The sequence below is a fragment of the Carcharodon carcharias genome, chromosome 1 (genome assembly GCF_017639515.1).
Source record: "Carcharodon carcharias isolate sCarCar2 chromosome 1, sCarCar2.pri, whole genome shotgun sequence".
Taxonomy (NCBI): Eukaryota; Metazoa; Chordata; class Chondrichthyes; order Lamniformes; family Lamnidae; genus Carcharodon; species Carcharodon carcharias.
Window position 1 is genome coordinate 81,698,415 of NC_054467.1, and position 144,179 is coordinate 81,842,593.

The following is a 144,179-nucleotide window of genomic DNA, read 5'->3' on the forward strand; positions in this document are numbered from 1 at the left end:
CCATTAGAGTAATTGACGAACATACTTTCAAATATCTGAATTATGATGAAAATCAATTAAATTTAGAACAAACTGATGCCAAATTAAAAACATACACAGGTGAAGACATGCAAGTCAAAGGCATAAGCGGAGTTACTGTCCATTACGGGAGCCGATCAGCAAAGTTGCCAGTGTTGGTATTGAGAGGCGGAGCACCAAGCCTTCTAGGGCGAAATTGGCTAAGTGAAATCAGCCACTGAAATTCTGAAAGGAAGTTGGAAGTGTTCCTGTTTTGGAAAAGGAGTGTGTAAGGGCTCAAAAACTTGAAGAAATGCTCGCTGTCTTAATTAAAAACCTGGTAGAACAGCAAAAGGAAGTTGAAGAGACCATGCTTGATGACAGAGTTCGAAACGAGGTGAGTAACCTCTAAAAGGAAAAAGAAAACCTGCTGAAAATACAATACAATATTCCCTCAGGTCAAAGTTTGTACCATTGTAAAAATGCAAAGAGAAACAGAAAGAATTCAGCACTTCTGTGAATAAACTGAAGGATGTGTTGGCAGAGAAGACACAACAATGCTCAATTTTCCAGGAGCCAGCAAACAAATACAAAAAAGAGATGGAAGAGTTGAAGAATCAGCTACATGAAGCTGAAGAGGCTTTTGAGGCAAAAGTCACTGAATTTTCTAAGAAGCAGAGAGATGAAGATACTCTGGGAGACTCAACCACTGAGTCCACTCAAGTTGAGCTTACATCTGAAAGAAGTCTGGCCATATTGAAGTCGAAAAGAAGGCCGAGATTAAAGTCAGCGCTAAAAAGAAGAAAGCATGTAGAAAGAAGACACAGAAATACAAATAAGGCTTTAATCCTGGCAGCGTACGAGTATACTTTTGTACATAGGCCTGGAAATCAAATTGCAAACGCCAATGTACTTAGTCGTTTGCCTTTACAAGAAAATGATGACCAAGTTCTTGTGGAAAAACTTGTTATATTGTTACATTTCTTAGATTCATCAACGGTATGTGCTAGACAGATCAGAGACTGGGCAAGTAGCAACCCAGTCCTATCTTGAGTATGAGAACAAGTGCGTCATGGTTGGTCAAAAGAGCCTTTATCTGATGAAATGAAACCATACTTCAACAGAAGACATGGAACAACCAGCCAGGATGATATCTTATTATGGGGATCATGAGTGATAGTTCCTCCAAAGGTAAGAAAGCCATTGTTAATTGAACTACACAGTGCACATCCAGGAATTTCCCAAATGAAGACAGTTACCCATGGTGGCCTGGGATGGATGGAGAAATAGAAAGTTTAGTGAAGAATTGTGTGCAGTGTCAGCAATTGCAAAAATTGCCTTCAACAGCTCTGTTACACCCTTGGAAGTGACCAGGAAGGCCATGGATGCGGTTACACATTGACTATGTGGGTCCTTTCATGGGAACAAAGGTTCTGCTCTTTGTTGACACCCACTCAAAATGGATGGACATATATGAGATGAAGTCACCAATGTCTTCTGCTACAATTGAGAAGCTCTGTCAAAGTTTTGCCATTAATGGACTGCCAGAAATGGTTGTATCTGATAACAGCACGACATTTACGAGTGCAGAGTTTCAACGGTTTATCAGTCTCAACGGTACCAGTCGTGTAAAAACTTTACTGTACCACCCTTCCTCAAATGGATTGGCTGAAAGGGCAATTCAAACATCCAAGGCTGGCATGCAAAAGCTAATTGGTGATTCCTTGGTGATTCCTTGGCAATCAAGCTAGCATGCTTTCTTTTTCATTATAGGACCACCCCTCACACAATAACAGGTGTCACACCTGCGGAGCTATTGATGAAATGCTGTCTCAGGATGAGATTGAGCTTAATAATGCCGAATTTAAGGGGCAAGGTGGAAAGGAGTCAGAGATGTCAGAAAACTAGACATGACTGGCATAGTGGTGAGAGTATATTTACCATGGGAGAGATGGTATATATGAAGAACTTTGGAGAAGGACCAAAGTGGTTACTGGGTGAAATAGTGCAGTGATTGGACCTTCATCTTACCATGTGGAGGTGGAAGGCCAAGTCATACATGTGGAGACTTATGGATCATCTAAGTAAGGAAGAGAGAAACAAATCATCAAGAAATGATTCCACCAGTGGTAACCACCAGGTCAACATTTCCTGTTGAGAGAACTCAACCTAGCACAGATGTGTTTGATGTGTTGGATGAGCTGCAAGAGTTGAGGAAACAGATTTGCAGGTGCTCACCGAAGGACCTGATGTTCAGACAACTCCAAAAAAAGAGTTTCCTGACAAGGCATTTGAAGTTGTAGAGCTGAGATGTCCTATATGCCAAAGGAAACCCCCAGAAAGACTGAATTTGTAAATTACTTAGTTGTGTAAATAATTTGCCATTTTAAAAAAAAATTGTATTTCCAAATGAAGAGGGAGGGATGTGGTAATTATGGTTTTATGTAGTGTGTGGTATACCTTTAAGAAGAATGTTAAAGAAAATTCACATGATCTTGTGTAATCAACAGAAGAGCAGCATGGGCTACCTCTGTAGTTAGTAGTCTGTAGTTAGATGTCAGAAGTGTGGAGATGGGGTTTGATGTGAAAGCACACATGAGTAACTGCTGAGTACCTTTGTAAATAAACAGGATGTGTTCCACTTGAGATGTATCTGATCAATTCTATCTATAGTACCAAATCGGCCATCCCTCAACAAGCGTGCAACTGAGATTCACAAGGCCCAATAAACTGATGATGAGGATCCATTAGATGGGTCCTAGAGGTCAGACATGCACACTATTACTCTCGGACTGCTCCAATCTTCTGCTCAATGATCACATGAGCATATACATCTCATCCTGTCTGGTGATACGCAGTAATTTTGGATTTTTCCCTTAAAAGTATACCACATTAATCTTCAGCAGACAAACTTAATTTCACAGAGTGATAAATAGACCAAGAGATGCCCAGAAGTTAAATAACAAACCAGCAACCAACCTATTGCATGATGCCATTAAATACTGTTGATTAGGAATTGTTGCTGGGTGGGATAATCATGTGGAGAATAACACAATGGCGAAGATCAATATTGAAAACTGGTCTTGCAAGAGGTGTAGGACCCTAATATTAACAAAGTATTCTGCAATCTGTATGATAATTCACCAATAAAGCAGGTAAGGCATATCCAACTAGGAACGCAAGCTCCAACAACTCATCGACACCAACACCCATCTAGGTAACTTTAACACCTATGTGTTCTTTTGTACTATTGTTGTTGACATCTTTTGATGATCTGCTTCTATCACTGCTTGTTTGTCCCTACAACCACACCCCCACTCCACCTCTCTCTCTCTCTCTCTCTCTCTCTCTCTGCCCCCCACACACACACCTTAAACCAGCTTATATTTCAACTCTTTCTTGGACTCGAACTCAAGTTCTGTCGAAGGGTCATGAGGACTCGAAACGTCAACTCTTTTCTTCTCCGCCGATGCTGCCAGACCTGCTGAGTTTTTCCAGGTAATTCTGTTTTTGTTTTTGTTTTGGATTTCCAGCATCCGCAGTTTTTTTGTTTTTATCTCTGTGTTTAATTGACTGCCACTGCTCTTCAAGAAATGCCTACCTCCTTGAAGAAGTTCTGTTCTTTCCTGCGAAAAGATTTCCGTTCCTCTCTTTTGCCCTGCTCACCTTCCTTGCTTTCCATTTCCCTCCTGGTGTTTGACAAGGCGTTTACTAAAACCCGCTTTCACAGCCACATCTCCTTTCTCAGTGACTGTCTCCATCTCCGACTTACCCCATGTGGATTTCAACTGAAATTCCACCCCTCATGTTTCGAACCCACCCAGGATTACAGGTATCTCCGGGACATAAAACGTTTCTCGGACTGCTGTTCCCGTCACATTCTGAAATCCACACTCAGTGCCATGCGCCGCCATATGAACACACTCGACCACTCCAGCAGCACCGCCGTACCCTTTTTCAAAGCTGCGCGTGCCCCCAGTTTCATTTTATCCTTCAGCTCATCCGACGCCTCAACAAGAAACTTTTTCTCTTTCTCTCAAGTGCTAAGGAACGCAAGCTCCAACAACTCATCGACACCAACACCCATCTAGGTAACTTTAACACCTTGTGTTCTTTTGTACTATTGTTGTTGACATCTTTTGATAATCTGCTTCTATCACTGCTTGTTTGTCCCTACAACCACACCCCCACTCCACCTCTCTCTCTCTCTCTCTCTCTGCCCCCCACACACACACCTTAAACCAGCTTATATTTCAACTCTTTCTTGGACTCGAACTCAAGTTCTGTTGAAGGGTCACGAGGACTCGAAACGTCAACTCTTTTCTTCTCCGCCGATGCTGCCAGACCTGCTGAGTTTTTCCAGGTAATTCTGTTTTTGTTTTTGTTTTAGTAATGTGCCTGCTCTTCCTGCCTGCCAACCTGCGACTTTAGTAGGCCAAAGAATGGGTGCTGCCTGGTGAAACTTCTAGGCCATTGTGTTTAATAGAGTTCTGACTGGGCAGCCCTCTTGTTATTGAAAACTTGATATTGGAAGGAGAGCCAAGGCAATATAATCCACCGTTTAACAGAATAATGAATAAATCTAGTAATTTTGTTTCACTGGGGAAGGGTAGCCTGGTGGTGTGGGCAATGAAAGAGAGATATTGAAGTACTCCAGTCCACTAATATTCTATTTTACTTTAGTAACTTTTTCTAACAATTTTCATCCCATTTCTCTCATTATTCTTGTGAAGAATCGGTTCTTGCTGGGTTACAATTCCTCTTTCATCAGAAATCCGACAGCACCTCACCAAAATGACAATTCTTCAAGTGTGAGACTAGTTAGTGTCTGTTGCCATAGCAGAGTGAAACCAGGGGCTGAATAATGCACTCCCAGATCAGCAGCCATGTCGTGGAACATAATATGGGGTGTGATGATGTCGAGCGCCGTTTCCGACATCATTATGCCAGCTTGCGATAATATGGGAGGTGGGTGGGTCAAAAAGTTGGAAACCCACCTGCATTATTCAGATGGCAATTGAGAAAGCAATTAAGGTCATTAATGAGCCAACTCAGCAGTGAAGCAATAATATGGCTTCAGGCTGAGAATCACAACAGGTGGGGAATCCATTTTTTAATGGACAAGGTTGTTTGGGCAGGTTTAAAACTGCAGCTGAGACCAGAGTCTCAGCTTTGCAGTTAACCCTTCGGTGACTGCAGAAACTGTTCTTGTGAATGAACAGAGGAACATTTTGGTGATTGTTTCATCCGAAGGACTCTCTGATTCAGAGGGCTGCATTCACTACCAAGACCCATAGCACACTGGACCGAGATTGCACATACTGATGCCATACTCACCATGACCGACCTCATGAAGTCATTGAGCTTTTTGTCGCACTGGGACCGGCTTCTTCTCACTACACCCACACTGTTGGCCTCTTTAGCCACCTTCTCCCACACAGCATGAGTTCGTCTGGGCTTCCTCCTCTTGCCAATGGTTGGCATGAGCTGGTCATGTCAATCATGAACTGCACACAGGAGGGTACCAAATGTAGCCTCACTGAATCTGGAGGATGGTTTGGCTCTTTTGATATGCCTCTGCCCTCGCTCCACTTGCGCTGCTATCTATGTATGGACATGTAACAAATGTACAACTTCTCAATGCCAAAAGGTGGGAGGTTTGCTGATTTTTTAAATTTCTGCTACCTTTGAAGATTGACATGGTTTGCAGAGATTAGCTACAATTTAAATACACTCATCTGGCCAGACTGGCAAATGCACAAATCTTGTCTCTGTATAATAAATGCAGCTTATTCATCTGCTGGGCTACCTGATGCTGTCTCTCGTGCAGGGGGCCCTTTAAAGTGCTGACCGTGACCTTGTTCCGGGTCACGGCCTGCAGCCTCCGAGACCAGACATTCCACCCTCCAGCACTCATTGGGCAGGATGAAGGTCTATAACCCACCCTTGCTGCTAATTGGTGGCAATCAACATATTATTGGGCATGCCCTGACAGCAGCCTCAAAAGTCAGAATGATACTGATTTCTGGGTTCAGAACTCATTGTTGGCGTGCGATCATATTATTCAGCCCCAGGAGTGGGCCTCCCTACATTGTGTATTGCTGCATCCCAGACCCTCGGGCCTGGCATACCACTGATGGAGTTATGTCTGGTCACATCAGGTGTACTTCTCAACAATCTAGAGAAATGGGGTCTCAATAAGGAATACAGGCTGAGATCGTAACCTGGACCCCTGAGATATGTAGGGTATTGTTATTTTATGTGCTAAAAAGTCCTCTTACAAAGGGGCAATGGAGATAACAGGGATTCTTTCTAGGGACTTGGCAAATTCTAGATTGATTGCTCTTCACTGGATCATTCAACCTTCTTGGTATGTCAAGGATCGCAGGTGGACCCCTAGTGCAACAAGTAGCTGCCAATGGCAGTGAAATTAAAAAAAAACTCCCAGTAATTTGGAACATCTATCAGGGTTTGCTGCACAGGTTCTCAGAAGTTGTGTCCAACACTTACATCAAGGTGCAGATTTTTGAGGCAACGTCTTCACTTATTTCGACAATTGTATGAAATCCTGCTCCAGACAATAACCTTGCTTGTCCAGAGTACATGCGCATACTTAAGAAGCATGGTCCCCCTGATTTTTGTCCATCCGTTTTAATAGATGGATAATTAGGGCCAGCAAGGCTAAATTTCCAGTGTGGACTACTGGCAGATGAGGCTCCCTACTGGAGGACCAATTTTGTAAAATAGAACCAACCTTGTTGATAAGAACTGTTTTGTTTAGTTGTAATTAAGAGGTTTAAAGACTCTTGAATTCTAGTCTTCCTTTGGTTATGGGAAACAGGAGCCAGTCCTGTTTTTGTGGCAGGAACCTGCTTCCAGTGGGAAACTGACTGGATTTCAAATTTTCCTGGGGTGAACCTTTAATTGATATGGGGATAGATTTCCTGTCCAATTTAAAGGGGGCAGGAGTGGACACAGCTTTCAGAGACCCAAGCCAGCCTCACAGAGACTGCTGGTTGTCCTGAAGGAGAGAGTTTCTGTCAAAGCCTATCACTGCATCATAGGGACCTGAGATGACCCAGGGAAGCTGGAGGACTGGAACCCATGAGGGAACAAAGGGAGATCCTCTCCCCAGAGCATGGCAGGAGGAGGCCAGGTCATCATTCAGCAGGGACAACTCACTGTTCAAAGTTGTCTCCTTCTGCCTCCAATTCCTCTTTCTGTCCTACCTCCTGCCTCTCCCCTGAGGAACTGTCATCTTCCTCAAGACCCACCCCATCCTGAACAGCGCACAATGACCAAGACTGTTGCAGGAAGATATTGCAGGGCACCACTTTATGGAATCAGGCATTGGACTCAGGGTCATCTGAGCCCATGATGCCTCATCATTTGTTACCCTGATGTGTTGTCCAGCATTGGTCAAGACAGCATCTGTCACCTGGGTGATGCATCGGTTTACAGTTGCCTGTGAGACGCTGCAGAGGTGCACACTGATGAGGATATTAATACCTGTGGCCATCTTGTCTAGAGAGTCACAGGCCGGAAATTTCTAGTCCCTCACGCCGGCGGGATCTTCCGGTCCTGCCAATGTGAAAGGAGATTTTGATGGCTCTCCAGCCCCAATTATCCATCTTTTTAAATGGATGGACAAAAGTCAGGGGGAACATGCATCTAAATTATGCACATGTACTCTGGAGGGGGGTGCTGGAAAATTCTGTCCACATTCTTCTTCAGCACTTGTTCGCAGTCATCTAGAGGTATCTTCGCCTCTGTCTGTAGATCCTATGCCCAAGGTAGCGTCCCATTCTCCTTTGTGCTCCTCGTCCCTCTTTTCTGGCCTCCTGATGCTTGACGCTCTGCCCATCCTGTGCAGGTTGCTGCTCCTCATCCCCAGTGACCTCAAACCCCAAGGGTGCAGCACCCATTTCCTGCTGAACCACCTCTGTGCTCTGGTGGGGCTCAAAAGCCAGATCCACTGCTCTGATTCCCACATGATATCGGGTGATAACCTCCTGAACTGGAAAAGTTCTAAATTCTGACTTCTTCCCCAGCTGACCTATGATGGGGTGCTGCAACTTTAAATTTACAGGGTTAAGCCTGTTAAACTTTAAAAGGCATTTTTACTTACCTTTTTAAGCTTTTCCCACCTCTGTGACTTCACACAGACATGATCCTTGTCCCTATGCAGTTTGTCTGATTCAGCCAGCTGCTAAACAACTGACCGCCTCCAGGAAAATTGTAGGAGACGGGCTTTTAATAACTTCTCAATGTGTTCATTGGCCTCAAAATTGGTGTGGGTGAGTTATGAGCTCCGTGCTCGCCGCCACTCTCAGGAATATCGGGGAGAGCGGAAACGGAAACGTGAACTCTGGCTACACAATGGGCTGAATAACACGCTCCAAGATTGGGAGCGTTTCCCGCTTCGCAGAGTGTATTATGGGGCATGATGATGTCGGGCCCTATCTACGACATCATCATGCTGCTTTCTGCTAATAGGGCTTGTGGGCGGGAGAAAAAGTCAAAAACCCGCCCACATTATTTAAATATCAATTTAAAAGGCAATTCAGCTAATTAACTATACCCATCTCATTGCAATAATACCCCTTAAAGGTGAGACTTATGACAGGTGGGGCATCTGTATTTTTAAGGACAAGCTTGTTTGGGTGGGTTTTAAACCTGAAATTGAGACCAGAGTCTCAGCTTTGCAGTTCAAACTCCAATGCCTGCAGGGGCTGCTTATTTCAGTGGGCAGAGGAATCATTTGGATATTTGTTCATAAGGAGGACTCTCCTCTGACTCAGAGTGCTCTTTAGATTAAATATTTCCCTGTCCGTTACCCAGGGGCGACGGGCGACAAGTATCTGAGACTGATGGGGATTGTTGCCTCAGTTGCAGTCACAACCTCCAGTGAGGAGGAGAGAAGGGATAGGAGAAGGAGAAGGGTGAAAAGAAGAAGGGAACACAGGGATGCTCAGGATGCTGTGGTTCCACAGGAAGGGGGCAGAGCAGCGCCAGACCCCAAGGGTCAGGAGGCACACAGAAACCCTCAGCAGAGGTGCAGACCAACTTGTGCCACTCCAAGGGTATACAGGCAGAGATTTAGCTACCTGCAGCTGACCTCATGAGGTCATTGAGTCTTTTGTGGTGCTGGGACCAAGTCCTCCTCACCATGTCAACACTGTTGACCTCGTCACCTTGTCCCATGCAGCAGGAGTCTACCTGGGCTTCCTCCTCTTCCCTGCATTCAGCATGGACTAGTCATGTCTATCATGTACTTCACACAGGAGGGCAACAAGGGCAGTATCACTGAATTCAGGGGCAGCTTTGCGTCTTCTAGAATGCCTCTCCCCATGCTTCAATGGTGCAGGCATCAATGCATGGAAATACATAATAAATGTACAACTCCTCAATGCCAAAGGGTGGGAGACTTGCTGAATTATAAACATTGTACCACCCATGCAGATTGACATGGTTAGCAAAGATTACCTGGCTAAACTGGAAAATTCACAAATTTTCACTGTGTATAGTTCTGCTCTCCAATGATCATCTGATGGGTCACTTGACACTGTCTCATGCGAGGGGGCACTTTAAAATGCTGGCAGTTACCTTACTACCGGGACAAGGCCTGCAGACTCCAAGAACAGACATCCCACCCTCCAGCACTCATTGGGGGATGACAATCTGTAACCCGACCTTGACGCTAATTGGCAGCAATTTGCGTATTATCAGGCGCGCAGCGACGGCAGGCCAGAAAGTCGGAATATTGCTATTTCCAGGTCCGGAACCTGCCTTCGGTGTGCGAGCATATATTCAGTCTGATGTCGCAACCATTTCTTTTACCTGCCCACCTCCCTTCGAACCCTATTAGGCCCGGGAAAATCTGACTCAACTGTTTCAACTTTCTCCAAGAGTAAAAGTGATGCAATTGCCATGTCACAATGATATTCTTTTAGATATGCTTTTATGTCACTATTGATCACTAAAATAAAACAATTGATAAAAGATTGCATAGAAATAGCTCCATTGTTCATGTTTATTAAATATTCGATTTTCATGTAAGTTTTGTAAATGAGCACCAGTCACAATTGATTTGTGACAACTTTTTCAGAAGAGAGAGGGCCTTATGTAGAGAACTATAAGCCTTGCAGAGCATGAAGTAACTGTCATTTCTAGCTGGTAACAAATCATCACTCTGACATAAAACTAGTCATACGGCCAGCTTGAGTCACTCGATACACTATTATGTTACAGAAGTTTTTTCTCTTACATTTAAAAAAATCACTTGGAAATAAAAAAAGCGTTGATTATATTAAGCTGTGGAAGATATTAATCTATAGATGATAAACAAAATCATCTACCCATTGTAATTTGTTGTTGTGGAATCTGCATTTATTCTTGGTAAAGGTTGGAAGGATGTCAATTCCACTGATGCAATTATCGCATTTAACAAGAGCAAGGTGACCCGCCCTTACAAAATTATAGATTTATCCCATCCAGATATTTGTTAGAGTAACAACCTGGTTCAAGCATGCCATGTAGATTAAATAGTTTGACAGAAAATGTGTCTTTTAATTGTAAAAAAGATACAGGATTTTGCCTTCCAAATCCTTCTTATTAGAAAAAGGCCATCTATGCCATAAAATGCAGGTGCACATCAGCCATATAAATTGACAAAGCAATGCACATGGTTTAATGTTCATTTTACAATGTTGCGATCTGTGAGGCCCTCTTGTGTTGAGGTCCTAGAATTATATTTGGCACCTTCAGGACTAAAAGATTAACACAATATGTTTTCAAAATACATTGTTTTCCCATATCATAAGACGATATGGTTAAGGTTACCATATTTAACTGAAGTAAGAGTCACAGAGACTACAATGCATTAATGCCAACTTGCTCATGTCTCCTCCATTTAGTATAATACCTACAATGGCAATTAATTGTTCTTCAGAAGCCAGTCTGGTGAAATTGGTCCCAAAGTGGAAAAGAAGGGCCACCACCAAGGCTTTTCTCCACGTGAAGATGGATATTCATCATCTCCATCTTCGTGTCCCTGCTCAGTCCTCTCCAGATGATCTATCAGATCTAATTCATCCATTCCTTCATCAAAAGTTTCAAAATCAATATCAGGCTCTAGGCGACGCAGAACAAAGTCCACACGACCAGCTCCCTCCATCTTTACTGGTAAGTATATTCTCTTCAAAACACGTGTGTGACCTCGAGCATATGCACTTACAAAATGTGTACCTGGAGGCAGTAGTCTCCAATATTCTCCATTAGTAACTACAACCAAAAATAGAAAACAGTTATATTATTAAAGCAGCAAGTGTGAACATGTTCTAAGAGTATGTCATTTTTTTTTTCCAGAAATGATAAACACATTTACAATGTCATTATTTACGGCAACCAAAGGAACTTTTATTCCTATAACTTGTTCCAATTTTTCACTTTTACCTGAAAGGATATTATGTCGGATTCCTCTAACTTTGATCTCTGCCCCTTTAATTCCTCTTCCTCTGTCATCCTTTACAACTCCTTTTATTCCTTGATGCACCTACAAGACCAGCACAACATCATGAGTTAGTTCCAGTTTTACTGTGTAATGATGTCCCCACACACATGGAAGTTCATGGGGGAGAATTTCAATGGGCACCCACTTGCAATGGGTACTTGTAACTTAAGTGGCAAGTATATCCAAAATATCCATCACTGATGTTGCAGGGGGAAATGAAAACATGTTTATTGCACTGGTGGATCTAGAAATTTTCTGAAGGGTGACTTGAGCCCTGAAAGCATGAGAGGGCTTAGGGCAAGTCCCCAAGAAACTTAGATTTTTGACGCTTTTTTCAAGCATTTTCCAGAAAATTTTGGATCATAATGGCTCGTCTTTTGCCGTAATAACAACAGTGAAGCTGTCAGTGCTCACCATTCTTACACAGTAAATCTGACAAATTTCAACAACTGGCACCTGGACATGTGCACTGAAACATGGAAATCCAGAAATCATTGTCAGGGATACCCAGCCCCTCCACTTGGTCCTCACTGATGCACTTGGCATTGAATAATTGCAAGTGTGAGAACTTGGGATAATTACCCTTTAGTTCTGCACTAAAAATAACTGAGAAAGTCAGGGTTGATATAACTAGGAGTAAGTGAGTGTTTACAAGTGGAAAAAATGATTATTATGATTGAAAAACCTCTCTGGTCTTGAAAAATTAACTTGCAAGTATGAATTTCATTGCTTCTGATGAAAATTAATGTTGGGGATTGAAAAAGAATAATAATAAAACAATTTTTAAAAAATTCTGCCTTTTTTATCTCTCTCAATTGTATCTGTATTTCTTAATCTTTAATTCACTTCCTGTAAACGATTTAAATGTAATTTATATTTCCTGTTTTCATAAATTTCCTTTGCATGGTTCAGTGAGGATTCTTCAATTTGATTTGTTTAAGATTTTTGTTGTTGTTTGCCATGTTCACAGATACCACAGATCTCCTGTGGAGTGTGCCACATTGAAACACATGGCTGATAACTGGAAATCTCCACTGACAAGTCCATGAAAAATCTTTGGGCAACCGTATATGAGGTGAACGGCAAAAACTGGTCCTTCACCGCTGAGAGAAATATCTGGCCAACATGGTTCAACCAAGAAGCCAAAACTGATGTTTTTTGGAAGGTTATGTTTTAAATAAAGTAGCTGCACACAATTTGAAATATCTTAAGCACCCAATCAAATTTGACTTTCATCAAAGGTTACTTCTTTTTTACAGCTAGTAGGAGAAGAAGAGTTAAGGATAATATCACTGGGTGCCCAGTGATCATGACCTAGTACAGCAAGCATGAGTTTGCTCATGGCCACAGCTTCCATGCATACTCTCATTGTGCCAGCTTCTGTGTTTTATTTTTATTCTTTCATGAGATGTGGGTGTCGCTGGCTAGGCCAGTGTTTGTTGCCCATTCCTAATTGCCCTTAAGTGCACACAAGTGTTCCAGTTCTAGGAACATGCACACGTACTTAAAACCATTAGAGGTTCTAAACTCTGCGTATATCCATAAATATATTTCTAGAATTTTGGGGGGGATCTTTTGGGAAAATGTCCCAAGACTGGAAAATTTGCTGATGTCTATCATATAATGCAGAGATCAAGAATGACTAAAAAATGAATGGTACACGCTGCTCCAATTGACTCTCCAAATGGCAATTGGGGTCCTATTGATATCATTGAAACTCAATTTGTACATCAAAAGTCTTATAGTCTAACTTGGGTGAATGCTCCACCAGTTCAAAGGTTGTTCCCCATGAAGGCAACTCCAGGCAGGAATAAGACAGCAGGCATATTGTCATCTCAGGGATACTACCAATCTATTTACATCAAGCAGAAAACCTCAAAGTCTACGCCACAATTACTCAAATTTTTCTTTCCCCATTTGCTTCAGAATCTTTAGGTGTATCCATAAGGCCCTGGCACTTTGTCCTCCATTAGCTTAACTATCTTCTCTAAAATTTTCCTTTTATTTATTATACCTCAATTTGCCTTAAATCAATTTGGGATTTACCTCTTCCCAAGTTCTTCTCTTTCATAAATGCAAAAACATTGTGGGATTTCCAGACCAATAGAGTTATTATAATTTTTTTAAATTAAAATATGGTGCATCAATCTTGCTATGCTGTCAGCTTTGCCATTTTAAATAACATGTAAACTCAGGGAATTGTTTGTCAGAAACCTGCTGTTCCTAGTTTCCCAGCAGAAACTTAGCAAAAAAAGACAATGGTAATTGGTTAGTCATGGTCATGATCACCTCTTCATCTAACTCAGAGACAAAGTGAAGTGAAGACAAATTAGCTGGGCTTAAAGGAAAATCTTTGCCCCATTAAAAAGTAAAAAGGTATATATATGTTTTTCTAAAGATATATAAATATATATTTATATATTTTTACGAGCAAGTAAACTCATGGGGCAGAATTCTGCAGGGGGCGGGGCCTGCTTGACATGCCCCATTTAAATTTTCAGGAAGGTGGGGGCACAGCAAAATCAGCTGTGGGCCCGCCGACCTGTCAATGGCCAATTGAGGCCATTGACAGGACCACTTAAACAATTAAAGGACCTGCCCGTCCAACCTTAAGGTTGGTGGGCAGGCCAGGAGCCCCAGCGGCAAACAGATAAAACATGAAACCTCATCCACCAGTGGTTTGAGGTTTCATGCAGGGTTTTAAAATTTTTAATAAAGTTATTATGTTAATTATGAACATGCCACATCTCTTGTGACATTGTCACATGAAGGGGATATGTTAGGGAAATTTTTTTTTCTATTTTTAATCTTTTTAAAAGTGTCAACGATCTCCGTGAGGCAGCACCTAGCCTCAGGGAGATGTGCGCTCTTTTGTGCGCATGCGTGAAAGAGTGCACTCTCACTTTTAGGGAATCCCCCCCACCCGCTTCCCGTCAGACGTCACGCTGGGTGGGCCTTAATTGGCCCGCCAAGTAAAATGGTGGCAGGGCCCGCATCTCCGGTGGGGATTGGCTCCCCGCCCGTCGGAGGTTGGGTTGGGCCCGCCCGCTCGACACACAGAAAATTCTGCCCATGATGTTTGAGATATCAAAATTTCAAGTGAGAAAACAAAAGAAAACATTAAAAAGGAATTTAGCTGGTTAGTACTTTAATGTTGATTTTTTAAAAATGTGGTTTTAGTCAGACAATACCACAGTATTCCTAATTGACACTTGATCCACGGATTAAATTCTTAAAAAAATACCCTTTCAATGTATGTCAAGAGGGCTTCTTTGTTTTCTTGCCAGGCGGCATAGAGGTCTTCGTCAGAAGGATATTTCTCACACCCAAGCTCCAATGTTATCTCAAAACAATTTGTGTGCAGATAATTAAAATCCTGCATCCCTGAAATTACAAAATAGATGTGACAGTACTTTAAATGTGCCTTAACGTGTACAAAAGACAAACTGTTTCATGACACTCTTGTGACATTTGCACAGTAATCTAATACAAAAAATTAGAAGGAGCAATCAAATGTGTTTCTGGAGAGAACTAATTGAAGGATACGATGAGAAGGAGGGTGGGCTGGGCATCACCATGTGGGAAGTGTGTCAGAGGCAGCAGATTATGTAGATGCAGGGGCATGGTAGAAAAGATCCCTGAGAAATATTCCAATCCTTCCCATCCCAGATAAGCCAAAAAGAAATTTAGGAAATCCCGTCCAGGTCCATCAACACACTGAAGATGCAGGGAGGAGGAAAAGTGTGTATTTGCAGCTTGACAGGAACAGGATCGGAAAGTTCACTTGAATGTTCATCTAGTAATATTGATAAAATAGGAAGAGGGAAAGAGAAGTCCTGTGATGGGAATGCTAGGTAGGAATCACTTTTTAATTGAGAAGTAGTTTTGCATTCTGTCTAGGGATACAAGCGGAATTTGAAGAATCTCCCATGAAATGAGAAGAAAGTATTCAAGTCATGGTTGGGCTTGGGTTTCAAAGATAATTAAAATGGGAGAAGAAGCTTTTGCCTTGAAAGAGGAACCCAAGCTTTTGGAGACAACTTTAGCAATGGCAGAAATGGAAGAGTACATTTGACACAACTTTATGATTGGACGCATTCTGCCAAGCATAACTCAAGTTGTTTTCCCACAAATTAAGGAATATAGTTAAAGAATTTCTTTCAGGATGAGATGTGCTGCTCAAAGTGAAGCCAATAGGATTGAGAACTGAGAAAACTTGCGTAAGTATGGCAAATCAAAATGCAATCACAAAGAGGTTTTAATCCAAAAATTATAGCAGTAATCGGTGTTCGTATCGCCTACTGCACAACTGAATGATTTCACATGTAACTGCAGTTAAATGCTATTCATCTAATTCTTACATAAGCTTATGGAACTGAGCTACCTCCAGCAAAACTGTACCACTGTGCTCCATTTATAATGCCTTCTTTATTAGCAAAGTTGCCTCCACATCTTTCGTCTGTTGTGTCCGACATAATAGGATGCGCATCAGCATACGTCTTAGCCAACATCTTAAACATCTGGAATCATAAATGCAATAATTAATCTGTTTTTATATTAATTAACTTTTTGATAAAGAACACTTCAAACATTATTCACAATATACCTGATCATCCGGAGTGGGTGAATAAAACTTCTCTTCTTCTGGAAGTCTTGATAAATCAAAAGGATAACTCGCTACTAAATCTCCACCATGCAAACTTGCAGAGAGAACAAAAGGTATTTTCTTCATCCATTTTATCACTCCTCTTGTCTCAGGTGCTACCTAAAAGTATTAGAAAAGAAGTAGCACATGTTGAAACATAATAGATACTCCAGTGTGGAATTTATTAACACTTCATTTCACTTTCCTTGAGGTGAACAGTGTCACATAAGTTATATTTTGCCAGAAGACAAAACTATTAACTATTATCATAGAATCATCTAATACTGCAGCACAGAAGATGTCAATCACCTTATCAAATCTGTGGTAGCTCTTTCACAGGGCTTTCTATCTAGCCTCACTGTCCTGCCCTTTCCCCGTTTTGCCTTTTTTTCTCCTTCAAGTATTTCTCCAATTCCCTCTTGAAGGTTACTGTTGAACCTGTAGGCATCAGCTTATCAGGCAATGCATTCCAAATCCTAAACTCACCCCCCCATTGCATATACAATTTCTCTCATGCTGCCAATTACCTTAAATCTACAACCTTTGGTTATCAACCCTTCAGCCATTGGGGACAATTTTGCATTAGCTAGGAATAACTGGCAAGGGCCTGGATTTTGCGTAGCTAATAACAATGAGGCTATCAGTGCTCAATGTTGTTTTGGAATAAATCAGACAGTAACTTCCAGCATCTGTACATGGATAATTGAACATCGAAATCTGGAAATTGCTGTCGGAAATCCCTGTGATTCCACAGAACGTATTATAACAGTACCTCGCCAATACCATTGCATTGATTCAATGTAATGTTATGAAGTTCGAGAGCTTCTCTACAAGTTCCCCAGTAAAGATACCAGAAAAAGTTAGGTGTATTCAGAAGTAAGTGAATTTTTAACCTCACTGGCCATGAAAATTTAATTTTACCAATGTGTTGTTTTATTCCTTCAGAAGTTAATTGGTGTGGAAGATTTAATTGTCTGGCTATATTATCTCTCTTTCTTAACCCCATCAATCTTTACCAATCATTACTTCACTTCCTGTATATGAAATTCAGCTCCATAACGCCTGGTTTTACGATGCTGCAGAGATGGGCTTTGGAGGATGGGTGTTATAAAATAAAGGATAAAGTCCGCAGGGTCTCATGCTGGGATTCTCTTGCGTGCTGGTCCCAGTAGATATCTAGAAGTTCCCACCAATTGATTTCAGCTTTGCAGGTCCAAATACAAATTGCTTAGACTCAGATGAGGGTTCTCTGGCTACAGGTTGATAGCCACACACAATTTTAGGCAAGGTAGAGAGAGGGAGCCTTCTTTACTCAGCCCGCTCTCAAACAAAATTGCCTCCAAAACAAGCAGGTTCACAACTTAAGTCTTTTTCCCTCTCTCCCATGTGATTTCCAGCAAGTTATTAACCTTCCTTTTCTGGTGTTTTTCCTCCATCAATTAAATTGATTGTACTTTAAAACAAGCAACCAGATCTTCCTCAAGCACCATATAGGTCAGGTGATTTCTTGGAAGAGGCCTGCTTGCTGACAGTTCCAAGGTAAACTTATGACCTTTAAAACAAAATTCCAGGTGAACATCTAAATATTCAGACCATGCCATGTCCTTCCATTTTGTAAAAGAAAAATTCAGTCTTGAAAGATATGATTCTAACAATGTATCAGCAGCAGGAAGGACTCCCATCTCATTCATGCCCAACTCTCAACCCCCACGACCCATGCTATTTAAAGATATCATAAGCAACTTTCAGGTTAGTTGTTGCTTGAATTCTACTGGCTATTATTGTAATTGTAGAAGTGCTTGGTGATTTTCTCTTGCCAGAGGCAGGCTGAGTGAGCTTGCACCTTAACAAGATTGCTGATTTCCCCAAGGTGTAAGGTGCCACTGACTGTAGGCACATTGCTTTGCCGGCACTGCGACTGAACTTTGAGAGAGACCACATTGGAATGTATTCCACCTTCTCAATGTTCAGCTGGTGCCAGATCATATGAATTATATATATATATTATAAATATATATATATATATATATCATGCAAATCAATGCCCAGCATCCTGGCAATAGTCATAATGCCTTCAATCTGTGTCAATTGCCGTACCATCTGCATTTCAATCATCATGCCAAACTAAAGGGACAACAAGGACAACCTGCTGACCATTGGGCTCATGATTTTGGTGCACAGCCCACACACACATTGGCAGTGTGCATATTACACAAACCATTCTGTCATACAAATTGTGACATTGGGTACTTGTACAACACGTCACTGCCTGGACCAGACATGGGGGGCAGAATTTTCTGCCTGTCGGGCGGGCATGCCTGACCCAATCTCCGGCGGGCATGGAGCCGATCCCTGCAAGTGAAGTGGGCCGCACTGCCATTTTACATGGACGGGCTAATTAAGGCCTGCCAGTGTGACGTGTGCCGGGAAGTGCTATGCGCTCCCTGTGCAGGTGGGGGGGAATCTCTCAAAGTGAGAGGGCACTCAGGGAGATCGCTTCCATTTTTAAAACAATTAAAAATTGAGAATAGAAAAATCTCTTACAAGTCCACTCATATGACAATGTCACATAAGTTGGGACATGTTCATAATTTACAGAATAACTTTATTACAATTTTTAAAACCTTGCATGAAACCTCATCCTGCCGCTGGATGAGGTTGCATGTTTTCTCTATTTGCCATCGGGACTCCTGGCCTGCCCACCAACCTTAAGGTTGGACGGGCAGGTCCTTTAATTGCTTAAATGATCCTGTCAATGGCCTCAATTGGCCATTGAAGGGTCGGCGGGCCCACAGCTGATTTTGCTGTACCCCCGCCTTCCTGAAAATTTAAATGGGGCGGGGTGACATTGGGGTTCCGCCTGACAACATCCATGTCATTTTATGCGTTGGCGAGTGGGCCCCGCCCCCCCTGCTCACCGACGGCAAAAATTCTGCCCAGGGAGTCCTGCAGTACTTGACAGAGCGCGTGCCGAGATTCACATTGGTCAGATGCATGCTGCACAACATAGTCATCATGTGGGTACTGCCCTAGCTACCATCTATACAGTGACCTGCCAAGGAGGAGGAGAAATTGGAGGAGGAAGAAGAGGAAGGGAAGAGACAATCAAGCCAGTCCCTTTCTAGCTGGGCTGTCCATGATCAACTCATCTGACTGCTGCACCAATGAACAAAAGCATAATTTCCTATTCCCCAATAGTTCCACACCTTCCCTCTGTTACTGACCATCACAGCCTCCATTTGGCCAAAATGCTGCAATGAAAGCCATCACAGAATAAAATTCCAAACCAAAGTTATAAATAAAACCATCCAGTTTTAATACAAAATGAAATGAAATTAAATCATCTCATACCCCATACAAGGGCCAATTAATCACCCTGTGCATCACCTTCATGCTCATCTTCAGTGTCTCTACCCATCCTAGCCCTCCTATGCAGTGTTACCCCAATGGCTGCTGCAAGGCTGGTGGAAGGCTGCTGAATTTCCTGGAGGAGACTGCAGATTGCCTCACAGGATGACCAGGAGAAGCCCTAGATCTCTGAGGCTCAGCTTCAGACTGTACAATCTCAGAATGGGTGTCATCAGTCTGGGATGGCTGGATGACAGTGCAACAAGCCATTAACAGAGTGGTAGGGGTAGGAGGACAAATGCTATTAGCCTGAGAGAGGCAACAGGTTCTTGCACCATGGAGCCACTACCACTCCATCAGGAAGACATACAAGCAATCCTAGTAATGTGCTGGAGGACAGACTTCTGGATTGCTGTGACACGTTGAAAGGCCCTTAAGCACTGGTATCTACAGCTATGATGACAGCAGTCTGAGCTTGTATGGAAGACACTTGACCTTTCACTGCAGCACTATGACTATGGGCAGTTTCTGCTGCAATGGAAGTTAAGTGCATCATGGTTAGGTCCGCAAGTGTGCTAACAGATTTGGCCATCATTTCCACATTGGAAGAATGAGATCCAAACTCTGCATAAAGCTCTTTGCCAAGTTAGTGCAAGACTTTTCCAGGCACCTTGTCATTGACTGCAGCTTTCTGACAGTCCAACACAAGAACATAAAAAATAGGAGCAAGAATAGGCCATTCGACCCCTCAAGCCTACTCTGTCATTCAATAAAATCATGGCTAATCTGACCATTGTCTCAACTCCATTTTACTGTCTGTCCTCATCACCCTTGACACCTTTGTCGATCAAAAATCTAACTCGGCTTTGAATATATTTAATGACCCAGCCTCCACAGCTCTCTGGAGTAGATAATTTCAAAGGTGTATAATGACCCGCTGAGAGAAAAAAAAAATCCTCCTCATCTCCAACTTAAATGAGAGGTCCCTTATTCTGAAACTGTGCCTCCTCATTCTAGATACGCATACATCATCCCAGCAACTACCCTGTCAGCACGCTCAGAAGCTTATAAGTTTTAATAAGATCACCTCTCATTCTTCTAAACTCCAATGCGTATCGACCCAACCTGTTCAACCTTTCCTCGTAAGACACCTTCATTTCAGGAATCAGCCTAGTAAGCAGCCTCTAATGCAAGTATATCCTACCTTAATAAGGAGACCAAAACTGCACTCTAGGTGTGGACTCACCAATGCTCAGCACAGTTGTGAAGACTCTACTGTTATACTTCATCCCATTTTCAATAAAGGGCAACATTCCATTTGCCTTCTTAATTGCTTGCTATACCTACATGCTAAGTTTTTATGATTCGTGTATGAGGACATTCAGATCCCCCTGTACTAAAGCATTCTGTATGAACTTCTATGAACTTGCCCTCAAGGTTACCTTTACTAATTTGATTTGTCCGATTGAAATAAAGATTAAAATTGCCATGATTATTACAGTACTTTTTCTTACAAACCCGATTAGTTCTTGATTTATGCTCTGTTCTACAGTGCAGCTACAGTTAAGGGGCCCATAAGCTACTCCCATCAGTGACGTATTTTCTTCACAGTAACAAAATCTCTCAAGTGACAGCAATAGCTTCACTATAGTAATACTAACTATATCGCAAGAATAAACAAAGAGATGCTTTTTTAATAAAAATAAATAGAAATTACTTTACCTTCCATTCCTCTTCCGTTTCTCCGTCCATTTTTATTTTCACAATCTTCAGGCACTGTTATCTTTTAATTGATTTCTAACCAATGAAGCCTTCACTATTTTTAGATTTTTTCATTATAAAATAATTAACCTTATTTTCAGTATTTCTTGGTTTGCACTATTTAGTTTGGAAGTGAGACATCAACTAGTAAAACCTGACATTAGGTTCCTTAAAAATGATTTGAGAGGGCTTTTCTTTCAATAACTATTAAAACTAATACAGTATAATACAATCACCAAACTATCCTTGGCCACTGATTTTGTGACAAATCAGGAAAAACTGCTGCCTGTAATTGCCAAAATTACAGTAGAAGATCGTTGGAAGCCATAACTGCAAAGTTTATCCATGGGTTCCATTACTAATCCACCAAAGCTATTGTGGCGAATGGAGGAAACACCAAAGAAATTGTCACACGAGCAAAAACTGGCACTTAAAAAGTGCCTTTAAAGGTAGGAAAACGTTCAAAGTCACTTTATATCATAGGTTGCATTAAATGATCCTAACACCGAGTATAATGCTCAACATAGGAAGATTATGCCTCAAAGCATTAGTAAGCTTTCAGAGGGCAGGATTTTCCACTCTCCTTTCCAATTTCAGCAGGAGACTGAAATCTTCAGTCGAGTCATTCCACCAGCTCCCTGATAATCACTGTCAATTTAGGACTTGTAGCATTCAGATTAGACTTTAGCATTAAAATGACCCAGGTTTCACTCTATTGAAGTCGGATTAGAGTTTGGCATTCGCCTCATCTTACTCCTACTGTTGCCCCAGGTCAAAACTGGTATTTAAATGTGGGTCAAATTCAAAGCAGCCTTATACTTTGGAATTACTTTCACTAGTAATTAGATTGAAAATATACACATTAACCTGATATAAGAATCACTCTTCAGTGAGAGGAAATTCCATCTGAGTGAGCTGTACTAAAACCCACATCGCAAAAGTAAAAGACATTACAGAACTCCATTCTCTTTCTTTCATTTGTTCTTAATTATACCTAATGATTTATAACACTGTTGATAAAAGAGATCTACTAATGAAGCTTTTCATCTTGCACTCATCAGGCCACCTATGCAAGACAAACCAACAGTAGGAGGAACGACAATTTATACTGTATGAGAAGACAGTGCTAATTATTTGGCAAGTTTCCTGATAAGTGCAAGGCAAAAAGCTCTTTTTTCAGCAATACTCAAGTTCTGTATTACCAAAGTTATAATACATTCATTATAGAGGACCTGAGAAAGGAAACTATCATTTCACATTTGCTGCTGATGAGCAAGGTTTCCCACCAAAAATTCTAAATTTGTAATAACCTCTGCCTTCTCTGCAAGCAACTTAACTGCAATTGTACAAAAAAGGAAATAAAAGCAACATACAATCAATGAAATTACATGGTGAAAGTCAGCTAGTGGATGTTATATATTGTTGTACTATCTGTAAATATCTGTAAAGAGCTAGAAACTAATTAGCTAGGAACAAATTGATGCATGTAAACGTTCCAGGGAGCCAAATTTCATGGCTGCACAGGAGACTGGTGTGATGTGTAGCAGAACCAGTTCAAACCTGTCCTTCTCTTGTACAAGGCAGCATGGCAAATTAATGATAAAAAGCTCTCATCTTTCCAAATTTAAAGTGTGCTTATTACCAATATTTGGGAACAAAAAGAGAACAAGAACACATATCAGTAGCTTTAGAATGTAAAACAAAATTCAACATCATCATCAACAGAGAGGGATAAAAGAGTCTAATACAATACAATATGTTAACAGCTCATACCTTACCATTCCAATATGATCTTGGAATTGGGATGTGATCAACACGGCCTCCTCGTTTTCTTCTTTCTTGATAAAATATTGTTGTTAGATCTGGAAAATTTCTGTTCAAATCAAGACTTTGCATATTTGACCGTCCAGTGGCCCATCCATTGAACCCAGGACCCTGCATTATTCAGAAAATTAATTTATTAAGACTTTATTACAATGGCATGTATTGTTCATTGGACAGTGATAACTGAGTTCAAATGTTATTCATTGATTTTTGTTAATGCCACTGACTCTCTTGAGTGGCCTTATAGCTCCCATTCCCCATAAAGCTCAAGTCATCCAAAACATTGCTGCGTGAACCCCATCCTAAACCAAATCCCATTTCGCCATCACCCAGTCTGCCCTGGCCTAAATTTGCTCCAGCCCACTAAACATGTCAAATTTAAAATTTTTGTTATTGTCTTAATATCCTCCATGGCATCTTCCCACCCGACTGGTGGCACAATGAACTTTGTTGTGTGTAAATCCAGTGGTAGCAGAAGCCGTTTTGTTAATTTTGTTTCTGTAAAATTAAAAGTGGATGCCAATTATCTTTGCCATTGAATGTAAATCAGGCAGTATACATAATAGCTAATGGATCTTCTACCAACGGTTTTATATCCCCAGTGAATCTAAGGGTCCTTGTCGACAACTCCCTTTAATTGTACTATCTGTTGTTCATCACCTGCTCCCTTAAGGCCACAATTGGTTGTTGCTCTCTCAACCACCTAGGATTCACACGCTGGAATCTCCCAAACTTTTCCATCTCTCCCTCTTTTAAGATCCCCTTTAAAACCCACCCCTTTGATCAAATTATTAGTCACTCTTCATGATGTTTTTTTGGATTGGTATTCATTTTCTCCTCTTGCTTCTGTGAAGCACCTTGGAACATTGTTTTTCAACATTACAGGTGCTGGATAAATGTAAGCTGTTGTTATTATATACTTAGTTCATTGCAAATCCAAAATTTTGTTTATAATGTGGCTATCAATATAAAAACAATGGTGGCAATAAAGAACTGAGTGACACCATGTCTTATAAACCCATTAATGTTCCACTGTCCACCAAAATTTCATTATGTTCCATTATTTGTTCAAAGTGGATGTTCAAGTATCCATGATAGTGTCAACTAAAAGCAAAACAATACTTTTCATCCCGTTGGCACAGTTTCAGATGTTCAAAATGCCATTTTCCTTATCAACCATTTTAGAGCAGCTGCTTGTGAGTAGACCTGTTCCCCATAAACCATAGTTGTGTTATTCTGTAGCCTATTCTTGCATGACTGTATGATTTACAATTATTTTAGCTGGAGAATTTTCAGTCCAGAATATGCATCATTGGCTTCTACATTAGCAGAGTATCAAACATAAGATCAGAACTGTTCCTGGCTAAAATAGGTATTGTATTTATGTGGAAGAAAATAAAGCTTAAACAAATTGGGAAATCACAAAGGATGCAAAACACATACGGCTGAATTTTGCGAGTCGGCGAGTGGGGGCAGGGCCCGCTTGCCAACGCATAAAATTGATGCGTGGTGATGTAGGGGGGAACTCCTGATGTCACCACGCCTGATTTAAATTTTCAGGAAGGCAGGAGTGCTGCAAAATCAGCTGCGGGCCCGCTGACCTGTCAATGGTCAATTGAAGCCATTGACAGGATCATTTAAGCAATTAAAGGACCTGCCCATCCAATCTTAAGGTTGGTGGGTTGGCCAGGAGCCCTAGTGGCAATTAGAAAAAACATGAAACCTCATCCATGGGCGGGTGAGGTTTCATGTAGGATTTAAAAAAATTTTAATAAAGATTTTGTAAAAATTATGGACATGTCCCAACTCATGTGACATTGTCACATGAGGGGACATGGAAGGGAAATTTTATTTTTCTACTTTTATCTTTTTTACATGTAGAGCCGATCTCCCAGAGGCAGCACTTAGCCTCAGGGAGATGAGTGCGCTCTTTTGTGTGCATGCGTGAAAGAGTGCACTCTCAGTTTTAGGAATCCCACCCCCCCCGCCCCCCCGCCTGCACAGGGAGCGCATAGCACTTTCCTCCGGACATCACACTGGGTGGGCCTTAATTGGCCCGCCTACGTATAATGGCGCTCCACCTCTGATCAGGAGCGTCGATCGGAAGCACACCTGCACGTGCCTGCCCATCAAATTCCCCTCCCGATGGGGGAAAAATTCAGCCCATAAATACAATGATCAGGAAAAAGCCCTTTTGAAGTCCAATATTTTGACTTCAAATGAAAATTTAGCAATTCTAACCAGCATTTTCATTTAATCACCAGTTCCTTGTTTGCAGTCAGCCTGGTGGTACGTTAAATTTAAACATCTCTGACAAGCCACATTTATTGCATTTTTCACAACTATTAGTATCACATTTTTGTTCCTGATATTATAGGTAGAAAGATATACTGCTTTGATTTTGGATATATTTTGGAAAGCATGTTACCAATAGTATTTGTGCTGGAGTCTCAACTATTCATTACATTTATTAATCATTTAGATAACAGAATGAGCCATATATCCAAATTTGCCAATGGCACAAAGATTGGAGCCATAGTAAGTAGTGCAGACTACAAAGCACTAGTGTACTCATTCTTTGCTTGTCTACAAATAGACATTGATAGACTAAGTGAGTGGGAGAAACTGTGGCAGATGGACCTCAATGCCAGGAAGTGGTATCAATTATATAAAGGGGTAAACGTTTTGTTACATTCACCATTCACTAGGACTCCAAGGATAAAATTACATAATTTAAGCTTATCAAAGGCTATGGGACAATTTGACTGAGAGTTTTAGGATCTTGAAAGAAATTGATGGGGTAGATAAAGGGAACCTTTTTCTGCCAGAGGGACGTCTGGGGCAAGGGGACATAGCTTTAAAATCGGAGCACACCCATTTAGGAGAGCAACTGGGGAACACTTCTTCACACAAAGGGCGGTAGAAATGTGGAACTCTTTCACGCAAAAAGAGGTAGATGCTAGCTCAATTAATAATTCTAATTCTGAGACTGATAGATTTTTGCAAGTCAGGGGTATTAAGGGATATGGAGCCAAGGCCAGAGCACCTTAGTGCTCTCAATAAGTCTTATGTTAACGGCAATGGAGTTGGGCAGGAATGGTGTGGCTGTGATGCAGCCTCCCTGTTTGACCAGGAGGATCTTTTATAGCTTGCCTGTACCTGCAACATTGTCAGCTGACAGAAGGTTTCACCAATGAAAAGCTTCCCTTGCCATGTGCCCACTCATGTCTCCCATGCACGTCGCTGGCACTTCGCATGAGTAGCAACAAACAGCAAGAGAGTGGAAGTGGTGTTCTAGTTCTGCTGTCAAAAATGATGCGCCACAGTTAAAATTCCGCCTCTGAACTTTCCCTGGCCCCATGGTGACGGGGCTGGAAGTGTGGGGCAGGGGAGGGGGGTTAAGGGGAGGGTGGAAAAGTAAGGGGGAAAGCTCTCCGAGGCATCCAGTCCTCCAGTGGACTTTCCCAGGGGTGGGATTAGAAGCTGGGTCAGCTGCCCACTCCACGAAGATAGGCAGCCATTTAGTACAATTAAGAGCTGTTTCAGGGGCCATTTTGCACAGGTGTTGGTATTTCACCACTGTCAGAATGACCCCCCCCCCCCCACTCCCCACCCACCCACCTGCCCGCCCCGCTGCGTGCTGACTCAATCGAGGTGGCCTCCCAGTGGCAGGCCACAGGGGCCATCAGGGCCAGAGACGCTATACCACAAGGACGGGGCCACAAGGATGAAAGGCTGCAAACCCATCCATGAATAGTCCAGCAAAAGGGTTTCCTCTTCAACCTGATGGCTGTACCAGCCTCAGGCTTTTCAGTTTATAAATGCAATGCAGGCAGCTGAGGATGAATCTGTATTGAGCACCCTTGCGCTCACCTGCCAGCCTTGGTCGGCACTGTCCACCTCTCCTGGTGGGGCTGCCAGCCTGACATTGCTGCAGGCCTTCAGATTTAACCTGCAGCATGGGGACCCTGCCTACTGCCCTTAAGAGGACAGCGAGTGCGATGACGGCCGATATAGAGGCTGCTTCCGGGACAGTTGCGCTAGCGGGCATGCTGAGCATAAAGGTGGATTCAGAACTGAGGACATTTAAGCCTAATGTCAGGGTCTTGACACCCACCGGAAAATCCATCCCTACATCTTAAAAATACTCATTTTAAAATTTCCACTTTGCCAGTGACTCTAGCAAATAACATTGGGTCCCACTTGCTTCTGTATCAAATCATGGCACATTAGTTTGCCTGCTTCATTATGTTGGCACAGTGGAGCTGGAAGTTTAGGAAGCTGATATCATTTCCTGAACATCAACTCTTCCACTCAGATTTATATATAAGCAGGACAATGCAAGAGACGTCTGTCCCTACTCACGACAAGATTTTTAAACAGGGTTAGAGTCCTAGCGCAAATGGGTTTTACCCCATAATCCTTCCTGTCAGGGATAGATAATGGTGGCTTTGCATCACCTTATCCCTGAGAGTTCAGGGTCTGTATATCTAACATAATTGTAGGAACAATTGTACCTGAATTTATAACACGATATGGATATAGATTGCCACACACGGTGCTGGAAAGTAAGTTCAAAACACTAAAATCTCCCCTAATACAGATTTTGCATCTCATTGTGAGGACTAATTTGTTTGGGCAGGATCTTTAGGTTGGTAATTGGGGGCGCGGGGCCCACTTGCCAATGCGTAAAATGACGCGGGATGAAGTCAGGCAGAACACCCGACATCACCGCGCTCCATTTAAATTTTCAGGTGGGCGGGGGCTCAGCCGAATCAGCTGTGCGCTCGCTGACCTGTCAACAGCATATTGAGGCCATTGACAAAGTCATCAACCTCATTAATGGACCTGCCCGTCCAGCCTTAAGGTTGGTGAGCAGGCTGGGAGCCCTAGCGGGCTTCAGAAAAAGCATAAAACCTCATCCAGGGGTGGGATGAGGTTTCATGTGGGATTTTTAAATTTTAATAAAAGTATGATTTAAAGCGTTAGACATGTCCCAGCTCATGTGACAGTGTTACATGAGGGGACATGTCAGGGAAATTTTGTTTTTGCACCATTACCATTTTTAAATTTGGCGCCGATCTCCCTGAGGCAGCGTTTAGCATCAGGGAGATGAGTGTGATCTTTCTCACACACTCTCAGCTGAGGGAATCCCCCTCGCCCACACAGGGAGTGCATAACGCTTCCTGGCAGACGTCACACTGGGCGGGCCTTAATTAGCGTCTGATCGGAGGTGCACCTGCCCGCGCCCGCAACCGCTCCTGCACTTCCCCCCCAACGGGGGGAAAATTCTTCCCTATAAATTATTGATGCAAGTGGATCTTTGTTGTTGAGAAAACTTTTCTTAATTACGCTCTACAAATGTATTATATAAAATTAGATCTGCAACTTTGCAGTAGTAAATCGGTCACAAGTCCTGCACTGGGTGCGTCAACACAGGAAGGTATTCTAGGTAAACAGCATTTGAGAAGGAAGAAAACAAAAGGAAGAGGTAGAGTAAATAAGACACACGCAAGGCAAGAAATAGAATAACCTGTAGAGCACTTCAGCAGAAAACAGGGGAAGGTTAAATGGCACGAGCCATAAAGATTGTAAAGATGTACATATGGCTGAGGAATTTAAGGCAGGTAGGTGTTAGAGCATTAAAACTGGATAAAGTGTGGTAGGGCCCAGCAGCTAAGGAGCTGAGAGTGAAGCAACAGGTCAACACCAAGAGTGCTGAATAACAAGCCAAAATAGTGGTCCAGCAAGAGGGTCGCCATCCCAAGCTCCAACTCATTCAATCAACCCATTCCCAGACGGGGGTGGGTGTGGGCGGTCAGGAAGACAGCCGCTGCCAACAATTGGGGCCCAACCATGTTTTCATGCTGGCAGGCCAACTAAGGCCCGCCCAGTGTGAAACGCATGCATCAACACTGAGTGTTGGGGCGGGTGGGGGGGTAGGAGGGCCAGCAAAAGCTTTGTGCCTGTGCACGGGTGCACGCTTGAAAATCTTCCTGAGGCACAGAGCTGCCTTAGGGAGCTGAACAGTTTAAAACATTAAAAATAAAGATTTCTAAAATGTTATAAAACATGTCCCCTGACTCTGTCACATGAGCAGGGACATGTTATTAATTAAATTTTTAAATTTAAATTTTATTTTTATTTCCTGTTGGAAACCTCATCCCACCCATGGATGAGGTTTCCTAAAAAATGCAAAGGCCGCTTGGCCTTTTCGCGTGCCCGCCAATCACCAGGTTGGACATGCAGCCAGAAATCTCATTCAATTACACTTTTAATGGTATTAATAGGCCTTTTAATTGTCGGCGGGTGCGTTGCCGACTCTGGCACGTGCCCACCAACCAAAATATCGTGCGAGTGCGCGATGACATCGGGACGCACACCCGGCATCATCACTCATCATTTTATGCTCAGTCGGGTTGGGCATGCGCCCGATGGGTGGAGAATTCTGGCCCATATCACCAGTGTTCCCTGTTGAAGAGAAAATGGAATCTGTAGTTTGGTCTGACAGCAATAGTAAGAGGTATGGCCGTTAAGCTTTCACGATTGCCCTGGTCCCCAGGAATAAATGGACATAGCAACTCGTGAACAAAAACTAGGCTCGGTTTCTTTGAACACTTTTTTGCGGTGAAATCTACAGGAATACATCCAATTGAAGATTGTAACTCTAGACAGAGGGCTGCAAAGTGACTAATAGAAAGGAAAGGTGTAATGCTGTTGTAATGCTCAGAACAGGGTGAACAACTAAAGACAATGAAGTCAGAATGAAAAGGGGACAGGGGATAAAATGGCAAGCAATGGGGAACCTGGGATCAAACTTGCAAACAGACAAAGATGTTTGGCAGAGTGGTTAACTAACTGGCACCTGGTCTTCTCAGAGTAGAGCAGATTGCAATAAGAGCAGCAAGTACAGTATGTTAGGTTGGAGGGAGCCCACAATAACTTCTCTCTCACCTCGGTGAGGTGATTTTAACCCTTATTAATGATGTAGGAGCTGCATGGCAAGATGCAAGAGGAAGGAGAGCAAATGGTAGTGGTGGTAACATAATGAATCATGGTGTCATGGAGGTGATGATCTGTTTGGAAAGTGAAGAAGGGAGGATAAAATATATATTGTTTACACTTACAAAAAGAAGAAAAAATATATATAAAATATATGTTGCAGTTGGACCATACTGGAAATGATGGAAATACCATGTCAAACTTGAAAGCTGGTGGGGCGGATGGTGAAGACAAGTGAGATCCTATTCTAGTTTTGGTAAGAGGAAAGAATGAGACCAAAAGCATGGAAAATGTAAAGGACACAGCCTAGAATCCTGTGTCCAATGGTGGAGGAGAATCCTTGGCTGAGGAAAAGGGAGGTGTAGAGGTAGATCCATTGGAGAAGATGCAACTGAGGCTGAGGACTGAGAAACTGGGAGATTAGAGTCTGAATGGGGGATTGTGGGGGGGAGGGATGGGTGGTGAAAGTGTAATTCATGTAGTTGTGGGAATTGGTGGGTTTTAATTCCCAAAGATGAGAGAGAGAGAATTAAAAGAAGGGAAGGGAAGAAATGGACCACATAAAGATGAAGGAGCGGTGAAAATTTGAAGCAAAATTAGTGACATTTTCTAGATCATTGTAAGAGCAAGATGCAGCACCCACACATTCATAAATGTAACATGAAAAGAGATGTGGGGTGGCGGGTTGGTGTTGAGAGGACATGAATTAGTTTGGAACAAATAATGCTCAATATATCTACAAAACAGTAAGCATAGATAGGATATTTTATTGGGAGGAAGTGTTGAGGCCTTTTAATTGTGTTGAGAGTTATGAGAAAAGTTGTTCAATATGAAAATAAGCTTGTACAGGTGGACAAGATTAGGGCAGTTAGGGCCTCACTGAGCTGTTAGAGCTAGGGAGGCTACAGGCCATTCTGTAAGGGATGAAGTTGTAGAGGGACTGTACATACACAAGGGAGAGGAGATGGTTGGGGTCAGGAAATGATAATTTGTTAAAGTGGGAGATGGTATCGGAAAATCAAGCATGTAGGTAAGTTCAGGATGGACCAGGGACAGGAGGTTGGGTGGGTTGGTGGTAGAGTCAAGTTAAATGAAAATAAGTAATGAAGAGGGGCAGGATGAAATTATTGGGGGCATTCCTATTTGCATATCTTAAGTTGAATTTTGTGGCCTTAAAAAACAAGCCAAAGCTGCATGAAAATCATCATAGTACACTGTAATATACTCTGCTTTGTATGAAATGGAAAGCTTATTGTAAGCAATGCCATAGAAGATCTCCTGGTATTTATGCTATTAGGAACTCAAAAAGAGAAACTAAGTTACCTCTTCAGATGCTATTTCATAGCCATCGGGATTCATAGAAGGCAGTAGATGGATTCTGGTATTATTGATTAAAGCCTGAATCCTTTTGTTTCCATTTAAATATTCAGAGCACAAATACTGTGCAAGATAAATCAGCAGCTCTCTCCCCAATGCTTCATTGCCATGCATATTTGCAATATATTTAAATTCCGGCTTAACTGAAAAAAAAGTTTCGATATTAAATGATCATATAAATAATGTATTATACTTCTTTTGTCAACAGAGGGGATACTTAACTTAACCTACCCAGCGGAAACTGGTAGGATTGGACCAACCCCCAGTTTTATGCCTAAAGTCAGCCTATTAGGCAGGTTACACAAAGCATAGCTGACTGGAACCCATCATTTACCCACCAGGTAGGTTAGGTTAAGTTTATCTTAAAAGATTTATACATTTTTTCTTTTACACATAACAAAATAATTCATGTAAAATTACAGACTCAATGACCCCAATTTTAAGTCCCCAACAAGGGGAAATTGGAGGGGTTAAATTTTAAAATTCTATCTTGATGCTCCAACTCGTCACCCTTTAGGCCATTTAAATTTTTCTGCTCTAAATCAGCCCTTCAACAAGCCTCCCTTGATGAGCAGGCAGGGGCCGAATTAACAATCAAAAGTCCTGCAATTTAAGGCAGGAGTCTGGCCCTGATGGCTGCCCAACAGTGGATCCAAGATAGTGGGAGAAGAGGTGGTGACGGGTTCAGGTAAGTATTAAAGATCTGCTACATTTAGGAACTCCTTGTGGACCAGGAGCAGCAGGATTGCTTCTCCAGTGTTCCTCCCCAGTCTTTGCTTCCTCTCTAAGCTCACTGGAACCCCTGACCTCCTAAAATGTCCTCTTTCCTTCCAATGGCTGTAGGGCACCATCCTCATGGGTAGTTGGCTACGGCCTCCTTCTAGTCATGTCTGTCCCATCCACATATTCAAGGCTGTCAATCTGACCTGGTGCCAGATAGGAATCAGTGAACAGCTAGTTAAACGATGACCTACAATTAAAATCAACAAGGCCTCCTCACCCTTGGCATTGCCCAAATGCTTTACGCTCAAGTCCAATTAAGTCAATGGAAAGTAAAATTCATCAGTTGTACAATGGGTAGCCCACCTATTCCTGACACTTACTCACCATGTGGCTTAGATTTAAATTTCCCCAGGGCAAAGTAACAAAGACAATGAAAATGAAAGGTAAGAGAAGAAATGGGCAGAATGAATTAGGGAGCTACTTACGCAATTCATGTTCCCCAGGATTACTTGAAAATTCAATCACATAAAGGTCTTTGCCTTCAAAACTGCGGCCAATGGTGTACATTGTTGAAATAGGTGCGCACACAGATGTCGTCTGTTTCAGCAGCTTTGTCATTTCCAAATAACTGTGATATTTGAATTGTAACAAAGTAAAGGGTGTTTCAGATTCATCCGTCAAACTTGAATCTGTCAAAAAAGAAGACTGTTATTTACATTCTAAGCTTGGTATTTTTGTGATTTCAACAGAGTAAATATCCAGTTTAAACGGACAAAAAAATGAAACATGTGGCTGTACAGGAGTACGATCGTCCCTGGCCTGATTTTCCTCAATGCACTATGTTCATTCTGCAATTATGAAATCATTAAAAAGTTGGTCTGGCAAAAGGCCATTGACCTGAAATATAGGTTAACATTTTCCTCCCATTAGGGGGGGAAGTGCGAGAGTGGGCGCAGGCAGGTGGCCTTCCGGGCGCCACCATTTTATATGGGTGGGCCAATTATGGCCCACCGAGCGTGACATCCGCCAGGAAGCGCTGTGCGCTCCCTGTGTGGGCAGGGGGAATTCCCTCAGCTGGGAGTGCGCTCTTTCGTGCATGCACATGAAAGAGCACACAGATCTCCCTGAGGCTATGTGCTGCCTCAGGGAGATTGGCTCTGATTGAAAACTTTAAATAAAGGTGATAAAAAATTTCTCTGCCATGTCCCTCATGTGACACTGTCACATGTGCTGGGACATGTCATAACTTTTAAAATATTCTGAAATTTTTAAATCCCTCATGAAACCTCATCCAGCCCGTGGAAGAGGTTTCATGTTTTTTCCGAAGCCCGCCTGGGCTCCCAGCCTGCCCACCAACCTTAAGGTTGGACGGGCAGGTCCGGTAATTATCTTAATTAGTTTTTTAATGGCCTTAGTAGGCCGTTGCCAGTTCGGTGGGCACGCAGCCGACTCAGCTGTGCGCCCGCCAAACTGAGAATCTAAATGACACGGGGTGACACCGGGACGCACGCCCGATGTATCCCCACGTCATTTACTTGTCGGCGAGCGGACCCCACCCCTGCTTGTCGACTGGAAGATGCTGCCCATTAACTCGCTTTTTCTTTCCATAGATACTGACTAACCTGCTATTTCCAGCATTTTCTTTTTAGGATTATTTTATGAAATAAAGGAGTTTGGAGATTTACATTTGGCCTGGTTTTATGAATCTACTTTTCAGAAGATTGATCAGGTATGCAAATGTACAGCTTCTAGTTCAAATAATAATGAGGTTTCATTATCACAACCCTGGATCATGCTGTCATATAATTAAGATTGGGCAGTAACAGTGAACTCCTACTTAGAAGAGACCTGTGACAGAAAGGTTGGAAAATTTGGTTATGTAGTACCCGTATTTTTGATACATGTACACTTCTGGTGCCAGCCATGCAGGCGACATTTTGTTGAAGTCATTAGCCTGGGAGTGTAGGGCAGAAGTATACAGAGTGGACAGTTTACGGCGTCAGTCAATATTTAAAGCTGATTTGACTGTAGCATTGCCAGTTTTGATTTCAACACTCCAGCTAATTCCCCTCTTAATCTCACATGGTTGAACATGTGTTTAGCAGCAGAAAAGATCACTGCACCAGTGCTATGCAAAGGGATCATCAACCACTTTTAGGCTAGTTGCTGACTGATTTCCACTGGTTTTTGCTGAGTTAGTAAAATGTTTTGTGATTTGTCCTGCTACTTAAAATTGATGAAGTCTACAGGAAGCTGTAAGGCATGTAAACGACATGGTTTTCTAGAACAGTGTGTTGAAAAACCAACTAGAAAATGGGATATTTTAGATCTAGTGTTGTGTAATGGAAAAGGTCTAATGAATAACCTAGTTGCAAAGGAGCCTCTAAGGAAGAGTGACCATAATATGACTGAATTTTACATTAAGTTTGGAAGTGATATGGTTCAATCCAAAACTAGGTTTTAAATTTAAACAAAGGAAACCATGGAGATATGAGGGACAAGTTGGCTGTGGTCGATTGGAAAACCATATTAAAAGGTATGATGGTAGACATGCAATGGCTACCATTTAAATAATTAATGCATGGCTTACAACAAATTCATATTCATTTGAGGCACAAAAATCCGACAGGAGAAGTGATTGAACCATGGCTAACAAGAGAAGTTAAAGATTGTATTAGATCAACGGAAGAGGGCTCTAAAGTTGCCAAAAAAAGTAGCAAGTCTGAGAATTGGAAGCATTTCGGAATTCAGCAAATGAGGACCAAGAAACTGATAAAGAAAGAGAAAATTGAATATGAAAGTAAACTAACAAGAAACATAAATATGTTATATAAAAAGGAAAAGATTTGCAAAGACAAATGTGGGCACACTACAGGCGGAGAAAGGAGAATTTATAATGGGGAATGAGGAAATGACAGAGAAACTCGACAAATACTTTGTGTCTGTCTTCACAGATGAAGATACAAAAAACCTTCCAGGAATACTAGAGAACTAAAGGACCGGCGGGAATGAGGAACTGAAAGAAATTAGTATTAGCAAAAAAGTAGTACTGGAGATATTAACAGGCCTAAAGTTTAACAAATCCTATGGGCCTGATGATCTGCATCCCAGAGTGTTGAAAGAGGTGGCTGTAGGGATAGCGAATATATTGGTGGTCATCTTCTAAAATTCTAGTTTCAGGAACAGTCCCTGCAGATTGGAAAGAAACAGTTGTAACCCCACTACTTAAAAAAGGGAGAGAGAAAACTGGGAACAACAGGCCTGATAGCATGACATCAGTAGTAGGGAAAATGCAAGAATCTATTATAAAGGAAGTGATAACTGGACACTTAGAAAATAATGGTAGCATTGAGTAGAGTCATTGTGGGTTTATGAAAGGGAACTCACGTTTGAGAAACCTGTCATAGATTTTTGAAGATATAACTAGCAGGGTAGATAAGGGGAACCAGTGGATGTGGTGTATTTGGATTTCCAGAAGGCTACACAAGAGGTTAGTGAGCAAAATTAGAGCATATGGGATTGGGGGCAATATATTGGCATGGATTGAGAATTAGTTACTGGACAGGAAACAGAGTAGGAATATACAGATCATTCTCAGGTTGGCACGCTGTAACCAGTGGGGTACTGTTTGGGCCCCAGCTATTCACAATCTATATCAATAATTTGGATGCGAGAACCAAATGTAATAGTTCCAAGTTTGCTGATGACAAAGAACTAAGTGGGAATGTGAATTGTGAGGAGGATGAAAAGAGGATTTAGACAGGCTAAGTGAGTGAGCAAGAACATAGCAGATGGAATATAATGTGGAAAAATGTGAAATTATCCACTTTGGTAGAAAAAACAGAAATGCAGAGTATTTCTTAAATGATGAGTGATTGAGAAGTGTTGATGTCCAAAGGGACCTGGGTGTCCTTGTTCATAAATTACTGAAAGCTAACATGCAGGCGCAGCAAGCAATTAGGAAGGCAAATGGTGTGTGAGCCTTTATTGAATGAGGGTTTGGGTACAGGGGTCAAGCAGTCTTGCTGAATTGTATAGAGCCTTGGTGAGACTGCATCTGGAGTATTGTGTATAGTTTTGGTCTCCTTGCCTATACTTGCCATAGAGGGAGTACAATGAGGGTTCACCATACTGATCCTTGGATGGCAGGATTGTCCTGTGAGGAGAGATTGAGGAGACTGGGCCTATATTCTCTAGAGTTTAGAAAAATGAGAAGTGTTGTCATTGAAGCATACAAAACTCTTACAGGTCTTGACAGGGTAGATGGAGGAAGGATGTTTCCCCTGACTTGGGGTCTAGAACCAGCCAACACAATCTCAGAATAAGGGGTTGGTGATTTAGGACTGAGATGAGGAGGAATTTCTTCATTAAGAGAATGGTCAATCTTTGGAATTCTCTACCCCACTACTGTAGAGGCTGAGTCATTTAGTATATTCAGGACGGAGAGCAATAGATTTTTTAGATATTAAACATATCGAGGGATATGGAAGCCATACAGGAAAACGGTATTGAGGTAGAAGATCAGCCATGATCTAGTTGAATAGCAGAGCAGCTCAACAGGCTGAATGACCTACTCCTGCTCCTATTTCCTCTGTAAAGGCCACTACAAGGCTTCTGCTCATGCCACTTGTTCCCAGTAATGGGTGGTGTGGCTTACATCTCCCTTGGCCTGCAACAGGGAGAAACAGTAGAGTGACACAGAGGAGGACAAGCTGCTCTAAGGAGGAGGTGGGGGGAAAAGGCTCTCAGCAGGAGGCCATCTCCTTTTCCACGGTCTTCAGGGAGCAATTCTCCTATCTGAACCATGAGGCAAGCTACCACTTGCAGTACCCTTTCCCTGTGCCCTGACTGTAAATTGCTTGTGCCTAGTAAAACACCATGTGCAGATCCTGCCTCTTAAGTTAGCCTCTATATTATGCAAAATGCCATTATCTGAGCTGGTGCCTCTGAGCCTGAGAGTGATTGTTCCTTCATCATCACTTGTCTTCCTGCTCTCCCACCCTTGCTCTTCCACCACCACCCAGCCAGGTTGCAGTTCTTAGGTAACTGAAAGGAGAAAGGCACAAGGATAGGCTTGTTGTTAAGGGAAGAGGTGGGAAGTAAGAACATCTGAAACTTGTAAATCAGGAGATTGTGGGATGAAGTGGGTGGTGAAGTAGGGATTAAGAAGCAGGATATAGTGTCATCTTTACTTTCAGCCTCTCTGCTGGCCACAGTCTCAATCATTGCCACTGCAATGAGTACTCTCTCCTACATTAGAATAAGGATATGCAGTCATGCCTGCTTCCAACAATTAGGTGTTGCTGCCTCCAGTTATGCACTATCTTGTCCTGCAAGAGAGGGGGAATTGTGTCAACGAATATGGTGAAATCTATTTGGGTGATGTGGCTGTCATGGCTGAATAGCTGGCAGAGTATGCAAGCTGTGAGATGTTGGGATGAGGCTCGCAGCAGTGCTAATTGTGTGAGATAAGGTAAAGCTAGAATGTGAGAATAAGATTGTGACTGATAGAGATTGTTGTAGGTGAATGGTGGTGGTGTGGCGCATTGAGCAGTGTGTGAGGCTAGTGGTGCAATTGGTGGGATAGGGCCTCTGAATATTCATAGAATAATAGAATCATTGCAGCACCGAATTAGGTCATTTGGCCCATCGTGTCCTTGCTGGTTCTTTGAAGGAGCAACTCAACTTGTCCCACTTCCCGCCTTTTCCTTGTATCCCAGCAAATTCTTTCCTCAAATAATTATACGATTCTCTTTAGAAGGCCTCGAATGAATATGCGTCCATCACATTCTCTAGCAGTGCATTCCAGATCCTAACTACTCGCTGTGTAAAACAGTTTTTCCTCATGTCGCCAATGCTGCCTTTGCCAATCACCTTAAATCAGTGTTCTCTGGTTCTCGACCCTTCCTCCAATGGGAATAGTTTCTCCCTAACTAATCTGTGCAGACCCCTCATGATTTTGAACATACCTATCAAATCTCTTATTCTTTTCTTCTCTAAGCAGAATATCCCCAGCTTCTCCAATCTCTTCACATTACTGAAGTTCCTTGTCCATTCTCATGAATCTTTTCTCCACTCCCTCTAATGCCTTCACATCCTTTGTAAACTGTGGTACACAGAACTGGGTACAAAACTCCAGTTGAGGCCGAACCAGTGTTTTATACAGGTTTATCATAGCTTCCTTGCTTTTGTACATGATGCCCCTATTTATAAAACCCAGGATCCCGTATGTTTTATTAACCACTTTCTCAACTTGTTCTGCCACCTTCAGAGATTTACACACATATACACCCAGGTCTCTCTCCTTCTATACCCCCTTTAGAATTGTAACATTTATTGTAAATTGTCTCTCCTCATTCTTCCTACAAAAATGTATCATTTTACCCCTCTCTGCATTAAATTGCAACTCCCATGCTCATTCCACCAGCCTGTCTATGTCCTTTTGAAATTTATCACTATCCTCCTGACATTTCACAATAATTCCAAGTTTTGCGCCATCTGAAAAGTTTGAAATTGTGCCCTGTGCATACAGTCTAAGGTCATTAATATGTATCAGGAAAAGCAGTGGTCCTAATACCAACCCCTGGAGAACACCACCACATACCATTCTCCAGTCCGAGAAACAATCGTTCTCCACTACTTGCTGTTTCCTGTCACCAGGCGACATCATATCCATGCTGTTACTGCATGTCCCTTTTATTCCATTTATCATTTCTAAAAGCTTTCCCATCACCGAGGTTAAACTGACTGGCTTGTAGTTGTTGGGATTATCCTTACACCGTAATATGAGCAAGTGTGTAACACTTGCAATCCTCCAATCCTCTGGCACCACCCCTGTATCAAATGAACACTGGAAGATTATGGCGAGTGCCTCCACAATTTCCATTAATTTATTAATTACTTTATTCAGCATCCATTGATGCCTCTCAACTGGTCCTGGTGACTGACCTCGGCCACTTGTCTGAGGTCATTGAATGTCTTGCACTGCATCCAGGCCATCCAGGCTCAACTTCCAGCATTGACCACAGCAGCTATTTGCTGCCACTGTCTTTACAGTGTCTGGCTGGAGGTCCTTTTAGTCCCATTTGGATAGAGGACACTTCTATTCTCCTGTCCACCTCCTACATCGAGACCTCCAGTGTTGTGGCACAGAACATCGGAGCACATTCTGTGCCCTGATACACCAGTCACCTTGATGGTCAGACACTCTTCCCCAGTCACTTCAAGCATCTCCTCCAGTAAAATTGTGCCTGTTGTTTAAAAGGTGCAGGCTGGCTTTAAGTCAGTCGACTTGCTTGAGCTTGTTCTAATGTCTCACAACTTTGTGCCCCTCCACTCAGATGTGCAGTCATTTAACAACACACTAAGTGCTGGCTGCACACTGCTATCATATAAATGAGCAGGCAGCACAAAGTTTACCATGCTGTCTGCAATGGAAGCAATGGACGGGGGTTAATCTTGCTTTCCCATTCCCATACCTGTGTTCAGGCCTTATCGAATTTCATGGCAAGAATCTGCGTGAATATCTAGTGCAGATTCGCAAATTTGGAACGGTGGGCGGAATTTTTCTAGCCCATTGGAGATAAGCTGGGAGGCAGGCGTGCTGGTAATATGGTGAGTGGAGGTAAAAGGGAGCCCCACATCTTCCCCCCACCACAGAATATTGCTAGCAGTAGTAACCTTTGCAATGCAACCGCCCCCTGGCCAGTCAATTAAGCCACTTAATTTCCCAACTAAGTGCCACCTTCCTAGCCCATGGGCATTTTGCCCACATTGGGAGGGCCTGCTACTGCACAGGGAGACCACCAGATAAACCCTGCGGCCACCCAGCAGGGCTCTGGTTGGGGACAGCTCTCCTGCATGGGCACTCCATGGCTAACGGAAGGAGTGGCAATGAAAAAGGCCTCTCCCAAGGCAACACAGCCACCAGTGCACCACAAGGGTACATTTACCCCTCCCCCACCAACCCTGATGTCCAGGGCTTGTGTGCCTGGCTTTGGCTTCAATCCTAAAATCTACTTACTCTTCAAGGGTGCCTCGCCGTTAAGAAGCCCTCATCTTGGAGCTGCAGCCTCAGCACTGGCCACAACTAGCAGTGGCACTGCTGAGGCTGTTGAGCTGCCACCCTCCATTGAATGGCAGTCCCAGTGGCAGCCAATTAACAGGGTCGAAGGTTGGCTCCTGCTTTCAGCCCTGGCACCGTGCACAGAAAAATTCAGCCCATTCTGTCAGGCTGATGGTGTGTGAGATATCACATTCGCATGGATACTTGCAGCTTGAGTCACTGGAAAATAGAGCAGACCTGGAATGCTGGCCATTTCTGTTCCTCTAACCTCTTGGTTCAGAGACTTGAGTACAGTGTCACTGCCCAATCCACCCCTGCCCCCGCCACCCCCTAACCGCCCCCCACTGTGCTAGAAGAGATTAGCTGAATCAGGACAGACAGGGATTAAATATGGATTCTTTCTGTTCTTTCTGGAGGTCATTTTAATCTAATCCAACCTTCAATAAAAAGTAAAACCGAGCAGTACATAAACTGGACAGTCAATCCGTTCCATCAGGTCCAGCTGGTGGGATAGATTGCAATAGTCCTGATGTCTCAGTGTTGAACATTACAGGACAGTTACCATTGACTCAATGGCTGCTGTGAAACTTCTACCTCTTTTTCATCAGAATCAACTTTGTAAAGTGTTGTATAGGGGACAGAGCCTCATTCAGTGCGATAGGAAGAGTATAGTCTTTCAGTTAATTATAGCTTCTTACTGAAAATATACAAGCTAGGTTTCACAGCATAATGTCCAATCTCAAACAAAATCAGTTACCTACCTTTGTATTTTCCTATAGGGTCATAACAACCCTCCTCTTCGCTGACAAAAAAACGATCACAGTCCATGAAGTATGGCCATGCCATTTGAATCAGTTCAAATGAATGTTGACAGTCTCTTTTAAGTGCCTCACAAGCATATCGACAAGGCTTCAGAATCGTATTGTTTTCACAACGTGGAGCAATGATGGAACAGCCCAGCAGCTTGAGATCAGTATTGCATTCTCCATTCAGCAAGTTGTCCAAGACACTGATAAGAACGTACTCTGCACTTATCTCAGCTTCTGCTCTCGATATTTGACCAATCAAGTTAGGAAACATAATCTTTGAGTAAGATACACCAGAACAGTAACTTAAATAGTTATTCGAACACTGTGCTGTAGAAACATAAAATAGAAGTTTGTTTAATCAGCTGTCCATTGCCACGCTCTGAGATCAGTTATCGTAACAGACTGATCAGGTCCTTACTTTAAAGTCCATGCATTAGGGATGAGAATAGATCACACAAGAAAAACACAGAAACCAAAATAAGTTTCATTTTGTTTGGTTTTGTCAGACAGTACTAGATTTAAGGTTTGAATTATTTAGCTTTAGATGGCCTGGATTTTATGTAAGTAATGATAGCAAAACTGTCAGTATATGCTGTCGTTACCTTATGAAACTGACAGCTACTACTACAGCATTCACACATGTGCAATGAGGGATGGAAATCCAGAGGTTGCTGTCAGTGACTCCTTGCTCCTCCACAGCGTGTGCTGTTGAAGTCCCTGCTGACAGCAATCTTTTGGAAATCACTGAACTGACAAGATCTCCCTGGTTTTATGCTTTAATATTGTTGTAAACCCCCATCCTGTGAAAAAATTACAACTTGTTAATCAGGTGAAACTTGCATTTTGATAGCCTATTAAGTTGCAACTAGTGTTTAAAAAATGTCTTTGCCCCTGGAAGTATTGTGAGTCCGTTGCATTCATTCTCGTGTGTTCTGGCAAAGGATAATTCTGCTTCTCTGCAGCCACTTGACTGAGTGACTGGACAGTTGGGGCAGAATTTTACAGCCCCGTTTCAGCAGGGATGGGGTGGTAAAATGCAGCGAGACATTCTAAACCTCATTGGCTTCGATGGGAATATAAAATCCCACTGCCATAAAATTTCGCCCTTGGAGTTTTAATGCAACTGGAGAATGCAGGCATGACCAATAGACTCACTTCATAATTATTACTTCAGCCTCAGTACTTTATTTCCAAGTCTGGAAAATGGTAGTGAGGTTGATCAAAACCAATGTTACTGTGTTGTCATGCCTATGAAAATCAAACTCATTTCTCAGTTTATGAATTAAATCATCAAAACAAAATGTAAGAACACATGCGTGTGAGTTAAAAGTATCAGGAAATATTGACCATGCTGGGGCTTATTTCTCCAGAAAAGCAAAAGCTAAGGTGTGATCTGGTAGAGGTTTTTAAGATAATGGGTGGGATTGACAGGGTAGATATGGAGAAAATGTTCCCACATGTGGTGGCGACCAGAACTAGAGGCCGTAAGTATAAGATAAATCCAATAGGGAATTCAGGAGAAGTGTCTTTATGCAAAGAGTAGTAAGAATATGGAACATCTACCACAAGGAGTGGATGAGATGAATAGCATAAATACATTTAAGGGTATGCTAGAAAAGCACATGAGGGAGGAAGGAATAGAAGGATATGTTTCTAGGACTAAAGGAGTGGGAGGAAGCTTGTTTAAAGCAAAAATATTGGCTTGGATCAGTTAGGATGGATTAGGCTGTGCTGTAAACTCTGGGGAGAAACTTGTTTGTGTAATCAGCAGTGTTATGGAGACATTACTTCAGTTAACCAGGGGAAGGCAGCGTAGCTCATGTGATCTTCAATGATAACGCTGAACTGCCTGCCCCCGGGGAATCGAGGTAAGTATGCGCAGAGCTGCTAGAACACTAATGAATTTCTCTCTGCCTCAATGCCACTCGATATGACACACTGCTGTGCAAAATATTACAAGGTAATGAAAAACATCAGTATGGAAATAAAATAATTGGCTAACATTAGTGATGTGAATAGATGCATAATTTCTTTGTACACATCCCACTGTATACAATTATAATCATATTCCTTAAAGAGATGTGAATCAAGATACTTCAATCACCAGTATTTGTATATAAATTGACATTTCTGCCTAGTCTTTGAGTGAATTTGGCTGAGGCGGGGTCATGACTTGCATAACCATTTGGTTAAATTATGTTTCACTGAAATTTTTAACTCCAAAATTGCTTATAGAAGCATGGGGATAATAAAAAAAAATGGCCCTTACCTGTTTTTACAGCTTCAACCTGACATCGTCCTGAAAGAAAAAAGGTATGGTGTTCAGTGATAAAGAATAATACCAGTGCTAGACATGTGCAAGGGCCATTTGAGGTCAATGGAAATGAAAATTGAGAGAGATGCGTAACAGACGGCTGAATCAATATGATGAGTTTTACACTATCACCTGAAGTCAAAATCACCCCCAGGGATTTGAAACATATTTTTATATGTTGCCATTACTTATAGGAAACATACTGGTTTCACACAATGGTAAAACCTGGCAGATGAAATGCTCCCAAGAGATCCATAAAGGCTTTAAGGGTTATGGAAGACATGCAGAAAAATGTAGTTAAGGCCACAATCAAATCAGCTATCATCTTATCGAATGATGGAGCAGGCTTGTGGGGCCATATGGCCTACTCCTGCTGCAATTACTTATGATCTTATGGACCCTGTGGTGCTCTCAATTTGGCTGAAGCAGAACACTGCACATACATGCCGAATACATTCATGATATCCTGCTGAGCAATGACAAAACACCAGTGACATTTTAATTAAGGGTCAAATGTCCTATCAACTCTTTACTAACAGGAAATTTGAATTTCCACCAGGTGGATAGGGTTAAAATCATTCCTTAAATAAAGCAAGTTCTTCCTTCCTTTTCACTTTATGCTGCTTTATCTCATTTCAGTGAGCATGCTGGAAGCAATTCTACAATTGGTCCTTGATCTAGTAGAGATAACTGAACAGTGGTCTAACAATCCCTGAAGTGCATGTGGCAGGATGCTGGGTCCTTGGCTTTGGCTGTGATTCACCCTATGATCAAAACATTTGCTGATACTTAGGACCCAGTAAACCACAGGAAAGGTGCTGGGGAGCATGATAGTGACTGAATAACTCAGCAAAATCCAGTAATGTAGAAGCCTGTCAATCTTAATGGGAAGGCCTCATTTAAATACATATGTGCAGCCAACTGCCCAACAGATTGACAGCCTGGTCAGCAGGAGGGAGTAGGGATTTAGCAGCAAGGAGCTCCAGCTAGGGACCAATGGGAATAGCCCCCAACATTAGAATACAGGACAGAAGGCTCCGAGTGTGCTTGTGATCGGCATGAGGGAGGTCTGAGCACATTTGGCTGAAGGCTGAGGGGGCTCAAGGCTTTCAGTGTGAACTGGGGGCAAAACATTCCTACTTCCTATTAGCAGCTTAAAGACAGGCAGCATTGTAAAATTTAGCTGAGCCTCTTGTGATCAGTCAGTTCCACCGGCCACTTTTTTGTTAGCAGATGCGATGTGGTTAAAAATATGTCACAGCTCCGACTACATCAATAAGCAGTGACTCCTGAATCTTAAGTTAACCCCCACCTTCTTTTAGAGGAAGTCTCTTCCAGAGTGGGAATTGCTGCCAATGCAGTGAATTGGAGTCAGGTTGCAAATTTCCACTATTTTAACTATACCACCCACTCTCCCATCTGCTTGAATTTAAAATATCCTGAGAAAAAAATTGTTAACTGAAGCAAATTTTTAGGAAAGTGCTTTGAGCGATGGGAAGCTGATGGCCAGGTTACACAATCTCAGCATCAGAGAGAACTTAACCATCGTCCCTTGACATTCAATGGCATTACCATCACTGAATTCCCACACTATCAACATCCTGATGGTTACCATTGACCAGAAAGTGAACTGGACTAGCCATATAAATACTGTGGCTACAAGAGCAGGTCAGAGGCTAGGAATCCTGTGACAAATAACTCACCTCCTGGCTCCCCAAAGTCTGTCCACCATCTACAAGGCACAAGTCAGCAGTGTGATGGAATACTCCCCACTTGCCTGGATGACAGCAGCTTCCACAACACTCAAGAAGTTTGACACCATCCAGGGCAAAGTAGCCCACTTATTTGGCACCACATCCACAAACATTCACTCCCTCCACCACTGGTGCACAGTAGCAGCAGTGTGTACCATCTACAAGGTTCACTGCAGGAATTCACCAAGGCTGCTCTGACAGCACCTTCCAAACCCACGACCACTGCCATCTAGAAGGACAAGGGCAGCAGCTGGATGGGAACAAGATAGATGGGTTCAAGAAGGCAGCTCACCACCACCACCACCATCTCAAGGGCAACTAGGGCTGGGCAATAAATGCTGGCCTAGCCAGTAACGCTCATATCTCCTGAATGAATAAAAAGAAGAGCCTGGATTTTGTGATTGTAATGACAGGGAATCTATCAGCATTTGCTGTTGTTACAATTGTGAAACTGACAGCAACTTTTGGCATTGTCACATGCACAGTTAAATGAGGGAATCCAGAAATTGCTGTCGATATTTCCCTGCTCGTCCACAGGACAAGAACAGGGCTGTTGAAGCCCCTATGGTGGAAATCTTAGAAATCTTTTGAATTGACATGAACTTCCATTTTTCACTGAGTCTCATGTGAAACCACTTGAAAAGGCTCTGCCTTGTTGAATAAAGTGTAAAAGGCTTTTTTTAAGAACAGTCTCCAAAGTTAATAATGACTGCTGAACAACTTCCTTGATCCTGAACAGCTTATGTTACAAGTATAGACTGTTAAATGCTTCTATTACTACTATTAAAAAAAAAGATAGATATTCAAAACAATAAAAAATATCTTTTAAAAATGTTTAAGATGTTTCACCTTCTACCTTAATTCCCACAGATATGTCCTGATCTTCATTTCACTGCCTATAAAATGGTTAACAAGTAAAGGATAATCAGTGCTTTTTACTTCCTGGCTTGATGTCCATGAGAATTCTTCAATGTGATTACCAGCTTAGTTTGCTTGATGACAACAATATTGCAGACACCACAGACTCCCTTGAGGTGCTGACAAACTTAAAATACCATCAGAAAATGTGAAATCCACACCGCAGAAATTCCTCGATCTTTGTGGGCAGCTTTATTCAAGGTCAGCAGTAAGTGCTATTGCTTCATCGCTGGCAGCAAAATTTGGGCCATAATACTCTCACCGTAAAGTAACATCTTTAACATTGAAAAGGCAATCACAACACCACATACACATAACAAGTATTACATAGGTTATACAGTGTAGAAACAGGCACAGAAACATTTAGCCAGGCCATTCAGGCCAACCAGTCCATGCCAGCATTTGTGGTCCACTTGAGCCTCCTCCCATCTTTTCTCACTTAAATCTATTGCTGTAACCCTCTATTCACTTCTCCCTTATACGCTGTTTAGCATCCCCTTAAGTGAATCTATCATATTTACTTCAACCACTCCCTGTCATAGTGAGTCCAACATTTTTACCACATTTTGGGTAAAGAATTTTCTTCTGAATTTCCCATTGGATATCACATTAAGGCTTGTACTTTTCCATGGGGGAAGTGCTGATGTAGTGGTATAGTCACTGGACTAGTAATCCAGGGTAATGCTCTGGGGACCCAGGTTTGTATCCTGCCATGGCAAATGATGAAGTTTAAACTCAATAAAAATCTGATCTTACAAGTCTAATGATGGCCATTGAAACAATTGTTTTATCATCCTTCCCTGGTCTGGCCTACATGTAACTCCAGAACCACAGCCCTCTGAAATGGCCTAGGAAGCCACTCAGTTGTATCAAACTGCTAAAAAGCCAATAAGAAGGGATGCAATTGGATGGACCACCTGACATCGACCTAGGTACCAGAAATGACAACAGCAAACTCAGCCCTGTTGACCCTGCAAAATCCGTTTCACTGACATATGGGGGCTAGTGCCAAAACTGGGATAGCTGATTACAGACTAGTCAAGCACCAGCCTGATATAATCATACTCACAGACAAACATGGAGCAAGGAAACCTCCTGCTGATTACCACACGCTGACCCCTCAGTAGCTGAATCAGTACTCCTCTATGTTGAACACCGCTTGGAAGAAACACTGAGGCTGGCAAGGGCACAGAATGTACTCTAGGTGGGGAGCTTCAATGTCCATCACCAAGAATGGCTCGGTAGCACCACTACTGACCAAACTGGCCGAGTCCTGAAGCACACAGCTGCTAGACTGAGTTTGTGGCAGGTGATGAGGAAACTAACAAAAGAGAAAAACATACTTGACCTCATTCTCACCAATGTGCCTGCCACAGATGCATTTGTCCATGACAGTATTGGTAGCACTGACCACCACACAGTCATTGTGGAGACAAAGTCCCAACTTCACATTGAGGATACTCTCCATCATGTTGTGTGGCACCACCAGCTTGATAAATGGGATGGATTTCAAACAGATCTAGCAACTCAAGACTGGGCAACCATGAGGCACTGTGGGCCATCAGCAACAACAGATTTATATACAACCACAATATGTAACCTCATGGCTTGCTTTATCCCCCACTCTACTAATACCACAAAGCCAGGTGATCAAGCCTAGTTCAATGAAGAGTGCAGGAGAGCATGCCAGAAACAGCAGCAGGCATACTTAAAAATGATGTGTCAACCTGGTGAAGCTATAATACAGAACTACATGTGTGCCAAACAGCATAAGCAGCAAGTGATAAACAGAGCTAAGTGATTCCACAACCAACGGATCAGGTCTAAGCTCTGCAGTCCTGCCACATCCAGTCATGAATGGTGATGGATAATTAAACAACTAACTGGAGGAGAAGGCTCCACAAATATCCCCAACCTCAATGATGGGGGAGTCCAGCACTTCAGTGCAAAGGATAAGGCCGAAGGGTTTGCAACAATGTTCAGCCAGAAGTGAAGGATGGATGATCCATCTTGACCTCCTCCAGAGGTCCCCAGCATCACAGGTGCCAGTCTTCAGCCAATTCAATTCACTCTACGTGATATTAAGAAATGAGAAGGTACTGGATACTGCAAAGGCTATGGGCCCTGACAATATTACGGCAATAGTCCTGAAGACTTTTGCTCCAGAACTTGCTGCATCCCTCACCAAGCTGTTCCAGTAGAGCTACAAAACTGGCATCCATCCAGCAATATGGTAAATTGCTCAGGTATGTCCTGTCCACCAAAGCAGGACAAATCCAACGCGGCCAATTACAGCCCCATCAGTCTACTCTTGGTCAACAATAAAGTGATGGAAGAGGTCATCAACAGTGCTATCAAGTGACACATGCTTAGCAATAGCCCGCTCACTGGTCAAAATCCTGGGGCTCCCTCTCTAATAGCACTATGGGTGTACCTAGACCACGTGGACTGCAGCATTTCAAGAAAGCAGCTCAACACCACCACCTCTCAAGTGCAATTAGGCATGGGCAATAAATGCTGGTCTAGCCAGCAACACCTACACCCCGTAAATGAATAAGAAATACAAAAGCTCAGTTTGTGTTCTGCCAGGGTCACTCAGCTCCTGACCTCATTACAGCCTTGGTTCAAATATGGGCAAAAAAGCTGAACTCCAGAGGTGATGTGAGGGTGACTTCCCTTGACTTCAAGGAGCCCTAGCAAAACTGGAGTCAATGGGAATTAGAAGTCAACTCTCACTGGTTGGAGTTATACCTAGCACAAGGAAAGATAGTTGTGGTTGTTGGAGGTCAATCATCTCAGTTCCAGGACATCACTACAGGAGTTCCTCAGAGTAGTATCGGAGGCCCATCTTCAGCTGCTTCATCAATGACCCTCCTTCCAACATAAGGTCAGAAGTGGTGATGTTCACTGATGATTGCACCATGTTCAGCACCATGAGCAACTCCTCAGATACTGACGCAGTCCATGTCCAAATGCAGCAAGAGCTGGACAATATCCAGGCTTGGACTGACAAGTGGCAAGTAATATTTGCACCACACAAGTGCCAGGCAATGACCATCGCCAACAAAAGTGAATCAAACCATTGCTCTTTGACATTCAATAGCATTACCATTTCCGAATTCCCCATTATCAACATCCTGGGGGTTACCATTGACCAGAAACTGAACTGGACCAGCCATATAACCCACAACACTGAAGAAGCTGGACACCATCCAGAACAAAGCAGCCCACTTGTTTGCCACTCAATCCACAAACATTCACTCCCTCCACCACTGACACACAGTGGCAACAGTGTATACCATCTACATGATGCACTGCAGGAACTCACCAAAGTTCCTTAGGCAGCACCTTCCAAACCCACGGCCACTAAAAGGACAAGGGCAACAGACACATGGGAACCCCACCATCCAGAAGTGCCCTTCCAAGCCACTTGCCATCCTGACTTGGAAACATATCACCGTTCCTTCACTGTTGCTGGGTCAAAATCCTGGAACACTCTCCCTAACTGTACTGTTCATGTACCTATATAACAGGGACTGAAGCTGTCCAAGAAGGGAGCTTACCAGCAACTTCTCAATGGCAATTAGGGATGGGCAAAAAATGCTGGCCTAGCTAGCAATGCCCACATCCCATAAATAAAGAAAAAAACAAAGGGAAATGTATCTTCTTGTGAGTCCTGAAGGGAGTTGCAGAGTACTGCTGTTTGCAAGTTGTCTACTAAATGTTTCAGGTTTATATTTCAGATTTCCATTTTTTATCTTTCCCCCCACTTTCTCTCCTATTCCCCCCATCTCTTTTCACTTCATTTTTTTTCTTTGCCACATCTTCTTTGCCTCTTCAGCCAGCTGTTTTTATGCCCTTTTGTTCGGTTAATGCATTTTCATTGCCTTCTTGAGATGATCTTCCTACAGCATCCATAAGTTTTCACTACTTTCCTACTTTGTTCAAAAAATCTGTTTGAAGACCACTCAAATGAATAGCTCCTCTCTCTGATGGCCTCAGCATTTCTGAGTCCATTTTAAGCTGTTTTTCTCCCTACCTCATTTCATTAAGGAGTTCCTTTATCCTTCAGTTTCCAGCTGTCATGGTCAGCACTCTAAACATAAGCCTGCCTTTTCTCTTTACAGATGCTGATGGATCTGTTGTGTATCTCTAACACGTTCAGAAATGGTTCTATCTCTCTGCTCTCTGTTCTGCAGCATTAACTGTGTATTGATTTGCCAGAACTCAGACTCAGTTTCAATTAGCCGCTGACCTACAAGGCATCATGGGATTGTAGCCTTTGGATTTAGTGATTGCTCACTTGGGTCTGTCCAAATCAATCATTATAACCAGACCGCACCATACGGAACAGCAGAAATAAGGTGCTAGTGAGTGAACAAATATGATGATATTTCGGACCCCTGAGATTCTCTTACAGACCCCTTAGTGTGCAAGGTTTCCATTATAAAAACTTAAGGTACTATCTGATATGTCACTGATGGGGAAAAATACACAATGATTGCCTCGGAGACACAGAAGGTCTTGCCTCTGAAGAAGACCAAATGGTTGCAAGCAAGAACACAGGAAATAGGCGCAAGAGTAGACTATACTTGAGCGATTCAATTCATGGCTGATCTTCTGCCTCACCTCAACTTGCCCGCCCACTCCCCAGATCCTTGTGTTCTGTAGATGAGACTACATTGGTGACCCTCCAATGACATTATTTGGGAAAGGCATGTATATGTTTGACTTTAATTATTATCAATGATGGTACTATTTTACATTTAGAAAGAGCCTTTCCTTATAAAATTGGCAAGAAGCCAACGAAAGCAATTTGATATTATTTTCTTGTATTGTAAGCATGGTTTGCATTAATTTCCAAAGTCATTCTGCTAGGGTTCCTTCCACGTAACAATTGCCGCTAATGTATTTTCTATGTTATTCAATGGGTAATTGTAATGGTCCCGCAATTCCCACTTGAAGTCAACAGACCTTTGGCTGGTCCGTCAAATTTTCTGTCCACAGGTGGAACTGGAAAATGCTGGCCAGTAATTCTCTTTTACCAATTGTTTGGCTGGGATGTACGAAGGAGACAGGTAATGTAGGGAATTATTTTTCTTATACTTTATATCATATGTGCTCTATTTCCTTTCATCCATATGTAATAAAAAATCTCCAACCTTTCAACAAATTGCCGAATAGTCAGGCCTGACACCCAAAATACTTACCATTTTAGGGCTTCCTTGTCTCATCTTGGACTGTTTTAATAACGCTGGCTATGGAATGACAATAGAGAAACCCAGAAAGTGTCATTTGGTATCAGCCTGGTTGCTGTTCCAGGGGTACTCAAGCTAGGGAAAGCATTAACTGAACTCGCAATATAGACCTATACCAACTCATTTGCTGTCACCTTGCAGAAATGTGGCAGTTGTTAAAGCAGCTCAGGTTGTTTCCAAAGCCACAAGGAGGATTGAAGAAACAGATTATTGATCTGTTGTTCCCAGTCTGAGGTGCAGTATTTATCACATGTGACAGTGCTTAGTAGATCTATTGATTAAGAAATAGTGCCAGATAAAAGAATGCAGCTAAGTAATTCCTTGAAAGAGAGGAACCTATTGCTTGTCATTCACTTCAATCTTCAATATTAACAACACTAATAAATTATTTTTTCAGAAAACATGAACTAATTGTTCAGCATTAATCCATGTTCACATTTCATACTCCTCATTTGGAATTTAAAATGTGCTACCATTAAAAACAATAAATGATCTATTTCATATAACATTGAAAAACAACCCACTCCTCTTAATTCAAAGCTACTAATTCAAATGATCAGACCTTTCAGATTTTTGTTTTAAATTCACAATTTGTTCTATTGAAATAATTTGATAATTCTTAATTTTATGTGCAAAATAGGACTTTGAATCATCAGGAGTAGGTTATCGTAACAGTGAACTAATTCATGTTACTATCACCATATGCTTTATGTCAGTGGTGAATTAGGATTGCTGCTCTGTGTTTGAGGAGCAGAAAATATGGTGTGAAAAACTCAACTTACTATTACCAAATCATGTATTAATTTTTTTTTTTGCTACCAGCCCAAGGTGTTGAACGAATGATAAAGTAATGTGTTCAGCAGCAGTTTAATGGACTGACACTGGGGAATCGATCCCTTCACAGTAGGGGAGCTGGCAGCAGGCCCAGAACCCGCTCAATGCAGCAGGGGATTTTGCCATGGCTCTTGAACTCAGCTACAGTATTAGCACCAACCTCCAAGTTTCCAAGCCAAATACAGATGACCTGTTCGTGTCAATGGAAGGATTTCTATTTAATGGACGCCAGGCAGGGGAGGTTGCCCTCCAATAATAGCCACCCTGACTGCTGCAGAGGGTGAAGCCTTGGAGATTGGCAGGTTGGCAGAGTCCATGGACATAGACAACAGAGAGATGAGGGATACCCGCATACTTGGTGACAGGATTAATATCATACTGCAACTTAGCAACATAACAGTCACTCATGTTGAATTGCTGTCACCATTTAAAGAAATGCCAAGATCTGCTGATTCTAGGTTTGAACCCTCTCCCCATGTCAGTTTTAATTCGTGTCTTTCATTTCCGACAGGTCCTTTGGTTGATGGTAAAACTGGGCTGGGAGGAGGTGAGGTGTCCCCAGATAAGTGTGAGTGCTCTGAGGGTAGCACCGTCACACAACTAATGCCCACCTTCCACCAGTGCAGATATACAAACCTCCATGGGGAGTCCAATAGATGCAGTATGTTATCTTATGGCAGTGAGGTGTGCATCATATGTGAGCAGGAGCAGATGCTACGGACAGAGACAGCAGTAGAAAGTTCCCATTGGAGGTCACAGGACTAGCTCTGCTCAGCTGGACACAGGTGCTGAGCCTTGGGGGTTATCCACGAGGACAACTATTCTATAACAGCAAGGAAATGTATGAGGATCGGTCAGCATTTCCAGAGGCACAGCCTTCTATAGAGATTGGAGAGATCTGTCTTTACCATGAGTTCCATGATGTCTCAGGCATTTGTCCGCATGCCCACCACCTGCATGGAGAATCAGATGCGGCAGGCAACTGAGTGCGTGCTGGTCCAGACTAATAGCCATCACACCGAGTCTGCCATTTTGAACGAGACAGAGGAAAATCTCGCCTTGGCCATTCAACACCTCACTGAAGGGCAGCAAAGCATTCTCCAACTGTTGGAAGATTGGCAAAGGACACATGGAAGTGGGGACTCTTCTCAAGGTGCTCCCACTTCTTATCTCTTGCCCCCTCACCGTCAGACAGAGGTCCATATGTTGCCTCCTGTCCTGTTGACCGAGTCTGCCCCTGGACAGATGCATACCGAGCAGTCTTTGGTGGGGTCCTCACAGACTCCAAAACTCAGAGGATGGGCACCAAGGGCATCTCAGCTGTCAGAGCAAGGAATGAGCAATTTGCCTCGAGTTCTGTGGCAGCCACAATGGTTATACTGCATGGAAGTAAAGTAGAAGAGGAAGACTTTATAGTTGCACAAAGGGATTCAATTAGATGTGCATAACAATGCTAATGTTGTTATTTATACAGAAATATTACTCATCAAGCACTCCATTTGCACTCTCCATTGTCCTGCCTTCTCTATCGTTGCCTCCTGAATTCCAAACGGCCATTAACCTTCAGATAAAGATATGACTAGTTTGGACAATGAGTAGATTGTGTAAATGTGATGGAGGGATTTTTGACTGTGCAAATTATTTGTATTGGCGGGGGTGAGTAGTCAGTGGGTTTAGCGCTGTTGTGCCAGATTGCTTCACGTACTCAGGTTATCTGAACGATGAATCTATCCCGGGCTTATCTGGCAGCTAGGTGAGCATCTGCAGGCACTTGGACCACATCAGATCAGAAGATGCCAAGCAGTCTGTGCCTCCCTCATCCTGTAGCTTCAGTCCTTTCTACAGCACAATGTTGTGCAAAGCACAGTAGATCACTGCTATTCGCAACAGCCTCACTGGTTCATACTGAAAGGTACTCCTTGATCTGTCCAGGCACCAGAATTGCTTCAGCACCTGATGCTTGCTCAATGGCCATCCATCAGTTCATGTGTCTCCTGTTACACCTTTCCTGTGCATCAGTGGTAGAGTTCTTTACAGGAGTCATCAGCCAAGTCCCCAGAGGTTAGCCTTTGTCTCCAAGGAGCCATCTGATTATGCTGTGTAGAGTTTGAAAACCTGTGGGAGTTGTGAATGTTGCCGAATGAAGGAATCATAGTAGCACCCAAGATATCTTGCACATGGAACGTTGCACTGGTCACATACCAGCTGTGATGAACAATGTATAATTTTTAAGTTGAATGTTTATATGTGTGTATTTTTTGGTTAAGGAAGGTGGAGTGGTTTCAGTTTTATATAGTTGGTATATGAGCTTTAGTGCCCAGAAGTCTGGATGGACCTGTGGCTGAAAAGTCAGTATTTTGAGTTTGTTTATTTTTAAATGAGGTTTTTAAACCCCTGAAGTTAAAGAGTTGGGTTAAAAAAGGGACTGGAAGTTTAGTGATTTGGAGGAAAAAAATAAAGTAGAAAAAAACTGCTGCTGCTTTGCGACAGTGGTCAAGTGACACAGAGGCACAGAGAAAGACAGGGAAGAGCTCAGTCAGTGTGTGTCGGAGAGTGAAGACAGGATTTTCAGCTCTCTGAAAAGCTCTCTACAAGGCTACTGGGAAACTGAGTTTAGGGAACTTGCGTGTTTGCTCTGTAGTTGAAGCAATGATGAGTTTAGAGTACAGTCCTTGGCGAGAGATATGAGTTGGGTAAGAAGCATCAAGAATTCACTGGAAGAAAACCATTTGCACCTGTGCCAGTCCCAAGCAAGGAGCCTTTGTATTAAGCTAGTGGTAACTCTTCACTGTTTTGTGTGTCTGTAAAGATATTGCTGTGTAAAGGAACATAGGCGAAATTGAATCATCTTCTTGTGTTTGTATTGAGATGATCTTTCCAACCTTTATCTCTGGTGTAATATAGTTCATTTTTCATCAATATTTTATTCTTTGTGTTAAAAGTTCATCAGACTCCTGTGAATTTGTTCAATAGCTTTCCTCTATTGTTTCTAAAAAAAAGTTAGAATCTATTAAATCAGAATTCACTCTGTGATTTGACTTGCCCAGTATTAACATCAGTTGGGATCATAACACAGCTAAATATTGATGGAATGAAATCCCGTCTGATTGACAGCTGGATGTTCAGAGGGTGCCTTGACTATCACTTGTGTTCAGTCAATGAGTCCCTGTACACTGTTGGTACAGCCACTACAGCCAATCTGTGAGGCCTCTGTATCTGATAATGTGAAAATAAACAGAAGTAGTAGCCTTGGCAAACATGGCATCAGTCACCTGTGAGATACACTTGTTGGCAGCAGATTATGAGATCCTGCAGTTGTCACTAGCAGATCCTTGGAAGGAGCTGGAGGTGAAGAAATTCATGGCTGTGCTGACCTTGACAGTGTGGCAATGTATGTATACCTGGCCCTCTTGAAATAAGGTTTGTTTCAGGATGGTGTAGATATCAGATGCTGCAAAGGTCTGAACCTCCTGAGGCACTGTTGGTCCATCATGTCGAGGAAACTGATCTTCCACCTGTAGGTCTTGTGCTAGGGGTATCAGCTCCTTCAACTTGGATCTCAGTGTCCATCCCCTCAGTCCTGTGACATTGCTTTTGCTGGTGCTGATGTGTTAGTGTGGCTGCTGCTCCTGTTCCTCACCAGAGGACCAGGGTGGAGCTGCATAAGCAGCTCCCATCTGCAGTGAAGGCTGACAGTAGGGAAACACCTCTAACCTGCCTTTGTAGCTGCAGTATTTATATGGCTGGTCCAGTTCAGTCTCTGGTCAATACTAACCCCAGGATGATGATAGTGGGGGATTCAGTGATGGTAATGCCATTGAATGTCAAGGGCTGATGCTTACATTCTCTCTTGTTGGAGATGGTCATTTCCTGGCACTTGTGTGGTGTGAATGTTACTTGCCACTTGTCAGCCCAAGCCAGGATATTGTCCAGGTCTTGCTGAATTTGGGCATGGACTGCTTCAGTATCTGAGGAGTCACGAATGATGCTGAAAATTGTGCAATTATCAGTTAATAACCACACTTCTGACTTTATGATGGAAGGAAGGTCATTGACGAAGCAGCTGAAGATGGTTGTGCTTAGGACACTACCCTGAGGAACTCCTGCAGTGATGTCCTGGAGCTGAGATGATTGACCTCCAACAACTATAACCATCTTCCTTTGTGCTAGGCATGATTCCAACCAGTGGAGAGTTTCCCCCCGATTCCTATTGATTCCAGTTTTGCTAGGGGTCCTTGAAGCCACACTTGGTCAACTGCTGCCTTGATGTCAAGGGAAAGTCACTCTCACTCACAGCTTGAGCTCAGCTCTTTTGTCCATGTTTGGACCAAAGCCTTAATGAGAGCAGGAGCTGAGTGACCCTGGCGGAACCCAAACTGAGTGTCAGTGAGCAGGTTATTGTGAAGTAAGTGTCGCGAGATAGCATTGTTGATGACCCCTTCCATTACTTTTATTGATGATCGAGAGTAGGCTGATGGGATGGTAATTGATTGGCCGGGTTGGATTTGTCCTGCTTTTTGTGTACAGGACATACCTGGACAATTTTCCACATTGCTGGGTAGATGCCAGTGTGGTAGCTGTACTGGAACAGCAATGGCTAGGGGCGCATCAGGTTCTGGAGCATAAGTCTTCATGACTATTACTGGGATATTGTCAGGGCCATATCCTTTGCAGTATCCAGTGCTTTCAGCTGTTTCTTGATATCACGTGGAGTGAATCGAATTGGCTGAAGACTGACATCTGCGATGCTGGGGACCTCTGGAGGAGACCAAGATGGATCATCCATTTGGCACTTCTGGCTGAAGATGGCTGCAAATGCTTCAGCCATGTCTTTAGCATTGATATGCTGGGATCCTCCATCACTGAGAATGGGGATATTTGTGGAGCATCCTCCTCCAATGAGTTGTTTAATTATTCACCACCAATCATGACTGGATGTAGCAAGATTGCAGAGCTCTAACCTACCCATGACCTCCTATTTTGCTCCACTTGCTCCAACCCCTTTCTTCAACAGCATGAAACCCATCACATTTCTACCTCTCTTCAGCTCTGAGGAAGAGTCATACAGACAGGAAACGTTTATTGTTTCTCTCTCCACAGATGCTGCCAGAGCTGCTGAGCTTTTTCAGCATTTCCTGTTTTTATTTCATATTTCCAGTATCTGCAGTATTTTACTTTTATTTTAGATCTGATCTGTAAGTTGTTGGATTTCTTAGCTTTCTCTATCAGATGCTGCTTATGCTGTTTGACCTGCCAGTAGTCCTGTGTTGTAGCTTCACCAGGTTGACACCTCATTTATGGATGTGCCTGGTGGTGCTCCTGCCATGTTCACCTGCCCCCTTCATTGAACCAGGTTGTTTCCCAGGGTAATGGTAGAGGTGGGGATATGCTGGGCCATGAGGTTACAGATTGTGTTTGAGTACAATTCTGCTGCTGCTAATGCCTCGCAATGCCTCCTGGATGCCCAGTCTTGAGTTGCTAGATCTGTTTGAAATCTATCCCACTTAGCATGGTGGTAGTGCCACACAATACGATGGAGGGCATCCTCAGAGTGAAGACAGGTCTTTATCTCCACGAGGACTTTTCGGTAGTTACTGCTACCAATACAGTCATGGACAGATGCATGTGCAACAGGTAGATTTATGAATACAAGGTCATATAGGTTTTTCCCTCTTGTTGGTTCCCTCACCACTTCCTGAAGACCCAGCCTAGCAGCTATGAACTTTAAGACTTAGCAGCTCCGTCAATAGTGGTACTACTGAGCTGCTCTTGGTGATGAACATTGAGGTCCCTACCCAGAGTACATTCTGCGCCCTTGCCACCCTCAGTGCTTCCTCCAAGTGGTGTTAAACATGGAGAAGCACTGATTCATCAGCTGAGGTGGTGGTGGAGGGGGGAAGGGGTGCGGAAGGAGGGAGGCAGTAGGTGTAATAAGCAGGAGATTTCCTGGCCCATGTTTGACCTGATGCCATGAGACTTCATGGGGACCAGGGTCAATGTTGAGGACTCCCAGGGCAACTCCCTCCTGACTGTATACCTCTGTGCTGCCGTTTCTGGTAGGTTTGTCCTGCCGGTGGGACAGGATATACCCAGGGATGGTGATGGTGGTGTCTAGGATGTTGCCTGTAAGGAATGACTATGACTATGAGTATGATTATATTAGGATGTTGCTTGACTAGTTTGGGGAACAGATCTCCCAATTTTGGCACAAGCCCTCAGATGTTATTAAGGAGGACTTTGCAGGGTCAGTGGGGCTGAGTTTTCTGTTGTCTGTTCCCCATTCCTGTGTGTCACTTATCAGACTGTACACTCACTGCCCCCCCACCCCCCCATTCTTGTGCGTCACTTATCAGGCTGTACACTCACTATTTCCCATTCCTGTGTGTCACTTATCAGACTGTACACTCACAGATCCCCGTTCCTGTGTGTCATTTATCAGACTGTACATCCAATGTACTCTATTCTTCTGTGTCAGTTATCAGACTGTACACTCTCTGTCCTCCATTCCTGTGTGTCACTTATCAGACTGAGCTCACACTTTTCCCCATTCCCTGTGTGTCACTTATCAGACTGTATATACAAGAGTTCATTATTCCTGCGTGTCATTATCAGACTGTATGTACACTGTTCCCCATTCCTGTGTGTCAGTTATCAGACTGTACATACACTGTTCCCCATTCCTGTCTGTCAGTTACCAGACTGTGCACACACTGTTCTCCATTCCTGTGTGTCACATATGAGACTGTGCACACACCATTCCCGATTCCCTGTGTTTCACTTATCAGACTGTGCACCCACTGTTCCCCATTCCTCTGTGTGTTACTTATCAGGCTATACACACACTGTTCCCCCTTTCTGTGTGTCAGTTATCAGACTGTATAAATACTGTTCCCATTCCTGTGTGTCACATATCAGACTGTATGCACACTGTTCCCTGTTTCTGTGTGTCACTTGTCATACTGTACACACACTGCACCCCATTCCTGTGTATCAGTTATTTGCTGTTATCACACTGTTCCACGTTCCTATGTGCCATTTATCAGACTGAACACACACTGTTCCACATTCCAGTATGTCAGTTATCAGATTGTGCACACACTATTAATCATTCCTGTTTGTCAGTTACCAGACTATACAACCACTGTTCCCCATTCCTGTGCATCACTTATCAGACTGTAACTCGCTGCCCCCCATTCCTGTGTATCACTTATCAGGCTGTATGCTCACTGTTTCCCATTACTGTGTGTTACTTATCAGACTGTATACACACTGTTCCCATTCCTGTCTGTCAGTTACCAGGCTGTGCACACACTGTTCCCCATTCCTGTGTGTCACTTATTAGACTGTATACACACTGTTCCCCATTCCTGTCTGTCAGTTACCAGGCTGTGCACACACTGTTCCCCATTCCTCTGTGTGTTACTTATCAGGCTATATACACACTGTTCCCCATTCCTGTGTGTCAGTTAATAGACTGTACAAAGACTGTTCCCCATCTCTGTGTGTCAGTTTACCAGACTGTGCACACACTGTTCCCCATTCCTGTGTGTCACATATCAGACTGTATACGCACTGTTCCCTGTTCCTGCATGTCACTTGTCATACTGTACATACACTGCACCATATTCCTGTGTATCAGTTATTAGATGTAGTCACACTATTCCACGTCCCTGTGTGCCATTTATCAGACTGAACACACATTGTTCCACATTCCAGTGTGTCATTTATCAGATTGTGCATACACTATTCACCATTCCTGTTTGTCAGTTACCAGACTGTACATCCACTGTTCCCAATTCTTGTGTGTCACTTATCAGACTGCACACACACTGTTCCCCATCCCTCTGTGCAACTTATCAGACTGTACACACATTGTTTCCCATTCCTCTGTGTGTTACTTTTCAGGGTATACACACACTGCTCCCCATTCCTGTGTGTCAGTTATCAGGCTGTACAAACACTGTTCCCTATTCCTACGTGTCACCTATCAGGCTGTATACATATTGTTCACCATTCCCGTGTGTCAGTTATCAGACTATACAGACACTGTCCCCCATTCATGTGTGTCACTTGTCAGAATGTACACTCACTGTCCCCCATTCATATGTGTCACTTATCAAACTGTACACACACTGTTCCCTGTTCCTGTGTGTCAGTTATCAAACTGTAATCCACCGCTCCCCATTCCTCTGTATCAGCTATCAGACTGTACACACACTGCTCCCCATTCTTGTGTGTCACTTATTAGACTGTACACACACTGTTCTCCATATCTGTTCATCACCTGTGCTGGTTATTAAATTTTGCCAGGCATAGTTGTGTGGTATCAGATAGTTTATACAACTCTTTCCCGAGTGTCCATCTTCCCTGACTGTACTGACACATCACAGTACAGCAGTTTGAAACTGCGGTAATGAGGGCAACTTCCAGTCTGTTCAACTTCTGTCTCACTGGAAGTGTTTCCCCTGACTTGGCCCCCCTGGCCCACAATGTACTGCTCCTTCCTGCCTGGAGTAAAGTGATGTGGAGGAGCCTGCATGAAGTGCCCTGGCCTGGTAAGTTTGTTTTTAAAATACTCAATTCGTACAAATTTCAAGCTTTGGTCTGGATGAAATACCATGTTGTCAGAAACTTAATCTGCAGGTTAGGTAAAGCCAGCCGAACTGAAACCAGTAAAACTGCTCTTATACTGGTCTGAACTGGTTTTGTATTCCCCAAAATGGAACTTTAGAAAAGCTGTTATTTTGACTGCTTTGAAGTGGTCTGAACTGATTTTTCCTCCCATGGATAATTGTGATTAGCCTCGGTTGTCCCAGGACCACAACAGCTGCAGATATGAGACCTCCTTCAGAGAGATCCAGACCCGCCTGCTTCCGAACATGCCCTGGTTGGGCAGTGTGGATGTTATTTTTAAAAATATTTTGGGGAATAATATGTTATTCCGTAAAGAAGGCTGGGTGTCTGTGTATGTGTGTGATTTAATTAAGCTGGGCTAGAGATTGATAGGAGTCAGATTGTCTGGGGGGGGGGGGGGGGGGGGGTGGGGGGTTGGAAACACTAAAAGGTTACGAGTTTAAGTTTGAAGTCCAAGTAAATAGGTTAGATCTAACATTTGCATTTTTAGATACATTGAGAGTTTGTAAGAATATCAAAGGGAAGTCAGAGGTAGCAAGAAACATGTTTATATCTTTCAAGGGTTCCAAAGGCAAACAGCACTGGGGATATTACCTTTTATTGACCTGAAAGCAAAGACAAGGTGGAAATATGAGAGCTCTTTTATTTGGAAGGGTTTGAGTTTCAAAGAGGTATGAGAATCATGGAACTGAGATGAAAGAGGGAAGAAGCATATTTTAGAGTTGCTGTTGAGCTGGAGTTATAGAGATAGGTGCAAATAGCTGGAGCTGTTTGAGCTGTTCAGCTGGAGCCCTGGGCTGGGAGAGGATGCAATTTTAATCACCCATCCAGTCAAGCCAGAAAAGTCTTGGGCTGCAGCAAGCAATTTCAATCTGAAATGGTTTCCACCTCAGAGTGGAAAAGGATAAAGGTCATGTGGTGTGCCTTTATTGCAACTACAGCAGTTTGCCTTGTGTAATATTACTGGATTTCATAGTAAACATTTATAAGGGAATGTTGCCTGTGAGTTTGACCAAGTGGAGAGTTTTGGGGGGGATGTTTTGTAAGACAAACCTTAATTGTGTAACTGTAATCTTGTGTGCTTAAGTTTTCTTTTTTATCAATGAAACTTTTACTTTTAATTTTTAAAATCCCAAAAGTGTTACTGGACCTCTTACTGCTAACATCGGTACATTGTCTTCTCATTTTCAGAATAAAACAAAAGGGTATGGCCTGTAAACCAAGTATCTCACTGGGATTTGGTTCATCCAGCAATTAACACAGGCCACGGTCACAGCAGACAGAATCTTCCCCAACCAGCTGGGGCAGGTTTAAAGGCAGGAAATTCAGATACCCTGGCAAGTGGGTCAGCAGTCCGACGTGTTCTTGCCTCAGGGTGATCTTCCCAGCACAGGTCTCCCAACCAGCAGCAGCAGGTAGCCAATTTGAAGAATCAACTGCCCTTTTGGGGGCTGTTTGTGGATGATGCCAAACCCACAGATGTCAGTGGGTGAACAGCATTGATCAGCAGGCCACAGCTATAGCCGCCGTCCATCCTTTGGCGAGGTTTCCACTTAACAGCCTGGCAGCTGCGGCCAGGGTTTAGTTTTTTTTAAATGAAACCCCTTCAGGGGACATCTCAAAATGGTGGCGCCCTTGTAGCCCACATCCTGCAGCAGAAGCGCCTGCCTCTGCTGGTGGGACTGCCATCCTCCCCAAGGTTGCAGAACCTCTGACTGAACTTACAGCATCAGGAACCCACCCAACCAGTGCGGGAACCACGGAAGTGGCTGAGGCCCTCAATTATTTTTAAAGCGGATAAAATTCCGGCCCATTAAATACGGAGGAGAGTGGGGAATTTGGATTTTCCACACACCACCATTGGAGGGGGGGGGGGGGTTAACGCCTGGCTAGCACCCGAATTCCACCTCTCCTTGGCAAGGAAAAATCCACCCCCTCTCTCCCACAAATGCTGCCAGACATGCAGAGTATTTCCAGCATTTTCCTTCTTTAATTTCAGATTTCCAGCAGTCGACATTGTTTATTTTTTTTGCGGTAACTGAAACAATTCTGGGTTCAGTCCGAACATTTTTACATTTTACCCTACGGGCACTAGGCGGCAGCAGAGACTACGTCAGCTTTTGTTCAATCCTGAACAAATCACCACGGGGTAAAACTAGCAAAAGGCAAAGCTGTTAACCAAGGATGAGAGTTTTTCGAACTAAAGTCTCTGGAGACCCAAAGCAGAACCCAAGTGATTGATTTTGATTTGGAAAAGAATGCGCCGAAGTGATATCTGCTCATTTCGTTTTAGCTTCAAGCTTTATAAATGCGCTCGGTGCTCGGGACAGAGCAGGAACAGGGATCCGGTATCAGTATTTACAGACATCCAGAATGTGATGTACCTTTAGTTTGTACGAAAGTTTTTCAGAAATTACATTCCCTGAGCTGTTTCTATCATGGTTTATTCCACCTTCACACTCAAAAATATTCTCGAAATGAAGCCATAATGGATATAATGTCGTGAGTTCAGCCATTCTCATTCGATTTGAACCCAACTCCTTTGTAAATTCTGAGGGCAATCTCAAATTGCCAATATTTGAGATTGACTGGGAGAGACCGTTTTCTCGATGACTTCACGACCGATTTCTCCAGCAGCCTGTGAGCATCTGGTAAATGCGAGCATTGGGTGTTGCGGGGCGGGTGGGGGTATCCCTGTTGTACGTGCCCCAGATGTGACTGGAATTGTGCCTGCCAGATGTGGGTGCCGATATAACAGCGAATATAGCGTTTGCTGTCGCGGTAACCTCAGCGACACGCTGGTTCCTGGCATTAGGGCAGATTCCCTAACTAACCCAGACAGTATGCGCTTTAAAAGTGACAAATTGTGTGTGTGGCCGGGATAGGGGAGGCTGCAAAGTTAAAGTGAAAGGTTTCTTAAAGTTTTTCCAAAGTGCGATAACGGCATTTCCAAATCGCCACGATGGCACAAGCAATACATCATTTGGGTCATCTTGAAGATTTATATACAAACTCTTTGGATTAACCTTATCCTTCAAGAGCAAAAAGTTACACGTCTCATAACGAATCTCCAGACCGAACGTTCCAGCTTTGGCAATTGCACATTTTTATATAATGCATAATTCCCCCAGAGATCAGTACATATGTTTCCCATACAGTGCTGTCTGACTGATGGAGACAGCCCTCGTCTGAGATCACAGGCCACAGTATCACAGCACAGGGCATAGCGAACAATTCTTTTAAAAACAGCGAGAGGTGAGAGTCAAAACGTAAACTGGTGTTTTACAAATAGCTCAGTGTTAAAGCTGTGACTGGAGTAACAGGGTACAGTGAAGCACGCTCGGTGGTTAGTTCAGTAAGTCCCGGAATGCGGCCTTAATGGAGACATGCACACAGTTATTACTCGTTCTTACCTAGTGCTTCATCAGCGGGTTCACACCGTGGAGCGCAATGCACCATTGTCACAAGAAGGACAGGCAGAGCAAACGTGACCGGGTTCATTTCGCTCCGTTTGTCTGCACTGCTCTCTGATAAATGGCACTAGACGTCAGCCTTGAATTATATGTGTGCAACCTTGCGAAGTGGTATCTGAAAGGCAATGTGCATGTTTTATAAGAAATACGGCGGAATATCATATTACCGTATTGCCACGTGGAGGTACAATTGCAATTGTGAAATTACGAGAGAGCGAAGGACCAAGTTAGCCTCGATGAGAAACTGGCTATTCGTCATGGGCTGTCACACAGAGAAAGTTCTTAAACCATTGAATGAAATGTAGAAAGTGTTAAACTTCGGTAGCAGCTATAATCTTTGCCGCATGTCGCAATTACTTCGTTTTTGTAATGATTTCTTCAAACGACAGACTCGTGTTTAAGTAAAATTCCTATGGACACAGCAAGTGGTCTCATGAAACGTTTATTGTTGCTTCATTATCTGTCGCGAAGCTCACATCGAATGTAAACACCGTAAACAAGTTCAGTATTAATCTCACAGCGAGTTCCGCCGCCCTGAAATCTAGTCTAAATCAAGGACTTGGAGAGTACACTGTGGACACCGTTCAACTCAAATGTTTAATGGAGTTGCATGGATCTTTAACAACGTTCCATTTTCCTTTATTTATTTTTAGTTGTTGTTTTAAACTGGATCATGAATGCTTTAACTTTTGGCACAGGATTTAGGTTAATGAATAACATCTTACTCTTCAAGAAGTGTATTCATTCTGTAACTGCTCTATAGAAAGCCTAACGAAGTTTAAATGATACAATGCAAACAGATAGTCTCGACTGACAACTCCTTCCTATATATAAATACTCAAGCTGGATAATAATAATTTGCACAAAACTGCGAAAATACAAATATTTACGGAAAAAAGACGGAAACTCGGACTAGAATACATTCTTTCAATAAAATATGTAATATCATAAAAAGACATTTGCCTTTGGCTCTTATAGTTTCCTTCACAACATTGGAATGATCAAAAAGTGCATGTAGTCTCCCCACTGGCAGAATTTTCACTTACAGTTGGTGAAATTAAGGGATCACTTGGACGGCTAAAGGCGCCGCTCAGATTCTCTGCAGGCAGTAATCGTTCTCAGTATCCAAGGAGCTGTTGTGTCCAGAGGAAGGATACAAATCCTTTTTGAGTATCCGGTTGACTATGTTGACCAGGACTTTCTTGTACTGTTGACGCAGCAGCGAGTAGACAAAAGGATCCGAAGCAGCTTTGGAGTAGGCGAGGCACTTACTCAGAACTCCCCAGTAGTGGTTAATGGTGACAAAGGGAAGCAGTTCTATCAACCTGTGCGTCAGGGCAGAAAACCAGACGGACTTCATTAACGGTGTTGTAAAGGTCTGCAATTTATATTGCAATCAAATCACCAGCAGGAGTACCATCCCCTTCCTATTGCATAACTTAGCGCACAGAAAGAGGCCACTGGGTCTAGTTGGTCTATACCGGTGTGTATGTTCCCCGCCAGCTCCCTCCCACCCTACTCCATCTATCGGAATATCCCCATATAGTCTTCCTAGTTGGAGGGGCCACTGTTATCTTTCCTTCCCACACAAAACAATCCCTCCTCCCAATTAGTCGGTGCAATCATCCATTTGAATATTTTCAGCACCATCTGCTTCTGAAACACAAGAGGACACGAGATGGGAACAGAAGTAGACCGTATGCCCCATCCAGCCTGCTCCACCATTCAATACCATCATGGCTGATCTTGGGCTTCAACTCCATGATCCTGCCCAATCCCCATCTCCCTTAATTCCATGACAGACAAAAAATCTGTCTAAAACCAGCCTTAAATGTATTCAATGATGGGGATCCAGAACCCTCTGGGTTTGAGAATTCCAAAGCTTTACAGCCTTTTGAGTGAAGTAATTCCTCCTCAACTCAGTCCTAAATGATCTGCCCTTTATCCTGAGACTGTGCCCCCATGTTCTGGATTCCCCAACCAGTGGAAACAACCTCTCAGTGTCTATACTATCAAGCCCCTTCAGGATCTTGTACATTTCAATGAGATTGCCTCTCATTATTCGAAACTCCAGAGAAATATAAGCCCAATTTACTCCACCTCTCATCATAGGGCAAGCCCCTTATCCCAGGAAGCAATTTAGTGAACCTTCATTGTGCTTTCTCTAATGCAAGTATATCCTTAAATGTGGAGACCAAGCCTGCACACACTATTCCAAAACCCTGTGGAACTGTAGTAAGACTTATTTATTTTTGCAATCCAATCCCCTAGCAATAAAGGCCAACGTGCCATTTGCCTTCCTAATTGCTTCTTGACCCTGCATGCTAACTTTCTGCATTCCTGTAGGAGCACATCCAAACTTCTTTGAAACAACAACTTGGGATGTAAAACTTGCTTGCTATTTGATTGATTATAACCTGTAATGAAAATATTAATCTAGAAATGCATTTAGCATGCTGGGCCGGTCCTCAATTTTGAACTTAAGATTCACATCAGTTCCTCATGTTCCATTTGGAACTGCATGGCCCTCGTCAGCTTTGAAGCGAACTGCCTGGCTCTCTAACCCCTCCATGCATTTCACATTGCACACACTAGAATAGTGTACACTGGTTCATTTATTTACAGCTAGGAGTTGGTCAAGAGTTACCAGTTAAGGCACAGGGGGTTACTAAATGTCATCCCCCACACTGCAGCATGGATTTTTGTCTGCCATGTTTCTCATTCCTTCTTGGCCAAACTATCCTCCTGTTTGTCATGTGTCTTTTAGATTGAATCCACTCTCAACACAGGATTGGCTTTTCATAGTGTGTCCTGTCACACTATTCTCCAGCACTAATTTAGCAATATTGTTTGATTAAAACAACAGATGCATTCACTATGCTTGAAGAAAAACTGGAGTTATATCTCATCATTTTCACGATATCTGCACAGTGCACCAAAGGCAATATGGGTCTTTTTGTGTCTGAACAGCAATACGTGTTCAATGTTACTTGTAAGTAAGTTGAATGGACTACTACCTTTTCTATTGGTTTTGAGGCTGTTGATCCATATCGGTGTATTTATTACACACACATGTCAGCTGCAGTTTTCTTTGTTTCAATTGTGCTTCTGGTGTACTATTGGCATAAGCTCAAAACAATGGAAGATGCTGTTAACTTGAGAAAACTCTCCAGTTTCACTAAATCAATGCTGATTATCACTATGTGTAAGGACCCATTATGGTCATGTTGTTTTGAGGAACTGTGAAGCATTTATGCATTACACAAATGCTAAAACAAGGCCTAGCGTGTGTCATGAAGAGCTTAATGTCTATAATGTAATTGGAAATTATTTTTAAATTCAAATTGTAGTAAAGTCTGTGTCTATGTCTGTGTGTGGCTTAATTTGACTAAAGCCAGTTCACCTGGGTGCTTTGATGTATAATAATTTGAGATATTAATCAGATAAACATAAGGATAGAAGGTAAAGAGTACATTTGCATTTGTTAAATGAACCATTCAAAAAGATGGGTAAAATCTTGCACCTAGCTGGGAGAGACCAAGCAACATGCTTATATTACTAAAACAATTGGTGAAATGAATGGATTATTGTTAGGAGAGGTAACATTAAAAAACCTCGTAGTAATACAATGAAAAATTTACATTCAAAGCAAAAGCTAGATATAAACCGAGAGGGGATTTTGTGTGTGAGTCAGAGGCAGTTAACATCTAACCAGCCTGTAAGCCTACAACTGTCTGAAAAGGAAACAAATTGCAAGGGACCTCATTTTGAATTTGTAAAGTCAAATGTGCTTTGCCTGGTGTCTGTTTAGAGTCTATGGGTTACTGTTGCCTTGGTGAAGATTTACCTGGGAGTGATTAATTTGAGGATTTGTTTAAAAGTTATTATGGTAGTAATTTGTAGACATGTGTATGTGTTTGATTTCTTGTTAAATTAATATAAGTTTAATTTAGTTTTATATAAAAAAAACCTCATGAGGCTTGGTGGTCTTATTACTGAATTCAGAGCTGCACCTCAAACATACCAATTAAAATATAGGTTATGACAGTTGTTCAAGTTTCCCTTTGGGATTTGAACAACTCAGCCTTTACTAACTGCTGTGCCTTAACAAGTGTCATTAAGTTGTTCTGGAGTTTCAGTGCAATTCATCCAAATTCAGTCAAACCAATACAGAAGATCATGGAATTTCAAGCACAAATTCAATCCAGGCCACATCATGTGATCTTTGGAGCTGGTTTTGAAAATCATGGGACCAGAAGTTGACCCCACCCACACAACTGACCATGCCCCCCAGTCAAATTAGTTACTATTGTGAGTCTTCACTAATCACATTTAGTTCTTTGAGGCAGCCTATAAAATTGAACTTTTTTTTAGGTACAGGGGCACTAATAGGCACCTTTTGAAAGTTTTTAAATATTTAATTTATAAGGAACTGAATATGGTACACCAATGCACAATACAGAGTAAAATTTCAAAATTTGCTGATGATATCAAACTTGGAGGTGTGGCAAACAGTAATGCCAATCAATTGGATATAGATAGACTATTAGAATGTGCAATCAAGTGGCAGATGGAATTTATTACAGAAAAATACACAATGATGCATTTTGGCAGAAGGGATAGGGAGAGGCAATATAGATGAAATGGCATACAGTTCTAAAGAAGATGCAGAGATTGACAGACCTTGGGGTTCATTGTACATAGATCCTCGAAAGTGGCAGGATGTATTCAGAAATTAGTTAGCAGAGTATATGGAATCTTGGGCTTCAAAAATAGAAGTATTGACAAAAGCAGGGAAGGTGTGCTGAGCTTTTGTAAAGTTCTGGTTAGCCCACAACTAGAGTATGGTATCTAGTTCTGACCAGCACACTTTAGGAAGGATGTGAGGGTCCTAGTGAGGGTGCAGAGGAGATGTATTTACTAGAATGGATTTTTAGCTACAAGGTTTGGTTGGATGAGCTATGGTTGTTTTCTTTGGGGCAAAGGAGGTTGAGAGGAGATTTGAAAGAGGTGTACAAGATTATGACAGGTTTAGGTAAGGTAGACAAAGAAAAGCTAGTCCCATTAGTTGGTGGTACAGGGATTAAGTGATTTAAGGTTTTAGACAAGAGATGCAGGGGGGATTTGTGAGGAAGGACTATTTTACATAGCAAATTTTAATGACCTAGAATTCATGGCCTACAGGGGCTTGTGAAAGTGGAAATAATTAATTATTTCAAAAGGAAATGGGATTGGTCTTTTGAAAGAAATAAACTTGCAGGGTAAAAGGGATAGAGTGGGAAAATGGAACTGACTGGATTACTCTGCAGACAGCTGGCATGAAGTTGACAGGTTGAATGGCCTCCTTCTATTCTGTTATGACTCTATGACAATTGAACTGGTAAGTGGCTCTGCACAGTTTTCTAAAGTCACTTTCAGTGAGTTGAAATTAGGTTTGGTAGATGAGGCACTCTTGCTGAAAAATGTTAATTTTTCAGGCTCAATTTATTTTCAGCTGTACTAATAAAACAGCATCAGATTACCATGCTTAAAAGCATCACAAAATATTACTTAATGCAAGAAAAATAAAAAATAATCACATTCTAAAACATTGCTTGATTGTGCTAGTTCATGGAAGATTTGACATTTGCAGATGTTGAGTGGAAACTTGAGCAAAAGTTAATTTAGACAATTAGTGCAATTTTAAGTGCAATTTGTGTCTGGATTGTCAATTTCACCAAAGTGGAAACTATAGACTGGTCATTCCCTCTCCACAAATGTTGCCTGATCTGCCGTGTGTTTCTATATTTTGTGCTGGTTGTATTAATCGTCAGCTTCATTTTACCTCCTGAGAATCGCTGTCAGCCTGGCGAGACAAGGCCAGAAGCACCAAACGACAACAATATGGGCTAATGAATACTTCACACATTTTTAAATGGATTTAACAGATCCCACGGAATCAGCCAGTGAATCTCAAATCAAGCCATGGTGAAGCTGGCAGTCCTTATCCAACTCTTGTGATGGAATTTTTCAACAAAAAAATAACATCTTTAATGTTAATGGAATGTCCCAAGGTGTTTATCAAACAAAATCTGTCACGTTAGGAGATTTTAGGACAGATGATAAAAAGTCTGGTCAAAAAAATGGATTTTAAGGCTTGTTTTAAAGGAGGAAAGGGAGGTAGAGAAGTGCAAAGGCTTGGGGAGGAATGCCCAGAGTTTAGAGCCTTGCCAGCTGAAAGTATGGCCACCAATATTGTTGTGCTTAAGATAAGCAACATGCAAGAGGATTGATTTGGCAAGCACAGGCATCTTGGAGGGTTAAGGAGTTGGAGCAGGTTACAGAGCTACTAACAGGTGAAGCCATAGATAGATTTGAAAGCAAGGATGAAAATTTTAAAATCAAGACAGTGGTTAACAGGAAGCCTAAGCAGGTCAGCAAGCACAAGGGTGATAAGCAAACATGACTTGGCAGAAGTAAGGAAATGGGCAATAGAGATTTGGATGGCCACATATTTATGGTGGGTAGAGTGTGGGAGGCCAGTCAGGAGAGTGTTCGAATAGTCAGGGCTAGGAGGTAGCAAAGGCATGGGTGAATATTTCAGCAGCAGATGAGTTGAAGCAGGGACAGAGTTGGGCAATGTTATGGCAGTGAAGATAGGCTGTCTTTGTGATGGCATGGATATGTAGTCGGAAGCCATCCCAAGGTCAAAAGCTAACATTAAGATTCAGAGCAGTCCGATTCAGCCTCAAACAATGCCAGGGATAAAGGACGGAGTCAGTTGCTAGAGAAAAAAAAATGTCTTTTGGTGGGGGCCAAAGACAATGGTGTTGGTCTTCCCAATATTTAGTTAGAGGAAAGCTTTGCTCATCCAATAGTAGATGTTGGGCAAGCAGTCTGAGAATCTGGAGATAGTGATGGGGCCAAGAGAAGTGGTGCTGAGGTAAAGCTGGGCGTTATGGAAATTGACACTGTTTGAGTAATCCCACTGAGGGCAGCATGTTGATGAGAAATAGGAAGGGCCAAGGATAGATCTTGGGGGACACCACATGTAACGATGTGGAAGCGGCAAGATAAGCCATTGCAAGTGGCTTACTCTAGAAAACCTGAACTTTCCAAGGGAAAGGAATGAGAAGGTCTGGTTCCGACTTCAGTAATGAGGACTGCCCATGAGGTGGATAATGCATTGTTCGTAATCTTTTCTTTCAGACCAATGTTCTGCTCAGTACTAACAACTTAAAAGTGGCATCCAGCCTTGCCATTTTATTCTGATTAGGCACAGTCAAATGGCTCAACTGTTCCAATGGGAACAACTTTTTGTTGATTAACAAGAACTTTCAGCAACTTAATTAAAATGTGCAGATACATTTTCAATGAGCTTTTCTGAAAGTCCACATCCTGACTTGGAACTATATCACTGTTCCTTCACTGTCACTGGGTCAAAATCCTGGAGCTCCCTCTCTAACAGCATTGTGGATGTTCTTATACCACAAAGACTGCAGTGGTTTAAGAAGGCAGCTCACCACCACCTTCTCAAGGGCAACTAGGGATGGGCAATAAATGCTGGAGTAGCCAGTGGCACCCACATCCCATGAACAAATATATATAAAAATATTTGCATCAAGAATGGCATATTACGATCATTCCCACTTTATCAATCTAAAAGTTAAATAACCTGTCAAAATTCCAAGTTTCTCACACAAATAAAAAAATAATATATATTCCATAACTCGAGAGAATTGCTGTAACTTTGTTGTTTAAAGCCCAGCCTGTTATGATGCAGATTATAGTCAAACAGCATACTGCCTTGTAAAGATATAATTGCAATGATTATTGGGATTTCACTGTGATAAAAGAAATTTTCAGCCTTTTCAAATGTTTTTTCCAGCAGTAGACAATCCTACTGTATAACTTAAATAATGAATGTAATTGTGAGCCTTTCAAAGCTTAGATTTACCATTGCCTGACAAAATCAAAGTGAAACTTGCTTTCTGTTTTTTTGTGAATCAGTACTCATCCCTAATGCACACATTTGAATATAGGGATCTGATTAGCCTGTTACCATAACTTATCTCAGAGCGTAGCTATAGGCAGCTAATTAAACAAACTTCGATTTTATGTTTCTACAGCACAGTGTTCGAATAACTATCTAAGTTACTGTTCTGGTGTATCTTACTCAAAGATTATGTTTCCTAACTTGATTGGTCAAATATCAAGAGCAGAAGCTGAGATAAGTGCAAAGTACATTCTTATCAGTGTCTTGGACAACTTGCTGAATGGAGAATGCAATACTGATCTCAAGCTGCTGGGCTGTACCATCATTGCTCCACGTTGTGAAAACAATAAGATTCTGAAGCCTTGTCGATATGCTTGTGAGGCACTTAAAAGAGACTGTCAACATTCATTTGAACTGATTCAAATTGCATGGCCATATTTCATGGACTGTGATTGGTTTTTTGTCAGTGAAGAGGAGGGTTGTTATGACTCTATAGGAAAATACAGAGGTAGGTAACTAATTTTGTTTGAGATTGGACATTATGCTGTGAAACCTAGCTTGTATATTTTCAGTAAGAAGCTATAATTAACTGAAAGAGTATACTCTTCCTATCACACCGAATGAGGCTCTGTCCCCTATACAACACTTTACAAAGTTGATTCTGATGAAAAAGAGGTAGAAGTTTCACAGCAGCCAATGAGTCAATGGTCTTGTAGTGTTCAACACTGAGACATCAGGACCTCCAGAAAGAACAGAAAGAATCCATATTTAATCCCTGTCTGTCCTGATTTAGCTAATCTCTTCTAGCACCGTGGGGGTGGGGGGTGGGGGCGGCGGCCGGGGGTGGAGTGGGCGGTGACACTGTACTCAATCAAATCTCTGAACCAAGAGGTTAGAGAGGAACAGAAATAGCCAGCATTCCAGGTCTGCTCTATTATCCAGTGACTCAAGCTGCAAGTATCCATGGGCTCGCGTTTGTTTGTGATGCCCCGCATACCGCCCAGTCCAGCACATGCAGTCTGCACTGATCCTCCGCTTCCCTCCCCCATGTTATTGTAAACCTGTGACAGGGATTTCCGCTGTGCCCACACATCCATTTTGCATCAACTGAAGCTTTTTTTTTCTCGGGCGGGTGGATGAATCAACCTAGATTGCAGTTGACACTATCTGTTAAGAATGTTTTCTGGTACGCTCTTAGCCAGCGCGAGAAAAGACATGAGGCAAAGTTTGCGGTCCACGTTGCTATTGGCTGCGGACGCTGCTGGTGTGTAAAAGGCAAGACCGATGCATGCCACCTTTACGGGCTCTGGAAGGGATCTCTATGTGCATTCATTGACACCTTGCAACTAATTACCCTGGGCATGTATCATTCTAGGATGTAGCGTGAAACTTGCTGCTCTTAGATCCAGCTTGCAGTCAACTTGGATCTGTTTCCCCCTTTCCTACCACCCACTATGATAGGTGCCTTGTATCGCTGAAAATACCCATTTATACATTTCACCATTTGTACCCAGAACTAGAAATTAGATTATATTTACTGTGTAATCACAAGATGGCCACGTTGTCAGTCAGTAAAAGATGGGATGTGTCATGTAAACCTGTGTGGATCACATGACATCTTTTAAAGTTGTTCCTTGTGGCCCAAAAATGTTTACAGGAAAGTGGAGAAGTGCAAATGAGGCATACAAATAGCTACGCAGCAGGGTACTTGGTCTTGCAATGCAGTAGTGCAGTGTTTGCTTTGTGTTTCAGTGTTGTTACTGATATTGACACATCCTAAGGATGAGCACAGGAGGGCAATCGATTCGTATGGAGGCGCACTGCTAACTTTGACTTGTGACTTTGAGGGAGAGGCAGCGGGTTACAATGTACTGCTGTTTGTTTAACAGGACGGGCCTAAATGTAACCACCATTGGGTGAAAAACAACGATCATTCCCGTTAACTTGGATATGCTTCACTGGGTTGGACGTGTGTACGGGTTACGAATTACAGTACCAGAATTGCACAACCACTGTGACTAATCCTGTGGTTGTATTATTTCATTGTGCGTAAACAAACCCACGTCCGTCCTCCCCGAACTGGGAAGACAATTAATAATGCAAAGCAAGGGGCTGCTTTATGTTATAGCAGCTCTTTTACTAATACATCATTATTTTTGATTTTGCCAATTAAATTGTATTTCTTCTTATCCTTTCTTAATAAAGAAAATCTCAATTATTTGGAAAACTGTCGATAGCCAAGAGGGAGGAGCGTCAGAAGATTTTTTTTACCTGGTTATAATATATGGTGCAAAACAGACAAGAAACGACCCTATAAAAATGCTGATCTTCTTGGTTGCACGTTGTCTTCTACTTCTTTGCTCCGCGAGGCAACGCTGTTTCACACTGAAATGAGAGGAAAAGCAGCACTTAATTTCACTCAGTTACCAGGTATGTGGTGAGTTCCGAGGCACTTTGAACCATGAAAATAATCACTTGAGTAAATACTTCACCTTGCATGTTCAAAAAAATCCAATCAGCACGAAGAGATGCAAAAGACGAGAAATTTTAATCAAATGATTTCATGTCCAACTGTAACAGCGTTGTTGCCTTAATATAGCATGACTGTGTTTCTAAGCAAGTCGTATTGGTAGCTAGGACTGCTCACGGAACAATCCGGGCAACATTCTTAATCTTTTCTATTTTCTCTGTCACAATAGAAGCTAAATCATTTGCAAAACCAAATTGTTTTCAATTCTACAGCTCCATCTTCAAAACAATAGTTTGCTGTACTTTTTTTTTTGGGGGGGGGGGGGGAGGAAATGCTCTTCATAACAAAACTGCGATATCAAATATTGTCATAGCTATGACGGAAACAAACATACCTATATACTGCTATGAGAGCTTGTTATGGCACTCTGTATGTATAAACACATATAATAATGCCGATAATATAAAACTGGGTTTAAATCAGCAAACGTTGAAAGTTAATTTTCGGTTGGGAAAGATTATGGTGAGAACTTTATAGCCTCTTTGGTAGCGGGATACACTGTCTGGAAGATTGTTAGAGATGAAATAGTGACTTTCCAAAGGGAAATGAGTGTATTATTGAAAAGGAAACAAGATCCTGGGCTATAAGGAAAGTGCTGGGGATTTGGCTAATTAGATAACTCTTTCAAAGAGCCAGCACAGGGAAAATGAACCGAATGGCCTCCTTCAAGGAAGAACATTATATGATTATTTAACCTTATTTGATAACAAGGCGCAAGACAGAGTGGAATTGTTGCATATGATGGTTAGCCTCCCCTAGAACACATAGGTGTTTATGCTCACGTCAAACAATACACGTTTAGTTCACTTGAAATGCATTCTGCGGCACCCACACTGCATTGCATTGTCTTCAGTATTTATGGCGCCCACATCACAGGAAACCTGTTGCAACAGACTTTAAAAACAGTTTGAAAAGTCAGACGGTATTACCTGGGGTGGATATCCACCAGTAAAACCAAAGTCTGCATGGTAATAATGTCTATTCTTCTGCAATGAAAGCGTGCAACCTTCAGGACCTTCAGATATGTAAAGCATAATATTACGAGGGAAAGCATAAAGCTGGTGGCGTGAAAGACGATGGTGAACACTGTAAACTGTCTTCTCCCCACTTCTTCTTGCAGATGCAAAGTGCACGATGTGTATATATTATTGAAACCGACCCAGGTAAAGAAAATTGCGACCACGGGGAAACTGAGAGAATGGACCCAAGTGTAGCTCATCATAAGCACGGCGTCCTTGTACCTCATCTTACTGGCATAGCTTAAGGGGAACACCACGGCAATCCATTTGTCTATGCTTAATGCTGCCATGCTCAGCATAGTGTTCGTGGTGAGAAACGTTTCCAAAAACCCAACTGTTTGACAGATGCAATCGCCAAATGGTTGTTGTTTTTTGACAATCCCCAGCAATGTCGCTGGCATATTCAAAACAGTGATAAGCAGATTGCAGAAAGACAAGTTAACTATAAATATGCCCGGCACTTGCTTGCGGATGTCGGAGCTGTAGATGAAGCATATCAACACCAACAAGTTAGACAACAAGGAGACGATCAGCACCACAACGATGAACAGCACCAGTAGAACTTCTGCCAAGTCCATCTCTCAAAGGGTCGCTTTATAACAATGGGTCAGAGCCCATCTTTTTAGCTTGAGAAAGATTCAGTTGAAACATCAGCACCTTCTCTGGTGCCCATTTTTCTTCCTCTCCGCAATCGCACTCAACAGATGCTGAAGAAAGCGTTCCTGAATTGGAGCTGTCCAAAGTCCCGGACCCGATTGGAGGATGGAGAATTGAAGACTTTAAAAGGGACGGACGGTAACCCCAGTCCCTGCACTTCTCACCAGTGCAACCGGGCTCCTTTAACAACGACTTCAGCACTGCACAGCCGACCAGCTTCTCCTGCTCAAGCTTTAGCCCCCCTCCCTCCCGTCCCCACCCCTCAACCGCTCTTAACTGAGCCACCAGAGCGGTGATCGCTCCCCAAAATAGACAGCGGTTGTCACCTTCTCATCACCAGCTCCGTCCAACAATACCGCTCGAGTAATCCGCATAGGGACCCTCGGCACCAATGCACACATCAGACTGAATGGCATTGCAAAGAGACAGTGAGCGAGAGCTGCTTGTCACTTTCGAAAGTGCAAGGCATTCTCCTGAAGACACCAAGCTGCTCGCCAAGTCAGGCTGGCGCGTTGTGCCCTTTCTCCTTATTGGAGTTGTCTTATTTCCATGCCAGCTGTGACGTTTTGTAGCCTTAGCACCACCACCAAAGTACACGTAGACAGGGATATTATTCAACCATCAGTGATAAGGGTTTGAGCAAGGACAGGGCAGGCGCGGTAACCAGAATAATTCTGTTGGAGGGTGTGTTTTAGCTTGTTCGGCAAAAAAAAGTAAAATAACCCATTAAAGGGCAATCGAGCGACAGCAAATAATAAGTTTACAATGCCCACCTGTTTCCCTTGCCTTGTATGAGCTGCTTGGGGTGGTGAGCGGGGAATGAACGTTAAGCTGCCGAATGATTGTAAGCTGGCTCTGTTCTTCCAACTGTGTACTGATATGTGTGGTGTCACCTTATCGACTGTAACAAGCATGCTGCATTAAAACACTGCAAATTCAACCTGCTTCAGTGATAGGTCTAACAACGTCTAACAGCAGATACTCATACACGCATGAAAATATACTATTTTGTATTTCAACCCTTTCACACAGTATCAATGTGATTTGGACACAGTTGCACTGTGAGGGTACGGGAGTAACCATCTTGTTTCGGACCTCACAGTAGTTGATTATTCTGAAATGCATAGGAAGGTCATGTTAGAATGATTGGCTGCAACAGTTGATGTAAAATTCTAAAGGAGCCGTTTTATTGGGGCCAATGACCTTCTCCTTTTGCCAAGGTATTTACATCGTGGTGCACATTTCCAAATATATTGATTGCCTGAAGGAAATATTTTCAGCTTCATAACGGCGCCAGCAATTCAGACACAATTGAGCGAGATTAATGTATTGTTTACAAAGTGGAAAATATAATGCCGATTGAGTTAAATATTGAAGAAAACACGATTCAATTAAGTTTCAATTGAGAAAAAAAGATAAGAGCTTGCAAGTTTAATGAACATTGTAATAGATGCAGATATTAATAAAAATATCAAAGTGGGAAACAAAATTTTCGTTTTAGGAATAATTAATTCCAGTGAGGTTCTTGTGATTGATAATACCACTATTGCAGATGCGGTTTCCAAATTAACTTCATTTATAAAGGGCATTACCTAACATTTTCAAAATAGCTCACAATCTGTGAGATGTGAGCAATACATACATTTGAAGTAATTATATTTAACCCAGCAAAATCGTTTTGCAAATATTTGAGGCTTTTTATTTCCCATTTTTCTAGTTGATTATGCTTCATTGATGTCCTATTGAAAGAAAGGCAGTCTCTTAAAATTCTATCTGCCTGTCTGCCTAACGGCCTGTCTGTCTATTCAACTTGCATTTGTATTCTACCTTTAACATAGATTTGCAAAACGATTTTGCTGGCTTAAATATACTTATTCAGATGCATGTATTGCTCACTTATCTTTTCACAGATTGTGAGCTCTTTTGAAAATTTTGCATAATGCCCTTTATTGCAAAAGTGGAAATAACAATTACAACAAATGATCCAAGATGCTTCACAGGAATACTGGCAAACAAAATTTGACACATCTACATAAGGAGCTACTAGGACAGATGACCAGAAGGTTGCCCAGAGGCAGTTTTAAAAGGTGTCTTAAAGGAGGAGCGACAAAGAGGTGTAGGGAGGGAATTACAGAACTTTATGCTCAGACAACTGAAGGCATAGCTGCCAATGGTGGAGCAATTAAATTTGAAGGTGTTCAAGAGGACATAATTGGAGGAGTATAAAGATCTTGGAGGGTGGTAGGATTGGAGGAGGTTGCAGAGTTTTGGAAGTTTGAGGCTACAGAGGGGTTTGAAAACAAGGAACACAATTTAAAAACTGAAGCATTGCTTCATGGGAACCACCGTAGATCAGCAAGTGCAGGAGTGATGGATAAACTGGACTTGGCGCGAGTTAGGCTATCCATTTATTTATCCATTTATCTACCCTATTAATTACATCCTCAAAAATTCTAATAAATTAGTCAAACAGGGTCTTCCTTTTGTAAAACAACGTTGATTTGTTCTAATCATACTCTGCTTTTTTAAGTGCATTATTAAGACTTCCTTAATAATAGATTCCAGCATTTCCCCGATGACAGATGTCTGACAAGCTGGCCTGTAGTTCTTTTTTCTTTCTCCCTCCTTTCTTGAATAATGGTTTAAGGTTTGCTTACTTGCAATCTGCTGGGGTCATTCCAGAACCTAGGGAATTTCGTAAAATCATAGCCATCACATCCACCAAATCTGCAGCTCTCTCTTTTAGAAACTTAGGATGTAAGCCATTTGTTGGATTTTAGGTCCTTAAGTTTCTCCAATACTTTTTCTCTGCTGATATTACTTACCTTAATTTTCTCACTCTTATGAGCCTCTAGGTTACACTAACTTGCATTTTCTACTCTGAAGACAGACACAAATTTTTGTTCAGAGTCGCTGCCATTTCCTCGTTCCCAATGATAATTACTCCTCTCTCTGCTTCTAAAGGAACACTGTTCACTTTGGCTCTTTTTACTCTATTTTTATATACTTGTTAAAGCTCTTACAATATTTGTTTATATTTCCAGTTAGTTTAGCCTCATCCTATTTTTCCCTTTTTTATCAGCTTTTGATGGCCCCTTCCTGGGTTCCTGAGTTGTAAAACATTCCCAATCCTTAGACTTACTCCTATTCTTTGCAACATTATAAGCCTCTTCTTTTAATCTAATACTACCCTTAACTTACTTAGTAAACCACAAATGGTCCTTTGTCATTAAGTTTTTAGTTTTCCAAATGGTATTTATGTTGAATGTTTTGGGATTGTTCCTTTAAATGTTTCTTGCTGTTTATTTACTGCCATACATTTTAGCCTATTTACCCAATCAACTTTAGCCAGGTCTCCCTTCATACCTTTGTAATTGGCTTTGTTTTGTATGAGATTTTTATTTGTGATTGGAATATGTCGTTTCCAAACTTAATCTGGAATTCAATTGTATTATGATTACCATCTCCCAGTGGATCTTTTACAATAAGATTACTAATTAATACTGCCTCATTGCATATTATAAGGTCTAACATTGCTTTATCCCTAGTTGGTTTCATAGCATATTGCTCCAGGAAACTGTCACAAAAGCATTCTACAAACTCATTTTCCAGAGCACCTTTGGAAATTTTATTGGTCCAGTCTATATGAAGATAAAAATCCCCCAGAGTAATTACATTGGGTGGAATTTTCCCAGATTTGCACTAAGTGCGGTAGTGGGCAAGTAAAATGACATTTTACTCGTCGGCCATGATGACAGATTTTCATGCTGTAGCAATCCAAGCCCGCCACATTATTTATGCACTCCCGGGAAACAGGCCATTTCCATGGTGGGTGGGCTCTCGTTCATCCGCCTGCCATCACCCTACCAATGCATCATGCTGGGCACCATATTTAAAGTCCAGCCGCAAGCACACATCTCAGCGCTTCCAAACCACCACTGCTGCACGGAAGACATGACCCTGAAACTGAAAAAGACTGCAGCTCCCAGGCTCAGTGATGTGCCCTTCGAGAACCTTTTGAATGCCGTGCAGGCCCGCCATGATATCCTTGACCCCTGCTCTGGCCACAGGATGGGCAGCAGCAGCACTAACCCAAGTTGGGAGTCTATGGCAATGCCCTTCAAAAGAGGACAGCTATCCAGTGCTGCAAAAGATGAATGATCTCCTCCATTCTGCCAGGGTAAGTCACTCTTCTCGTCACTCTCAACTCACACACTCACAAACCCATCACACATCCACAGTAATCCCACTCACTGCCAGTTCAAAGGGCATCACCATTCACTCTTTCACACTCACCATCATGGTCATCATCCCATCCGTAAGACCACTCACCACCTACACAGGCCAAGCATACTTATCAACTGTCCTGCCAAGCATCCTGCTTATACTTTCTCCATCTCCATTTATGCAGGACAAGCTGGCACACAACAACAGGGAAAGGGCGCAGACCGATGGCAGAATGCCCGAAATCAAGGTCCCCCGGACTTTGAAAACAGAGCCATCCAGCTGGTTGGCAATGTCCAGGACTAGTCCTGTGCTGACGGAGAGGTCGGTGCTGCTGTACCAAGTGAAGATCCAGCAGTGCAACACCCATCAGACAACCATGCTGTGAGGGATGTGTCCTCTTTCACAGGCCACCGCCATGCAGTAATTATCTCTCCTTGCTTTTGCAGGCATGTCTGCCAAGTGACTGACAGAGTCCATGACCCAGGGCCTCCAATCAAGCCCTGAAGAAACCTCTGAAGAGCAATCTGGAGGCACACTTCCTGAAGACCCATCACACACTCACCCACACCCTCCAAAGGTGCAGAGACAAACACCGTGGTGGGACTTAGCTTTAGAATAGCCCCGGGAGCACATTGCGCTGTCTGATTCACAGCAAGTGGAGGCAGGGACTTCCCAGGTGTCCAGCAATCGAAGGACTGCTGGAGGCCAGAACATTGCTGAATCCAAGTCAGAAGATGAGTCTCTGGACTCGGTCATGTCACAGTTGCTGGAGCTGCAAAGGCAAGCTCGGGAACATCAGGAAGGGATGTCCACTGCACTCCTCAGATTGCAAGGCGCAATGGAGGAGTCTGTCCGCCTTCGGTCTGAGGTGATAATGCCAGCATGCCAATGCACTGAGGTCAACACTGGTAGGATGGCATCTGTGATGAAGACCTTGGTCCAGGACTTTGCTCCTGCACTGCTGCGTGGGCTCAACTCCATCGCTGATGCCACAGTTGGCCTTCAACAGTGTGTATGCAAGAGAAGTGATGGGCAGCTCAATCTCACTCCAGTTACCCCTGCTCCTCAAGGAGTCAGCCTGCACCTCTACCCCCCCCACCCCCGTGCACCTACAGCCTACAGGAAGGAGGATCAGCAGGTGCACACTCCAGGCCCATCCATCCAAGTGACTCCAAGAGCATCCAGCCAATCCGACTCCCCTCTTCCTGTGAACTCAGCAGCTCCAGCTCCACAGGCCAAGGAGGGTGCCACTGCCACACAGCAACAACCTGAAAGCAGGCTGGGGCCTTCCAAGACCTAGCCCTCCAGGGGATGTCCGCCAAAGTCATCACAGACAGGGCATTGCCATCAGCTGGCTACCTCCACCTCTGCTGTGGATGTCTGGGGAGCACCAACATGTAGCAGCAGGGTTGGGAAAGTTAAGGAGATTTAGCTGCACAGCCTGGGCACTGGTGTTAATCACTTGTACATAATGTTCACTATTGTCAATAAACTCCCAAGAAAAGTCTCCCTGTCTATGGCTCCTTGTTCTGATAAGCAGTGTTCTTGTCACTCAGGTGTGACATCTTTCTGCACAAGATAAAGGCAGGTATCTCAACCCAGGGCCTCTTCCCTGTGCTCTGTGCAGCCTTCAGACCAAAGTGATGGTCCGGCCTCACGCTCCCTGGAAACATTACTGATGCCTGCACCTTGATGGTGCTTGTCATTGCTGCCAGAATGTCATGGGCAGAAGCCACAGAGTTCTCTCATTCTCTCTGTGTGCTCTCAGCACCTTTGAGGAGGGGCTGGCCCCCATCACATCAGCATCTGTGACCACTGATGCTGTGCTCCTGAAGGGCTCAAGTGCTGAAGGCGGACAAAGGATCAGATGATTGTAAAGTTTCATGGCTGTGTCTCTATGATATGACCCTGATCACTGGGTGCAAGCGGTCTGCTCTTGGCGAGACTGGAGTCAGGCATTTTCAGAACCTATGTGAAGATCTATGGAGTGTCCTCAATGCATGTCGTCATCATCATCCTGCAACCGAGCAACTATTAGGGTTTCCTCTGCATCTCCATGACAGGAGCATTCTTACAGAGGGTATTCGCATTGTCATAAGTCAGACTGGAGTGAAATGTTCACAGATGCAATGTGAGGATCTATGGGTTCATCTTACTGCATGTCGTCATCATCCTCCACAAATCTAGCAGCTGTGAGGGCTTCCCAAGCATGTCTGACTCATCTGACCAGTGCGAGGGCCTCACCCCCTTCATTGTCACCTCTGAGGACCTCTTCACCCTCATCCCCATCAGCGTCCTCCTCAACAGAGGAGACCTCCAGCTCCTTCAGCTCCTCCTCTGCCAGCTTGTCTCCCTGTTGCAGCGCCAGGTTGTAAAGGGTGCAGCAAGTGACGACGATGTGTGATACCCTCTGAAGACTGTATTGCAGGGCTCCACCAGTCCGGTCCAGACACTGGAACCTCATCTTCAGCATCCCGATGGTTTGCTCCACTAAGTTGCGAGTTGCAGCATGAGCCTCATTATACCATTGCTCTGCTGCAGTCTGAGGCCACCGCATGGGTGCCATCAGCCATGGCCACTTGTCCCTGAAGAGCCATCCCTACAGTTTCTGTGGACCCTGGCAGACTCCGGTGATCTGTGACCGACTGAGAATGTAGGTATTGTGCACACTCCCTGGAAACTGAATGCCCACCTGTAGGATGCATTTCTTGTGGTCGCGCACCAGCTGCACATTCAACGAATGGAACCCCTTGTGGTTGATATAGTTGACCGTGTGTTGCAACTGAAATCTAAATGCCACATGAGTGCATTGATTGCACCCTGCACCTGTGGGAAACCCATGTGAATCTAATCACTCTAGCATCCTGGCAGTCCTGATCCCAGGCAAAATGTACGAAGTTGTGTGCCTTTGCAAAGATGGCATCCATGACCTCATGGCTGCATTTGTAGGTGGAGGCTTGTGAGACCCCACAGAGGTCACCTGTAGAGCCATGAAAGGAGCCACTGGCACAGAAATTGAGTGCTGCCATCACTTTCATGGCCAATGGCAGTGGACACTCTCCATTTGCCTGTGGTGCCAAATCCTGCAGTAACTGGCAGATATGACCAGCCAGTTCCCTAGACATGGGCAGTATTCGGCGACACTGTGTCTTGGACATCTAAGGAATGAAAGGCAGCATCTGGGTGTCCCTAGGCGGCGACCAGCAAAGGCTCGCTGTGGCTTTTGGGCAGCATGTGCAGGAGCCTCAGCCGCCCCTTCTTCCTGAGGCTGCTGTTCCTGCCTCTGTGCAGCCAGAAGTCCCAGTTCCTCTCTCCTCCGTCGTCTTTGCTCTTTATAGGCCCAGGCATACAGCTAGTTCACCAGGCTCCATGATCCTGATGTACTCCTCCTGCAGCATGAAAGAGAGACAAATGGTTAGCATGGGTGTGCTAAGAACCCGTCCTAGTTAAGTATGAAGGCCCCTTAATGTTTCCCTGAGAGTGCTGGCCACCACTTGGATGGCCAGATATTAGTGCACTGCATGGCTGCCCTGTTAGCTTGAACCATTGGGGAGACTGGTCCAAACTGGGACGATGACATTGCAGGGGGCTGAGAGCACCTCCAGCAGTGACTACTCCATGGCCAGCTTTAGCAAGGAGATTGGACAACATTTGCAGTCGTCCTACTATTCAGCAGTCCACTTAAATGCTCATGAACTTGCAATCTGTGTCCGGGGTCGGGGAGTGGGGTGTGGGGGTGGGAGGAAGTTCTGGAGCACTTGGTGGCACTTTGATGTCTCTGCGTTGCTTGAGTGGGCAGATAAGCTAGGAGCCCGACCCCAATCATATCAATATGGCTGCACCCGAACCACCTCAGTTGCAGAGGGATGGTTATTTCATGCAACTTCCCTGGATGCGTGGCTGCTTCCCTCAACCACCCGACCCCTGACCACAAATGCTTGTGCTGCTCTTAAAACCCCACCCCATGCCATGAGTCGCCTCAATGGAAAGACTGCCCTTAAGCACCCCCCCCCCCACCTATGAGTCACCTCAATGACAAGGCTGCACTTAACCCTGAGCCACGATGCTCCTCAAGCTTGAAGTCCAACAGGCAACCCTGTCGAGCACTGTGTACTCACCTCTGAGTTCCCCTCAAAATGCAGGCCGCTAAGTGCAAGCCTTTTATGTGCTATTGTGAAACACGTTGGTGTGCTTTCCTGCTGACATGGATGAATGATCCGGCGGGGGGGGTGGGGAACAAAAACAGCGGGCTAACCTGATAATGATATGCTGATTTATTACAATGAGGTTCCCGATGTCCTATGGTGGGAAATGTAGCCTGCCATTGGTGGGCTGAGCGGATGATTGTGAACTGGTTTCCTGCCATCGTAAAACATATCATGCCATATTGTCTGCTCATGACACCGATCACGCCCGCCTCAGCGGGCATGGAAAATTCCACTCATTCCCTTTGTTACAAGCTCCAATAATTTCTTGTTTAATGCTCTGTCTAATAGTCTAACTATTGTTAGGGAGCCTATAAATGACTCCCAGCAATGTTTTTTCGACCCTTGCTTTCCCTAATCTCCACACATACTGATGCTACTTCCTGATTCACAGAGCCAAGATCCTTTCCCACTGATGTCCTTATGTTATCCGTTATCATCAAGGCTGGCCCTTCCAATTCACATTCAACCTGCCTTTCTGAACAATTGTGTATTTTGGAATATTTATTTCCCAACTTTGGTCATCTTGTAACCATGTCTCTGTAATGGTGATTAGATCCAAACTATTTATCTCTATTAGTGGTACTTGTTCATCTATATTCTTGTGGATGTTTCACACATTCAGATAAAGTGACTTAATTTTTTTTTACTACTATTCCCTGCATGGACCTTACTCTCCGATGCATTGTTACTCTAAAACTCTCCAACCCTTCCTCTCTCACTTAATTTGTCTTTACCCACATTGATACACTTTCCTGGTGCCTAAATGTTTATTTTTGGATTTCTAAATCTCCCTTCACCTGAACCCTCCACCTCCTTTGTTTGTTTAAATCCATTTTCCCTACTCTGACCATGTTTGCTGGTGCACTCTTATGTTTTGATGCTCAGTCCTTTCCTACCGCACACTGGTTACCAATACCTGAATTGCTACCCTGCAGTATTACTTTGTCCTTTCTCTTTAGCCTTCCAAATCCATTCTCACGTGAACTTTCCCACCAGCCTGGAGGAGACATACCTTTAACCCTGGCACCAGGAAGTCAAAACAGCTATTGGTACTCAAGCTCTCAGCTGTGGAGAACAACATCTATGCCCCTAACTATACTGTTTCCTATTACTACCACATTCCTTTTTAATTCTCCTACCTATATGACCCCTTGCACCAGGGTGTCATGGCCAGTTTGCTGATTCACCTTGCAGCCGCTGCTCTCGTCCACACAAGTTACAAGAACTTTGAACCTGTTGGACAATTGCAGGGGCTGATGTTCCTCCATTTCCACCCTCTGGGTCCCCATACCTGCCTCACTCACAGTCACACTCTCCTGTCCCTGGCCAAGAGCCAAATCAGAACTACCTTGCCTAAGGGGTGTGACTGCCTCCTGGAACAAAAAGTCCTTCCCCCTGATGCGTTGTAGTATCTGAAGACCAGACTGCAGCTCATCAACTCTGAGCTAAAGTTTCTTGAGCTGCAGACACTGCAGATGTGGATCACACTGGTGTCCACCAGACCCTACATGCTGCAGCTGCAACACAGCACTTTGCCCTGCTATCTTCATTGTGGTTTATTAAATTAATTAGTTTTCAAGTTTAGAAATATCACTTAATTGTTATCGGTTATTATATTAAGTTTTCTTTTTTTATTCATTCATAGGATGTGGATGTCACTGGTTAAGCAAGCATTTATTGCCCATCCCTAGTTGCCCTTGAGAACTGAATGGCTTTCTAGGCCATTTCAGAGAGCATTTAAGAAACCACATTGCTACAGGTCTGGAGTCACATATATGCCAGACCAGGTAAGAATGAGAGATTTCCTTCCCTAAAAACATCAGTGAACCAGATGGGTTTTTATAACAATTAACAATGGTTTCATGGTCGTCATTAGAACTTTAATTCCAGATTTTTAATTGAATTCAAATTTCCCTATCTGGTGAGATTCCCCAGAGCATTACCCTGGGTCTCTGAAGTACTAGTCCAGTGATAATATCACTACACCACTGCCTCCCTATAAATCTAATGCGATACTTCTACCTCCCCAGTACCAGTTTAAACTACTGCTCCTGTTTAAAGAGATAAAATCTTAAAACTCACCAACTAATCACCTCGCATTTCTTTTATTCATTCAAGGGATGTGGGCTTCACTGGCTGGGCCAGCATTTATTCCCCATCCCCAATTGACCTTGAAAAGGTGGTGGTGAGCTGCTTTCTTGAACTTCTGCAGTCCATGTCATGTAGGTGGTGTAGCTCACCTTTGAACATTCACCAGACGCTGGAGCCTGAACAAAAGGCAACAAAACAGAACCTCCTCTTGCCTCTCCAGAGAATTTCCATCTCATCAAATTCCCAAATTAGCACTCATACCTCTTTGCACTCAGGCCTCCACTCTGTGCTCCCACTCTGTGCGCTCTAAAAACCAATCTGTTTTTATAGAGGGCAGGTGACTCACATTCCAGCTGCAACTGTTATGTCAGCTTCCTGTTACAGTAATTAACACATTTTAAAAAATTATTATTCATTCACAGGATGTGGGCTTCACTAGCTGGGCCAGCATTTATTGTCCATTCCTAGTTGTTCTTGAGAAGGTGGCCGTGAATTGCCATCTTGAACTGCTGCAGTCCATGTGGTGTAGGTACACCCACAGTGCTGTTAGACAGGGAGTTCCAGGATTTTCACCCAGTAACAGTGAAGGAACGGCGATATATTTCCAAGTCAGGATGGTGAGTGACTTGGAGGGGAACTTCCATCTATCTGCAGCCCTTGTCCTTCTAGATGGTAGCGGTCATGGGTTTGGAAGGTGCTGTCTGAGGAACCTTCGTGAATTCCTGCAGTGCACCTTGTAGATGGTACAAACTGCTGCCACTGTGTGTCATTGGTGGAGGGAGTGAATGTTTGTGGATGTGGTGTCAATCATGTGGGCTGCTTTGTCCTGAATGGTTTCAAGCTGTCAAGTTTCTTGAGTGTTGTGGGAACTGCACTCATCCAGGCAAGTGTGGAGTTTTTCATCACACTCCTGACTTGTGACTTGTAGATGGTGGACAGGATTTGGGGAGTCAGAAGGTGAGTTACACATCACAGGATTCCTAGCCTCTGACCTCCTCTTTGTGCTAGGTATGACTCCAACCATTGGAAAGTTTTCCCCCTGACTCCCATTGGCTCCAGTTTTGCTAGGGCTCCTTGATGCCACTCTCTGTCAAATGCTGCCTTGATGTCAAGGGCAGTCAGTCTTACCTCACCTTGGTAGTTCAGCTCTTTTGCCCATGTTTGAACCAAGGCTGTAATGAGGTCAGGAGCTGAGTGGCCCTGCCGGAACCCAAACTGGGCGTCAATGAGCAGGTTATTGCTAAGCAAGTGCCGGCTGATAGTTCTGTTGTTGACCCCCTCCAGTACTTTACTGATGATTGAGAGTAGACTGCTGGGGCGGTAATTGGCCGGGTTGGATTTGTGCTGCGTTTTATGTACAGGACATACCCGTGCAATTTTCCACATAGACAGATGCCAGTGTTGTGGCTGTAGTGAAACAGCTTTGCTAGGGATGTGGCAAGTGCTGGAGCACAAGCCTTCAGTATTATTGCAGGAATATTGTCAGGGCCCATAGCCTTTGCAGCATCTAGTGCCTTCAGCCATTGCTTTATATCACTCGGAGTGAATTGAATTGGCTGAAAACTGGCATCTGTGATGCTGGGGACCTCCGGAGGAGGCCGGGATGGATCATGACTTGGCACTTCTGGCTGAAGATTGTAGCAAATGCTGCAGCCTTATCTTTTGCACTGATGTGCTGGGCTCCCCCATTATTGTGGATGGGGATATTTGTGGAGCCTCCTCCTCCAGTGAGTTGTTTAATTGTCCACCACCCTTCATGTTTGGATGTGGCAAGACTGCAGAGATTAGACCTGATCTGTTTGTTGTGCAATCACTTAACTCTATCACTTGCTGCTTATGCTGTTTGGCAAGCATGTAGTCCTGTGTTATAGCTTCACCAGGCTGACACCTCATTTTTAGGTATGCCTGGTGCTGCTCCTGGCATGCCCTCCTGCACTCTTCATTGAACCAGGGTTGATCCCCTGGCTTGGTGGTAATGGTAGAGTGGGGGATATTCCAGCTCCCACCCCCCCACCCCGCCATGAGGTTAAAGATTGTGTTCAGCTACAATTCTGCTGCTGCTGATGGCCCACAGTGCCTCATGGATGCCCAGCCTTGAATTGTTAGATCTGTTCGAAATCTATCCCGTTTAGCATGGTGGTATTGCAGCACAACATAACGGAGGGTACCCTCAATGTGAAAGCGGGACTTTGTCTCCACAATGACTGTGCGGTGGTCACTCTTACCAATATGGTCATGGACAGATGCATCTGTGGCAAGCAGGTTGGTGAGAATGAGACTGAGAATGTTTTTCCTTCTTGTTGGTTCCCCCACCACCTGCTGCAGACTCAATCTAACCAATATGTCCTTTAGAACTCAGCCAGCCCAGTCCATAGTGTTGCTACTGAGCCATTCTTTGTAACAGGCATTGAAGTCCCTCACCCAGAGTACATTCTGTGACCTTGCCACCTTCAGTGGCGTTGAAAATGGAGGAGCACTGATTCATCAGCTGAGGGAGGATGGTACGTAGTATTCAACAGGAGGTTTCCTTGCCCATGTTTGACCTGATGCCATGAGGCTTTAGTCCAGAGTTGATGTTGAGGACTCCCAGGACAACTTTCTCCTGACTATATACCACTGTGCCACCACCTCTGCTGGGTCTGTCCTCTTAGTGGGACAGAACATACCCAAGGATTGTGATGGTGGTGTCTGGGACATTATCTGTAAGATATGATTCCGTGAGGTTGACTATTTCAGACTGTTACTTGACTAGTCCGTGAGACAGCCCTCCCAATTTTGGCACTAGCTCCCAGATGTTAGTAAGGAGGACTCTGCAGGGTCGACAGGGCTGAGTTTGCCATTGTCATTTCTGGTGTCTTGGTCGATGCCGGATCGTCCATTCGGTTTCATTCCTTTTTTGAGACTTTGTAGCAGTTTGATAAAACTGAGTGGCTTGCTAGGCCATTTCAGAGGGCATTTAAGAGTCAACCACATTGCTGTGGGTCTGGAGTCACATGTAGGCCAGACCACTTAAGGCTGACAAATTTCCTTCCCTAAAGTTAGTGAACCAGGTGGGTTTTTATTTATAACAATTGGCAATGGTTTCATGGTCATCATTAAACTTTTAATTCCAGATCTTCGTTAAATTCAAATTCCAGCATTTGCTCTGTCAGGATTTGAACACATATCCCCAAAGCATAACTTTGGATTTCTGGATTACTAGTCTAGTGACAATACCACTACATCATCACCGCTGCATGTGACCATTTTCAATAGATTGACAGATAACTGCCACAATCAGGCAGTTCCTTTTAAAGTAGGCTGTTGAATTAGCTTGCAATTTTTAAGTTTCAAGTCAGAGTCTGACAATCTTTATTATAACAGAAAAGAATTTACCAGAGACATTCCATGTGTACCTATTTCCCAAGTTAGCACTTATTCCTCGTCATATTCAGGCCTTGTTTTCTGCACTCTGTATTCCTAATCTCACTTCCTCTAATAGCTTCTGGTCACTCAATCGTGTCATTCTGTTTTCTATCAGCATTATCCGTCATACTTAATTGGAAGTAAACAAGAGCAACCAGATTCAAGAGGTATGCAATGTAGGAATTGAAAGTAAGGTACACTGCTCGAAAATTACCTAGAAAAGGTACAAAGAGCCTTTGAAATCATGTCATTTTTTCAGCAACTGGGAATTCAATGTTCAAAGTAAGATTTGGAAAGTAAAGAATATATTAAAATTACATATTTCACATTAACATGGAGACACCTAACTACAAAGTGGCCTTTTGTGTCTTTGACTAACTTTATTAATGCTTTTTCATGGAGACTTCAATTTTTGACTTGATTTTTTTTGCCCAGTGTTAAGATTTTGTTGGCTGAAGCTATTTAGCTACCATAGGTCTGATGAACCACATGGTCTCCTTCTGTGCTGTGTGATTCTGTGATATCATAGCCTGAGCATGTGCACCATATATAATGTTCCAGAATTCGCTGTACCATTCTGTCAGCCATTGAAATAATGGTTTTGATATTAATCCACTCATGGCTGACAAGAGATGGGTTAATTTTAAAATGTAGAATAAGAACATAAGAAAATAAGAAATAGGAGCAGGCATCAGTCATTTGCTATTTGGTGCCTGCTCCACCACTCAGTAAGACTATCGCTGATCTCCCTCCTCAACTCCACCTTCCTGCACAACCCCAGGGGCAGAATTTTACGTTCCCTGATGGGGGGTTTGTAGGTGGGGGTGGTCTTAAATTTTTCGGATCACTTTCCCACTCTTCCAGTCCAACAGAGGCCCTTAAGTGGCCAATTATTGACCACTTAAGGCTTATTTCTCACCCAGCCTTAATTTTCAGGCTGGCAGGAGGAGTTCAGGAGCAGGGGGGGAAACCCAAAAAGTAACCCTGTTATCTCAGATGGGGAGGTTGGGGGGTAGGGGGGCTTCATCAGTAGCCTCCTTTAACATCGGACGCCACCCCACCTCAAAGTTCTGGGCTCTGCAGCTGCTCCCTCCCTGCCCACCACTCACACCCCCCACCCCAGCTCTCTACCAGCACCCCCACCCCACTCTGCCCATGCTTTCTGGGCCTCAGCTCCCCGTGCTGCCCTGAAACCCCCACAATTATTAGGCCCTGGACTCCCGGGACCTACACTGTGGTGACTGCTTGCAGTCCAAGTCCTGTCCACTGCAGGGACTAGAGAGCTACAGCCAATCAGATTGGTCAGCAGCTCTCTGAGGCAGGACTTCTCCCTGATTTAGGTGGGAAAGTTCCGTTTCAAGCCAATTAACATTTATTGGAGCATTAAATGGCTGTGGGGCAGGTAGTAACATTGGGGGTGCGTTCTCTGCCGGTTCCTTGGATAGCAGAAAGGGGAACCCCGTCATCCTAAAATCCTGGTCCATATCCCTTAATTGACTTCTAGCCCCAAAACTATCAAACTCTGTTTTGAATATACTCAGTGGCTGGGCATCTGTGGCTCTTTACAGGAGAGATTTCCAAAGATTCACAACACTGAGTGCACACTCACACCAATGTCTCCACTCCACAGCTTACATGCCTGCTGCCATTTTCGTATTCATCGCAGGAGCACATTCTAACTTCAGACATTGCTACAAGCGTTTCCCAAAGCCCTGGAAACCCAATAGTAAAAAGGGTTAAGAGTTTAAGAAGCTAATTGCCATTTGCAGCATTGTTTGTGGGTTAGCAGATGAAGGACAGCTCCCTTCTGTTCCTCAAGGAAACTTTAGGTCTCCCATCCGCTGATCGCAGTCTTGTAGAGGGTGGTTGTGTGTGTTAGCTTCACCTCTGACTTCTGAGCGGTCCGAATCACTCCCACTCCCTGGGTTCTAGACCTTGGACTTATTTGGGGGTTGTGACAAAGTGCAGCAGACAACTGGTTTTGGTGCAAGAAAAAGACTGTGTTTATTGAAGTCACAAATGAACTTATAACATTAGGATTACACTGAGATTATACAAGCCTACAAAGTACACTTAGTTAAGACTGGGGAACACACAGCATAACAAGGGAAAATCATGCTACTAATCCCCTTACCCTTGTCCCACCCCCAAAGCCTAACTAAATTGAACTAGGAGAGGTCAGGGATCATGCTCACCAACCAGGGTCCCTTGACAGTTCGAAATCCAGCCAGGTAAGCTGGTTGCAGTTTTGGGGTATGATCTTTGTGTCCGCTGGGGCCTGCCGTCCCCACATGGTCCTGGTCTGTGGAATCTGCAAAGGTTCTTTAGTTGGGTGGAGAGCGCGGTTGTGGGTGGTCGATCTTCGTGGAGGGCTGCGGTTGTGGTCTTGTTGTCTTTGATTGAACCTGCCACCCCATGCCCCTCACTGTAATGTTGCCTGCGGGCCTGCAAACCCCCAGATCTCCTCCCTGCTTAAACTCTGCTTCAAACACTCCAAAAACTGCTCACCCTCCTGTGTCCTCTTCCCCCTCATCACTCCTGGCCCAGTTATACTGTTTTTTTTTTTAATTTCTTATTTCAATCCAAATCCAAATTAGTTCTATGTCTGATTTTTTGGATTGTTGTCTCATTGTTTTTAATGGGCTCGCATGATGTTTATCATTGTCTTCGTGCCTCTGTAACTAGTCTTGAACTGAAAACCATTGTATATGTAGAGTATTGATGGGTTCGCATAATTGCATTGATTGTTGTTTTCCTGCCTTAGTAGTTAGTAGCGATTATTTATGTAAGATGTTGATGGGCTTTAGTTTCATGTAAGATGAAGTCTTTCTCTGGGTTGATTGTTTTAAAGGGAAGAATGCATGTTCTGTCTCCACTCGTTTCAGGTCAAAGTCCAATAATCATATCCTTGTTGATGATATGAAAAATGTGGGAATTTTGAGAACCCTTCAGTCTGTTACCCCTTGCCCCCATCCCCCAGCTGTGTTCCCTTACTGTTTCCACCCTCTCCTCAAACCCTTTCCTACTATCCATAAATAGCATGTTCAATGTTTCTCTTTAGCCTTTTAGCAGTGTATAAGAACATAAAAACAGGAGTAGCCACTTAGCCACTTGAGCAGGCATTCGATTAGATCAGGACTATTCTGTGACCTAACTACATATACTGCACTGTGCCCTATATCCCTTACAGTACTCTAGGTGTGTTCTAGGGCTTTGTATAGCTGAAGCATGACTTCTATCTAATTGTGTCCTCATCCTCTGGATATAATGGCCAGCATTCCATCAACGTTTTGATTAGTCTCTGCAGTCGCTCATAACATTTTAACAATCTGTTTACCTATATTCCCAAGGCACTTTGGACTTTCACTGTTTCTAGCTTTTCACCATTTAGAAAGCACCCTGCTCTATTCTTTCATAAGAACATAAGAAATATGAGCGGGAGTAGGCCATTTGGCCCCTCAAGCCTGCCCTGCTATTCAATAAGATCATGGCTGATCTGCCCCAGGCCTCAACTCCTCTTTCGTGCCAGCTCCTCATAGCCCTCAATTCCCCGATATTTCAAAAATCTATCTACCTCCTCTTTAAATACTTCCAGTGATCCTGGGGTCGAGAATTCCAGATATTCACTACCCTCTGAGAGAATGAATTCCTTCACATCTCCGTTTTAAATGAGTGTCACCTTATTCTGTAATGATGTCCCCTAGTTTGAGGTTCCCCCATGAGTGGAAACATCTTCTCAACATCTACCCTGTCAAACCCCCTCAGAATCTTGTAAGATCACCCCTCATTCTTATAAGCTTCAATGAATAAAGGCCTAAGCTGTTCAACCGTTCTTGATAAATCAACCCCTTGACCCCAGGAATCAGCCTAGTGAATCTCTTTTAAACTGCCTCCAATGCCAATATATCCTTTCTTAAAAATGGGGACCAAAACTGTACACTCCAGGTGCAGCCTCACCAACACCCTGTACAGTTGTAACAAGACTTCCCTATTTTTAAACTCCAACCCCCTAGCAATACAGGCCAAAATTCCATTGGCCTTCTTAATTACTTGCTGCACCTGCATGCTAACGTTTTGTGTTTCGTGCACAAGAACACCAAGATCCCTCTGTGCTGCACTTTTTTGGAGTCTCTCTCCATTTAAATAATAGTCTGCCTTTTGATTCTTCCTACCAAAGTGCATGACCTCACACTTTCCTACATTAAACTCCATCATCTAAGGTTTTGCTCACTCACTCAACCTGTCTATATCCCTTTGCAGATTCTTAATGTCCTCATCACAACATAGCCTCCCACCTATTTTTGTGTCATCAGCAAATTTGGATACATTATGCTCTGCCCCCTCCTCCAAGTCATTAATATAGATAATAAATAATTGAGGCCCCAGGACAGATCCTTGTGGCACTCCACTAGTTATATCATTCCAACCTGAAAAAGGCCCATTAATCCCGACTCTCTGTCTTCTGTGTGTTAACCAATCTTCAATCCATGCTAATATATTACCCTCGATACCGTGAGCTCCTATCTTGTGCAATAATCTATTATGTGGCACTTTATTGAATGTCTTCTGGAAATCCAAATACGTTACATCTACTGGGTCCCCTTTATCAAGTCTGCTTGTTATATCCTCAAAGAACTCTAGCAAATATGTCAAATATGACTTCCCTTTCACAAAACCATGTTGATTCTGTTTGATTGCATTAAGCTTTTCTAAATGTCCTGGTATTTCTTCCTTAATAATGGACTCTAGCATTTTCCCAATGACAGATGTTAGGCTGCCTATAGTTTCCTGCTTTTTCTCTCCCTCCCTTCTTGAGCAGGGGCTTCACATTAGTGGGGACCCTCCCGGAATCCAATGAGATCTGGAATATTTTGACCAATGCCTCCACTATCCCTCAGCCACTTCCTTTAAAACCTTTGGATGTAGGCTCTCAGGTCCTGGTGACTTGTTTGTGTTTAGTCCCATTAGTTTGTCAAATACTTTGTCCCTCGTTACAGAGAGTTTACAAGACCTTTCCTCCCATTAGCTCCTCGCTTATCTAATATCTTTGGGATGTTTCTAGCATCCTCCACCGTGAAGACCGATGCAAAATATTGGTTTAAATTATCTGCCATTTCCCCGTTCCCCATTATCAATTCTCTGGTTGCATCCTCCAAGGGTCCCATGCTCACCTAAGCTACTCTCTTTTTATATATCCGTAGAAGCTCTTGCTGTTTGTTTTTATATTTCTTGCCAATTTACTTTCATAATCAATTTTCTCCATCTTTATTAGCTTTTTAGTCATCCACTGCTGCTTTCTAAAATGTTCCCAATGCTCTAACCTACCACTAGTTTTTGCCACTTTGTATACCTTTGTTTTTGATTGGATACTCTCCTTTGTTAACCACGGGTGATTCATCCTTCACATCGAGTCCTTCTTTTTTACCGAGATACATTTTTGCTAAACTTTATGAAATATCTGCTTAAATGTTTGCCACTGCTCATCCACTGACCTTCCACTTAAACTATTTTCCCAGCCCACTTGCCCACTTTAGACAACTCTTTCTTCATACCTCTGTAATTGGCCTCATTTAAGTTGAGGACACTGGTTTGAGACCTGGGTTGTTCGCCCTCAAACTGAATTTGAAAATCTACAATGTTGTGATCGCTACCCCATAGAAAGTTCTTAACTATGATATCGCTTATTAATCCCACCTCATTACACATTACTAGATCTAAAATAGCCTGTTCACAAGTAGGTTCTACAACATATTGCTCTAAGAAACAATCCCTGATACACTTTACAAATTTGTCTTCTATGTTAACCCTGCCAATCTGAATTGCCCAGTCAATCTGCAGATTAAAGCTAGCCATGACAATTGTAGTGCTCTTCTTACATACCTCCATTATTTCCTGATTTATACATTGTCCTACAGTAAGGCAATTCTTCAGGGCCCTATAGATGACCCCTATCCATGACTTCTTCCCCTTGCTATTCCTTATTTCCACCCAATCTTATTGCACCTATATCACTACTCACTACAGCACTGATACCTACCTTTATTAACAAAGCTACCCCACCTCCTTTTCCTTTTTGCCTATTTTTCCGGAACTTCAAGTACGCTTGTGTATTGATTTCCCAGTCTTGGTCATCCTGCAACCATATCTCTGTAATAGCTATCAAGTCACATTCATTTATTTATATTTGTGCTGTCAACTCATCTATCTTGTTACAAATGCTGCATGCTTTCAGATAAAGAGCCTTAAACTTTGACTTTTTACCATTATTACTCATTCTGGTTCTGATTTCTGCTGCCCTCTTCTGCTTATATTTTATGCCCCTACCTGTCACATTTAGATTATTGTTTGCCCCTTCACTACCCTGCACCTCTGCTCTCTCGTTTCTTTTTGATTTTTTAAACTTCCCTACAATTGATCCCTCCTCCCAACTAATTAGTTTTAAGTCCTATCTACAAGCCTATTTATACGATTCACCAGGACACTGGCCCCAGCATGGTTCAAACGAAGCCCATCCCAATGGAACAGCTCTCTGCTTCCCCTGTACTGTTACCAGTGCACCAGAATCGGAACCTATTTCTCCCACACCAATATTTGAGCCACGTATTTACCTCTCTAATCTTATTTACCCTACGCCAATTTTCACAGTAGTAATCTGGAGACTATTACCTTTGTGGCTCTGCTTTTTAATTTAGCCCCGAGCTGCTCATAATCCCTCAGCAGAACTTACCTTCTAGTCCTACCTATGTCGTTGGTACCTATTTGAGCCACAACGATTGGATCCTTCCCCTCCCACTCTACGTTCCTCTCCAGCCCAGAAGGGATGTCATTAACCTTGGCACCAGGTAGGCAACACAACCTTTGGGACTCTGTCTTTGTTGCTGAGAACAAGATCTATTCCCCTAACTATGCTATCCCCTCTTACTACTACATTTCTCTTTTCTCCCCGCCACTTGAATGGTGCCCTGTACCATGGTGTTGTGGTCAGTTCGCTCATCCTCCCTGCAGCCTGTGCCCTCGTCCACACCAGGAGCAAGAACCTTGTACCTATTTGACAAGGGCACTGGCTGAGGCTCCTCCAAAACTAAATTCTGTATCACCATATCTGCCTCACTCGCTGTCACATCCTCCTGTCCCTGACCACTGTCCAAATTTGATGTAATTAATGTAAGGTGTGTGACTCTCCGGAAGCACAGTGTCCAGATAACTCTCCCCCTCCCTGATGTGTCACAGTGTCCATAGCTCAGACTCCAGCTCATCAACTCTGAGCCGAAGTTCCTTGAGCAGATGTGGTCACCGTGGATCACACCGGCATCCACCAGCACCCACATACTGCAGCTGTAACACATCGCTTGCCCAGCCATCTTTATTCTATTTAATTAATTAATTTGGCTGTTAAATATTTCAAAAGTGAATTTCTTAACTGTAACTTTCAGCTGTAATAACATTTTCTGGTTTAAACCACTTGGCCAATCAAAAGAGTAACAGAAGAGATACATACCAATCACCTACCTGTTTTCCTTTGGTGTCACACTTCGGCCCCCACTGCCTACGGAAATCCCCCCTGGCCAGGCTCGATACTCCACCTCCTACAGCCACCAAGCCCTACTACTGACCTGCCCCCGAATCCTGCTGCCAGGCCCCACTCTCACCCCCATCACTCCCCACACTCCACATCCCCATGTCCTACCTGACCTGACCGTCACCTACACCAAGGCCAGACCCGATCCGACATGCACCCGCAAGGCCCGATCCGACCTCCTTCACCAAGGTCTGGCCTGACTCCCTCCCCCACACAAGGCCCAGTCCAACCCAACACCGCATGCCAATCCTACCCGCTGACCTTCTCCCTGCCTTCTCAAGGACCTTTAAATCTGGCTGGACTTTAAACTTACCTGGCTTACCACAGCCAGTGCCATAAAAAAGTAGGCATGACTTACTTATCTGTTACTCTGCAGCCCTTGACACTAGGCCCCAGGGATGTACTATGCTACCCAGATCACACCGGGCTGAGGCAGAAGGTTGGGCAAGAAAGGATCACCTGGATTTCAAGGTAAGAACTTTTGAGAGGATTGGCAGTCCAACTCAATTGCCACTCCAACAGAAGTTACATCCCATAAATATCTCTTTGTAATCTTATGATTCCATCTTTATTTGTGTTCTTTCATAGGATGTGGGCATCACTGACAAGGCCAATATTTGTTGCCCATCCCTAATTACCCTCGAGAAGGCAGTGGTGAGCTGCCTTCTTGAGCTACTGCAGTCCATTTGGTGCAGGTACACCCACAGTGCTGTTAGGGAGGGAGTTCCAAGGTTTTGACCCAGCGATAGTGAAGGAACAATGATATAGTTCCAAGTCAGGATGGTGAGTGTCTTGGAGGGGAACTTGCTCCCATGCATCAGATGACCTTGTCCTTCAAGGTAGTAGAAGTCATGGGTTTGGAAGGAGCTATCGCAGTGGCGAGTTACTGCAGTGCACCTTTTATAGAATACACACTGCCGCCACCATGCAACATTGGTGGAGGGAGCAAGTAGTTAAGTTGGTGGATGTGGTGACAATCAAGCAGATGCTTTGTCTTGGATGGTGTCAAGATTCTTGCTGCATATGGACCGGGACTGTTTCAGCATCTGAGGAATCGCAAATCATCAGCAAACATCCTCACTTATGATCTTACGATGGAGGGAAGGTCATTGAAGAAGCAGCTGAAGATGGTTGGGCCTAGGACACTATGCTGGGGAACTCCTGCTGTGATGTCCTGGGACTGAAATGATTGCCCCCCCAACAACACAACCATCTTGCTTTGTTCTAGATATGACTCCAACCAATGAAGATTTTTTCCCTCCTAATTATCATTGACTGCAATTTTGCTAGGGCTCCTTAATGCCACACTTGGTCTGTTATGATACAGCAGTTGGTAAAGGCTGAGTTGTTCAAATCCCAGAGGGAAACTTGAACAGCTGTCATAACCTATATTTCTAATTGGTATGTTTGAGAAACAGCTCTGAATTCAGGACTAAGGCCAACAAGCTGCAAGAGGCTTTTTATATAAAACTAAATTAAACATTTATTAATTTAACAACAAATTAAACACATACACATGTCTACAAATTACTACCATAATAACTTTTAAACGAATCCCCAAATTAATCACTCCCAGGTAAATCTTCACCAAGGCAACAGTAGCCCATAGACTTTAAACAGGTACCAGGCAAATCACAGAGATAAAAACAAAAAAACTGCAGATGCTGGAAATCCAAAGCAAAAACAGAATTACCTGGAAAAACTCAGCAGGTCTGGCAGCATTGGCGGAGAAGAAAAGAGTTGTTGTTTCGAGTCCTCATGACCCTTCAATAGAACTTGAGTGAATCCAAGAAAGGGGTGAAATATAAGCTGGTTTAAGGAGTGTGTGTGGGGGGGTGGGTTTGGGTGGGGGGAGAGAAGCGGAGGGGGTTGGTGTGGTTGTAGGGACAAACAAGCAGTGATAGAAGCAGATCATCAAAAGATGTCACAGACAACAGAACAAAAGAACACATAGGTGTTAACGTTGGTGATATTATTTAAACGAATGTGCAAATTAAGAATGGATGGTAGGGCACTCAAGGTATAGCTCTAGTGGGGGTGGGGGGAGCATAAAAGATTTAAAAATATTTAAAAATAATGGAAATAGGTGGGAAAAGAAAAATCTATATAATTTATTGGAAAAAAACAAAAGGAAGGGGGAAACAGAAAGGGGGTGGGGATGGAGGAGGGAGCTCAAGACCTAAAGTTGTTGAATTCAATATTCAGTCCGGAAGGCTGTAAAGTGCCTAGTCGGAAGATGAGGTGTTGTTCCTCCAGTTTGCGTTGGGCTTCACTGGAACAATGCAGCAAGCCAAGGACAGACATGTGGGCAAGAGAGCAGGATGGAGTGTTGAAATGGCAAGTGACAGGGAGGTTTGGGTCATTCTTGAGGACAGACCGCAAGTGTTCTGCAAAGCGGTCGCCCAGTTTACGTTTGGTCTCTCCAATGTAGAGGAGACCACATTGGGAGCAACGAATGCAGTAGACTAAGTTGGGGGAAATGCAAGTGAAATGCTGCTTCACTTGAAAGGAGTGTTTGGGCCCTTGAACGGTGAGGAGAGAGGAAATGAAGGGGCAGGTGTTACATCTTTTGCGTGGGCATGGGGTGGTGCCATAGGAGGGGGTTGAGGAGTAGGAGATGATGGAGGAGTGGACCAGGGTGTCCCGGCGGGAACGATCCCTACGGAATGTCGATAGGGGGGCTGAAGGGAAGATGTGTTTGGTGGTGGCATCATGCTGGAGTTGGCGGAAATGGCGGAGGATGATCCTTTGAATGCGGAGGCTGGTGGGGTGATAAGTGAGGACAAGGGGGACCCTATCACGTTTCTGGGAGGGAGGAGAAGGCGTGAGGGCGGATGCGCGGGAGATGGGCTGGACACGGTTGAGGGCCCTGTCAACGACCGTGGGTGGAAAACCTTGGTTAAAGAAGAAGGAGGACATGTCAGAGGAACTGTTTTTGAAGGTAGCATCATCGGAACAGATGCGACGGAGGTGAAGGAACTGAGAGAATGGGGTGTGAGGAGCTGTAGTCGAGGTAGCTGTGGGAGTCGGTAGGTTTGTAATGGATATTGGTGGACAGTCTGTCACCAGAGATGGAGACAGAGAGGTCAAGGAAGGCAAATCACGTTTGTCCTTATGAATTCAAAATGAGGTCCCTTGCAATTTGTTCCCTTTGCAGTCACAGTTGTAAGCTTACAGGCTGGTTAGATCTTAAATGCCTCTGACATACACACACAAACTCCTTTCTGTTTATATCTAGCTTCCCCTTTGAATGTAAATGTTTTATTGTATTACTAGGTTTTTTAATTTTACCTCTCCTAACAATAATCCTTTCTTTCCACCAATCTTATTAGTAATATAAACACATTTCTTGGTGTCTCCCAGCTAGGTGAAAAATTTTACTCCCACTCTTGAATGCTTTTTTCAACAAATGCAAATGTGCACTTTACCTTTTCTTCCTTGCATTTATCTAATTAACATTTCAAAACTACTATACATCAAAGCACCCAGACTAGCTGGTTTTAATCCAAGTAAGACACACTTATAGACATGCACATAGACACAGACCCTACTACAACTGCAATTTAAAAATAATTTCCAATAACATTATAGACATTAACATCGCTTTATGACATCCCCCTCCCTATCGAAAAATGAACCGTCATAATTTTAAATGATAGCTTCATTTTTTTAACTCACTCGCTCTATCTCCTATACTTATTGCACTGTTACATTTCCAGATGCATGCATTAACATAATATATATACACAAGTCCTTGGTATCAATAGAAATCAGTGTCCAGGTTTTTAAAAATGTCCAAATTTCCTTTTAAGCTTCAAACTCTTGATAACACATCTGCTAACAGATTTTCTCTACCAGCAACATGTATAATCCATAGATTAAATGGTTGTAAGCATCAACTCCGCCTGAAAAGTCTTGTACTTTTGTCTCGAAATTTGTCCAAAAACTTCAAAGGAGTGTTGTCTGTATAGACAATTGTTTCGAATGAATTGTTTGCAACATAAATTTCAAAATCCTGCAATTCTAACACCAAAGCCAAGGACCAGGATCTTTAGGTCGGTGAGCGGGGTGGTGGGGCCTGCTCGCCTACACGTAAAATGACGTGGAATGATGTCAGGCAGAACTTCTGACGTCACCCCGCATCATTTCAATTTTCAGGTCAGCAGGGGCGCAGCTGAATCAGCCGATCTGTCAACGGCCTTAAGGTTGGCGGGCAAGCCGGGAGCCCTGGCGGGCTTCAGAAAAAGCATGAAACCACATCCACGGGCAGGATGAGGTTTCATGAGGGTTTTAAAAAATTTAATAAATGTTTGATTTAAAGTGATGGACATGTCCCCACTCATGTGACTGTCAGGGAAATTTTGTTTGTGCACCTTTACCATTTTAAAATTTGGTGCAGCCTTTAGCACCAGGGAGATAAGCGTGAAAGAGCACACTCTCGGCTGTGGGAATCCCGCCCTATAGCCCCAATGCCTATATCGTTTGCATCAACGGCCAGCTTAACTTGCTTGGTGTAATTGGGTACTCCCAAAACTGGTGTTATAGTTAATACAGTTTTCAAACTGTTAAATGACTTCTGACACTACTGTGTCCATTGAAATTCTTGTTCTTTTTTAATAGTTCAGTCAGTGGAGTAACCACACTGCTAAAATTTTGGTACAAATTTCCAGTAAAACCCATTCATGCCCAGAAATCTCAAACTTCTCATTTTGTTGTAGACACTGGGAAATCCACGATAGCCTTGACTTTCACATCTCACAGAACCACCTTACCATAACCAATGGTATGGCCGAGATATGTATCTTGCGCTTTTGCAAATTCACTTTTAGCCAAGTTCATCACCAAATTAGCTTCTTGTAATCAAGAAAATAATTCTTCCAGATGATGTAAATGCTCCTCCCATGCATGTCTGACTAAAAACTGTTAAGTCATCAATATAAACAGCACAATTGCTTAGACCTGCAGTTACTTTGTTCGTCAGTCTTTGAAACATCGCAGGTATAATTCTTTGTACCAAGTGGCATGACTTTAAACTGATATAGTCCACTTGGCATTACGGAAGCTGATATCTCCTTTGCTCTTTCCGACAATGGTGCTTGCCAATACCCTTTTAGCAAGTCAATCTTTGTAATAAATTTTGATTGTCCCACTTTCTCAATACAGTTCTCCAACCATGGAATAGGATATGAATCCACTTTTGTCACTGCATTCACCTCTCAATAGTTAACACAAAGTCTTTGTGTTCCATTTGGTTTTGATACCAGCACAATAGGTGAACTCCAGTTATTGTAACTAGACTCAATGCTATCATTTTGAAGCATGAAATCAATTTCTTTCTATACTTGTGATAGCTTTAATCTATAAGGATGTTGCCTTATTGAAGATGAAACCTGCACAGAGAGATCACGTGTAACTAATTCTGTCTTCCCCAACTAGGTTTGTGTGACTGTAATAGTCTTTCCGAATCACTTTGGTACTTGTTTGGAAGATAACAAAATATTTCATTTAAATTTTCAAGCATCCCCTCATTATCCAATTTGATAGAAGAAAATCAATTTCAGAGTCCTGCATTTCTGCCTTTCTCATCATCCACTAACACCAATTCCTTTTTTTGTTCCCCTTCCATGCCAAAGTACCTTTTAAGCATATTTACATGACACAACCTCTGCTTCTTTATTCTATCTAGAGTGCTTATTAAATCATTTAGTTCACTCAATTTCTTTTCAACCCTGTAAGACCCACTAAATCTTTCATTTAATGAATCACCTAGTACTGATAACAAAACCAGTGCTTTCTCTCCAGAAACAAAACTGCAAGCTGTCGCTTTCTAACCTGCCTTCATTTTTATTTCTTGCTGTGACATCTTTAAATGTTCCCTAGCCAACTCATGTGCTCTGTTCAATATTTTCCTGAGGTTTGACACATAACCCAGGAGAATAGTTTCTGAACTTTGACCCACCAATTTCTCATGAATCACTTTCAGTGGTCCCCTTACCTCATGACCATAAACTAGTTCAAAAGGGCCCCAGTCGATGCATTAGGACCGTCTCTAATAGCAAATAACAAGAATGGAGTTTCACTATCCTAATCCTGTGGATAATCCTGACAGCACGTTCTCATCATAGTTTTAAAAATTGAAGCCTTCTTTCCAAAGCCACTTGTGACTCAGGATGATAGGCATTTGACTTAAATTGTTTTATCCCCAAACGTCCTTAAATTACTTCCTTAAACAGCTGTGACATAAAATGTGAACCCTGATCTGATTGTATTTCCTTACGTAAACCATATCTTGTAAACAATTTAGCTAACTCTTTCACAATCTTCTTGGCTGTAATATTTTTTAAAGTCATTGCTTCAGGAAATCTGGTAGCCACATCCATTATTGTCAGTATGTACTGATTTCCACTTTTAATCTTGGGGGTTGGGGTCCTACACAATCAATCATGACCCGAGTAAAAGGTTCTTGAAATGGTGGAATTTGAATTAAAGGTGCCAGCTTAATCACTGCTTGTGTTTTCCCTATCACCCGACATGTGTGACATGTTCTACATAATTTGACTATATCCCTGTGCAAACCAGGCCAATAAAAATATTTCTGTATTTTCACCTATGTTTTCCTAATTCCTAAATAGCCCCCATTGGAATTTCATGAGCAATCCTCAGAATCTCATTTCTATAGCCATTTGGGATAACAATCGGATGTACCTCCCCCTAGTTTTCAGTTGTTGAGACATTATCCAGCCTCCACTTTCTCATTAAAATATCACCCCTAAGGTAATAACATTCTGAAATACATTTTGCCCCTGTTGCTGATTAAGCTGTCTGATATGTGTTTTAATTGCAAATCCTTTTGCAGCAACTCAATTAACTGCCTTGAACTAAACACTTCAGCTGGATAGTCCTCTGCTGTGTCTTTCTGAACAATGTATTCACAGTGCCTGCTAATTGGATTTCAATACTTTTTTCCTGTCTTTGAACTGCCTGTCCTTCTTGTTTTTCTTGTTTCAACCTATGTTCCTGTGATCTCATTATCACACAATCTGGAAATAATCCAGGATGCACTCTCTGTAACACTTCCGTTGAAGACACCTCTACAGGCTGCATTAGCATAGGCATCACCAACATCTGTGATCCAGCTATATCATTACCCAGAATAAATTGAACCCCTGCAATGGGTAAATTTCCCACCACACCAATAGTCACTTCATTTTTAAATTTACTTTCCACAATGGAATAGGTTTAGCATCTCCATGAACTTCACTTATTATCACCTGTTCCTGCAGTACTCGCTCTGAACAATGAATCTCACTATCACAGAACATTAAGGATTAACTAACCCTGTGTCTCTTAGAATTTTAATATCTTTGCCTACTCCACCTTATAGTCATGAAAAGACACTCCCTTCACACACAAAACCTTGATAAACATTTCTGCAATCTGCTCCTCAGAACTCCCTTGAGTGAATTATGAACACATTCCCACTTCTTTACCTATTACTGATTCTTTCTGTTTTACTTGTACACAAGCCATTAGTTTCTTTTGTGCCTGAACCTCTGAACCCATAGTGCTTTTACTTCCAGAACTTTTCTGCACCCCAAATTTCCAACATGCTGACTTTGTATGGCCCACTTTATTACAATGAAAACACCTCAATTTTCAAATGTCACTCCTACCCTCAGCACCTTCCTTTTTATTGGGAGAAAAATCTTCCTGGGAATTTCCAGTTACTCCTCTTCCCTGACAACCTACCTTCCTTTCATCTTCCCACTTTCTATCCTTTTCCGATTTGGAAGAGTGACAGAGAAAAGATTTAGCTCTATGAACTAACTCATAATCATCATCTATCTCTGCTGCTTGCCTTATAGATTCAACCCTCTGTTCCTCCACATCAGTTCTCACTACCAAAGGGATTGAGTCTTTAAATTCTTCCAAAAGAATTACTTCCCTAAGAGCTGCATATGTTGTCTCTATTTTTAATGCCCATATCCACCACTCAAAATTATTTTGTTTTACTCTCTCAATCTCAATATAAGTTTGCCCAGGCTGATTTCACATATTCCTAAATTTCTGCTTGTATGCCTCAAGAACCAACTCAGATGCACTCAAAATGGCCTTTTTCACCACATCATAATTCACTGATACTTCTTCAGACAGTGAAGCATATACCTCATGCACTCTACCCACCAATTTAGACTGTAACAATAACATCCAGTTTTCCTGTGGCCATTTCATCTGTTTATCCATCTCCTCAAATGAAATAAATAATGCTTCAACTCATTTTTCCTCAACATTTGGAAGGGTTTGTCCAAATCTAAACATCTCTCCACTGGGTTCTGCCCCGGAGATGAGTCCTTTCTCACCTCATGGCATCACTTTTTTAACTACCAAAATTTTAGTTGAAATTCTCTCTGTCTTTGGCTCTTTCCTCCTTCTATATCTTCACAATTTCTAACTCCCTTTGAAAAGCAATTTCTCTGTTCATTGCTTCTAATTCACATTTTTTCAATTCATTTTCTTGTTCAAGTTCAAGTGTCTTCATTTGTAACTGAGGTGTCACTACCTCCAGCCGTGACTCACTAGTGTCACATATCACTTCCAACTGTAGATGCTGTGCTATACCTTTAATTATATCTGCTTTCTTCACCCTGACTAATTTTAATCCTAATTTATCCTCATTTTAATTTATCTTCCAACTCTGTTAGCATATCCTTGGATGCATTTTGTAACACAATCAGAGTTATATCCTCTATTCTCACACAAGTCTGAGCAACTTCCAAAGCCATCTTGCAGACTCACCACTTCAAAAAACCTCACCAACTTTGAATTCAAAGTATGTCCCGTATTCATAACCTTAAGATTCACCAATTCCAAACCAATCAAGGAATTACAAATATTATCCTGCCAAGAGCCCCCATTTGGAATTTCACAGCCTTTGGTAAAGGCTGAGTTGTTTAAATCCCAGAGGGAAACTTGAACAATTGTCATAACCTATATTTTCAATTGGTATGTTTGAGAAGCAGCTCTGAATTCAGGAATGAAACCACAAAGCCTCAAGAGGTTTTTTATATAAAACTAAATTAAACAGTTATAATTGAACAACAAATTAAACACACACACGTCTATAAATTACTACCATAATAACTTTTAAACAAATCCCCAAATTAATCACTCCCAGGTAAATCTTCACCAAGGCAACAGTAACCCATAGACTCTAAACAGACACCAGGCAAAGCACATTTGGCTTTACAAATTCAAAATGAGGTCCCTTGCAATTTGTTTCATTTGCAGACACAGTTGTAGGCTTACAGGCTGGTTAGATTTTAAATGCCTCTGACATACACATACAAACTCATTTCTGTTTATACTTAGCTTTCCCTTTGGATTTAAATTTTCTATCGTATTACTAGTTTTTTAGTTCTACCTCTCCTAACAATAATCCTTTCATTCCACCAATTTTATTAGTAATATAAACACACTGCTTGGTGTTTCCCAGCTAGGTGAAAGATTTTACTCCCACTCTTGAATACTTTATTGAATAAATGCAAATTTACACTTTACTTTTTCCTCCTTACATTTATCTAATTGACATTTCAAAACTACTATACATCAAAGCACCCAGACTAGCTGGCTTTAATCTAATTAAGACCCACACAGACACACACATAGACACATATTTAGCCACAGGCCCTACTACAATTCCAATTTAAAAATAATTTCTAAAAGCTTTATGGACATTAACATCTCTTCATGACACGGCCAAATGTTGCCTTGATGTCAATGGTGGTCACTCTCACTTTACAATGCTTACAATTCTGCCTACCTTTGTGTCATCAGCAAAATTGGGTTTTGGCTTTCTATCACAAAATTTGAGCCATTAATAAATATTGTGAATGGTTGAAGCCCCAACACAGAGCTGTGCAAGGCATCACTAGCCACATGCCAGCGGTTAAGAGTACTTGTCCATTATCCATACTCTCTTCCTCCTGTCGCGCAGTTAATTTTCTGACCAGGCCAATAATTTGATTTCAGTTTCATGAATTTAAAATTTAGTCAACATTGTCTTATGTGGAACTTTGTCAGTTGCTTTCTGGAAATCCATATTAATAAGCTGCATAGACATTCTCCTGTCCACTACTTTAATTCCCTTCTGATCATGTTCTTCAGATGTGACCTACCCCATTGTAAATCCATGCTGGCTCTATGAAAATTTTCAAGGTTTTCAGTCATCCTATCCTTAGTTATTTGCTCCAGTAATTTCCCGACAACTGATGTAAGACCAACTGGTCTGTAATCCCTTGGTGGTCCTCTTTAAATTGTGGACTGACATGCACAATTGTTCAATCCAAACTAACAGATACTAAATTGAGAGAACTTCAGAAGATTATAGTTAGGGCAGCTGTAATATTCTCACCTACTTCCTTTAAAGACTTGTGATGGAAACCATCTGGTCCTGGGGACTTGTCACTCCTTTGTGCCATTATTTCCTTCATTGATGTTGTTTTGCTTCAATTAATTTTGGTGCATATCTGACCCCATTTTAATATTAGTTTTCTTGGTATTTCAGGTATGCTAACCTGTCACTTTGCTCCAAATACTGATGCAAAGTAATTATTTAACATGTCCACTATTTCCTTCTTCTCATTAGCATTATTACTGTTATCAAATGGCCCACATTGCTCCTGACCACTCTCTTTTTCTGAATATAGTTGTAAAACTTTTTTGTGTTGATTTCAATCTCTCTTCCAAGTTTCGTTTCATACTCCTACTATGTATTTCTATTCTTAGTATCCTTTTCATTCACCAAGATCTATGCTTTTATTTTTATGTATGCTTTTACTTTAATCTTTTTAATACTAATTCATGGGATGTGGGCATCACTGGCTAGGCCAGCATTTATTGCCCATCCCTAATTGCCCTTAAGGAGGTGGTAGTGAGCTGCCTTCTTGAACTGCTGCAGTCTCTGTGGTGTAGGTACATTCACAATGCTGTTTGGAAGGAGTTCCATGATTTTGACCCAATGACAGCGAAGGAACAGTGATATATTTCCAAGTCAGGGTGGTGAGCGGCTTGGAGGGGAACTTCCAGGTGGCAGTGTTCCCATGTGTCTACTTCCCTTGTCCTTCTAGATAGTAGTGATTGGGGGGGGTTATAAAGATGCTTGATGAGTTCCTGCAGTGCATCTTGTAGATGGTACACACTGTTGCCACTATGCGTCGGTGTTCGAGGAAGTGAATGTTTATGGATGGGGTGCCAAGCAAGTGGGCTGCTTTGTCCTGGATGGTGGCAAGCTTCTTGAGTGTTGTTGGAGCTGCACTCTTATCCTTTTAGTTACTATGACTTTTCTTTGTTAAGTAGAGTTTTGGCCTCATAGGGATATAACGTGGTTCTGTATCACATTAAATTATTTTTTGAACACCTCCCACTGGTTTCTGTTGTTTTAACAAATTTACTGTGAACAGTCTGACTCATTTCATTGAAGTCATTGAAGTTAGAATCTTAGCAACAGTATTTTTTAAGAAAATCTGCAAGGGAATGGTTGGGGGGGGGGAGAAAAAATAATTAATTAAACAGTACACTTAGAGATTTTGTAATAATCGTATATCTTTTATAAGCTTTTCAATCATATTTCAATGCCACATTTAAATGTCCCCCATACTTCAGATAGTTACAATATTAATTTATAACAAATAAGTTGATTAGACTTAATTCATTTTCATAAAAGAATGACAGATCATTACTCAAAACTATTAACACTGAGAAAAGTTGATCAATGAAAAGCAAAAGTTAATCCAACTAAATCAATGCATTTTTCTAAAGACCTATGAATTTCAGTGCCAGGCTGACGCCAGGTATGTAGGCCGCACGTCCCAAAAACTGGCGGATCATATCAAACAGCATGTCCATTCTGCTGTTCGCAATGGGCAAGATACAGACCATACCCAACCACCCTATGCTTGCAAAACCCAAAACACAATGTCCAACATTAGATGTGATTCCATGATTGTGTGTTTGTGTGTGTTTTAATTGGATTAAATGACCCTCAGTGTGTTAAAAATGACACTGACAATCAATTTAAGATTGTTATTTGGGTTTGCAGTGTGGCACATTTGCATGTGCTGGAAGCTACATACATTAATACACAGGGGTTCTTTGCAGACATTGCACCTGTTTCAGCTAAACAAAATAAGTGTTAGCCATTCGCTGGTTCATTCCTCAGGACAATGCTCTGACCAGTCAGAGTCAAGCTGCCTGGTGTAAATTTCACACAATGCTTGGCAGCTAACTGTCAGTTACCTTTAACTGTGTATTCTCCATAGCAATGCCTCTGTCATTCAGAGTCCACTTGCCAACCTATTAGTCAGGTTTTAGATCTCCTCAAGTGGTTCATCTCTTATAAAAAGAAACAAGCTTCTATTCCGATCCCAAATCAAAAGCAGCTAATCTTTTAATAGACTCATAAAACTGTCAATATGACTGTGACTGTGGAACCCCCACTGAGATCATTTTAACTTTTGAAAATTAGCCAAGCATCCATAATGGCATAATGGAAGCCACTGGGAAACTTCAACAAAGAAGTTTATTAAAATTGCACCACCAAATGCCATCATTTTTGCCTAACCTACACCTGACAATCAAAACAATCCAGCAGAGGGTTTTTTTTAAAAAAAAAGCTCTCACTGAAAGCTGTAGCCTGTTTTTACATGTTTAAAGGCAGGGCATTTAAAAAGCTTCAGGTCATGAGAATTATTGCAGGCTTTAGCTGCCCCTCAAGATTATTTGTACTTTCTCCATCAATTTATGATTACCACACGGCAGGTTAAGGCCCTGCAACTGCTAAAATGAGGTCTGTTTGAACTCAGCACTAAGTTCAAATGGCCCTGCTAATTCAGATTTCCCTCCTGTGTGAATCATACCCCTCCCCATACCGGCAAATAATTTGGTCTGTCAGGAATGGGGGTGGGGCTTCCACATCTGTGTCATGCCCTCCATTTTTAAAGCCTTCTCAACTCCACGAAAACCCAGCCCAAAGAGATGACATTAGAGCCCTTCAAAAAACAGCCATTGCTTACTACCTTAGTGCAAATTTGAAGCTTGCCTCTGTATTGGCTATCACAATATTTTAACTCATTCAAATTTTTCCAAACAATTTGAAATCTGAAAGATGAATGTAAGAACTTTTTTTGAAGTAAAGCTTTAAGTATTATCAGGTGCTTATTTTTTACTTCAGTGGGGAAGGTGCTGACTGAAATAGAGATCAACCAATAGAAAGAGGGATAAAGAGTGCGAAGTGCTTAGTACATCTGTGTGTTTTATTGTTTAAAATTAGAACTTGAAGCCAATCATTATTCCGATAAATATTTTGTTGTACAGATGCAGTTGGTGAGAGAAACACTTTAAAGGAAGCAATAAAAAAAAGCTTCCTTTACAGCTTCTGATCCAAAGTCTTACATATTTCTTTCTAAAGTCATTTGCATACTTCCATGCTCCATTACCAACAAGGAAACAGCATTAGGCATGAGCTTTTAAACATATTCCATAATGACACAAGAGAGGTTCTTAGCATACCCAAGCTAACCCATGCATCTCTCTCTTTCATCTTGCAGGAAGAGTACACCTGGAGCATGGAGCCTGGTGAACTAATTGTGTGTCTTGTGGCATACAGAGATTGAAGACGATGGAGAAGAGGGTGACGGAGGCACCTGGCTGCGCAGAGGGTGGAGCAGCACCCCCAGGAAGAAGGGGCAGCTGGGGCTCGCACACATGCCACTGAAGAGGCACAGTTGCTGGTTGGCACCTAGCTAAACCCAGGGTCTTTGGATGCCGCCTTTCATTCCTGCAGATGATCAAGAAGCAGTGTCGCTGGAGACAGTGCATATCTAGGGAACTGGTCAATCACATTTGCCAGCTACTGAAGATTTTGGCACTACCTGGACATGGAGGGCATCCACTGGCAGTGGCTGATCAGAGAAAGCTGATGGGATGGTAATTGGCTGGGTTCAATTTGTCATGCTTTATGTGTACAGGACATATCTGGGCAATTTTCCATATTTCTGGATAGATGCCAGTGTTGTAGCTGTATTGGAACAGCTTGGCTAGGGGCACAGCAAGTTCTGGGGCACAAGTCTTCAGTACTAATGCCAGAATATTGTCAGGGCCCATAGCCTTTGCAGATCAAGTACCTTCAGCTGTTTTTTGATATCATGTGGAGTAAATCAAATTGGTTGAAGACTGGTATCTGTGATGTTGGGGACCTCCAGAGGAGGTCATCACTTGGCATTTCTGGCTGAATATTGTTGTAAAAGCTTGAGCCTTATCTTTTGCATTGATATGCTGGGCTCCCCCATCATAGAGGATGGGGATATTTGTGGAGCCTCCTCCTCCAGTGATTAATTGTCCACCACCATTCATGCCTGGATATAGCAGGACTGCAGAGCTTATATCTGATCCATTGGCTGTTGGATCGCTTAGCTCTATCACTTTCTGCTTATACTGTTTGTCATGCAAGCAGTCCTGTATTGTAGCTTCACCAGGTTGACACCTCATTTTTACGTATGTCTGGTGCTGCTCTTGGCATGTCCTCCTGCACTCTTCATTGAATCAGGGTTGATTCCCTGGCTTGATGGTAAAGGTAGAGTGGGGGATATGCCAGTATGCCAGGCCATGAGATTACAGATGGTGGTTGAATACAATTCTGCTGCTGCTGATGACCCACAGCACCTCATGGTTTCCCAGTCCTGAGTTGCTAGATCTGTTTGAAATCTATCCCATTTAGTAGTGCCACACAACAGGATGGAGGGCATCCTCATTGTGAAGATGGAACTATATCTCCACAAGGACTGTGTGGTGGTCACTCCTATCGATATTGTCATGGGCAGATACATCTGTGGCAGGCAGGTTGGTGAGGATGAGGTCAAATATATTTGTCCCACTTGTTGGTTCCCTCACCGCCTGCCGCAGGCCCAGTCTAGCAGCTATGTCCTTTAGGATTCAGCCAGCTCTGGTGCTATCAAGCCAAACATGGTGCTGGATATTGAAGTCCCCCACCCAGAGTACATTCTGTACCTTTGACACCCTCAGTGCTTTCTCCAAGTGGTGTTGAACACGGAGGAGCACTGATTTATCAGATGAGCGGAGGGCAGTATATGGTAACCAGCAGGAGGTTTCCTTGCCTGACCTGGTGCTCTGAGACCCTGGAAGACTCCAAGGCAACTCCCTTCTGACCGTATACCATGATGCTGCCAAGCCACCACTGGGACAGGATATACCCAGGGATGGTGATGATGGCAGCCGGGACATTGTCTGTAAGTCTGGCTATATCAGGCTGTTGTTTGCCCCCAGATGTTATGAAGGACGACTTTGCAGGGTTGAGTTTGCCTTTTCCAGTGGCCCAGATCAATGCCAGGCAGTCCATCCCTTTTCATTCTTTTGAGAGATTTTTGGAGGTTTGATAAACCTGAGAGGCTTGTAAGGCAATTTCAGAGTCAGCCAACATTGTGATGGGTCTGGAGTCACATGTAGGTCAGACCAGCAAATTTCCTTCCCTCAAGGGAAACCAGGTGGGTTTTTGCAACAATCAGCATTGGTTTCATAATTAGACTTTTAATACCAGATTTTTATTGAATTCAAATTTCACCATCTGCCATGGTGGGATTCAAACCCAGGATCCCCAGAATATTATCCTAGACCTCTGGATTGTCCAGTAACAATACCAATCTACCACCGCCTCCCCATCGCATTGATTGCAGGAGAATGATGATGACATGCAGTGAGGACATCTCATAGATCTTCACATAGCCCTTGAGAATGTCTGACTACTGTCTAGCCAAGGGCAGCTTGCTTGCACTCTGTGAACAGCATCGCATCATAGAGATGCAACCATGAAACTTGAAAGGACCTGATCCTTTGTTCGCCTTCAGCACCTGACCCCGTCAGGGGTCACATATGCTGAAGAGATGGGTGCCAGCCCCACCTCAAAGATGCTGAGAGCACACGGAGAGTACTAGAGAACTCTGTGACACCTGTCCATAATATTCAGACAGCAATGACAAGCACCTTCGAGGTGCAGGCATCACAGGTAAGTCCAGTGAGTGTGAGGCTGAACCATCACTTTGATCTGAAGGCTGCACAGAGCATAAGGAAGAAGTCCTGGACTGAGACATAGAGTCATAGAGTCAAAGAGGTCTACAGCACAGAAAAAGGTCCTTCAGCCCATCGAGTTTGCGCTGGCCAAACAAGTACCTAACTATTCTAATCCCTTTTTCCTGCACTAGGCCTTGTATGCCATGGCATCGCTAGTGCACATCCAAATACTTCTTAAATGTTACGAGGGTTTCTGCCTCTACCACCCTTTCAGGCAGCGAGTTCCAGATTCCCACCACTCTCTGGGTGATAAAATTCTTCCTCACATCCCCTCTAAACTTCCTGCCCCTTACCTTACATCTATGCCCTCTGGTTATTGATCCCTCCACCAAGGGGAAAAGTTCTTTCCTGTTTATCCTATCTATGCCCCTCATAATTTTATACACCTCAATCATGTCCCCCCTCAATCTCCTCTGCTCCAGGGAAAACAACCCCAGTCTATCCAATCTCTCCTCATAATTATAACTTTCCAGCCCAGGCAACATCCTGGTAAAATTCCTCTGCACTCTCTCTAGTGCAATTACATCCTTCCTATAATTCCAGATTCCAGAACTGCATGCAATAATTTAGCTGTGGCCTAACCAGCATTTTATTCAGTCCCAGCATAACCTCCCTGCTCTTATATTCTATGCCTCGGCTAATAAAGGCAAGTCTCCCTTATGCCTTTTTAACCACATTATCTACCTATCCCACTATCTTAAGGGACCGGTGGACATGTACAAGGTCCCTCTGATCCTCGATACTTCCCAGGGTCCTACAATGCATTGTGTATTCCCGTGCCTTGCTTGTCCTGCCCACGTGCATCACCTCACACCTATCTGGATTAAATTCCATTTGCCACTGATCAGCCCATCTGACCAGCCCGTCTATATCCTCCTGTAATCTAAGGCTATCCTCCTCACTATTTACCACCCCACCAATTTTCGTGTCATCCACAAACTTACTGACCAACCCTTCTACATGCAAATCTAAATTGTTTATATATACCACAAACAGCAAGGGACCCAACATCGATCCCTGTGGAACCCCAATGGACACAGACATCCAGTCACAAAAACACCCCTCGACCACCACCCTCTGCTTCTTGCCACTCAGCCAATTCTGGATCCAATTTGCCAAATTGCCTTGAATCCCATGGGCTCTTACCTTCGTTATCAGTCTCCCATGCGGGACCTTATCAAAAGTCTTGCTGAAGCCCAAGTAGACTACGTCAAATGCATTGCCCTCATCTGCACACCTGGTCACCTCTTCAAAAAATTGAATCAAATTGGTCAGGCATGACCTCCCCTTAACAAAACCATGCTGACTGCCCTTGATTAATCCCTGCCTCTCCAAGTGTAGATTATTTTTGTCCTTCAGAATTACTTCCAATAATCTCCCCATGACTGAGGTTAGACTCATTGGCCTGTAGTTCCCTGGTTTATCCCTTCCTCCCTTCTTGAATAACGGTCCCACATTGGCTGTCCTCCAGTCCTCTGGCACCTCTCCTGTGGCCAGAGAGGTATTGAAAATTATTGCCAGCACCCCTGCTAGCTCCTCACTTGCCTCACTCAACAGCTTGGGATACGTTTCATTTGGGCCTGGAGATTTATCTACTTTTAAGCCTGCCAGACCACATAGAACCTCCTCCCTTTCTATGCTAATTTTTAAAATTATATCATAGTTCACCTGCCTGATTTCGATATCTACATCATCCCTCTCACTTGTGAACACTGAAACAAAGCATTTATTTAGAACCCTACCTACGTCTTCTGGCTCCACACCCAAATTACCACTATGGTCCTTAATGGGCCCTACTCTTTCTCTAGTTATCTTTTTACTCTTAATGTATTTGTAAGATAACTTTGGATTTTCCTTTATTTTACCTGCCAATGTTTTTTCATGCCTCTTTTTGCTCTCCTAATTTCCTTTTTAAGTTCCCCGCCACACATACTACACTCCTCTAGGGCTTCTGCTGTTTTGAGCCCTCGGTATCTCCCATAAGCCTCCCTTTTTCTCTTTATACTACTCTGTCTATCCCTCGACATCCAGGGTTCCCTTGCATTTGTTGATCCCACCCTTTCTCTTTACTGGAATATGTTAGCTCTGTGCTCTCCCTATTTCCTTCTTGAATGAGTCCCACTGCTCTGACACAGTTTTACCTAAAAGTAGCTGCTCCCAGTCTACTCTAGCCAAGTCATACCTGATCTTATTAAAATTGGCCTTCCCCCAATTTAGAACTCTGAGTTTGGCCCATCCTTTTCCTTTTCCATAACAACCTTGAATCCAACGAAGTTATGATCACTCTGTGCAAAATGCTCCCCCACTGATATCTCTACCACTTGTCAGGCTTCATTCCCTAAAATTACGTCTAAGACCACCCCGTCTCTTGTAGGACCTTCTACGTACTAGCTTAAAAAAGCTCTCCTGGATGCATTTTAAGAATTTCACTCCCTCTAAACCTATCATACTATGACTAACCCAGTTAATGTTGGGGAAGTTGAAATCCCCCAATATTACTACCCTATTATTTTTACACTGAAATTTGCCTACATATCTGCTCTTCTATTTCTTTTTGACTGTTTGGGGGCCTATAATACACTCCCAGTAATGTGATTGCTAGTTTTTTGTTTTCCAGTTCTACCCATATGGCTTCATTTGAGGAGCCTCATAAGATGTCATCCCTCCTTACTGCTGTAATTGATTGCTTGATCAATATTGCAATACCCCCTTCTCTTTTACCTCCTTCCCTGTCTCACCTGAAGACCCTATATCCTGGAATATTTTGCTGCCAATCCTGCCCATCTCTCAACCATGTCTCTGTGACAGCAATGACATCATACTTCCATGAGAGACCTGCCTTCATCTTGTGCAGAAAGTTTTGACGTCTGAGTGACAAGAACACTGCTCATCAGAACAAGGAGCCTTAGGCAGGGAGACATTCTTGGGAGTTTACTGACAATAATGAACAGTAAATACCCTTGCCCAGGCTGTGCAACTACATCTCTTTAACCTTCCTAAACCTGTTCCTATGTCTTGTTGCTCGCCAGACATCCACAGCGGAGGTGGAGGTAGCCTGCTGACTGTATGCCCTGTCTGTGCTGACCTTGACAGGCGTCCTCTGGAGGGCCGAGACCTAGAGGACCCTGGTCTGCTTTCAGGGTCCAGCTGTGTGGCAGAGTGATCCTTCTATAGCTGTGGAGCTGGAGCTGCTGGGGCCACAGGAAGAGGGGATTTGGATGGTCTGGACCCTCTGGGAATCACCTGGGTGGATGGTCCCGGGGTGTGCATCTGCAGATCCTCCTCCCTATGGGTCCCCAATGGCCCTGGCTGACTCCTTGAGGAGCAGGGGTAGTTGGAATGAGATTGAGCTGCCCAGCACTCCTCTCACATACACACTGTTGGAGGCCAACTATGGCATCAGTGATGGAGTTAAGCCATGTAGGAGTGACATCCTGGATCAAGGTCTCCATGGAGGCCGCCCTCCTACCACTGTTGGCCTCAGTGCGTTGGCATGCCGGCGCTATCTCCTCAGCCTGAAGATGGATGGACTCCTTCATCATGCCTTGCAATCTGAGGAATGTAGCGGACATCCCTTCCTGATGTTCCCTAGCTTGCCTTTGCAGCTCCAGCAACTGTGACATGACCGAGTCCAGAGGCTCGTCATCTGACTTGGTCTCAGCAAATTTCTGGCCTCCAGCAGCCTTGCTGGACCCCTAGGAAATCCCTGCTGCCGCCTGCTGTGGATTCGGCAGTGTGATGTGCTCACCAGATTCTGATCCTGAGGCTACTCTAAAGCTGGGTCCAACCGACGTGTGTGTCTCTGCGCTGGTGGAGGGTGTGGATGAGCGCTGTGATGGTACTTCAGGGAGGGTGCATCCAGTTTCCTCTTCAGTTTCTTTGGTGCTTGATTGAAGGTCCTGAGTCATAGACTCTGTCGGCTGTTTCCCAGATGTGCTTGCAAAAACAAGGAGAGAAAAATTGTGCATGGCAATGGCCTGAGGAAGAAGGCAAATCACTCAGCATGGGTGTCTGATGGATGTTGCACTGCTAAATCCTCACTTGGTAGAGCAGTGCTGATCTCACCATCAGCACAGGAATTGTCTAGATCCTCACCAGTCAGCTGGATGGTTCTGTTTTCAAAGTCCGTGTGGACCTGATTTCAAGCATTCCGACACTGGTAAGTGATCTCTCTCTCTTGTTGTGTGCCAACTTGTCCTGCATGAATAGAGATGGAGAAAGTATAAGCAGGACGCCTGCCAGGCCAGATGATAAGTATGCCTGACATGTGTGGGTGGTGAGTGGTCCCATGGACAGGATATGGACATTGAAGGTGTGTGTGTGAGAGAATGGTGATGTCCCTTGCACTGGCAGTAAATGAGTGCCCTGTGGATGTGTGATGGGTTTTTGAGTGTGTGAGTTGAGGATGATGAGAAGAGGGACTTATCCTGTCGGAACGAAGGAGATCGTTCATCATGTTGTGGCCCTGGGTGGCTGTCCTCTTTTACAGGGTGTTGGCACTGACCACTGCTGCTACTGTCTCCCAAGCTAGGTTAGTGAGGTTGGTGCTCATCTTGTGGCCAGAGCTGGGGGACAGGACATCACGGTGGGCCTCCACTGCATCCAGAAGGCACTCGGGGGACACGTCGCTGGCCATTGGGGCGCAGCCTTTTTGCCTTTCAGGGCCATATTTTCTTTGCAGCAGTCCTGGGCTGGAAGCACTGAGATGTGCGCATGTGGCTGCACTTTAAATATGGTGCCTGATGTGATGAAGTGGGGAGGTGATGGCGTGACGGGCGAATGACAGGCAGCCCGCCCTGGATTCCTGGGAATGCATAATTAATGCAGTGTGTTTTGGACGATACGGTGTGAAAATCCATCATTGCAGCTGGCGGGTAAAATGTCGTTTTACTCACCCACTACCGCACTGCACTTGGTGCGATTTCACCCTGAGATTCTACCTTTAGTGCTGCAAACTCTAACCACCACCCAGCTCCTCCACTTTACTAAACTGGAATGTTGCCTCTCTGTGCTGCTGCAAAATCGCGGGACGCCCACAACAACTGTCCCAAAGGCTGGAATCCTCCTATGCTGCTAAACACAAGGGTCTGCACCAAAATGCTACCAAATGCCAGGCAGCATGGTCTTAGTGCTACCAAACCTCACAATATCTCTCTAATGTTGTCAAATTACAGAAACAACATCCCTGTTTTGACAAATTTTAACGCAAATCCGGTGCTCAAAACAGGACCCCACTGGTGCTAAACTCCATGATGTCATGTCCCCTGTACTGCTAAACAACAGGCATTTACCTTTAACCTGATGTGTCATGTCCACCTTCCCACAGGCATTCGTTTTTATAAAGTGATAAAGAGTGGAGTGCATAAGTAAAATAATTTAACAATGATAAAGACAATTGGTTTAAGGCTTTCATGAACATAAAGTACCATTAAATACCCTACAGTGTTATGTCATAAGATGCTTTTTGACTTTTGAATCATCAGAAATCAATGACAATTTTATTACACCTGGTTATATGACAGAACACCCTTGTGAAAAAAACATCAATTCTGATTCTGAATGAGCAACACCACAGGAAATCCACATCATATCTGCCTGTATAGTTGTGAAGACCAAACATTTATAGAAAGTTAGTTAGCACACAGTTAGCAGTACAAAAAAAGTCTAATTACATCCAAACACTCAAAATATGTTTCTCAAAATTCTTTTGGCTGCACTCTGTTTTCTGAGGGCAAAATTGTCCCAGATTTGCACCAAGTGCGGTAGCGGGCAGGAAAAAAAGACGTGTTACCCTCTGGCCACAATGCGGCTTTTCGCGCTGTATTGTCCCAGTTCTGCTGCATTATTTATGCATTCCCAGGAAACAGGCCATTTCGATGGTGGTTGGGCGGGCTCCAATTCGCCCACCATGCTGTCACCTCACCGCTTCATCACACCGGGCGCCTCATTTAAAGTACAACCGCGCACACACCTCCCAGTGCTTCTAGCCCAGGACTGCTGCAAATAATACATGGCCCGGAAAGGCATGAAGACTACAGCCCCCAGGTTAACTGACACATCTCTTGATCACCTTTTGGATGCTGTGGATGTGCGTGATGTCTTCTACCCCTGCTCTGGCCACAGGAGGGGCAGCAATATTACTACTCCGGCTCGATAGGCGATGGCAGTGGCGATCAGTGCCAATGCTTCACAGAAGAGGTTGGCCATCCAATGCAGATAGAGGATGAATAATCTCATCCATGCCATCAGGATAAGGAAACTACCACATCACTCTAAACTCACACACTCAAGCCCATCACACATTCACCGGCATCTCACTCACTGCCAACTGAAGGGACATCACCATCCATTCTCTCACATACTCTCACATCTCCATCTAGCCTCATCTGCTCTGGAGGCTGCCTCCTCAGCCCTCACCATCTTGAGGCTACTTGCACAATATGTGCCGCTATAAATACCCTGGGATACCCCCCCTACCACAGTACAGCCCTCAGCCTGCAGTGTCTTCCCTGTCTGAGGCCACTCTCCCCCTTTGCCAAGCAAGCCCTAGCCCTGCACCCATACAAAGCCATCTCCTCATATGGCTGGCCTGGTAGGTAAAGACCTGCCTGTGAGCAACGCCTAAGAATGATGTGGCGCTTTATGTGAAGCCCGGTGCTGATGACTATGAGTGCTGCCCGAAGCAAGGTAGGCAAACATACCTCAAAGACCCGAGCGAAGTGCAGCTCACCAGGAGCATGTCACTTATGAGCTGTTGTGAAACACGTCGGCGTGATTGGGCGGACAATCCAGCGTCGGGGGGATGAGTCCGGCGTGTTAGCCTTATAGTGATATGCAGATGTTTAAAATGAGGTTCCTGACGTTCAATGGTGGGAAACGCAGCCAGCTGTTGACGGGCTGAGCGGACGATCGCCAACTGGTTCCACGACTTGTGAAACCGATTTTTAGTCTTTTTGCCATATTGTCCGGTCACACCGCTGAGCACGCCCAACGCCAGCGGGCATGGAAAATCCCGCTCTTAGCAACTGAGCCATCTAAAAATAAGTTTCATGATATGATTTGTAACACAATCAAAATGTAAATATTTATTTTCCTGATAATATAATTAAATTTGTCAATAAAATTATTTTTTGCATCTCTGAGTGTGAAATGGCATTACTTTTGAGACCTGGCAGCTGAGGGCACTTAACAACTGCAAGTCTCAGCAAACATCTGTTCCTAGCATTCCCAGTATGTCACAGTCTGAGTGTCTGCATTGTGGAGCAATTCTCAGCATGCATCGGTTTCATTTTCAGCAGCTAAATTGTTCCCTGCTACTTGAAGCCTGAGACTTGAGGAATAGTAATAAATGTGTTTGTTTTGGACATCCAAACAATCTCAAGCATAAACTTTGGAACTTCGCTTGAGGCAAGTCTTGACATAGATGCCATTTTCAAGAATATATTTTTACTGTTGAAAGGCTGATACGGTATGTGAGTGAGGGGAAAAGAGACAGGAAGCATTGTGTTTTTGATTGAGACAAAGAGAATCAGAGACAAAGAATGCAACTGATAGAGTCAGAGAGCAAAAGAAATAGTAATAGAATCAATGACAAAGAAAGGGAGCTAGACAGAGAGAGACAGTCAGCTTACCAGTTAAAGAGACAGACAGACTGAAATAAAGAAAAATGGTGACAAACAGATCCCAAAACAGAAAGAAACAAGAAGGTAGTGACAGATAGTGACAAATAGCAGGTGGTGGAATTTGAATGCAATAAATATCTGGAACTTAATTTCTAATGATGACCATGAAAATATTGTTGATTGCCATAAAAACTCATCTGGTTCACTAATATAGGGAAGGAAATCTGCCATCTTTACCTGGCCTGGCCTACATGTGACTCCAGGCCCACAGCAATGTGGTTGACTCTTAAATGTCCTTTAAACAGGAGCAATTAGGGATAGGCAATAAATGCTGGCCTAGCCAGTGATGCCCAATCCCATAATTGAATTTAAAAAAAAATAAGCAGACAGAGGCGGAGACCTGAATTTTCGTAATGTTGGAAGGGCTCCAAGCTTTAGCCAAAATGGCACTGGAGCCCCAATTTTGGAAGTCCTGCCCCAAACCTGGTACCATCATTTTCTCTGGGGAATGGCGGGGCAAGACATATTTCACAAATCCTCAGTTCATAGAGGCAGCTGCATATTTAAAAGTGCAGCTGCCTTCAAACAGAAGCAATTTTGGTCATCAAAGTTTCAGAAACATGACAAGTAGGCTTTGGAGGAAAAGGTCTAAAGCTGCTGGAGTTATTTGGTGAGGTAAGATACCCTTTTAGAGAGATCAGATATGTTCTTGTAAGAAGCGAGGTACCCTTTTGGAGAGGTTAAGTAACCTTTGGGAAAGGTCAGGTACCCTTTAGGATTGTTAAGAGTAGACATGAATGTGCATATAAAGTGGATAAGCTCTGTGGAACTGTCAAGCTGTCATCATTTAAATCTCCAGCCCTTTAAATTTTGAAAAAAAAAGCCAGCCATCAGTTGAAAAACATTGGTGCTTACAATTTCAATAAATGTTTGTGACATAAGCCTGAGTGTTATCATTATTGTATTATTTCTGTTTGACTGCCTCCATAACCTATCATTTTCACAGTGGGGAGCTTGTAAATTTTCAGTCTGATTGATAGCTTCAAGTTGTTATAAAGAGATGAGCTATCTAAAATATTTGTTGTGATAGTGGATTAATTACTTGAAGCAATTTAAATGTATTGAATGAGCTGTTATCAATTAGAGTATTTTTGTTTTATATAGTTAAGTCTAAAATAAATGCTTAGAACTTTATTTCAACTCACTATGACTCCTGAGGTCTAACCATGGTGGATACTAGGTGAGTTAGCATGGAGGATTGGAGGGTGTAAGGGCAAAGGGTGGTGCATGAGAATCATGGATTGGCATGGATTGACTCTAAGTTGGCATAGAGTCTATTAAGGGCTATGAGGATGAGTGAAGGTTACGATATGAAAATAAAAGCAAAATACTGTGGATGCTGGAAAACGGGAATAAAAACAAAAAGTGCTGGAACAGTTCAACAGGTCTGGCAGTATTTGTGGAGAGGGAAACAGAGTTAACAAGTACAATATGACTCTTCTTTCTGTTTTTATTCATTATGGGTTAGCATAACTTGGCACTGTGTTAGCATAAGGGCTATAAATGGTTATGGAGATGTGGGGTCATGTGTTGGCCTGGAGGTATGAGAGACCATGGTGGGTGGGTGGAGAGGCACAGGTTGGCATGGAAGGTGGGAGGGACTATGAGAGTAAGTGGGAGGCATGAGTTGACATGGTTGGGGCAAGGGGAATGTGTGGGTATGAGGGTTGGTGGGCTGTTTTTGGTTTTACTGCTGTTTTTACAACTGGGATGAAGTCCCAGGTCACAGAGGTGGGTTTTTAAGCTAGCCTGTCTTGGTATCCAGCAGCCCCTGTAGCTGCCTCCAAACTCTTTCTAGGGGGTCAGCGCCGACTCCAGTTAACACCCACTCCCCCTGGAATAAACATCCAGCTGTTTGGGGCACTTTCTACTGAGTCAAGTTTGAGGAGCCATGAATTTTCCTTCTCTAAGCAACATTAGTGAACCAGATGGTTTTTAATGGCAATTGATGATAGTTTAATGGTCAACATTACAGATTTATTAATTGAATTTAAATTCTACCAGCTGCTATGGTGGGATTTGAACCCCTGCTCCCAGAGCATTAGCCTGGGTCTCTGGATTACTAGTCCACTGTCATTACCACTATGCCACAATACTACTATCTCCCCCTGTCGTGCCATTCGGAAAGATGCCCACCTCTTCATGCCCAGAGGGCAGTAGGGCCTTTGATAAACCAATCACTGAGCAGTCTGCTGGACATGACACTCCATGACTGTCACCAATCTCACACACCTGAAATATGGCAGAATTCATGGTCTAGATGGCCTCCTCCATTGTCCATGTATGGTTGCGCATAGCCTCTGATGGCTCTGCCAGATGTTCTCCTGAGAGTCGCTGCAACTCCAGCAAGTTGAGTGTGGCTGCAACCAGAGACCCATCAACAGCCTGGGTCTCAGTATGGGCCTGGCCTCCAACAACCTTCTGGCTGTCAGGGACTTTGTCAGCTCCTCCAGCATTCCTGTGAGATGTTCACCAGCATGTGACCCCGAACCAATTTGCAAAGCATACCCACCAAGGTGAATGTATTCTGCTGGTGGAGGATGTTGAGGAAAGATGTGTTGCTGTATCTTCTAAGCTTTGGATGCCCTCTTCCTTAGAGGTGGATTGCAGGGTCTCTGTCCAGGCAGCAACCTGCCACTCCAGAGTGTAGGTATCTGCATGGGAGAACATTAACAATTAGATCCTGGACCTTCCCATTCACTCCTCCCGTTCATGCATGTTGCACTTTTTCTTTCTGTCCACATTTCAGCCCTCCTCACTCTCATCACACATCACTTGACCTCTCCATCAGTGATTGCCTGGCCTCTCTGCTCTCTTGCCAGGTTGAGTTGCTCCAGCTCTCTGACTGTCAGAGTTCTCAGATCTCGTACTTCCCCACCCATCTTCCCTGGTGTTGTGGTCCATTTTCTCCTCAGGAAGAAGGCAAAAATGAGTCCCCAGAAAAAGATTAACTGCCCCCTCCTTGCCTGGCATTCCTCAGGCTCATGGGTATCTCTGTCACGTGTCCACTGTCATGGGACAAGGAGGGCATTGACACCGAGAGGTAGATGTCTGGCACATTCATACAACCATTTCTTCTGAGGCAACTGCAGATGGGGCACATTATTCTTTTGACAAAAGCAAAATACTGCAGATGCTGGAAATCTCAAATAAAAACAGAAAGTACTGGAAAAACTCAGCAGGTCCACCAGCATCTGTGGAGAGAGGAAGCGAGTTAATATTTCGACTCTGTATGGCTCTTCTTCCGAGCTTTGAAAAAGAGTCATAGGCACTCAAAACGTTAAATCTCTTTCTCTCACCACAGATGCTCCCAGAATTGCTGAGTTTTGCCAGCGTTTTCTGTTTTTATTTTATTCTTTTGATCACCTGGCTGCGCTCTCTCTCCAATTTGAGACACATTAGGCATGGCCCACCCAGCAGCCACACTGTGCTCATCATTCCCTCACACTCACTCTGGCGGTGCGGAGGAGGTCATCGACTCACTTCTGACATTTGACCCAGGGGTGAGGGGATATGAGGGGTGAGGGCTGTTTTTGGTTTCAAAGCTGCTTTTCAAATGGAAGGAATTCACAGGTCAGCGAGACGGGTCTTTTAGGCAGCCTAGCAGCACCTAGCAGCCTCTGTGGCTGCCTCTGACCCCTTTCCAGGGGGTCCGTGGGCCCAACTCCAGTTAAACGCACTCCTCCGGAATGAAAATCTGGCCATTCAGGGCACTTTCTCCCAAGTCAGTTTTGCAGAGTTGGGAATTTTCCTTTCCTGAATGACATTAGTGAACCAGATGGCTTTTAACAACACTTGGTGATAGCTTCATGGTCACCATTACTGAGCTAGCTTTTTATTCCAGATTTATTAATTTAATTCAAATTCCATACGTTGCCACGCTGGGATTTGAAACCCTGATCCCAGAGCATTAACCTGGCCCTCAGGCTTACTAGTCCAGTGATATTACCACTATAACACTTTCTCCCCCATGATGCCATTCAGAAAGGTGCCTCCTCATGCCCAGTGGGAGTAGGCCCTTTGATATACAAATCAGTGCCCTCAGAACAGTTGCCATTTCAGGTTGGAACTGTTGCCCAGGACCCATGATTGTGACCCCGCCAACTCTTACCTTGTGGATGGCCCAGGAGCACAATCATGGCCAGCTCATACGTGATTCCACAGATTGCCGCAACAATTCGAATGGGACACGAGCTGCAAAATCATGGCTGTTACTTTGTAATGTGTGAGTGACTGACTGGTGTGATCTACTGGTTGATTACTCAAAACTCCTCCCTCTTGGTGTGCAATGGCACCTTTCTGTCCACTAGAGATGGTGGGGACTCTAGATGCCCCCATCCCCCTCTTGCCAGGCTATTGCTGCCTAGAACTCATGACCAAAGTAATGGTATGCAGGTCCGTGCACTGCTGGGCTAGTTGCTAACCTCCACCGCCACCTGCTTCCAGGCTTCCTACTTTCGGTCAGCTGGGAACAAGACCTCCCACTGTTCCTGGGCTGCCTGGAGGAGAATATGGGGGGTTGTGGGGGGCATTGCTGTACTACCGGGCCATCCTCTGTCTGCCCAGTGCCGTTCCCCAGCTTACAACCTCTTGCCTTGATTTCTCCACTGAAAGCTGAAGAGACTGGAGATGCAGGATGCTGATGTGGCCTATGATGGGTCCAGATGTAACTGTTCAATTCCTTCTGGCCTGGAGCTGAAGTCTGGTGTTCTGAGCTACACTGTGGGTTCGCTCAGCTGTAGTTACAAAAGAGTCAGAAACCTTGGAACAACTGCAGGCAGGTTTGGCTGCCATTTAAAAATGGCGGCAGCACGTGTGCTACCATCAGCCGATGCCAGCGTTTCCACCTTCCTGTCCACCATGTCACCTGCATTAAATTTCACCCAATGTATGTGAGAGGGAAGCTGAGTGCCCAGTCATAATGAAAGCATAAAATGTATATACAGAATATGAGATTAAGATAGATATTTTTTGTGAATGAAGCAAAGTGGAGATGGAATCAAGGTGTAAGTTCATAAGAGAGGGAGAGTGAGAGAAAGAGAGAGTCAGAGATAAAACACGTCAGCTGCATTTTTGCAATTCATTGTGTTACAACTCACAAACAGTGCATAATGTCAAATTTTGTAGATGACATGAAACTTGGAAATGTACTAAACAGCGAGGAGGATACTAACAGACTTCAGGAGGACTTAGACAGATTGGTGAAATGGGTAGGCACATGGCAGCTGAAATTTAGTGCCGAAAAGTGTGAAATGATTCACTTTGGTAGGAAGAATGAGGAGATGCAATGTAAAATGAAAGCTGCAACATTAAAGCATGCACGGGCATAAGAGCTAGGGTCACACGTGCACAAATCTTTGCGGGTGACAGGACAAGTTGACGAGGCTATCAAAAAAGCATATTAGGATCCTTGGCTTTCTAAACAGAAACATAGAGTATAAAGGTAAGGAAATTATGTCAAATCTTTATAAATCATTGATTGGATTCCAGCTAAGTATTTTGACCAATTCTGGGTGCCATATTTTAGGAAGGATGTAGAGGGCTCAGAGTGGCTGTTGAGAATATGAGGTGGGCGACTGCAGTTATGTGGAGAGACTGGAGAAGCTAGGGTTACCCTTTTTAGAGCAGAGAAAGTTAAGATGATATAGAGGTGTTCAAAATCATGAAGGGTTTTGATAGTGCAAATGAGGAAAAACTGTTTCCAGTAGCAGGAGAGTTGAAAACCAAACAAACTTAAAGTAATTAGAAAGAGAACGAGGGGTGAGATGAGGAGAAATCTTTTTTATGTTGTGATTTATGATGACCTGGAATTCACTGCCCGAAAGGCACTGCCTGAAAAGACTGTGAAAACAGATATCATAATAACTTTCTAACAGGAGTTGATGAACACTTGAAGTGGAAAAAAATTGCAGGACTGTGGGAAAGAGCAGGGGACCAGGACTATTTTGGATAGTTATTTCCAAATCAGATGCTTGATGGGCCAAATGACCTTGTCAGCTTTATATCACAAGAACACAACACATAGTGGCAGCAGTAGACCATATGGCCCTTCGATCCTGCTCCACCATTCAATAGAAACGTGTCTGAAATTAGGCTTCAATTCCACTTCTCTGCCCATTTCCCATATCCCTTGATTCCCTGAGAGACCAAAAGCCTGTCTATCCCAGCCTTAAATGTATTCAATGATGGAGCATCCACAACCCTCTGGGACAGAGGATTCCAAAGATTCACACCCCTTTGAGTGAAGTAGTTTCTCCTCATCTCATTCCTAAATAATCAGCCCCTTATCCTGAGACTGAGCCTCTGTATTTTAGATTTTCCGACCAGTGGAAAGTGTGTCTCAGCATGCACCCTACTAAGCCTAGAATCTTGTACATTTCAATGAGATCGCCTCTCATTCTTCTAAATTCCAGAGAAAATAGACCTAATTTGTTCAGCCTGTCATTATGGGAGAACCCCCGCATTCCAGGGACCAATTTAGTAAACCTTCGCTGTACTGCCTCCAATGCAAGTATATCTTTTCTTAAATGTGGAGACCAAACTGTACACAGTACTGTATCATTCTATGATTAACCAAATCGAAAACATCAAAATAAGTTTCTAGTGGGTTATTATGTTGTCTCGCCATTCAGTTGGCAAGAGTTGAGTTTTAAAATTTGTTTGAACTAAGTTGCCAGTAACCAGAGAAAATGACAACTGTGTGAATGGATGTTACATCAGCTCTTTAGATGTTTTCCTTTATTGTTATGCAGGTTGATAGATGTAAGCTTGAGGACTTTAGAGCACAAATTAAAGTAATGTGGCGTATGCTCCTATCCTTATTAAATGGGGAACATATCCTCTCATTTATTATGAGGAATATACAAGGAATCCATGACTTGATCTCTTGTGGTGTTACACTTGATTGAGAATAGCGTCTGGGAACTTCCTCAGATGTGATCCCACTCCACCAGCTTTGCCTTGCTGGACATGCTGAGAAACCCGGTTTATGTCCACAAATTCTGCCAAGGCGGGAGCTATTCCCAGGAACTTCCTGGTCATGTCCTTTCTTTTTCGTTGCTCTATGTTTTTTTAAATTGCTATTTCTCTCTTGGTCTCCATTTATGTTTGTATCTCTCTCTTTCCCATCTTGCCTTGTAATGCTCAATATTCTTTGGGTAGGAAGTGATGGGTGGTATGGCATGGCAGTATTGTGGGGAAAGAAGACACCAACCACTGCATTTGCAGTGGGGTTTCTGAGAAAAGTTTCCCCATTAGTTGCTTCCTTTGCATCCCCTTCCCCAAAAATATAAGTCTTTGTCAGTCACTCTTATTCCTCTTATCTTTCCAACTTGTGTTTTCACTTCCTCACAGTCACCCATTTCTTTCCAACAACTCCTCACTCTCAACACTAGTTCTATCACTACACTTTTGATCTAGCCACTCAACCCCCTGTATGTTTCCCTCCCCTATTCATTTAAGTGCCTGACACCAGCCCACCCCCAATCTGCCCACTTTCAAGTTTAACAGAGGTGGGATGGGGTTGGGAAGCCAAACCACTCCCAGTAGGCGTGTTGCCCATTTAAATATTATGATGAGGCTGGGAACCTCACATTTAAGCTCTCCTACAAGTTTAACCCTGGCCATTTGGGCTTCCAAAGCCTCAGGAAACTCAACAGCTCATGGTAGCTGAGGACAGCATTGGGGAGAATCTAAGTGTCATTACAGCACTGCTTTTGGGCCAGGAGGAGCAAGATTGTGTGCAGGGGTGGGGTTACATGGATCAATCAAGTGCTCAAATGGATTGACTTGAGGTCCTCAGCATCACACATGCCAACCTTCAGCCAGTTCCATTCACTCCATGTGATATCAGGAGACAACTGAAGGCACTGGATAAAGCAAAGGTTTTGGGCCCTGACAACATCCTGGCTGAAGCTCTGAAGGCTTGTGCTCCAGAGCTGGCCATGTCCTTAGCCGTGCCCTTCCAGTTCAGCTGCAACACTGGTAACCACCCTACAATGTGGAAAATTGTCCAGGATGTCCTGTTCAGAAAAAGCTGAGCAAATCCACTCTGGCCAATTACCGCCACATCAGTCTACTGCTACCCATCAGCAAAGTGATGGAAGATGCCATCAACAGTGCTATCAAGCAGCACTTAGCCATCAGTAACCTCCTCACTAATGCTTAATATGCGTTCCGCCAGGATCACTGGGCTCTTGACCTCATTATAGCATTAAGGTCCAAATATGGATAAAAGAGTTGAACTCCAGAGCTGAGGTGAGAGTGACTGCTCTTGACTTCAAGGCAGCATTTGACTGAGTCAAATCAAGGAGCCCTAACAAAATTGAATTCAATGGGAATCAGGGGAAAGCTCCCTGCTGGTTGGATTCATGCCTAGCACAACTGAAGATGGTTGTGGTTGTTGGAAGCCAATCTTTTCAGTCCAAAAACATCAGGAGTTCCTCAGGGTAGTTTCCTAGGCCCAAACATCTTTGGCTGATTCATCAATGACCTTCCCTCCATCATAAGATTAGTAATGGGGTGCCTGCTGATGATTGCACACTGTTCAGTACCATTCACAACTCTGCATACACTGAAGTATCCTCATGTCCATATGCAACAAGACCTGGACAATATCCAGGCTTGGGTTATTAAGTGCCACAGAAGTGCCAGGCAATGACCATCTCCAACAAATGAGAATCTATGCATCTGCCTTGGCATTCAATGGCATTACCATCACTGAATGAACCACTGTCAACATTCTAGGGATTGACAATGATTAGAAATTTATCTGGACCAGCCATATAAATATTGTGGTTAAAAGAGCAGACCAGAGGCTGGGAATTCAGTGGAGAGTAATTCACCTCCTGACTCCCCAAAGCCTGTCCTCCACCTATAAGGCACAAGTCAGGAGTGTGATGTAATATTCTCCACTTGCCTGGATGAGTGAGGCTGCAACAACATTCAAAAAACTCAACACAATCCAGGATTGATGGATTGGTACCCCACCTACCAACTTAAATATTCGGTCCCTCCACCCCTGACACATAATTGCAGCAGTGTCTACTATGTACAAGGTGCACATAGCAACTCATCAATGCTCCTTTGGCAGCACCTTCCAAACTTCCAACCCCCACCAACTAGAAGGACAAGGCAGCAGATGCATGAGAACACTGCAAGTTCCCTTCCAAGTCACAAACCATCCTGACTTGGAACTATATTGCCATACCTTCATTGTTAGTGGATCAAACTCCTAGAATCCCCTTCCTAACAGCACTGTGGGAGTACTCACACAAGATGGACTGCAGTGATTTAAGAAGATGGCTGATCCCTTGTCAAGGGTAATTAGGGATGGGTGATAAATGCTGGCCCTGCCAGCAACACCCACATATCATGAATGAATATGAAAGAAGACTAATATTTGGCCAAGGGCCTTACTATCATTGGTCAGCTGTGGAGACCTAATCAGCATCCCCAAGCAGATCTCAAATGAACCTGCTGCTGTAATGACAGTGGCCCATGTATTTTGAACACTCTTGTTCCACCCAGTTCTACATTCAGGTAAGTGTATTTTAAATACTCACCTGGTTGGTCGCAGTCAGAACTGGTTCCTTGAAGGATTGATATAGGCCTCAGCTGCTGATTTGCTTGCCTGAAACAATAAGGCAGGTGGCACGTTTTGAACTTGAAATTAGCTTCCTATTGGACCGTCAGAATTGGTTGCCACCTGCTACCCTTTACTGAACAGTGAGCGTGCCCTTGGGCAGTAATTAGCCATTCTTTTGAAAACCATATCAGTTGTCTATTTCCAACAAGGTGCAGAATCGGATTCGGTTTTGATCCCAGTGCCAGTGACCCATCCCCAAAACAAACAGCCTTCCTCCTGTTTCACATTCTTTCACAAACAAACATATGTAATTCCTGAGAATATGTAGATTAACACTGCATCTTTTTTTCTCAGAAGAATGTGCATTGGTACATTTGAAAATTATCAGAGATCAGAAATGATCAGAGCATTTATAAAGATGACGCTTAGGATATCCCAGGTTCTGAAGTGTCAGATTTTCACCTGTAGTAGTTTTAAATGGATGGAAGTGAGGTGTAAATTTTAACTCAATTTTTTGAGAACCAGAGCTCTCAAATTTGAATTAGAAGCTCTAAGTCTCCATAAGTGTTGTTGAGAATGGTACTACAACATTGAAATTAATTCATAAAAGTCGCTTTGCTTGCCATTATTCCATGGATTAAAACTCGCAGATATGCACTTCAGTACTTTTGAGCATCGCATGTTATTGTATAATTTTGCGATATGCAGATTATCTGAAGTGTCAGTGGTAAAGAGGTTAATAATATCTCTACTAAAAATAACTCTTGTGCTAGAGGCTTGGAGTTATTATACACAAATGAATTCAAAACTCTGTTATATTCACTAAATTATGCACTATTTGATCAAATCAGACAAAAAGAAAAGGAGTCTTGTGGTGGAAGTAGTCCCAGAATGTACTGTAAGTGTACAATTTTAATTTCTTTACCATTAATCAATTGTTTTTGTGTTTGGTAATCAATAATATTTTATATTTTGTGCATCTATCTGGCTAAAACCATATGGCAAAGAATAACATGAAGCATTTCTGATGAGAATTTACCCTTCATTTATTCCACAACGCCATGGTTATTTTTCTTATTGAGGTAATACTTTTCTTGTCCCCTTTGCCTCCTGATCTCGATGGCAGCACAGTGATAGACAAGCAATTCAACGCAACACTTCTGATCAATTATGAAGAGTAGTTCAAGCCAGAATATGTGGCAAAGTAGTAGTTTGCAACACCATTATGAAAGAATATAAATGCAAACGCTTCATTATTTATGTCAGCAGATTTAAATTTCTTTTATTTTATATTTTTTCTTCACAATACAATAATTGATAGTATGTAAATCAAATATGAATAATAAATAGCAGCTCAACATGGTACCTGCTTCAGTTTTTAAGTGGAAGCATGCACACACACATCTGCTACATAGTGGGATCAAACAGTTAAAATGTCTTGGCTGAAGAGCTAAAATAGTTGTCGATATTTCTTCACAATTAACCATCTGCTGCTATTGGACATTAGTTGCGGTACTAGCAGGGAGTTTGAGATGGCCTTGAGCTGCAAAACAGCTGAAAAGATCATATTTCATACATCAAATTTAGCTGTAAAGATATCATTACGTACTGTAGAGTGTTTTGAGACTTAAAGGAATCATAGGTTTAGACTGAGGGTAAAAAGGGTTTTTGTAATCTCCCTGAGGCCCCAAATATCATGAAGTGAAAATCCTTTTAACTCCCGCAATGTCGACAACTCCAAGGCTTCCTTGACTAGCCTTGTTCTTTCTGAATGACACAACATGAGGGCAATTTATACTGCCAGCAATTTGTTGATCACCTGAAAAGTGAGTGACCAGTATTTGTAAAATCAGGCGAGGAAATGGAGAGTGGGGATACTTCAGTTAGCCAATAATGTTCAAGGCCTAAACAAAAACAAAAACAAAAATACCTGGAAAAACTCAGCAGGTCTGGCAGCATCAGCGGAGAGGAGTACAGTTGACGTTTCGATTCCTCATGACCCTTCAACAGAACTAAGTAAAAATCGGAAAGGGGTGAAATACTAGCAGGTTTAAGAGGGGGTGGTGTTGGGACAAGAAGAGCTAGGTAAAGGGCCAGTGATAGGTGGAGATATACCTAGCTGTATCACTGGCCCTTTACCTAGCTCTTCTTGTCCCAACACCACCCCCTGTTAAACCTGCTAATATTTCACCCCTTTCCTATTTTTACTTAATTCTGTTGAAGGGTCATGAGGACTCGAAACGTCAACTGTACTCTTCTCCGCCGATGCTGCCAGACCTGCTGAGTTTTTCCAGGTATTTTTATTTTTGTTTTTGTTTTGGATTTCCAGCATCTGCAGTTTTTTTGCTTTTATCTCAATGTTCAAGGCCTGTCTGATGCAATTTTTAGGAGCAGCTGCCTGTTCCTAAAGTACAAATTAGATTAGAAGACCTTGACAATGATTTTCAGGTACAAAAAGGAAGAACATTTATTTTGTGTGCTCTGGCCATTTGTATCAGGAGTTAAGTTGCTGGAACAGGAATTCTTAAATTCTTAAAGGGATCAATGTAGGCTTTGAGATGAAGAGAGGAGGAAATTTTTAATTGATTCTTCCAGGTGGAGCTAGAGCAGCTGGAGTTCTCCTTCTGGGCCTAATAAATACTTTGTCCTGTTACCAGACCATTTATCTCACTCTTACCCTCCCCCTGTACTGCACAACCCCCTTCCAGATTTCCTCTCCTCTCCACCCTCAGGTGGAACTCCTGATTGACTCACCCTTGTATCTGGCTGGTTTGTCATTCTCCCACAACCAACGGAATGCAATGCCGTGCCTGTTTGACATTCACAGTTCATGAACAGTGCTTAAGGAAATCCAAACCAAAAATGGTTCAGGCCTCTTGACGTCAGCTTTGGGCATTAACCTTGCTGCACCATTGACTTTGAGCCAGTATGACATGGAATTGAAGACCAACTGAATTATCACCTCATATTACATTAATGTTACAGCCGGACTGCTACGTTTCCCGCCAACAGTTGTCGAGGGGGGGGAGGGGGGGCTCATTGTAATACATCAGCATATCATTAAAAGGCCACCCCACCATTCTATTGGACCCCACCATGTCGTCCATCTATGTCAGCGGGAAAGCAAGTCAACGTGTTTCACAACAGCACACAGGCAACTTACACATGGCAGCCTTCACTTTGGGTGAACTGGAGGTGAGTGCAGAGCAACGTTCTGCAGAGTTCGTCAGGGTTGCCTGTTGTTTTGCAGGCTTCAGGGGTGCCAGGGCATCGGGGTGAAGTGCCCCCCCTGCCATGGAGGTGACTGTTGTCAGAGGGTAGTGTGTCCAGGGGCAATTGCTGCCCAGCCTCGGAGGTGACTGTTGTTGTGGGGAGTGGTGGGGGGGGGGTGGGTCCAGGGGCATCTGCGTCCGTGGAGTTGGATCCCGCACCCAAGAAATTGAGGTGGGGTGCAGGGTAGATAGGGGAAGAGGCCACGAAGTAGGGACACCTGTATAAACTGACCATTCCTCTGCAACTGAGACAGTTCAGGCACGGCCACACAAGCAATGCAGAGACACCAACATGCAACGAAGCACTCCAGACCTTACCCCCCCCCCCCCCAACAACACACCCCCGACCTTGGCACAGACTGTGAGTCCGCTACCACTTTATTGGGCTGTGGAGCAGTTGGACTGCACACATTGTACAATCTCCTCACCAATGCTGGCCATGCAGCAATCAGTGCTGGAGGTGCTCACAGCCCCTTGCAATCTCAGCCTCCCAGTTAGGAGCTGTCTCGCCAGCATCGCAGGCTGACAGGGCAGCCATACAGTGTGCCCATCTCTGGCCATCCAAGGGGTGGCCAGCACTCTCCGGGAAGTGTTAAGGGGCCGTCACACAGGGCCAGGAAAGGTACTAAGTACACCCCTGGTAACCACATCTCTATCTCTTTCATGCTGCAGGACGACAACATCAGGAGCATGGATCCTGGTGACCCAGCTGTATGCCTGATGGCTTACAGAGAACGAAGAAGATGGAGGAGAGAGCGACTGAGGATCCTGGCTTCGCAAAGGAAGGAGCAGCAACCTCAGGAAGAAGGGGCGGCTGGGACTCCCGCAGACATTACCCAGGAGCGACAGCGAGCTGTGGGTGATCGGCGCCTAGTGACACCCAGGGTCGATAGACACTCCCTGCAATTCCTGCAGATGACTGAGAACCAGTGTCACCGATGACTACGCATGTCTAGGGCCCTGGCTGCTCACATCTGCCACTTACTGCAGGACCTGGCGCCAAGGGGACATGGAGGGCTTCCGTTGCCAGTGGCTGTGAAAGTGACCGTGGCGCTCAATTTCTATGCCAGTGGCTCCTTTCAAGGCTCCACAGGTGAGCTCTGTGGGATTTCACAGCCGCCACCCACAATTGCATCCATGAGGTCACGGATGCCCTCTTCTTGAGGGCACACAACATTGTGCATTTTGCCCGGGACTGGGACAGCCAGGATGCAAGGGCCATTGGGTTTGCCCTGATCTTGGGATTCCCACAGTTGAAGGGTGCGATTGACTACACTCCTGTGGCGCTCAGGTCTCTGTTGCTATACTCGGTGAACTTCATCAACCACAAGGTCTTCCACTCATTGAATGTGCAGCTGGTGTGTGACCACCAGAAACGCATCCTGCAGGTGCGCACAGTTTCCAGGGAGTGTGCACGACACCTACATTCTCAGTTGGTCACAGACCCCTGAAGTCTTCCAGGATCCACAGAAGCTGCAAGTTTGGCTCCTCAGGGACAAGGGCTGCCCACAGAGGCTGTGGATGATGATGCCCGTGCAACGGCCTCAGACTGCAATAGATCGAAGCTATAATGAGGCTCATGCAGCAACTCACAACTTGATGGAGCAGACCATTGGGGTGCTGAAGGTGAAGCTCCAGTGCCTGGACTGGTCTGCTGGAGCCTTGCAATACAGTTCGCAGAGGATGTCACACGTTGTCGTCGTCTGCTGCACCTTTTGTAATCTGGCACTGCAATGGGGAGAGGAGCTGGCTGAGGAGGAGATGGAAGAACTGCAAGTCTCCTCTGGTAAGAAAAATGGCAATAGAGATAAAGCTGAGGAGGTCCTCGGAGACAACAATGATGAGGATGAGGCCCTTGCACTAGCTAGACAAGGTAGGTGCTTGGGAGGCCCTCATAGCTGCTAAATTTGTGGAGGATGATGACAACATACATTGAGGACACTCTATAGATTTTCACATAGCCTCTGAGAATGTCTGACTCCTGTCTGGCTGAGGACAGCTCGCTTGTGCTCTGTGATCAGGGTCATATCATGGAGACACAGCCATGAAACCTCAGAAGTTCTGATGCATTGTCCACCTTCAGCAATTGAGGCCTTCAGGAGCACAGCATCAGTGGTCACAGATGCCGAAGAGATGGGTACCAGCCCCTCCTTAAAAGAGCTGAGACCACACAGAGAGAATGGTGGAACTCTGTGACACCTGCCCACTACATTCTGGCAGCAATGACCAGCATCGCCGAGGGACAGTAATGTGTCCAGGGAGTGTGAGGCTGACCATCACTTTGGTCTGAAGGCTGCACAGAGCACAGGGAAGTGGCCCTGGACTTAGATACCTGCCTTTATCTTGTGCAGAAAGATTTCACACCTGAGTGACAAGAACACTGCTTATCAGAACAAGGAGTCACAGGCAGGGAGACATTCTTGGGAGTTCATTGACAATAGAAACAGTATGCACAAGTGATTAACACCCATGCCCAAGCAGTGCGACTAATTTTCCTTAACTTTCCCAACCCTGCTGCTACATCTTGGTGTTCCCCGGACACCCACTATGGAGGTGGAGGCAGCCTGCTGACTGCTACACCCTGTCTGTGATGACTTTGGTGGGCTTTGTCTGGAGAGCCGAGTCTTGAAAGGTCCTGGTCTGCTTTCGGGGTCCTACTGTGTGGCAGCGGCACCATCCACGGCCTGTGAATCTGGACTTGCTGAGGTCACAGGAAGATTGGAGTTAAGTTTGGCTGGACACTCTTGGAGTCACCTGGATGGATGGGCATGGAATGTGCACCTGTTGATCTTCCTCCCTATGGGGTGCCCAGGGGCCCCAGGCTGACTCCTTGAGGAGCAGGGCTTGCTGGAGTGAGATCGAGCTGTCTGGCACCCCTCTCATGTACACACAGTTGGAGGTCAACTATGGCATCAGTGATGGAGTTGAGCTCGTACAGCAGTGCAGGAACGAAGTCCTGGACCAAGGTCTCCATGGAGGCCGCCATCCTGCCAGTGTTGACCTTGGTGCGTTACAATGCTGGTGCTATAATCCAAATGAGAAAAACTCTCGGTATTTGATTAGGAGGTTTCTCACCAATCTAAAGATGGACAGACTCCTCCATCATACCTTGCAATCTGAGGAGTGCAGTAAACATCCCTTCCTGATATTCCTCAGCTTGCCAATGCAGCTCCAGCAACTGTGAAATGACTGAGTTCAGAGGGTCGTCATCTGACACAGCAACATTCTGGCCTCCAGCATCCTCTGAGTGCCAGGGACCTGGGAAGTCCCTGCCACTGCCTGCTGTGGACCAGAAGGTGTGATGTGCTCACCAGATTATGATGCTGGGGCTACTCTAAAGCTAGGTTGCACCGAGGTGTGTGTCTCTGCATTGGTGGAGGGTGTGGGTGAGCACCGTGATGGGACTTCAGGGAAGGTGTGTCCAGATTCCTCTTCAGAGGTTTCTTCGAGGTTTGATTGGGGCACTGGGTCATGGACTCCATTGGCTGATTCCCAGATGTGTCTGTGAAAGTAAGGGGAGATAATTATTGCACGGCAGTGGCCTGTGAAAAGGATACATCAGTCACAGGCATGGTTGTCTGATCGACGTTGCACTGCTGATCCTTACTTGGTAGAGCACTGCAGACCTCACCGTCAGCACAGGACTGGTCCAGATCCTCACCAGCCAGCTGGATGTCTTTGTTTTCAAAGTCCGTGAGGATCTTGATTTCAGGCATTCCTGTGGTTTGTGGCCTCTCACTCTTATTGTCCAGCTGGTCCTGCATGGATAGAGATGGAGAAAGAGTAAGCAAGATGCCTGCCAGGCAAGATGGTAAATGTGCCTGGTCTGTGTGGGTGGTGAATGGTCCCATGGACGGGCTGAGGACAATGACGGTGAGTATGAAAGAGTGAATGGTGATGTCCCTTGAACTGCCATTGCATGAGGGGCCTGTGGATGTGTGATGGGTTTGTGTGTGTGTGAGCTGAGAATGATGAGAAGAGTGACTTACCCTGACGTAATGGAAGGGATCATTCATCCTCTTTTAACACTGGGTGACTACCCTCTTCTGAAGGGCGTCAGCACTGACCACCACTGCCACTACCTCCCAAGCTGGATTGGTCACATTTCTGCCCATCCAGCGACCAGGGTGGGGGTTCAGGACATCTTGGTGGGCCTCCATGGCATCCAGCAGTTGCTTGAGAGACCTGTCGAAGTGGGGGGCTGTGGTCTTTTTTCCCTTTGCTGGCCATATCTCCCATGCAGCAGTGGTGAGCTGGAAGCAATGAGCACTGTACTTGTGGCAGGATGTTAAACATGGTGCCCAGCATGATGCAGCGGTGGGGTGATGGCGTGCTGTGGGAATGAGACCCCTCCCGCCATGGACATGGCATGTTTCCCGCGAGTGCATAAATGATGAGGCAGGCTTGTAACGATATAGTGTGAAAACCCGCCATCATTGCCGGCAGGTAAAATGTCGTTTTACCCACCCGCTACTGCACTTAGTGCAAATCTGGGAAAATTCTGCCCAGTGTTTCCACCCAAGAAGTGCCAGCAGATCAACTCTATCATTAATAGTGCAACTTGGACCCCTACAACAGTACGTAAATTGCAAGAGATGAATGTTGATCCAATAGAGTCTGAGGTGGGAGAAATTATAATGGGGAAGAAGGAACAGTTACAACAATTAAACAAACACTTTGTTGTATCTGTGTTTGTACTATTACAGATTAATTACGTGTATGAAATAGAATCTTTTCAGCTGTTTTGCAGACTGAGTGCCCCTCAAATCCACTTCTAGCACTCCACTAAAGTCTAATTTCACCAGATGGTTAACTATCAAGAAATATTGACAACTATTTTAGCTTTTCAACTAGGAGGTTTTAGTTGATGGTCTGTGTGTGTAGCTTCCATCCAAAAGACTGAAGCAAATGTTATGTTGTGCTGCTATTTATTATTTATGTTTGATCTACACACTGTCAACCATCCTATTGTGAGAAAGATAAAAAAAATGAATCTGCTGGAATAAATTCATTGGTTGTTTGCATTTATATCATATTGCAGTAAGTTGTAAACTACCGATAGTCATCTAATCCTTCTTGATTTACTTTTCATAGTGCTTGAATATATTGGATTGAAATGCTTGTCCATCACAGTGCTGCCATTCAGTTCATGAAACTAAGTAAGCAGAAGTAATATGACTTCAATAAGGATAATTGCCATGTTAACTGCTTATATTCAAATGACAGCTCTTGGTTCACTGGTAACATTCATATGTCTGTGTCATAGGCCTCATTCAAGTAGTTTGAACACATTGGCCCAAATTTTGCAGTCAGTTATGAAGTGACAACACATGCCACTGACCTTGTGGAAGCTGTACACAAAGAGCCAGTGATCTTTGTCACATGGATTCCACATTTCCTGATGTTAATCTCATTCCAATGTTAATGCAAGTGGGTTCCAGGTATCCAACAACCATGATTCATCAAGCAGGTTAAGCAATCAATGACATTAAAGAAACCCCACAGACAGAAAAATAGGAAGTAGAAAGCACTGATTATCCTTTACTTTCTAATAATTCTACAGTCAGCGGCATAAACATTGGAAAATACACATAGGAATTAAGAAAAAAGTTGAAATATCATAAACAAGCATATTTAAACGTCGGTGGATTTAAAAAAAATTACAGTGGAGATATTTGACACTCCATAAACTTAAAATTTAAATTTTCAGAACCAAAAAGGTTGTTCAGGGAAAATTATGAACTTAGTATGCTGTTAAAATTGCATCTCATTTAACAAGGTATAACATTTTCAAGGGTTTTTGTATTAATATTAATAGCATAAAAGTGAAAGTTCATGCCCATGCAAGCAACTTCTAAGATTTCCATTGGTGGGAACTTCAACAGCGTACCCTATTGAGGAGCTAAATAATGGCAGCAACTTCTGGATTTTCGTATTTGTTGTCAGTTTAAAAGCTGCAACAATGGCAAAAGTTGACAGCTTTGCGACCATTGCAACCTCAAAATCCTAGTCCTCTGCAATGTTTATGGATTTGGGCCAACTTTTAAAGGACTCGTGGTTCGCAGTCCCTCTGTTATGATGTGGCAGATGATGTGTGCAAGCGGACCAAATTGACAAGGGAAACTTAGTCACGCTATCACAATGGTTTTGCAATTTGTGTTTATCAGGAGAATGTGTGTGCACTGAATTCAGAAATAATAAGTCCAACAAGCCATTTAGAGATTTTAAAAATTAAATAAAAATATTTATTATCAAAATAAAAGATTTCAAGCACATACATAAGAATACGGGTGGAATTTTCCCAGATTTGCATTAAGTGCGGTAGTGGGCGGATAAAATGGATGAAAATGGCAGGTTTTCACACTGTATCTTCCCGAGCCCGCATCATTATACATTCACTCTTGCGAAACACGCCATTTCCATGGCAGGAGGGCTCTCGTTCGCCTGCTCGCCATCAGCCCACTGTTGTATCGTTCCGGCTGCCAACTTTAAAAGCGCCAGCAAAGCGCTCATCGCCACCAGCTCACCACCGCTATCCAGGAGGTATGGCTAGCAAAGGAAAAAAGACTGCAACCCATCGCTTCAACAATGGATCCCTTGAGTGACTGCTGGATGCCGTGGAGGCCTGCCAGGACATGCTCTACTCCCACTCTGGCCGCAGGATGGGTAGCAATGTTGCCAACCCAGCTTGAGGGCGGTGGCAGCAGTGGTCAGCGCAAACCCCCTGCAGAGGAGGCCCAGTGCCGCAAAAGGATGAATGATCTCATCTGTTCCGCCAGGGTAAGTCACTCTTTTCATCACTCCCAACTCACACACTCACAAACCCATCACACACCCACAGGGCCCTCACTCACTGTCAGTTCAAGGGACATCACCATTCACTCTTTCACACACATCGTCGTTGTCCTCATCCCGTCAATGAGACCACACACCACCCACACAGGCCAGGCATACTTATCATCTGGATGGCAGGCATCCTGATACACTCTCCCCATCTCTATCCATGCAGCACAAACTGGCTCACAGGAGGAGGGAAAGGTCGCAGACAGGTGGAAGGATGCTGGAATTCAAAGTTCTGACAGAATTTGAAAACAGAACCATCCAGTTGGCCGGCAATGACCAGGACCAGTCCTGTGCTGATGGTCAGGTCAGAGCTTCTCGACCAAATGAGGGTCTAGTAGCGCAACATCCATCAGACAACCATGCCATGAGTGATATGTCCTCTTTCACAGGCTACTGCCATGCACTAATTATCTCCCCTTGCTTTCACAGGCACATCTCCCAAACAGCCAACAGATTCTATGATTCAGTGTCTCCAATTAGGCTCCAAAGGAATCTCTGAAGAGGAATTTGGAGGCACCTCCCTGAAGTCCTGTCACAGCGCTCACCCACACCCTCCACCAGCGCAGAGACACACACCTCAGTGGGACTTAGCTTTAGAGTAGCCTCGGGATCACAATCTGGTGAGCACATTGCACATTCTGATCCACAGCAGGCAGAGACAGGAACTTCCCAGGCCCTCGGCACTAAGAGGACTGCTGGAGGCCAGAACATTGCTGAGACCGAGTCAGATAATGAATCTTTGGACTCGGTCATGCCACAGCTACTGGAGCTGCAAAGGCAAGCTTGGGAATATCAGGAAGGGATGTCCGCTACACTCCTCAGATTGCAAGGCACGATAGAGGAGTCGGTCCGTCTTCAAGTTGAGGTGATAGTGCTGGCATTGCAATGCACTGAGGTCAACACTGGCAGAATGGCGGCCACCATGGAGACCTTGGTCCAGGATGTCGCTCCTGCACTGCTGCATGGTCTTAACTCCATCGCTGATGCCATAGTTGGCCTTCAACAGTGTTGTATGTGAGAGGGGTGCTAGGCAGCTCGATCTCACTCCAGCTACCCCATCTGCTCACGGAGTCAGCCAGGGGCCCTCGGGCACCCATAGGGAGGAGGATCAGCAGGTGCATGCTCCGGGGCCATTTACCCAGGTGACTTTGGGAGTGACCGGCCCATCTGACTCTCCTCTCTCTGTGACCTCCGCAGATCCAGTTTCACAGGCTGAGGAGGGTGCCACTGCCACACAGCAGGACCCCGAAAGCAGGCCAGGGCCCTTCAAGCCTCAGCCCTCCAAAGAACGCTCACCAAAGTCATCACAGACAGGGCATCACAGTCAGCTGGCTGCCTCCACCTCCGCTGTGGATGTCCGGAGAGCACCAAGACGTAGCGGCAGGATTAGGAATGTTAGCTAAAAGTAATTGCATGGCCTGGCCATGGGTGTTGATCACTTGTACATAATGTTCACTATTGTCAACAAACTCCGAAGAATGTCTCCCTGCCTTTGGATCCTTGTTCTGATGAGCAGTGTTCTTGTCACTCAGATGTGAAACCTTTCTGCGCAAGATAAAGGCAGGAGTCTCAGTCTAGGGCCTCTTCCCTGTGCTCTGTGCAGCCTTCAGACCACAGTGACGGTCTGGCCTCACACTCCCTGGAAACATTACTGATGCCTGCACCTTGGTGGTGCTGGTCATTGCTGCTGGAATGTAGTGAGCAGGTACCACAGAGTTCTCTTATGCTCTGTGTGTGCTCTCAGCAGCATTAAGGTGGGGCTGGTCCCCATTGCACCAGCATCTGCGACAAGTGATGCTGTACCCCAGCTCCTGAAGGGCTGCAGTGCTGAAGGCGGACACAGCATCAGATGCGTCTAAAGATGAATGGCTGCGTCTCTGAGATGGCCCTGATCACAGAGCGCAAGTGAGCTGTCCTTGGCCAGACAGGAGTCAGACCATTCTGAGAAACTATGTGAAGATCTATGGAATGTCCTCACTGCATGTCATCATCATCCTCATGCGATTGAGCCACTATTAGGGTCTCCACTGCATCTCCATGACAGGAACATTCTTACAGTCAAACATTCACAACTGCAATGTGAGGATCTACAGAGACATTTCAGTGCATGTCGTCATCATCCTCCACAAATCTGGTAACTATGAGGGCCTCCCGAGCAAGCCTGCCTTCTCCAGCCAGTGCGAGAGCCTCATCCCCATCGCTGTCACCACCAAGGACCTCCTCACCCTCATCCCTGTTGGCGTCCTCCTCATCTCCATCTCCTCCTCAGTCAGCTCCTTACCCCATTTCAGCACCAGGTTGTAAAGGGCGCAAAAGGCATTGATGATGTGTGACACCCCCTGTGGACTTCTGGTCACCCAGCCTCCAGTTTCATGCCATTTCACTTTTCTTCTTTATCTCCCGCACAGGCACGCACTTAAAAAAACTCGAACTTTGCATGTGTGGCCATTTCCAGGCCGGCACATGCCTGAAAACAATGAACTGCACATATGCAACCATCTTCCAGCTCGCGCCTGTGCAGGAGGCCTGAGGCCTGCTGGGAACTGCAATTCCTTGCCTCAAAACTCCTGATCTCCGACAGCCGGCTAAGGTAAATATCAGAGTTCCTCAAAAAAGACCCAATAAACTCTATGATAAAAATAGGATGCATGAGAAAGCTTTTTTTTTAAAAAAAAAACATTCATTCATAACTTTCTACTTCCTTAAAAGACTTCTTT

General features: G+C 43.6%; 2 protein-coding genes across 2 annotated transcripts; both read right to left on the minus strand.

Annotated features, from left to right (window-relative positions):
• Positions 1-10,016: 10,016 nt before the first annotated feature.
• cpz (carboxypeptidase Z) lies at positions 10,017-65,694 on the minus strand. The gene is made up of 12 exons (XM_041199599.1): positions 65,295-65,694; positions 64,189-64,363; positions 43,333-43,362; positions 41,016-41,390; positions 32,675-32,878; positions 31,413-31,609; positions 23,037-23,198; positions 16,116-16,274; positions 15,894-16,029; positions 14,754-14,893; positions 11,452-11,551; positions 10,017-11,280 (listed from the first exon to the last, which is right to left on the minus strand). Exons 2-12 carry the CDS (start codon positions 64,274-64,276, stop codon positions 10,934-10,936), a joined length of 1,938 nt encoding a protein of 645 aa, XP_041055533.1. The 5' UTR covers positions 64,277-64,363; positions 65,295-65,694; the 3' UTR covers positions 10,017-10,933.
• Positions 65,339-76,350, minus strand: LOC121284268 (G-protein coupled receptor 26-like). Its single transcript, XM_041199611.1, has 3 exons — positions 75,683-76,350; positions 74,495-74,608; positions 65,339-65,573 (listed from the first exon to the last, which is right to left on the minus strand). Exons 1-3 carry the CDS (start codon positions 76,348-76,350, stop codon positions 65,339-65,341), a joined length of 1,017 nt encoding a protein of 338 aa, XP_041055545.1.
• Positions 76,351-144,179: the final 67,829 nt, after the last annotated feature.

What these genes read in the sequence shown, in the direction of transcription:
- cpz (XM_041199599.1), bottom strand. Translation starts at nt 64,276, where the DNA reads ATGAACCCGGTCACGTTTGCTCTGCCTGTCCTTCTTGTGACAATGGTG. An exon ending in ATGAAATAGCATCTGAAGAG is followed by an intron (nt 23,199 to 31,412) that starts GTAACTTAGTTT and finishes TGAATAATGCAG; the next exon opens with GGTCCTGGGTTCAATGGATG. An exon ending in CACCCACTCCGGATGATCAG is followed by an intron (nt 16,030 to 16,115) that starts GTATATTGTGAA and finishes TTATGATTCCAG; the next exon opens with ATGTTTAAGATGTTGGCTAA.
- LOC121284268 (XM_041199611.1), bottom strand. Translation starts at nt 76,350, where the DNA reads ATGGACTTGGCAGAAGTTCTACTGGTGCTGTTCATCGTTGTGGTGCTG. An exon ending in CTGGTGGATATCCACCCCAG is followed by an intron (nt 74,609 to 75,682) that starts GTAATACCGTCT and finishes CTCTCATTTCAG; the next exon opens with TGTGAAACAGCGTTGCCTCG. An exon ending in GCACCATATATTATAACCAG is followed by an intron (nt 65,574 to 74,494) that starts GTAAAAAAAATC and finishes CCTGACGCACAG; the next exon opens with GTTGATAGAACTGCTTCCCT.